The sequence below is a fragment of the Achroia grisella genome, unplaced genomic scaffold (genome assembly GCF_030625045.1).
Source record: "Achroia grisella isolate CSIRO2021 unplaced genomic scaffold, CSIRO_AGI_Agris_v1 utg474, whole genome shotgun sequence".
NCBI lineage: Eukaryota > Metazoa > Arthropoda > Insecta > Lepidoptera > Pyralidae > Achroia > Achroia grisella.
The window spans coordinates 960,986-1,104,325 of record NW_026712878.1 but is presented as its reverse complement, the minus strand read 5'-3'; the positions used below and the strand labels follow the sequence as shown (position 1 = coordinate 1,104,325).

The following is a 143,340-nucleotide window of genomic DNA, read 5'->3' as shown; positions in this document are numbered from 1 at the left end:
TATAGCAATCAATTCGCTACCAATATATTCACCATTTTTTCTTCCACATTTGCAGACAATTTGTCGCTCCGTGTATTGTACGCCTTGTGTTTGTTATCGGTGTTAGCTGTTACTGAAGACATGGTAAGAAATTTAAATAAACTTACAATCTATATTACATAAATATATATATGCTAAATTATTTCATCTGTTAAATATGATTTGTCGCTCTACATAACATCGTTTCCAGTTCAATTAATTTTAGCCGTTAACTTTGAACCTAATTGTTCATGTGTGATTGTAACTATATATATCCATGAATTACTAGTTTGTATGTAATGTCTTCTGATTTCCAATGACCTGGACATATCGATGTGATTATTTTAATGAAGCGAAGTAAATGTATTTACATGTGTATCGGTGCCAAGATTATTATTATTTTATCTGACAACATAAAATGTTCTCTATTTATAAATACGTATAGATTATTGGTAAGTTATTAGTGTTTTATGGTCGAAACACGGAATAAAATATTTATTGTAGTTCAGAACCAAGAAAAAGTCGCTTTATTAAAATAATATATTCGTAGTAACTGTTTTCCCTGTACTCTCACATCAATAAGATTAGATGCACTCTGTGTTAATATATAAAGAATATTACTGTATAATTTAATACAAATAAATGGGGAAAAGCGCTAATGATCTTTATTAATTATGTAAATTAAGTAATTTATAAGTATATGTGTCAGTATTAAATATCGTAGGACATATCAAGTCATTCCGAAAGAATTTATAAAATAATAATAAAATGAAATGTAAATATATTTATAGATAATAAATCTGTTACTATAAATAGATGTATCTATTTATTCTTTCAATTGCACAATTGTAAATATTTTATAATACTCGTGAGTAATAAATTATCCTGCAAAAAATAAATTGTTAGTATTCATTAAAAGAATATTATTTATTTATGGAATAATAAAAATACGGCTTAGAAAATAAATTCAAATTTAGAATAGAAAAGACGCAATTATTAAAATTATTTCTAAGTTATTAGATTCACTATTAAAGCTGTGTAAATAAAGAACATAATTATTTGTAAATAAAATGTATTTAAATGTAATTTTCTTTTATGCACATATCTAATGTTAGAAATAAAAATTAGACAGATTTCTTGTTGTGTAATTAAAATATTCCTCCTTCATATCATATAACATCATATCATTAAATGAAGTCAGTTATAATTATATAGTAATTAATGAAATTAATGTTCTATTATGTTAACAAAGCCTTGTCTAAATAAACAAAATACACTTATTACACATAGGAAATAGTGAATATAAATGTTTAGATATTAGAATATATAGATAGATACATATCCATTTTAAATCCAGTACTTTATATTTCATTTATACTTATTCATAAACGGTACTTAAACTATTATACAAACATATCCACCGTTTATCAAATCGATAGCAAATACGTTTCAACAAACAATATCATTTTTCTGTGTTAAATTATTTTACACGCATCCGCCTGTTTAAAATGATAATATATTAAATGGATTGCTATAGAAGCAATATTTAGGTATTATTGCCACATTCTTGTACGGATAGTAAATTGAATACGATATATATAATCACAAATATGATTCCAGGTAGAATACTTAAAGGCATTATTGACTTTTAACTCTCAACACTGTTGCACTGAAAAACTCGAACTTACGCTAACCGTCGCCTGTCAAAATAGATTAGGATAGTTTAAAATATTTATTATTACAAGAGAGTTAGTAGGTATTACAATTCAATACAAAGTTTGGTATTACTACAAATACCGATGAGGTTTTTTTGTGTCAAGTCGTAGTAAGTCACGGAAGTCGTCGTTATACCTATTATTGTTGTTATTTTTTTTATATTGAAGTTGTAAACAGTAGGTTTTAAAGAAGCTTTCAATTTGTTTGCGTTTTCATTTCTTTATTTCGACTCTTCGACTTCCGTCTTCATATGTTTAGCTGAATTTATATATGACAATATCTTACACGTGACTAAAACTCATTTTTATGTTCTACTTATTACAAGTAAGGGACATAGGATCCAAAGGTAGCATAAATATATGTTTAGTACATTCAAAACGTGAATCAATATATTAATCGAAATGGAACAATTTTATTTGAATATTATTTGACTTTAATGATATTACATTTTCTTTCTGCATGTTATCATATTTTAGTATTTATTTTAATTAACGTGCAAGATTGTTTTATGTATCTTATAGATATACATACATCAATCATATAAATAAGTATAAAATAGTCATAATTTTCACATTATGTTGAATAATAAGTTTTTTATTTATGAATAGGTGTATTTTCAAATATATATAATCATATAACAAAGTGTTAAATATAAGATCTTAACAAAAAAAAATATATCTGCATTATTTTTAAAGCTATATAAAATAGATTCTAAACTATTTAAATTTCTATTACATAACATTAATGATAATATATATTTGATAATATACAAATATTATCTCAACTGAATATTATTTTAAAAATACACATATATGTAGTTCATAATTTATTTTCAATTATTTCCGACCTCCATGTTAAAATGCTACTTTTAATTAAACAGTCGAATATGTAAATGGTTGTTACTGTAGCTGTCAAAAAACTGATTTCTGTACATACTATTTTAATTAAAGGGTAATAGTGAATAATGGTGACGTTATTTCGTTAAACTGCAATTCAATTAACTTTTTGTTATTGTTATAAATTGGCTATTATTTTTAAATATTTTTTTACAATAAGATCTCAGGACAAATCAGTGTCAACTAGTTCCCATCTAAGCAGAGATTACGTTATGGGAACTAGACATCTGATATAAACCTAGATACATTTTTTTTTGTAAATCATATATACGTGACAGGTACAGACAATCATACACATGAATTGTACGGAGTGAAGAATCGAACCCGCGACCGCGAAGTTAAGCGGTATGCTAAGCCTTGAGAGCATCGAGGCGATCAATAATGTTTCTGTTGCTGTTTATACAGCATAAATATTGCAATAAAAAATAAAATCTGTAATGTTATACGAGTAGAGTAACTGAATTTTATTCATTTTGTTGTGTTCCTGATATTTCGACATTTCGCAACCACCATAATCTTGAGTCTGTCTTTTTCTTTGCCTTAACTTATTTACTTGTACTTAACTTGTCTTTGGGCTCCTATCCTCGTTGTTACTTTGGAACCTCTACAGGTCACTATTGATGATGGACTGACATCTTTAGAGATGTTATTCTATCTGATAACTGACTGGAGTCGTTTAATGACTCAGGTCGCAATTAAATTGGATTTACCATTAAAATTGACACTTGAATTGCAGTTTAGAGACATGAATTTTAATTGTTACGAAATCATAAAAAGCAATGTTAGATCTCAATAAATGTTGTAAATATATATTTCTATTTATCTTAAATGTTTCTCACGTGGCTTCTTTGACGTAATGAAGGAATTGTAACGCCAAGAAAGGTGTTTGGTATTACTAAGAGTTTCTAGTCGAAAATAAACTATATTTAATGACTTTGTCTATTATTTATTTGCATTCATAAATACACAAGACCCTATATGGAAACTTGTAAAAATAGATAGACAGATATTTACATGAACAGATACACACACATAGATAGATAAGATTTTTAATCTTAGTACACAAATAATCTTAATTACAAATCTCATGAATTTATTTTTGCATCTTACCCAAAAATAAATTCATGAGATCTAACGCTCGAACAGTGGGACAATAATCAACCTGGTTTGTGTGTACACGGCATTTGCAAATATTATTCGGTGGAATATTAAACTGTATACGTTCTACAACAGCAATGAATCTGAATATATCTTAATGCTTTTTAGGACTACTCTAATGCTGTTCACCTCTAACAGCTTCACCGGAAGATAGGTGGCGAGTGCAGATGGCGGTCCAAACCCGCGGAAGGACATATAGAGCCTCTGAAGGCCAACCTCCCGTAGGGATTTGAACGTCAACTCAGGCCATTGAAAATTAAGTATTAATTTTTATACCCACACTTTTATACTTAAACACAAAAAATAAACTAAAGAATCTTAAGGGAACATTCACACAATATAGAATAGAAAGAGGTCTTTTTATCTGCATATAATATTACTATAAATGCCAAAGTATCTCCGTCTGTCTGTCAGTTTGTATGTTAATTTTTCAAGCTGAGCGGATATTAATGAATTTTGACAAGTGACATTGTAGTTTCAGGTAGTTTATATACAGTTATAATGTCTTGTCTTCTCAATGTAGAAGATCCCATTTATTTACGAATTTGAATATTACATTATTATTGCCAATGGCCTCGGTAGTGTAGCCGCTTAGCACACCTTCTTATGTACTTCCGATGATAGTGTTCGATTCCTCGTATGGTACAAACATTTGTATTGAAAAGTATGATTGTTTGTATTGATCTGGATGTCTTCTATTTATATTATGTATGTATTTACAAAGAAGTGTATCTGTATATTCATATCAGTCGTCTAGTATCCATAGCACAAACTCAGCTTAGTTTGGTACTAGATGGTGCTTTGTGAATTGTCCTTAGATATCTAGACACGCGGTAGCGTGTCAAAGCCGAGTTTCAAGTAAACTGGCAAGCAGCACCGTGTGTATATTTACACGAACCATTTGGAGCCACTTTTGACCCCCTCATAACTCAAAAACTCTTTCACACAAACCTGTCAAATTTGGTTCATATATTGAGACTTGCGAGATAAATATGTGTTCCAAATTTCATAAACATATCTCAAACGGTTATTAATGTCCAAAAATCGTCATTTTTATCACTGATCAACTATAGATCAAAATTATAACCCACTTCCAGATGACCTAGGAACTTCAAATTTGGCATGCAGATAGGTAATTAGGTGAATATAAAGGAAAAAATCTGAAACTGGTAAATTGTTATCATTTTACTACAATTTTTCACTTTAATTGATTCTATTTCAACTTATACTGGACGAATACTAAAACTCTATGAAAACGTCGATAGCCACCAATTGACATTGATCCCTGGCGAAATATCTCATCTTGTACTGGACGGAAACTAATATTGTATGAAAACGTCGATCATTACCAATTTACGTTGACCCCTTCACATCAGTGTCGATAACTAGCAAACTTCAAATATTGCATTGAGCGGTAAACACTAGTTGCTATAATTTAGATTCTGTCTAAAATATACTCGTACTTATAACTAGGAGTATAGTCGAATTTCGTATTTATTATGTTATTAACTGAGATTTGGTATTAATTATTGTTTCAATATTTAGCGCACATCGATAGTGTAAAATCATTATTTTTATAAATAATTATTAAATAATAGGCATTTCGGCATTTACAGTATATTACTGTGTCCACGCAATAAAATTACTATGCAGGTATTCTTTAGTATTTGTTCTGTCTCTGTTCAGTGAATGCCTTCTCCCTTCACCCAAGCGCAATGGTAATTTAACGGTACTTTCAATCGAAATTTTGTTATAAATATTTACGTACCAAGTAGAGCACTTGGTTTACTCTATCATTACAGTTTTCATTAATATGATAATTAATTACAATTCAGTATCTTGCATAACGTTAATTAATTTTTTTTACACTTTATTGGATTATTCATACGAATGAGCTAAAGAATTCCTTTTTTGCATTTAATTTGAATATTTGTTTAGATAAAATCTGACTTGTGTGAAACGTTGGTATTAGTTGCCTGGTCCTATGAACAAAATATTATCAAGTTCAGTCACTTATTACAGATTTTTTCGAGAAGGGTTGGGGACACGATGCCTTAAGATTGGAAACCTTTCCGAATAAACAAATGCACGTGATAGACGTATCTTGTCTGTGTTGATCGATGTTGTGTACGTACAGATAACAATACATATGTGTGTATATATGTTATAAGGCTTGATTAGTATTCCCAAGTGATCGCTGTAAGTGAGTTAATTGTAAACCGTTCTTCGGAACTCTTGCATTTTAAATGTTGTTTACACATTTCGATTGTACTAGATACTTGATTTGTTGGGGAATTGATTTGAAAGGAAGTTTCTCAGATTGTTGTTTATTTCTAATTCCAACCAGAAACCTTTCAATACATATTATTAAACAAATTTCCCCGTCCTATCTCGCTATATGTCAATCGCAATACTTTAATACAACCACTGAATGGATTTTCAAAAGGGTTTCATTTATCAACAGAGTTATTTCTGACGAAAATTTAAATGTATAATAGAATGACACTACCCCTGCAAAGTCGGGCCGAATCGCTAAGATTATTATATTATAAATTCAATAAAAGTTATAAGAAACGTAACAACAGTTTTATAAATATAGACAGTTCAGTATATTCTGTAAATTTGTTACAACAGTCGCATTTCGACGACGCTTTATTCTACATTACTAATTTTCTTACAGACATCATGGAAGAAATATAATAATACATATTTAAACACTGAGCAGCTGATATTCCATCAGAACTATCAAATAATATGCTCTCGTTATAGGATCTGCATTCTGTACACAGTATTGTTTATTTTTTTAATTAATATAAACTATTTAGTAGATCCTCCTGCGCACTCATTTGTACGCTTAAAATGAGGGTTCAACAACTGTATAGAATTTAGCAAAAAATGTGTTAGTTAAATCATTTCAGTTGTTAAAACCATTATCAAAAGATCCGGCTTGCCTGCGACAATGTCTCACTTTTCTGGTTACATAATTTTCATTTCTATACAATAAATTCTGTCTAAAAAGTTAATAATGTATGAGTCAACAAATTTTAGTACATTAAGTAATAAAACAAGATCCTTAGTTACTGCGAGATTTTAAAAGAACAAATACTAAAACATCAAATCAGAAAAGTACATCATGAATGCATTCCAGAAAAGCATGTTCATCGCAATTGTAACCTTTATTTCGCTATTTCTGTGGTAGGTATTCTCGCTACAAATCTTATCTTGGTGTGGTACAATTTATACAGGAAATACAATTATAAATATAATATAAACAATAAGTGTATACATGGCAATGCATTTTAAAAATCCACAAAATATAAGGCTATGTACCTACGTATTAATGACATAAAATAAATGAAGCAAGAATGTCATACATTATTTTTTCATCAAGCGAACAATAAGTATTATTTTTTTCAATACACAATTATGTAAATGTTTTTTTGACGACGGTCTTGAAGATGTTTTTAATATATATTGTACATGGTAGATAGTGTCATGTATTAGCACCGTCAATTTATTAGAGTGCTATGAAAACCTCTTAAAAATATAATTAAATCATTTTGAAAACTAGAGTGTTATAGGTCACGGTTTGAACTTGCTTAAATCAAGCAACAAAAACAAATATAACGATTCTAATGTTGTTGGTGTTAGGTGGCCTTCCAAAAAGGTTCTTTAAGACCACGTAAGCACTTATGATGTTTCAGAAGACCAATTTGATACGATTAATCTGAGGGCATCGCTAAGGATTCTACAACCTTAAGTCTAGCCATCAAAATTTCGATTTCTATTGGAATCGTACAGAGATTCGATCGTAGGGACGACCGGGAGCGCCTTTGAGAGAATGCTTCACCGTCAGGCTTTACATGCAATATTAAGTCATAAATGTTACAAAAACATGATTTCACTATATAAAATCGTTGTGTCGTAAGTTCATCTCTTGTACCAGCTCACTGGAGCCGACGCGGAGCTTAAAATCCGTCTTTACGACTGTTTTATTCTGATCGTAAAGTTATAGAACACGTTTCAGTCATCTACTACGAAATTCAATGTCACATAAGTCGAGCCCTTGAATTTATCTATACATCCATAATAAAACAGCGTTAAGGATGAACTTGAAAATTGAATAAACTAATAATTCTTTTAGGAAATTGCAATGACTAAAAGTAACGGCATACCTAATGGTACCCATCACATGGTTACCATTAGGTGTCATTGAGGTGTCATAAGTCTCGTCACGGAATATATAAAATACATCATATCAATAATAATGTGTTCCTAAAGGCTAAGAGGTCATGCCCCGTGTTCTAAAACTTCAATGACCTCATCTCACCCTTTAAATTGAAATACAGAGTGCAAAACTTGTTTATTGGTAGAAATAGTTGTGACAGAGGAACCCAAGCAGACACTTTACACAGTATTCCTCTGGTACAACATATTGTTAAGTTTAGAATCATCAAATATACAAAAAATATGATCACTTAAATTATTCAAGTTTGTCCAGAAATATTCTAACTTTATTAACAAACGACATTTTTTTGGTTACTTTCGCAAAATTGAGCTAAATAAGTAGTCAAACGATTTTAATTACTAGTACAACTTGTTTGTCTTTTATTTTGTTTTTAAACCATAATAGTTGCAAATCATCAAGAAGGTCACGTTTGTAAGCATGTCTACTTTTTTAAAACACCTTTAATATTGAGAAGAAGTAATAAAAGCTTATATGTATAAACATATAATAAATATACCATACAACCGATTCGCGGAAAAAATATTAATAAAGCCCAGTGGAGTTAATCGCGAGACAAGTTTTAATTGGACGGCCCCATCGTAACTGGCGAAGTTACATCTGACGCCAAATGGCGTTCCTTTTTTAGGGTTCAGTCTTTATAGATAAACATCACAAAATTGCGTTGAGAATCATTTAATAACTTAAAATATAATGTATATATAAATGTAGATGTACATATATATATAAAAATAAAAAAAAATAGATACACGTAAACGTAAACAGCAGTATCAATAGGCCCTAGACCTTGGGTTATATAAAAATTAGTAAAAAATATACACATCAGTGATGGAAATTCCGATAACAAAGGTTTGTTTTATAAATAAAGTACCTACTATGTAAACAATAACTTAAGAGATAAGTATATATCTAAAATAGCGTACACTCGACATTATAATACATCACTGTAAAATCGATTGGCGGGCACGTTTTAAAAAATTGGCTCGATTTCGCTACACACGTGTCTATCTAGATCTCGTAAGCGATCCAAAGAGTACCCCGTCATTGCTCCGACATTGTTTCCGATTTTAGTGTTGTGTGTGGGTCATTTATCTACATTTACGTTTTACGTTTACATACAGTCCTATTATTGGCAGCGATAACGGGAAAATATTAGCGGTGGTAAATGGGATATGGATATCTATCGCCGCTTAAGATGGTGTATAGACTTAAGGGATAGATAAGCGAAGTGGGCGTAGTTCCAGGCAGACTTTTTCAGCAACTTGTGTGTTGAGTCTAGCTCTTCTACAGCGAAAATAAAGGATTAAATAGAAACTTTTATTATGATACCTTATTTTTTTATTTCTTTTATAAGGGACTTTTGTACAAAATAAAAATACACGCCAATCCCATTGTACCCTAAAACTAATTACTACATCACCTCTCCAGTGGTAAGTTACCTTACCTTATATTACTTTATTACCAGAGAGATCAGATTATTTTGTATCGTCCCCTCCAAAAATAACTTCAGTCAATAGGTCATGTTTATTGCCCACATTATATAAAAAAATATGAATTCTTATCAAAAAAATTAAAATAGTCCAATCTATTACTGAAGCAGTATTAGTATATTATCCAACTTGTACACTGGCATAAGCGGTTGAACTCAGTTTTGCTGCTTGGCTCTGAGCACCCTAATGAGTTTTATTATCTAGTCAATCTAATGTGGTTCCTAGAAACACAGATTCCGTAAATTCGAGAGATTCGTCGTTTAAATTTATATTGAGTATGTATAAGAACATCAAAAATAGAAAAATAACACATTTTGTTTTCTTACCGTTTAATATAAAGTTGTTAGTTGTAAACCAGTCCAAGAGACGCAGCAAGGCCCTATTTACATCGTCGTTATTATCAGTCATTGACCTTAAATATGTATGGAAGCATTAGATATTGTATTGCTATATTTTATGTTGATGATTCCTAAAAATAAATAAATAAACAACACATAATACTAACAGAACTACACTCATAAATTCATCACAAGAAAATAATTTTATGCCGAACAAAGTGGACACTAATCAGCTAGTCATTAATAAAGAAAAACAAATCACAATAGCACGGCTATTTGACTGCGATTTGTCACTGCAAGCTAAACTAATATGCTACCACATACATTACTGGAACGTGTCTTGTTAAAACTCCCATAACAAGTCTTTTAGCCGTCACTGTAAATAAGTTTGACCGCACCCTTTAACCATAAACTTTTTCGAAGCTCTCCCTAAAGTTGTAAGTTCAAATGTAGATGTCACAAAACCACCACAACCAAGAGTTATGCTAAACTGCATTTGTGAGTTTATGTATAACCACATAAATAATACTATTATTTTTAATATTCAAATATTATATATGGTAACAAAAACAAATACGTTATATTAATGACAAGTATCATAATAATAAACTACTAACCTATCCCGGATACTGACATTTTAATTCATATACACAAAACAGTAATGAATTTCACCTAAAATTTCCTAAAAATCTTCCTAAAATTAGAGGTTTGAAATATCATGAGTCAAGCCGTTCTGTAATTTTTGAAACTACATATTACATTTATGTACAGACATTATAGATAAATGTAATCAATCACGCATTAATTTTTTTTTGTTTAAATTGTTATACGTATCTCTGGAGTTGGACGCAAATAACTGCACCACAGTTTTTTTATAAACAAATGTAATAATGTCGTTGTTAACGTAAACAACGACATTATTACATTTGTTTATAAAAAAACTGTGGTGCAGTTATTTATATGATACTGTAAAAAATATATCTTCAATAGTCAAATGCGTTATAGTATACGAAAATTTCTTGCCAACATTTTAAGTATAACACTGTATACATTGCCAAAAGTGATTACAATGTATATCTATATATTATGTAAAATATACCTACTTTAGTCTACAAATTAGCCAATATACCCTTGTTTTATTAGCAGTCAAATAATAATTTTCTATATTTACTTTTATATAAAAATCGTATATTATTTTTCTACGCTACGCTACAGCGAACAATCTTCTTCGAGTCACACTTGGTCATTTTTATACAAACTGCCCAAACTCCATTCTGAAATGGTCTCGCAATCTAATAAAGGAAAATATTTCATAAATGCACGACCGTCCTTATGATATTTGGGGCGGAAATATTAAAGTCGATTGTCATGATGTTGGATTACGAATTAGGGAGCGGATTATTGTTAAATTGAAGTTTAACTCCGAGTTTCAAAGAAAGGTCCATTTATTTTATGAATGCATATTATTTTGGAATTTTCATACAATTAGAAGCGGGATTTCGGAGCGTGATTGTATCTGAAATAAGGAAAATAGAATAACAATATGACTGGAAGGATTGGAAAGCTGAATTGTTTGATTGATTAGATTGATAACGGTCAGTTACGTAGCCTTAACTAGAAAATACAGATATAAAAGAAAGGTTCTTTAGCCGCTACTAGAAAGAGAAAGAAAATATGAATACTAAAACTATTTTGGACATAATAAGTTATATTTTTTAATTTAGATAATAAATGTCTATTAGTTTCCATATTAAAAAATGATCTAAAGTATGTTATTTTTTATGTCAGCTAATTCGCACAAAGATTATCAAAATATCAAATTCATAAGTGCAAAATGGTTTAGAATGACATATTCCAATGTCGATCGATTGAAATTGGTTTCGTGAATAGCCTGGCAGATATGCTTTACTGGGTATAATAATTGCATTGTTCGATGACAATGCAATAAATATAATGTCTACGAGCGTCTAACATAAGATAAATTGGATCATCTAAATATGTGTTATGTATTAATATGAAATTATCAATAACTTTATTAATAACTAGTTACGCCGTTATTCTGAAGAGGTATTTATGGATGATAATGAAATGGTACACCCGTCTGCGCTAACACTGGCGGGGCACCAGTGGAGGATGATAAGATGAGCATGCGATCAGGTCAGTTAGCCCATCGTGATAAATTCACCGTAAATTTATCACGATGGTTTCCAGGGGAACCGCGTGGAGGTCAACCTGAAATGGTACATTGCTAGTAATAAGATCATCAGTCCACATTACTAATTAACTTCCCTTTTGAACTTTCACTTTCAACACTTCCCTTTGCCCCCAGAGGTGTGGTATTTCTATGCTAACCCATTCGTGCCACCTCTCATTGTCAGCAGTTATACGTGACACGATGAGCAAAGAGAGGTTCTGGTTAGCCGTCATCGCATACTATGAGTCGGCAAGGAAGAAGGAGGTGGCAGAGAGAGAAACCGCGAAATCGCTTCCTCCGCCGGCCTAATTCGTTGGAGACGGACAAAATGAAGGAAGGATTTTGTTCTCCTCTCTCCGCAAAGGCCAGGAATGGCGGTCGTGGGGCGGCTGCTTCCCCGTCGACGTCGCAGTCCTAAGAGGGTACGTTGCGGAAGAATACTCCCTCATACCAGTGTCTCCGGTAATAAGCGGTACCCCTTAAAATCTGATACAATTAATAAAAAAAACCTCTACCACGTTTCTATTCCTGTGAACGAAGCTGTTTAACCTGTAATTTCTATGTCAACTCTACCTTTTCACATCCAAACATCAGTTCAAAAGTTGTTTGCAAAATTTGACTCAAATATATTACCTAACACAGTTTACCAATCCATATAAATGGGCTTCAACTAATTGGTATTAAGTACATTAGTTCAATAAACTACCACATCCATTATCGGATTCATTACGATGGATATAATTAACAATTTTGAGCGAGTCGCGGACGGTTTGTCACGTGCGGGAAAAGGCGTTAAATCAATATTAATGGAATTTCGCTATAAACGCTTACAAGATAGAATTTCTGACAAAATGGGACTGATATGTTTGTTATAAGGTATGACAGTAGGAAGGGAGGAGGCAGCGTAAATTTGGGAATCTAAGAATATCAACCAAACCGATGCTTTAGTGATTTTCAGAGATATAGTTATAATCTGAGCGTGGAATATTAAGATATATTTTTTTCTCATAGTTTAAACTGTGGTGGTGGGTGTGTAAGATGATACGAATGATTTATATCTCCATCTTTTTATTTACATTTAGACTACCGTTTATTGCGTTCGGTACACAAATTAATAATTGTATATTTTTCTCAATAATAATAATATTCTACAGGTATTTATAAATTATTAATTATTGATATTATGTTAAAAGCACTACTTCGCATGCCCACACATCGCAAGGTATCTTTGCATCCAATTTCTGGTTCGTTATCGGTGTTTCCCTCAGCGGAGAATTAGTCAGTCAACAGTCAGTCAGAGACTGAGACACAAATATTTTATGTGTCAGCCAAATTCGAACTCATGATGGTTGGTCTGAGTAGGGGCCACCACTGGGCTCATTATGTCTGTAGTAATATGATGCATTCGTTTAAAGATAATCGCTCAAAAGAATCAGTCGTCCATGTGATCCCCAAATGGAAAGCGGTGACCTCCGAATGTACACAAATCCTTGTTACTGTGTAAAGTGTGGCTTGCTGTTGATAGATATACTTTTTTTATTATTCACCAGTTACAGACAGCCCATTGAAGGTAATTAAAAATGAAATATATAAACAGAATAACTGGGATTCGCACATAAAAAAGAACTTCTAAATTTACATGCTTAGGGTCATTCCGTCTATTCTATATTATAATATATTTACATATGTATGATATCTAATAAAAAGCATACTAAAAACCATCTTGCAATAAATCAAACACCCATTTAACTACACAATCGTATTACAATATAAAACAATAAATAAACTGAAATATTTTTTATTTTTTACAGAGATACAGGACACATATGTATAAGAATCATAGAAAATCACAAGTATTTTTATATAATTCTGTATATATTTTTCTATAATAAACGAAATCTTAAAATAACTCTTGGAATTATATATACACTGTAGAACATTATATTGTAGTAACACAGGAAAATTATTATTTGTAAGTACGAAAACTAAATTTATATAATTACAATATTCGAGTCGAAAGATAAAAATATTATATGGCGTTTGAATTACAAAGAGGTAGTTTGATGGCCGGGTTAATTTTCTTTTCTCTTCTTTTGGTTTCATTTCTTCCGGCAGGTTCAATATCATTCCACAGATGTCACATTAGATAAATATTACGTTCACCAACTTATTGGCAAAGACTAAAACCTGCTCGAAATTTTTAATCAAGAATTAGAATAGACTTCGAATATCTGATAAAGATTTTTGTCGGTTTCTTTGAATTCAAGAGAAATCCTTTTCTTTCAAGAAAAAAGAAAGTACAATACTTTCTTGTTAACCCGCGTGAATACGTATGTGTCTCTTTATCTCCGTTTTGCAATATTTTTCATTGCAGCTCTTCTCCTATTGGTCGTATCGTAATATTATATATCCCATAGACTACTTCAATAAATGTTCTAACCAACATAAAAAGATTTCCAAAATCGGATCAATAGTACCAAAGATTACACTGAAAATCCATACTCATAAACTTTACCTATTTATAAATTTATTATATTAAATGTTTTTTACGCACTTATATGATAATATTTATTGCATAATTAGGTTTTATTTCGAGGTAGTCTTTATTCTCACAGGGTTAAACTTAACTCGGATGTCAGTACGCGGCAGGTGGAGAGCCATTCGCCGTCTCCGGGTTTAATTAGGTTCGTTTATAATGACCGGAGGGTTAATAAGGATATTTAAAATTTTCATGCAATTATTTCTGTCGGCAGTACTCACAAATACAATTTAATGACACTGGTTAGTTAATTACTGAAATCTTGAAATAATAGAATTATTAATACCTAAAAAATCTTTTTCTTTATTTAGAAAAGATCTCAGATTAAAAATGAGAGCAAGAGAAGAACACGTGTAATGAAACCAAGCATCTAGTGAGTGTGGTATTATATGTATAGATATTACAACGTGAGCTTCAAAACTTTTGTGGCCCGGATCCCCAGTAACATACTCTCCATGAAGAAGATTACTGACCAAAGGAAGTGGTACACCAGCGCTATCGAGACAGAGGCAATATCGTTATATAATTATTTTATGTCATTTTATTTATAATATTTTCAATTGAATTGAAATTGAATTATCTTACAATATTATCTTGTCTGTCGGAAGTTTGTGAGTGTGGATGGATGGATGAATTGTTACTCTTTCACCTAAAAACTACTGATTGAATTTTAATGAAACTTTACAATAATATAGTTTACACATCAGAACACATAGGCTATAAATTTCACGCAGACGAAATCTCGGGTACAGTTAGTATACAATAAAGATGTTACCAAATAAAAAAAAACAATATAATTCAAATATTGGCTCATCTGGTACTTACAATCCTAGAAGTCATAAAGCATTTGATAACTAATCATGCAAATAAAACAATTATCTAACAATATTAATTGTAATTTCATAGTAGTCTCTTGTGAGGCTATTATTAGTTTTGTGACATCAATTCAGCACGGTCTGAACAACGAATTTGCAATTGCAGCAAGCCTATTAACAATTTCAGCCGTATTTCAGATCGTTTCATTTCCGTGCCACTAGCGTCATTTGGTTTACTTTCCTCGATCATATTCACTGCCTTTAATATTATGACCTAGTTTAATATTAAATCAACATGCATTTTTATCGATTCGATAAAGTATTTTATAATAGATATGGAAATTAGTTCACGTATTCAGATTACTGATTCTTAGTACGATTGAAATAGCTTTAGCAGAAAAAATAACAAAGAGTAGAAAGTGGTAATTAAAGCCTATAGTCATGGCCTATACGTGTATATCCCTCGTGCCCTGCCATTACTCTCGAGCTGGCTTACTTTGTAATTTTCATTTACTACCATTAGTGTACCTTATTATATAGACCATGTTATTTTTAGAAGTTATGTGATTATGAAGGAGACTGTAACGAACATTACCTTGAAAAAGATGAAAAAATAATTGTAACTAAAGTTGAAAATATAGTACGAAACTTTATTAAATTCCCGTACATAGTTATAAGAAACGTATAGCGTTCTAACGAAATCGGTACCGTACCTGTGTTAAAATTACTTCATCTCTGTTTTGTATAAATTATGGATAATATATTAAAATAAAATCTGCAATAAATCAAACACCCATTTAACTACACAATCGTATTACAATATAAAACAAATATTTTTTATTTTTTACAGAGATACAGGACACATATGTATAAGAATCATAGAAAATCAATACGACTTTAACTCTTCCAATAATAGTAATTTAAGGTTAATTCACACAGCGCCATCTACGTAGATGCTTACCTAAGCAGAGATTCTGTTATAGGTTCTAGACAACTTATAAAAATACATACATTTTGAATGATTCTATTTGTAATTACAAATATAATATATACAGAACAAAACAAATATTTACACTCATAAGTACAGATGTTTGGATGTTGCGAGAATTCGAATACACGGTCGACGAAAGTAAAGCGTTTTGCCAAACCACTACGTCATCGAGGCCGTCAAAAGAGCAAATTATATTAGGGAAAAGTAGTATATGTATTTTGAAACTAATTGCTCAAATATAAAAATTTCTGTCACTGTTTGATAGACCTAATATTATAGAGTTATATGGGTCATAAATATTATGTTACTACTATTATTCCTGTACCTAAAACTACAAGAATATATATATATAACCTAAATAAATAAAATAAAATAAAATAACCATAACGCGGCAGGTGGAGAGCCATTCGCCGTCTCCGGGTTTAATTAGGTTCGTTTATAATGACCGGAGGGTTAATAAGGATATTTAAAATTTTCATGCAATTATTTCTGTCGGCAGTGACTCGGGCGAGTGCGGGGCAACCCATTAGTCAAGTACTTAGAAGAAAGGACTACTGCTGCTCATCAAATTTCTGTAAAGTATTAAACCTATCAACTAGAAGATAACAAATTGCGAATGATTTTGGCATTCCGTAGCGACAGAGACGTAAGCCCGATGAAATCCTTTAAAACAACTTTGACACGCTGTCAATTTTGCCGAATCTATAGATGCATTGTATATTTCTTATTGATATTATAAACACGAAAGTTAGGGCATATTGATGAATGGATTGATGTTTGTTATTATTTCACTCGTTCCCTGACGTGTCTAGGTAAAGAGATTAGAAAAAGGGCGAGCACAATAGATCTAGGTCGCATACGTCGTGACAAAAGCCCAAAACCCTCAATAAGATAATACTCTTTCACGCAAAACTACTGAATGAATTTTGATAAAACTTTACAGTGCTTATACAGCTTATTGATATAGCTTATACATCAGAATAACATATTTGCATCAGAATAATAATTATAGTTTAAGAAAATATTATATAAATTCAGCAAAATACATAGTAATATTAATTTTTTATTATATTACTCAAGTAAGTGTGATGCAGACGAAGTTGCACGGGTCAGCTAGTATCACAATATTCAATCAATTTGATTTTTAAGCATTATGTATATAGCTTATAATAAGTTTTAATAGATATAAAAAAGCGAGAATCGTTCTAGAAATCATCAATTAAAGTGCGGAAATAATGCGATTTAAAAGTTTAAATAGCCAGGGCGCTATTTAAACTTTTAAACTTTTAGATATTGCAGTCACATGATGATCTGATATATGTAGTATTATTACAGTTTTGTCTCGTTCATTACTTTAAAATTTTATGATTAAATAAGTAACAATTGTATTAGTTTTTATTTGAGATAAATAAAGATGATGATTATTATTATGAGTTACGATTAGGTGCCTCATTGATAGGAAACCGTAGAAACGTTCCGTCGAAAGAATATTAATCAAACTGCACCAAAGCTCATACAATAGGTTGTAACATTAACTTATGTTGTACATGCTAGTACATAATCACCTGCCATGTACGCTCTACGAACTTTCTAGAGGTTTCCGTATTGTAGTCGTTGTGTGTACCACATTGTGTCTTGAAGGTACTTTGTAGTTGCATTAAAGTTACTTCAAATACGATTAATAAACTGAGTACATACATTCTTCGGTTAATAAATATTATATTCTTTTGTTATTGCTTAAGGGAAAAATTTGACATAAAATTCTATGCTATAACCTCTTGGATGACGTGGTTATAGTAGTCTTAAATACTCATACGAGTGAAACGTTCATTTCAATATATATTATAGTTATAGGATTGTAGGTTACAGCATAGGATTTTCTGTTAAGTTTTTCTTCTGTAATATAGTAGTAAGAATAATTTCTAACTATTGTAATTGCCTAAAAATATTCTGTATATGTTATTTGAGTCTATTTATTCTGAATTACATTCATTTCTGTTCCCGTGTAATTTTGCAAGTAATTTTAATTGTTTTGCAGAATCATCTTTCCTCTTTTCTTGCAAACTGCAAAACAATTTCAAAACTGGTATAAAATTATGCTAATCATATACTATGGAGAGTACAAGTCAATGTTGGTAAGAGCTCCAGTCCAGTCAGCTATTGACTACGGCTAGTGCAATTGACTAGACTAAACGTCGAGAGAAGTGTTGTGGACATTTATTTCTCATAAAATAAGTATATCATGTTATGTGCCTATTAATTATATTAATAAAAAAAATCTGTACCAAATTGGGCAATGAAATGAAAACAGAGTCTCCTACAGTAATCAATCACAAAATTACCACAAAACATTATTTTTACAGCGGAGATATATAAATAATGTAACTATAAATAATTAATTAGATATAAATGTTAATTTATTTAAGATTATACTTGTCCATGGGTTCGATATAAAAATTAATGGATACCAAAACGTTATTGAAATAACAGCACCCCTGATTCGTCTATCCATCAAAGTGTCGAGCGGACATTGCAATTTTGGACTATGGAAACGCCAGTCACGTCTACGCAATTACGGAACATAATAAAATAAGTGGTAAACAGTAAACAGAAATTCACGTTTTCTTATAAACTATCAAAATGTTAGACTGTGTGAGTTTATAAGGTGCAGATTAGGTTGTGAAATTACAGATATCGCGGGAATAATATATATCTAATAATGTTATTATGAAATTTTACATTTTTATATTAGAATATATAAAACTAATTGTCACAGCATTAAGGCTGCGTTCCGGACATTATCCATTAAATTCATTTGCCTTTTTAATGCATAAATCTAATTCCCCCAACTGCGAAACATGCAATACTATAGAAGATCTGCATCACATATTAATGGAGTGTGTCCGAGACGCTGTTAAAGGGAATTGTTTTTGAAAAAATTTGGACTGAATCGGCTTGATGTTGGTATGTACCACGGTATACTATCTGATCCTGTATCATCGCCAGCAAAATTTTTATTTTCATTGTGCAGTAGAAGATAAGATTAGTAATAAGATATGATGGGACTGGCATTATCATATTATGATAAAAGTCCCTAAATAAATGTAAGAATAAAAAATAAAAATAAAAAAAAATATATAAAACTGTTCATAATGCTGTTCAAATGTATAGGCGGCGCCGATGGTTAGTTCTTATCATCAGGTGGACCGGCAACTAGTTTGCCATTCCAATCTGGTGCTGGTTGATATAAATCTGTCTATATCTGAACGAACTTACAATACATTACTACCCCATATCCTACTCCTGTTATTATCCACCAAATCTGGGGGTAGCAGCAACATAACGAATCGTTCTTTGTACGTCGCGTAGAACACTTGCAGATCCGTTACTTTTCTCCGCGAACCGACGTAACGGAACTACCAGCAGTGATCTCCGCGCAAATCACCTCGTCATCAAGTGCAATCACTACAGTGTTGGACGTTTGAAAATGAAACCGCTACGCGAACATTTACATATACATGCGAGGGCGAAGCGAACCAGGTTTATCCTAAGTTTCTCTTTTTTTACCCAACAGGTACATAAAAAAAAGAAAACAGTATAAAAATCTCAGACAAGAGAAATCATCATCCTAGAAAATTGGGTATCACTGGATCAGCTTGCATCATTTATACTTATAATAAAATCTTAAAAAGTTGATGTCTTTACATTATAAAAACTTTTGTATGCCTGTCTGCATGAATTTTCAATGACAGATTTAAAATATGTGCTCCATTATACTACAGGAAAATATATTTATCCGCACGAGCCAGGGGTGGGTCGCTAATTACTTCAAATCGTTTAACTAATAATAATAATAATAATAATAATCTCAGGACAATTCACACAGCACCATCTAGACCCAAGTTAAGCTAGCTAAAGCTTGTGTTATGGGTACTAGATAACTGATACAAATACATATATATCTTTTTTCGTAAATACATACTTAATATACATAGAAAACACCCAGACCGACACAAACAATCATACTCATGAATACAAATGTTTGTGCCGTGCGAGGAATCGAACCCGCGACCATCGGACGTAAAGCGGTGTGTTAGACCGCTAGACCACCGAGGTCGTCAATAATAATAATAACTAAGTAAACAATGATGACTTTTGAAAATAGTCATTACTGGTATCCTAGATGGAGTAGTCATAAATACTAAGCCTCAGTGTTTCTACTTATTTTCTAGATTAATCTGATGCTGTTGTCTGTAGCTGCCCTTTACATCTTCGCCGGATGATAGGGGGCGAGTGCAGAGACCCGCGGAAGGACTAATGGAGCGACTGAACACTAAATCCCGCTTGATGGATATGACTTTTCTGAATATTGCAGTAGATAGTAAGTATTTCTAGTATAGTATGGCTATAAACTTTTATCATGTTGTATGTCATATCAAAAGTTTGATATAAAAAAATTGCATACCTATGTTTTTATATTAAACTATTTTATTTAATCAAAATTTATACACACTAAACAGAATGTTTTTGGTATCAATATGATTCTGATAACCTTTGAGGTACAAGTAGTTTTTTTAAATCGGGAAAGTAATCTATACGTACCTTATTACTCTTATAAATATATTTAGCATTTGTAATTATCGAAAAACGGCAACGTTCTAAACCAGTTGAAAAACTGATGTGATTTCGTTCCTATCTCAAAGAGCCTGCTCTCCAAACCAACGGATTTGTGTCTATCGATCGAGGATTACATCCAAGAGGAATCTAGGTGAGATAGGATAATTGTAGAATTGGGCAGCCGCAATACCACGCCGGTTTAAATGATCGCAATCCGATACAGTTACAGTCGGCCATGGAGATTTACAATCTGCTGACGGAAAATGTTTTTATTTTGTATTCTTTTCTACCTTTATTTTCCGGCTATCGCTGCAGTTTAGTACATTTAATTAATTAAAATTAACATTGGCTGAGGAAATAAATATATTTTTCTAAAATATAAACTATCTGTTAAATATAATGAATTGAAATATATAAAAGAGAAAAGCGAATGCAATATGGGTTCTAATATTTGGAGAGGAGGGTTAAAAAGAGAAAAATGGTGAATTTATTAAGTTAATAATATTAATAACCCCGGATAATTAACACAGCGCCATCTAGTCCCAAGTTAAGCAGACCTTATGTTACGGGTACTAGACAGTTGATATAAATACTTAGATGTTTTTTTTTGTAAATATGTACAAAATCTACATAGAAAACACTCAGACCGATACAAACCATATTACTCGTGAATATAAATGATTGTGTACCATGCGAGGAATCGAACCAGCGTCGGAAAAAAGCGGTGCCCTATACCGCTAGACCACCGTCGGCCGTCAAAGTTAATAGATTTAATATGTGTATTTTGTGGTCGTTTCTTTGCTAATAAAGAGTAAAGTCTCTTTTAATTATACTTATAACATAATTTTCACAATCGTAATTATTATATTATTACAGTTAAAATAATTAAAATATCTTAAATTTTATCTGAAGAACATTAATAAGCATTATTATGAATGTTATTCAGATAAAATTTAAGATTTCGTGACAATAGAGACTAAACTACGTAAGGAGCCTGTATTTCAAAACTTTATTCCTAGGTCTAGGTAGTAACGTAGGTACTTCTCTTATCATCTCTTAAGTTTGTTGTAGTCTATATAGAACATATATATAACTTGCGTTTTAATTTAACCTTCAACCGTTCGTCCTTCACTCTTGAAATGATGGAAAGTAATCTTATTAATAAGTACTTAGTCAATAAATCACATATCTTGAGTTACAACATCAAGTACTTAAATAAATAAGTACATTACAACTTGAGCTGCGATTTCGAGTTCTCCTTATCGTTAATCCAAAGTTTTTGTCCGTTATGGAAATGTTGGTTCTCGAATTTTCAATATTATCGAGTGCTCAGTTGTGTATGGTAGTATTCTGGTAACTTCATAATTAATTATATTGTTTACTATCGGAATTTGGTCTGTTTTTTTTTTCAAATAAAGATAACATAGGACACAAATCTAATTTGAAATTTCGTTATAATCCGTTTAGTAGTGAAAATGTATAATAACAGATAACACTTTTGAATTTTTAGCATTGCTCCGTATTGCTTAACATGTAAGAAATCTAGGGTGAAAATAGAGTGGGTATTATAAGTAATGGGGACTGTTACCTCATTTCTAACAATATTAGCTATGCCAGCTATTTGATCCTGATTATCTTGTATAATTCGTGAATATTGGTGAATTCGCCAGGTTAAATTAACTTGAGTCTTTCCCTCATACTTCAAACCCTATTTGATAGCTGGGTGCTACGATCTTGACGCAGATAAAATCGCCATTCAATTAAATACATAAACGGTCATAAATGCGAAACTGTGTTTGTCTGTCAGTCTGTTATTAACGTATAAATAAACGGCTATGTAGATATTAATGAAAGATTTGAAAATAAATTGTAGCAACGGATAAGAAACGGATGTACGTTTCAGTTTAAAAAAACCGTCAAACTGCCGATTAATAGCTAATAATGTAATACTTGAATTCTAACACAATAAAATCAATTTAATATATTTTGTATAAAGAATTATATTATAAATCTTAAAGATGTTATAAACAAATAATAAACAATAGTGTCCAGAGATATTATTGTTATTATGCAGTAATCTTCTCGTGTTTTCGTCCTCTCCGTATAAATTTAAATACAGTGCCCTTCTTGAAGGAATCGTAACTATCCCAAAATTGTACCGTCGCAGAATAATCCCTTACTGTGCAACGATGTCGCCCCCATATTTATTTGTTCGACAAATTCTCGAAGATGTTTACTTTCGTATCAGATACTCGTATACTATTAGGGATGGCACTTATTGACTATTTTCATTCCTTGCAAGGTTCTGTGTCGTGTACGTATGGAATGTGTCTCTCTATCTTGTATTTTATTACCATTCGTATTCTCTATTTTAAAAAAGAAAACTATTTACCTTTAAGCAATAAAAGCAATGGTAGTCACTTTTGTAAATTAGGAATATAATGTTTAAAGACTATTTTTTGAAGTGTATCCAATACAAATATATAATGCACTAACTGTGTTAAATATTATTCTATTTTAGCTTTTTGAGTTTCATTTTAGGGTTTACGATTGATAGTTATGTAGTACCATGTCACAATACACAATTTACTAATCTGTACATTGTACAATGTAAATATGCACTAAGTCACCAATAATATCACTATGACAAAGTACAGATGTATTTATAGAAATCTGTGCAGTTTTGGCGGAGCTGAATCACGCAACATATCATAAAAGCTTTTCAAATTTCGACCATCCTTTTGCCAAATGTAAAATATAACAGTGATTCAATATAATTGTATATATTAAATTGATACTAATATTATGAAAATGTGTCTATCTGTCAGTTACCTTGTACCTAAACAGCTGAACGGAGCTTAATTAAATTTGACGTGAAAATAGGTTGTTTCACGGGGATATATAAATAGCTTTTATTCTAAAAAATAATCTGGAGAAGACGAAAAAGGGATGAAATTTTATGCAGACTAAGTCGAGGATAACAGCTATTATATCTACATTTAGTAATAGTTTATAGTGGTAAAGTATGTGAGATTATGAGGTGGTAGGGTAAAATCTCTGGATCTCTAAACCAATTTTGAAAAAACATTTATGCTATACTATATAACCTTACACTACGACTAAAACAAACCAAACTGTAATGGAAAATATTGCAAAAACGCAAACATGATGCAGATGAAATTGTACATGTCAGCTATATATGTACATATATAAGTTATATATATATTTTAATAAATAGCAGAAAAAATTCTCTAGACGTAGGCTAAGTTATATATGACCTAACTAAGTCATATACAACTTACCAATAAGTACTATATATGATACTTCGCCAAACCTGTACCAGTTTAAAGAAATCACTCAAGTGCTCTTCACATGATTCCCCAGGGGAAAGATTAGGGGTTTCACTCACTCACACACACACACTCACCTGTCAATTCACTTCAGACGTAAAGTAGTGACACTTTAGTTTTTTCCGTTCATCTATAAAGTCTCTTATTGTAATTTTTTCTTTATTTATCTCTATTACTTTTTCCGTAAGGCAAACAAAGTCATCCGAGACTTTGTTGATTTATGGAAAAAATAATGTAGAATTTATTTAATAACAACCCTGGATAATTCACACGGCGCCATTTAATCCCAAGCTAAGCAGAGTTTGTGTCACGGGTACTAGACAACTGATATAAATACTTAAATACATTTTTTTTTTGTAAATTCATCTATACATATACTTAAAATTGGAGTGTCTGTTTGTAATATTGAAATAACGGTTTTTTACTACATGCATATGAATATAAATACGGCACATTCGCCTAAGTAACATTTTTTGTCTGTCTGTCTGTTTGTTCCGGCTAATCTCTGAAATGGTTGGACCTATTTTGACGGTACTTTCTGGTAGGAAGCTGATAGGAGTAACTTAGGCTACTTTTATTTTAGAAAAATAAAGTTAAGTTCCACGCAGACGACGTTGCGGGTACAGCTAGTATTAAATATACGTAGTAAAGACACAGACCCATGCAAATAATTATACTCATGAATAAAAATTAGAATTAGAATTCACTGTTTTTTAAATATTATTTTGTATTCGTACAACATGTCAAGTGTTGCTTTCACTACAACATCGACTGTTGACAATGTTTGACAATCTCATCTGACATACTAGTCGTGACAGTATGTAAAAAAATTATTTACTTTAACTTTTTTTAAATATATTATGTTAGCAGAAGTAACGATGTTGTTACACAACGATACTACAATCAATTCAAATTTAAAATCTATTTACACTAGAGCTTTTCAATGTATAATTGATTTGGAAATGCAAAGAGAGTTGGGCTTTACTTTAGTCAATAAATGTTATAGTTACTTTTAAATGTAGAATATTTTGTTTTACAAATAGTAATAAATAATTCATTCATACATTACTAAATTATATAAAATCATAATTTAACGTATGCGTAATAGTTATTTTTAGATGTAATCATTTTATATGGACGGTAGCGATAAAATTAAAATTATAATATGAATTTGAATTTTAATTAAATTAATTGATTTTTAAATTTGAATATTTATTTAAATAAATCATAGATTTAGATAGATAGATAACATATATATCTATTATTTGCAATGAACAATATAAAATACGTTAAGTTACACATGTATTACAATGAGACGGTCTTATTGCTGAAAGCAATCTTTTCTGATTTATTGCTAATGGGTAAGGTCTCAGTTCCTTATAGTCTATGGTCAATTTGTCTCTTCCTGTTCGTCGCAAGAACAACATTTAGTTTTAGTGCAATATTCAGATATTTGTTTCAAATTGATTATCAGTATTAGATCAGTAATTTCAGTTTCAATAGTACATGTGCCTCGAATCGTGAACAATAGGTGGGTATATTGAAAAGTATAGTCTATTTACATAATAATACATTTGCGCAACTCTCGGTATAAAAGTTCAATTCGCCGTACTTCAACGTATTTTTATTTTATTTGTTCAAACCTAAATGAAATATGAATATTTATTCATCAAAAAAGTCGCAGAATAAAAGAATATTTACATTTATTTAGCGATTCCCGGCCAAATTACCACAATAAAACTTAGTTAGGCCGAGCTGAAAGTTAAATTGCAAAGTTTACACAATTTTCTATTCTGATGTTTGTAATTTGGCCAAAAGTCACAGAGTTTATTTTGGTAATTTTTACTTTCCACAAGTTCGTTAATGGAAGATATTCAAATAATATAATTAAGTAATTATAGGCAGATGTACATATATGCGTTTAATAAATAAACAAATTTATTAGATAGTATCTAATTATTTTATTTTCGTTACATGAAACTGATACTCTATATTAAAAACCCTAACGGTGTCCTTACTTAAGGACACCGTTAGGGTTTAATTTTTCTGTTTAACTTTAGTAATATCATCCAGTCAACTTCTCATACTAATTTTGAAATATTGGCATTGGAATATCCCTCAATATTTTGAGGTCATTGAATGAACTAACATATGGTTATCATTTTATATTATTTATAAGCTGCTTACGTTTTATAATTATTGTATAAAATGTGATTGGATTGAAATCGATATTGTGATTGGACTTACGAGTAGCCCTATTGAGACGGATATGAATATATAATGTTAGAGAAATTTACTTAAAGGCAAGGTGACTTTGTAGAATCTTCATACAGTTTTGTGCCCAATTCGTTTTCTGTCACAGAATATAAAATAACTATTTACTTAACTTCAGTTATGACAGTAGTTTGTATTACTATTAATTACTATAAATAGTTTTATAATGCTGTGTTCCGGTTGTAGTGAGATACAAGGCAGTATAGAGTAGCTACAGGTTACATGATGTGATAGATTGTATTCATTTCACTGAAGTTGGCTTGCCATTAGGCGAACCGTATGCTTTCATTAAAAGCTATATTAAAGGATATAAAACACTACGCTTCAATCGCCTGCAATTCTCCAGGTGTTTCAGGTGCAAATAAAAATCACTTACGATTAAGTGAGTCCATATGCTCATGTACATTCTATGGCATAAAAATAATATTTGAATCAATAGGGTATAATATCATCATGTAGCGTGATGGTAGAATTACCACGAACTCAGTTGGTCTCGGTACTTAGCATCATCCAGTAGCATTCTGTATGTTTTAGTGAGCAGCTTACACATTCCAGTCTGTCTACCTTGTGAGTGAAAGTATTTTACACGTGTTAAAAAAAGAATCACGTCATGTCATATTTTTCACGAAGAACATATAGTGGCCTGTCATTTTTTTAACTATATTTTTGGTATATAGAGCCCATTTAGCGAGTGACATAGTGATGTGTGGCGATGTCACCACAATTGATTAATGGATATGTGTCTTCTCTAGTACACTCCTTACATAATACCTCATTGATGGCTCCCAGCATTTGGTGTTGCCAAGTAAACGTAGTAATGAACAAAATGTTTATATCTCGCGTCTGTCGGCCTGAGATAATCGAACAATGACGTATTGTGCTCACCAAGTTCATTGTACAGGGTAACAACTTTCATTGTGGTCATGTTTATCGAAAATGGACATTGGGTCTTATACATAAAGCCCATAATACAGTGCGGCATGTAGCTCATGGAAATGGATTAATTATATAGAGATTATGATGAATAAAGTGGCATTTTTCAATTATGTTATCCTTATATGATATTTTCCGAACGTATATTTTTTATTTATATTACAATTGTCAAATAATAACAACAATTCAATAGAAAATACTTGGATAAACCGTTAAAATATACCTAAAACTACTTAAAAAAAAGTTAATTGTCTACTAATTAAAATATGTATACGCAATGCCGAAGATGTATGAAAATTATTACGTTTTATTTAAAAGCAATAAAAGCGATGGAAATAGTTTGAAAAAAAAAACATCAATAGCCGTTCTACGTACAATTTGGATTAGAGCAGCTGGCAGATGGCAAATATATTTTTTATGGGCAGACAAATTCGTCTACTTTCACACATCTTCATTTGGGGCTACTATTTAAAGATCACGTAATTTTTCTAAATTCTACGTATAAATAATCACCGGGTGAAATTTAAAATAGTATATAACATAATTTTTGTTTGTGCGATAAGCAATATCACAAATTTATAAAAAAAAAATGTCGTGTCATGACCTCACACGAAATTGTATTCTGTTCTGCTGAGCTTAGGCTATAAATCCGATTTGCTTGTGAACGTTTCACACTGATGATTTTCTAAACGGATATTCAATAACTGACTGTCAATATCTGGCTATTGAAATTGACCTTTAAAGGATTAGATATAGATGCGAAATTACGTTGTTTCAGTAACCGCAGAGTACATTTTGAAAGTGGTTCAGATTGGCTCCGTTGATTCAATTCTGCCGGGTCGGTACGCTCCTCTTAGGCCGGAGCGTTTACGTTATGGGAATTATTTATTAATGCCAAATTTAAATTTTCAATAATTAAACCACATACTATTTTTTTTAAACATAAACTAATATTTAAAATTTTCCTATATGATGCAAAAACTTGGACAGTAATTAATTAATAATGCGAAAGTTTTTTTTTCGGACTACTCTAATGCTGTTGGCCACAGCTGGCCTTTACAGCTTCACCGGACGTTAGGGGGCGAGTGCAGATGGCACTCCAAACCCGCGAAAGGATTTATGGAGCGGCTGAAGGCCAACTCCTGCCTGGCAGATATGACTTTAGTCTGAGGGCACCACTAGGGGTTCGAACCTCGGGTCAAGCCGTCGTAATATCGATCCCCGTTTGAATTGGACGGGGGATCGATCGGAGGGTTGACCTCCTTCTGGTTCCCCCTGGAAAACATCATGTTAAATTCCTGGTATATGGTATTAGCATGGCATGAAAGTGGAACCGGTGTCAGAGAGGTTGAAGAGTAATCGTCTATCATGGTATGGACATGTAATGCGTAAGAATGAGGATAATATTTTAAGAAAGGTGTTACAAATGAATGTGGAGGGTTATAAGGGCAGAGGAAGGCCTAAAAAGAGATGGATGGACTGTGTGAAAGATGATATGGTAAGAAAGGAAGTAAATAACGCGATGACTGCGAACAGGGATGAATGGAAGCGAAAAACATATTACGCCGACCCCAAATAAATGGGATAAGGAAGAAGCAGATGTTGATGGTATTAGCATGGCATCTATTCATTTTCAGTCGTAATAACGGTAATGATGTTCGTAGTGATTGCAGTTATACCTACCATATAACTACCATAATAATAAGTAACAGTTGCAATTATATGCTCGTTACAAAACATATTTATCTGGGTGTATGTATAACTTTGTATTAAAAATCCCAGACTATGCACATTCCTCGTTTAATAAATAATTACTCAAGTAATCATTTAGTGAATAATAGGCTTTGCTGAGTGAAAAGTTTCAAATTTAGTTAAGTGTGATGCAAAAGTACTAAATAAATTGTGCCTACTAATTATCTCAGTAATAAGAGACGTCAAACAATATGAAGCTGTTATCTTTGAAGGCATTAATAGTTTTATTAGTGCCTTTAAGTGTTTATGAACGACGCATATACATATATATATATATATATGCCTAATAATATTGTAAATGAGTAACGTCAGTACATTAAACATTAAAATAATCCTACATTTGTATTTATTTGTTTTTCAGTTTGTTCATGTTAGTCTCTAAGACAGATGAAACCAATTAAATGCTATTTTTACTGATATATTATAGTAAGATTTCTTTATTTTTAGCAATCGGATTAAAAACAAGAAAGTTATAACCTATTATTGTTGAAAGGAGATTGTTAGTGGACTCTATTGACAACATCTATGTACTATGTCGGGTTCACCATCATGAAAAATTCGTGGTGAATTTGTTATGAATGGCTAAATAACCTGACCTTACAACCTCTACTGGTGCCCCGCCAGCGCAAACCATTATCGCAGGCGGATGCACCATTCGAGTATCATCTATTAAAAGAAACCTATTATTATTTCGAAAAACACGCATTCCAAGTCACGGGTACAAGTAATATTTAATAAAAAATATTTTTTTAATAAAAATGGCTGTAACAGACGCTTCGGATATTGCTCGCCAAGAATCAAATGATCCGATAATTAATTTCTATTTCTGATTTCTATTAAACATCAAAGAAAAGAATATTGTATAAAATCTTAAATTATAAATAATGAATAAGTTTATTTTTTATTTTCAGTCAGAGACTTTTGTACAAAGTAATTTGGGTACCTTTTTCTTTTTAATGTCAAAGCTGGGTCTCGTTTTGAAGAATAATGTTGTGATTACATGATACAGGGTAGAGAGGCACACAGAGGCGTAACATCTTAGTTGTCAGAATTGACAACGATACAGGGTACCTACTCATATAAGGCACTATTATGTTGTGATGTCCTTAAGGTTATTCATATCTATACCAATTTTATGAGGACCCACCGCTTGTGTCATTAGATTACTTAAAAAATTAGAAATAGTAACACAATCTGCCTAATTTTAGAACTTAGTTGAAAAGTGAAACTGTAATGGATAACTTACTTCAATATTAATGTAACAAATTCCCTTATAACTTAGTACGATATCACAAAATGATCTTATCCTTGATTGACAGCCTCGTTTAAGTGACATAAAATAATCAGCAGCCTTCAGAAGTTGGTGCTTTGATCAATATCGGGTTGGGAAAGTAAATGAAATAGGATGACATGGATTATAATGTTTCGACTACACCATTCTATATTTAGACATGTTTCTCTACCTCAAGATCTGGTCAGTATAGTATGTATGGCAGCTATCAATTCTGTATCAATAATTTGCTATACATCTTAGCTTCAGATTTGAATGATATATATATATATATATAGTGTTTATTTATTAGTTTTATAACATGGCGCATTGTTATAATTGGCTCATTATAACCTTTACCATGTACATTAATCAATTATCGATTGTCGAGAGTAGCGTAACGTAGCGTAACGTAGCGTACTAACGTACTACTATCACTATTAAAAATAGGGGTTGATAATAGAATGGCACATCAACATTAGTGTTAATTTAATTCGTTTCATCTGTCTTACAGACTAACATGAACAAACTGAAATACAAATAAACACAAATGTAGGATTATTTTAATGTAAGTATTTAAGGGTTGTAATTATTTTCAACACCAAATAATAAAAAATATATTCAGGACAAAAAATACAGTTAAATTGGGAATATTTTCCTTCCTGAATATAGCAGAAAATCCTGACTGTTTAAAATTTTGAGAGAGAGTTCAGCGGCCTGTTACTTATAAGAGGTAAAAGTTAACAATAATGAGAATGGACATAATTCAAATTACAACGGGGCAAAGATGGCGCATGTTGCTTATACTCGTAGGTAAAAGTGGGACATAATAATAATAGCGTTCTGGGAATTTATATTTTATAATTAGTGCAACAAAAAAACAAAAACAAAGGATAACATTATTTCATTCTCTCCTTAATTAAGATTTATCGCGGAACTATCAATATAAGTTATTTAAATTACCAATATTTATAATCCGGTGATATTGCATCCAGACAATGTACAATAAATTACAGTCATTATATATTATCTTATGTTATTCCATGCATTATTCAAGCATTAAAAGGAAACTTTTACAATAAAAAACACCTTACTTTAACTTTAACTTACATAAACCTTACTGATCAAAAAAGAAACATGCCAAGAATTTACGAAAATATATATGTACAGAAAATATTAGAATTGAAAATTCTTAGTATCAAGTGAAAATATCACTTCGTTGACCAAATATAAAAAGCTGAGAAGAAAAATGTAGGTACTTATATAAAAACTTTTCTATGCCATATTGTTGACATGTATTGTAGAAAGCAGAGTTTATTACATTACTTTGTTTCGTGGAAGCTGGTTTTAGATGAAATTTCCTTATTTGGAGAACTTGAAAATTCTGCGTAACAAAGTTTGGTGAAAGCCTAAAGTTTCTTATATTTTTTATGTTACAAAATATGTCGATTCGCAACCTTTCAGAGCATAGAAACTCAATGCAAAAATCAATAGTTATATAGAGCATTTAAAAGTATTTTTTAATCTATCAGAGGTTGACTGGAATCAGTCGTCCGCGTGGGTACTTCAATCTCACCTTTTTCAGCCGTCATTTAGATTTTTATTATTTTATTATCAGATAATATTAATCAAACACAGCTTACAAAACACAGTTTGATTTGTAAGCTGTGTTTTACTGGAGTGTGCATTTGAAAAGTTAAATTACATGATATGTGACCTGGAATCGCAACACATGAATAATATCACAGGTGTCACATGATAACGTGATGCCTGTAGTGCTGTTCACGCATATAGGCAACGGTTACTGTCTCTCATCAAGTGAGCCGTTAGCTTGTTTGCCATTTGTTACAAAAAAATCTGTGATTGTATATAATATTATACGAACTTAATAGATCACTGTATCATTTATTTTAGTTCTCTGCTTATTTACGTCGACGAGGGTTCTGCATTGTATACAGGTATATTCTATATATATATATGTATGTATATTCTATCGTTTATGTAACAAAATAGATTCTTCATTTCGTGACTTGCCGAAAAGGTCCGTACTACCTATTTTGTACACAAAGCTTTCGTTAACAGAAATCCTATAAAACAATAGGGTACGTAACACTTTAGATGTGGCCTCTATAAGATGAAATGGGTTTGTCGGGTATTTCGGTTAGTTTCAGATTTACGCTTGTCAGCCAATTGTCCATGATACAGTACATTTAATGAGAAGAACAAAATTGTCTACAACATTCATACATCCATGTTAATAATATAAATGAACGAAAGTAATTATTTTGTTAAACAAATCGTCAAGCCGTTTCTGAGATTAGCGAATACACATACAATAAACTCTAGAACAAACAAACATAAAAATTCTAAAAATCATTGTTTTATTATAATACCGATAAAGTTCTCTAACAAAGGTTTTTTTATATATATTCTTTCATTAATAATAGCGATGTGTTACTTTCTTAGTATATGTATTGGTCACCCTAAGTCACACTTATTCCAGTGCGACTTTAAAATTTGGATAATCCAAAAATTTTATCTGGACCTTATAATTCACATATGTATCCACTGCATTGCTATAGTGGTACTCGAATTTCACACGAAGCAACCTACCAAAACAGCACATTACCATTTTTATCTTATTCTTTACATTTTACACAAAAGGTATAAAAAAGAATGGCGCAAAATGTAAAATACATTGAATGCCGAGTAATTTGTAAGAATATATGACAAACAAATAAGAAGGAATAATTTAATGTCTGAATATTCTCATAAAGCTTGTTCACTTCAAGTTACATACGTGCCAACGCTCGCTTTGCAGTTATTTCTCGTCTCTCCTCACAATGGGGAGAGTTTCTTTCGAACAAATTGCTTAACAAACTTTTAAATTCTTAACAATCGAGCACTGAAGACTTGTATGAAGTTTATTTCGTTCAAGAGAAAATGTATAGATAGTTAATATACTAACTAGTTTAGAACACGAGATCTGTAATTTTACAATTCTATTATTACTAGACATCTAATATTATTATACTAAATGAGCCTGCGACTATGTACCTACATAAAGTTATCGTACAAAGGCGCAAGTTCATTTAATATTGTTGTTGGTTGTGCTGAAGCTTACAATAGTACATTAGTGACATGCATCAAAATCGGTTAAACAATTTCTAAAATGTACCTACCTATATACAAAAAACATGCCGACAAATATTCTAACAATCAATACTTTGTGTAAACTGATATAGCGTCCCAATTATAGTTTTTCTCGTATATGTTCCATGTATGAATATATAGCAAAGAATATTTTTATTATATGTACAGTAATCTAGTGCTAGCATAAATAAAAGTGGACATCTTCTATTTTAAACTCCTTTATTTTTTTTACAATCATATCTTTGTCTCGCTCGCACACTACGTATACATAGTTGTACGTTTATATTGTATTTTTTACATTGCACTGAATAAATATTTCTTTCTTTCTTTCTTCTTTCTTCTACAAACATGAATAAAAAGTTATTATATATGGACTTTGTATAAAATAGTTTGCGTAAAACATCAATCAATAAATTGGTCTCGGTGGACTAACGGTTTAGCACACCACTTTACTTCTGTTGATTGCAAGTTCGATTCCTCGCACAGTGTGCATTGTTTGCTTGTTGTTAAACATTTGATTTCATGAGTATTATTGTTTGTATCAATCTGGGTGTTTTTTATATATATTACGTATGTATTTACAAAAAAAAGTATATATGTATTTGTATAAGTTGTCTACCACCTCCTGAGATTATTATTTTTTCTTTTTTTTTTCTCTCAGCTTTTGCTGGTTTTTGTTATTATTATTATATCTCAAAAAATAATGTTAAATATAAAATGTGAAAATAATATCTCTAAATAATCAAAAATCTTACAGGTAGCCAAGGGAAATGGCTCATGAAAATAATTTCCAATATCACGGTCTTTTCTTAAAACCAATCGAGCAGAGCAGACGAACACACCTGTCGCAATTCATCCCTCTATGACAAGGGTAGGACCTCATTGTTGTAGAAGACATTTTGCAGGCCTATTTGTCATTATGTCTTTGGAACCTTCATGAGCGGCAGCCAACAATAGCAAGCAGTTCTTTGACGGAAAAGGTATTCGTCGTGTTTTTTTAATTAAAAAAAAATAGATAATGTAAGATATAGAATATAAATGTATCGCTACGTACTACTAAATAAGTAAGTAAAATTTTGAAAAGACTTCTCGTATCAATGGTTATTTTCTCATTTTTACTTAGTAATAGTACAATTTTAGAGTAACTAAAAAGTTAGTAGGATACTATTATACAATGCAGTTTAAATTAAGTAAAAGCAGAAAAAATAATCATGATTTTAGAGAATATAATTCATTATTAAACATTATATATAAATCAGTTAGAATAATACTATACTATTTCTGTGAGTCTAAACTCTCAGAAATAAATGTCTAAAATAATGTCTTAAATTTAGGTTTAATTTTACTACATGAAATAAAAAAATAACTTAATCTTATATATAAAATTCTTGTGTCAAAATGTTATAACCATACTCCTCCAAAATGGCTTGACCGATTTTTATTTTTATTATGCATATTCAATAAATCTGAGAATCGGCTACCATATATTTTTCATACTCCCAAGTGATAAGGATTTTTTTTTACATCTTATTAATGTGGCATTTAAAATATGTAATTTTAAATTCCATATTAAAAAGATGTAAAAAAATCCTTATAACTCAAACCTAAATCTACACTCTTGTATCACCAACCCCTATTTTTTAATTTTGCGATTTCTATAGCAAAACAACGTTTGCGGGGTCAGCTAGTTATATGTATATAATACAAATCATTTGTATTACTATAAATTTAATTTATAATTATATATATGTAATTATTCTGCTATAATAATGGAACATCACACAAACCACTAAGATTTGTATGTACTTACACTAAAGTGATTATTGAAGTAACATAGTCTTGTATAACACAAAATTGTAAGCTAGTGAAATTAGTTTGGTTAGCACAAGCGGAATGTCTTGTAATATGTAATGATTACGATGTAATCTGTACCGAAAGGCATACGTGTCTAAATGGAATCTGGTCGAGATTAAATGTGGTATTAATAGGGATCGAATTTATTCATGAACTTAGCGTATTTCAAATTTGAATCTTTATATTGCTCGAAATTTTATTTTATTTATTGAGCCTTATTTCATTTCTGTATTCGTCTATAAATTGGGTGAAATAGGGTTTGGATATTTTTTTATAAATTTTATTGCCTTATATTTATATTTTTTATCAGATAGATAGATTGCCTATAGTCGTAATGATAATACAATGCAAGACCAAGCGCAAACCCATTAATAATAATAATAAAAAACTATCTTAATGCTGAATTTCATTCGTTCAGTCGTTTAGTCTTGAAGAGGTAACAAACAAACATTCACACTTTCGATTTATTCATACCGATTACTTTATTTATGATTTATTTAACTAATCTGGGTGGTTTTTCTTGGGTACTGGTATATACTACCGATTTAATATTTATTACACCAATATATAGAGTTCCATGTCCAAAAGCTAAAATGTAGTAATATTTGTTAGCCCGTATGTACGAGTAACACGTAATGGAACGAGGCATAGACTAATGTACTTTGATTGATATTACGTGAAACATCATTTGTATTGACTGGTTATAATGCCTTCTAATACATTTGATATTTTAATAATGAATTACAATAGTCTATGGTTCAGTGGAGGTCATAAGTTTACCCTCTTTGGATTTATAATATTCTATATCGATATCGGAATAACAAAATTGTTAATATCACAAACAAGTATGAAGAATCTAATATTGATTCTTACATATTCTCTTAGTAGAAAACTTATCTTACTAATATTATAAACGCGAAAGTTTGTGAATATGGATGGATAGCTTTGTCACTCTTTCACGCAAAAACTCCTGAACGGATTTTGATCAAATTTTACAGTAATATTACTGTAAAGTTTCATACATTTCAACATACTCGCTTATCCCGTAGTTCCGGCTTCGCGTGGGACATGTAGGTGGACATTTCCACAATTTTAAGGCATTTTTTTATTACATTAGTGAATTTTTAATAGGAATCCCTAAATTTTTTAGATAATAAATATAAACTTCATTTCTATAATGTAATATGTAGCAATCTAACGGTAATAGACATGATAAATTTTGAAATTTACCATATAAAATACAAACCCTCATAAACAGAAACTGTCCAATAAAGAGGACAAAAAATGTGCTACCAAATACCCGCATTTCAACTATTTATGGCTGTGGAAAGAGGTGTTTGATTTACGGTGGAAAGTATTTTTTAGTTCTTTTTCGAACTACTCTAATACTGTTGGCCGCAACTGGCCTTTACAGCTTCACCGGAAGATAGGAGGCGAGTGCAGATGGCACTCCAAACCCGCAGAAGGACTTATGGAGCGGCTGAAAGCCAACCCCCACCTGACAGATACGACTTTAGTCTGAGGGAATTGCTATGAGTTGGAACCTAGGCTCAGGTCGTTGTAATTGCGATACCCTTTTGAATTGAATCCGATGAAAGGTATTGACGAAGGCGTAAGATCAACCATATCTAAATATGCACAGATATATTATTATATTATAAAATTTAAAAATGCTTTAAAGCTACTAATATTTATAAAACAAATAAACGTTACTCCATGCTATCAAATTCTATTTTTTAATTATGATAGTAGTACATTAATAATTTTCTACTTTCGGCGATCGTTAACTGACCAGTAAAATGTTTACGGCCTAATAATTATTTTTACTTTTTTCACTTAATGTTAGACATAGACACCAATAAACACCACCAGTGTGTTGAAATGGGAGATATTTCGAGTGAAATGACTTAGATTCGTTAGTCGTTCGTATTTTATTAATAATATCATTAATGGTTATTATTAATAAAATACGAACGACACGATGTTATTACGGAACTTATAATCTATCAAAAATATTCTTTTACAATGACAGAATTTATTAGTCAAATACAATTATGTATATGAACCTCTATGTTCATTCAACACAGTGCAAAAAGTAATAAACTGACATCAGTCAAGTTTCTCGCCAGTTCTTCTCAATTGAATCTGTGTACTGAACTGGACTGAGGGAAAAAATCTTAATACAAAAAAAATTACGATCATGAGTGGCTAATATGTCCTACATGATGTATGATTTTTTTATTTGGCTTGATTTGTGTACCTATTACCACTACATTTGTATACGTAGATCGCTTCTCCTCACTACTATAACACATACCTTCAATTGTCAATTTAATTTGAACACTATAATTCAGTTAACCCGTACACCAATATGTAGATAACACCGGCTCATGATATAATACGATACAGGCGTTGATTGTATTAACTAAGTCAAGATGCAGTATTGTAAACTGCCCATACAATTTGCTTAATAGAGTTAATCTCTATAAAACTATTAGCTAAACTATAATACATAGATATCAGTCGTGTCATTAAAAGTTTTGTATGCATACAATCATGATAGTTGTGTTTATTTTTGTTTATTATTTCATTCAAGTGAAAGATGATATGGTAAGAAAGGAAGTAAATAACGCGATGACTGCGAACAGGGATGAATGGAAGTGAAAAACATATTACGCTGAACCCAAATAATTGGGATAAGGAAGAAGCAGATGATGATGATGATGATATTTCATTCAATTAGAATTTTTTGCTGTTATAATCCAACTTCTCAATTTTAATAAATAACAAATTTAAATAAAGAATAAAAATTAAAAAAAGTTTAGGAAATTATAAAAAAACAGGACAATGTACACAACGCCATCCAGTTGATTACCGCCATGCGCACCTAGCACCTGGTGAATTGCATGTGCGTTGCTGGCCTTTTAAGAAGGAATAAGCTCTTTTGTTGAAGGTTCATATGAAAGAGCTTATTCCTTCTTAAACCGATATATATTTGGCTGGTTATACCACAATATAAAAGAACGACTATAGCAAAGTTTAGTTACATATTTACATATAACTAAACTTTGGTATAGTCGTCCTTTTTAAAGGCGGTTAGAAATGAACAACTCATGACATTACTACAGTCTGTCAACTTTCCTTAGAAACTTTCTTCCTTTGACGCTTTCCTGTGGGAAATATTATTCCGGTCAGGTATAGAAAACTGTGCAAGTCACGTTTACCGTTCCGAACACTACAAATTCAAATCATTAGTCAGATGATTGATGATGGTGATGATAATAGACTAAAATATATCGATGAATCAACTCACCATACATGGGTCAGCGAGATCTTTTATACATTATGAGTGTGAATTTTATAAACCAGAATATAATAAGTAAATTATATAATAATAATAATAAGTAACACACCCCGATAATTCACACAACGTCATCTAGTCACGTGAGCAGAACTTATGTTATGGATACTAGACAACTGATATAAATACTTATATTTTTTTGTAAATACACAATATACATACAAAACGCCCAGACTGACACAAACAATCATACTAGTGTAACATACTATACAAATGTTTGAGCCGTGCGAGGTATCCTAACCGCAACCTTCGGAAGTTAAGCGGTGTGCTAAACCGCTAGACCACCGAGATTTTAATTTGCCTTCACGACTTTTATCCAAAATGCGGTCGGAGGCATTATCAACTAGCGAATTCTTAGTGAAAGCATCACATTGCCATGTTCACGTGTCGTTGGGTAATTTGGAATTTAACTTGACAGACGGCGAGCGTCTCTATGAATTTGCTTTGCTATCATAGGCTTCAACTTAGGAAAATTTCATATGTATAATACATAAAAAAATTATATCACATGATCTTTGAGATCTAAGTTGACCTTAACTTAAATCAATAATAATTTTAGACGAATTATTGCCTAAATCATGTTTTGTATGTATGAAAATAAACACACTGCCACTGCTTTAACGGTGTTGCTGACAGCTTATCCACCATTATTTTTATGAACTTTGTATTTTTGATATCCGTTTTTCATGTCACTTTTGACTTCTTTGGGAAATATACACATTTATTAAATTTATTCCGGTTTTTAACAAAATAGTCATTGTTTTCCCGCTCTAGTCACAAACGGTATACGCGGGCGGGCATCAGTGATGTATGGATGACGATGAAGTCATGTCAGTTAACCTATCGCGTCACATTCACTACGAATATACCACTATGACGACGATCATCGTGGAGATTTTTATGGGAGGTCTTTGTCCACCAGTGGACGTCTTCCGGGTTAAAATGATGATGATGATGAAACTACTATGGTTTCCAGGGGGCACCGCGATGGCAAGCTAAGGTAGCATAGTTTAGATGAAGACGTGATGCAACGGGATTACTAGTAACCAACCATACTAGTAAATAACCATAGTAGTTAACCCAATACTAACAATATCTATTACAACAATTTATAAAAAGAAAATATTCTCTAGCGATTGAACATACCTCTTATGAATAATCAATTAATGACTGATGAAATTGCCACTGTAGGCAATGCTGTAGATCCTTCAATCTGTGATGGAGTCACTCGGTGCAGTGTCAATATTATGGGCAGTGTTCTCAAGATTTATGGACGCTATTGGAGAGCTTGGGCGATCGCTTCATAACTACATTAGTTGCTAATATAGTGATGTTAACTTTAAAATTTGTATATCGACAACTTGTAGATTTCAATACCTCTGTGTCACTTATTTCAGCCGCCAAGCATAGCAGATTGCTTTGATAACTATCTTATGTCAGAATGGTTTATCGATGGTGAAATTATAGTGTAAGGATATGCCATTGTTAAGATGGCATAAAATCTGGAATTAGAATGCATGAAAGAGAGTTGATAGACGACGATTGACATGAGTTACATATCGTCACGTTCACCATACTAGACAAATAAACAAAAATATAAAGGTGTATATACGAATAGAAATGGAGAGACCATTTCTATTCGTTTTATCTGGTTGTTCGTCTGTAGTGGATAAAGATATGATGACATCAGATCGCTAAGGCTGTTGAGGTAACTGGTGAGTAAATTAACCACAATGGCTTTCAGTTAGTTATTTATAATTTTGTGTTATTATTATTTTACTGTGTGTGATGTAGAAACACCTACACTTACTAATATTAACTTCAATAAAACTGTATAACTAACAAAATGGTCAAATCAAAAAATAAGCCTGAAATAAATAAATGTTATTATTATTGTACTATGTGTTATTAATATTTAATATTATTATTATTGCTATTAGTCAAAATAATATCCTACTAAATTATGTTTAGAGGTTGTTAGCTCATTCTTCTTTTAATAAGTCTGCATTTCGAATGAAGAATAAAAAAATATAACTATTGATAAGTGCTTATATTACGTTTATTTGAATAAGCACTACTTCTATTATTAAAAGAGATAAATTGGTAAAGCAGTCATATAGATCAGATCAGTCTTTTAAGGCTACTAATAACAGATCGAAACGTGAATTAAAATTTTGTATACTTAAAAATAAATTGATATCATTTAGGCATCGATAAAGTAAAGCACGAGCACATCACTATTGTGAAACGTTGGCACAGGTAACGATTTTCCTTTACCAACGCCCCAATACTCGACATCCGCTTATGTACACTAAGTTACAAGCCTGTCTAAGTATAATACTTATCACGATGGAGTTAGAATTTAAATTGTCTTTTAATTTAAATATACTTTGGATCTATTGATAATGGTAGTGGATATTTTTTATATTGAGGATGAGTGAGAAACATATATTTCTTTTAGTTAATTTTAGTGATACAGCACAGTAAAGAATGTAAAATACAAAAATATCCATATAAAAATAAGTTTATTACATTTTCAAAGATTTTTGGCGTATAAAGGTGTAGATATTTACAATCTCCAAGATGTCAAGAGAGAATCAGAAGATTAATGTTTGAAGTATAATATTAAAAATATGCTTACATCATATTTTTTTGCGATAATTCTGTAGAATTATATTTTTAAATTTTACTCATAAATTTCCGATAAATTCCTGTTTAATTTAATGAAATTTCGAGCTCACCCTAATATATCTACCGAAATTTAATGAAATGCGGTAGCTACCTAAATATACTTATGTATATTTGACACGGCGATATTATATCTAAGGTTGATTTGAATGATAGAATGGGATCACAGGATTACAGGATTCCCGTTGTACTTAACGCAGACCCAACACCGAGATTGGAGCCGTTAAATTAATTGTAATGAAATACACCCGCTGTCCTACTTCAACATAAGTTGTGACGTCACTGATTGGTACTCAGTTTTATTAACACGTATCGGATTTATATGTACCAATTAAACTTTAGTACCAATTACTAATACTTAGTAATAGTATCATTTTACAATGTACGTGTGAAGTTAATTTATGAATATATTCAGGCATCGGGTGTTTGAAAATGAACCCAATTTATAGACGTATAAGGTGTAAAATCACGAGGTAAGCAAAATCTTTCAGAAAAATCTTTTAAAGTCCAGTCCAGAGGACTAAAGTACAATGCCTCTTATCCTGTAATTTCATTGGCTAATTTTCACCTTACAACCAAAACACAGCTTACGAAACAAACTGATTGTACCAAAGCTAAGATTAAAAATTTTGGAAGAACCCAACGTTTTTTTCATTTCTGATGAGAATATTATACGATGTTTAATTTTGCGTTCCGTCAATATCTCACGTAATATTTACACAGAATCCGTCGACTCGGAAGAAATATTAGAATATGGATGGTGATAAAATGAAATTCATTGAATTCATAATATATGTAAATATCGTATCGCTCCTACGAGATGTACTCTATGTTTTTCTATTGATATGAATTTAATACGACTGTAAAATATGTCTATTGGAATGTTATATTTGCAGTCTAATATTATTACTTATTGGAAAACTTTTATTTTATATATATAAATAAATCCTAGTTGTTACCCGCGACTTTCTCCGCGTGGAAATAAACTTATTTTTTATAAAAAATATAAATTTCTAATATAAAAGCAGTCTTAGTTACTAACTTAACATTATTACATTAGCTATCTACGCATGAAAATCCTGTCTACCATAAACATATTAGTGTTACCAATAGATGATCCTTCCGATCGATCCTCCGTCCAATTTAAACGGAAATCGAAATTAAGACAGTCTGAGCCGAGATTCGAACCCCTAGCGGTGCCCTCAGACTAAAGACGTAACCGTCAGGCAAGAGTTGGCCTTCAGCCACTCCATAAGTCCTTCCTCGCCCCCTATCATCTGTGAAGCTGAAAAGACCAGCAGCGGCCAATAGCATTAGAGTAGTCCGAAAAAAGAATCAATAGATGAAACCGGTTTTAAAAATAATTACTTAAATTATAACAAACATACAGACAGAGACAGATAGGTATACTTTTGCATTTAAGATAATGGAAGAGATTTTTTATTCATTCAATATAGACTGAATAAATCAATGTTAGTTTAGATTAGTTTTTGCAAAAATTAATAATATTTGTATATTATATGCATTTTTAAATAGGAATAGGTATATATGCAATGCCGTATGTAAACGAAAATACAAACGATATCACCGACGCCAGACGTCTCCTAGAACAAAGGAACGTTTATTTCGTTTTTGAAATTCGAACTATACGTATCGCTTACGTGCGGCAAACGAGGGAAAATCGGCTTATGAAAAAACATTCTAGGCAATTTAAAATTAGAATATGTCTAGCAATATATCTGTCTTATTATTTTAAATTACATATCATCATCATCAATATTGTATTCATTATTATATATTCCATATAATTTATTAATTAATATATTATAAAATGGAAAATTTGTTTCGATTATGAAATTCAAACTATAGGTATCGTTTACATGCTGCAACCGCGGGAAACTTGGCTTATGAAAAAACATTCTAGGTGATTTAAAATTAGAACATATCTTTCTTATTATTTCAATTCAAATCTAATTATTTTGTATGAATATATTCCATATAATTAATTAATGATGATAAAAAGGAACGTTAATTTCTTTTTCAACATTCGAACTACTCGTGCGGCTAATACCAGGGAAAATTTAAAATTAGAACATTTATAACAGTTTACGTATATTTTCTTTCTTATTATTTTTACTCGTATCCAAATAATTTATTCAATTTGAAGATACTACATATAAATGTAATAAATTAATATGAATACCAAATTAGTAACCGAGGAATAATGAATAAAAATTACAAAATGAAAGGAAACATTTTCATTTCTCAAATATCATGTATTATTTTAAATAAATCTAATTTTATTTGTTGTAATTGGTCGAATATCAAGGCGAAAGACAGTAATCTGTACTTATATATAACATTGATCAAAATTGCCAAAAGTATGACGAAAATAGATTTTTTTAAATCTTCGGTCCATACCTAACACTGCAGTAAAAAATTGTTTTGAGACTTGCACTTTACTTCTTGGTACAAGTGGTTCATTTTAATTAGTATTGTACCTGACTATTCTGTGCAAGCCATTTAATGAGCACAGGGATTGCTCGTTGTCTGTATGCTTTTGCCTCTCATTCGAAACTGTAAATCGGTATCATCTCCGGTCTATTACCGTAAACAGTTTTTGATCTCGATATTTGTTGAGCTCCGTACATCGTGACGTCACGACGATTGATGTCGCGGGATGCAATCGACGGACGTTAATTGCCTCTGCCGGATTTGGCGAAAATATCTTGAATATCTATAGGTGTAAGTTTTTTACCATAGACTATATAAATTTTATATTTTACGTCTAACTGTTGTAGGTACTAGATAACTAATGTACACAGATACTTTTCTTTATAAATACATACGTAATGTATATAGAAAACACCCAGACAGATACAAACAATCATACTCATGAATACAAATATTTTTACTGTGCGCGGAATCAAATCCGCAACCATCGGAGATATATATATATAAATATATTTATGCGATGAAAAATTATAGTGAATTCGAATCTAAAATGAAGTCATAGTGTGGCAAGTATATCCGCCGTTTTGTTTAAATAAAATAACGCACGAGACCTGATAGTTTTTTAGACGTTGATAGTTTTTTATAAATTGTGACAGCAATGTTGTGCGCCCAAAACGCGTAATAATCACGTAACAGCGTGGCAAGTATATTCGCCGTTTTGTTTAAATAAAATAACGCACGAGACCTGATAGTTTTTTAGACGTTGATAGTTTTTTATAAATTGTGACAGCAATGTTGTGCGCCCAAAACGCGTAATAATCACGTAACAGCGTGGCAAGTATATCCGCCGTTTTGTTTAAATAAAATAACGCACGAGACCTGATAGTTTTTTAGACGTTGATAGTTTTTTATAAATTGTGACAGCAATGTTGTGCGCCCAAAACGCGTAATAATCACGTAACAGCGTGGCAAGTATATTCGCCGTTTGATTTAAATAAAACGGCGGGTGAAACCGTGGGACGATGACAAACTTGTTAAATTTGACTTCATTGTTATTCGCTCAAGATGCGTATAAAATGCGCAATAGGAATTGTGTCAGCCGTTTGGTTTAAATTAAATGGTAGGTGAAACCGCGGGGCTATGATAGTCTTTTATGAAATTTAGCAGCAATATTACGCACCAAGACCAAATAATATGCGCCCAAGATGCGTAACAAGCGCGCGAATCACTTAATATTATTTAAATTAATCCGTATCTCGTCGGCTCCACTCCATGTGCCCAGCCAATTAAAGCGTGCAAATTGGTTCAGACTATGAATATTGTAGCACTCAGTTAGGATTGCAATTCTAGATACAAGCGAAATGGAATTAAAAACGCCGGCCTATGGCACCCTTCAATATTACGACTACTTTAAAAATGTATATCGATTTTCCGTAGCTTCATATATGATTTAAAAAACAAATTTTGTTATCGCCAGTAATAATAATATAGTCAGAAAATTCTATAATATAATGCTCTAAATAGAATATATGATGGAATAATAATAATAACCCAGTATATCCACATAGAAGGGGGTAAGGGGACTGTTAGCAAAGTGGACTAATAAACCCATTGATAGCAATGTACTATGTCAGGCTAACCTCCACGTGGTTCCCCCAGGAAAACATCGTAAATTTACCACGATAGGCTAACTGATTTGACCAGGGGGTAAGGGGATTGTTAGTAATGTGGACTGATGACCCCATTGCTAGCAATGTACTACGTCAGGTTGACCTCCACGTGGTTCCCCCTGGAAACCATCGTCATAAATTCCTGGTGAATTTGCTACGATGGGCTAACTGACCTGACCTCATGCTCATCTTATCATCTTCCACTGGTGCACCGCCAGTGTAAACCATTAGCGAGTGCACCATTTCATTATCATCCATAAAAAAACTCATTTGACTTAACACTCATCTTATCATCCCACACTGGTACTCCGCTAGCGTAAACCATTAGCGTAGGCGGGTACACCATTCCATTATCATCCATAATAATCCACGCAATGCACACAAGCTCCGATTTATTTAGGACTTACTAGAGGAGTCCTAAATATTTCAGAGTTTGTATTATGGGTACTAAATAACTGATAAAAATACATGTTTTTGTAAATAAATATATACAACCATACTTAAAACACCAAATATTTGTATCGTGCGCGAACAGAACCCGCATCGAAGTGAGGCACACCGCCATACTTTCAAAATGGGTTCAGATAACCTTAACTCCTAGACCATCGACACTAACTCCAGGCCGTCATTTTAATTTTGGCTGGATGATGTCACCAAAATAATTTCTATATGAATGTACAGCAATTGTTTGCATACACACATTTTAAAGGTTTAGTCCTCATATGCAAGCCTACCTTGTTTAAAACAAAACAATTTTTGTGTGAAACTTATCATTCTTTTCTTTTTTATAGGATGTTAAATAGATTAAATCGCATCATAGCACCGTCCCTTTTAAAACGTATTGTTAATTGCTCTATGACTATAAGTCATAGAGCACATATAAAAACTTATCTTCCTCAAAAACCTCAAAAGCAAAATCCTATATTTTCGAATTTAGAATGCTAATGCGTGCATGTGTAATGGCGTCAGCTTGTGAGCATGAGGCGGAATTTCAAATAGAATAGAGCCGAGTGTATTAAATACGCACGTATATCGTGCGACGTTTTTCAACACACTTGATTTTAAATAAACTCAGCCATAAAATTGTGATGCACATTGTTGCTTTACCGCCGTTTTCATTTTTAAACGCGTTGCTTACTTGGTGGCGCCACGATGAAGTAGTTCGAAATTTGAAAAAAAAAGCGTATGGTTATGGCATATAACTTATCTTTTATGAGTATAACTTTATATATCGAAAACTGGTGAAATTAGATTCACTTAACGAGCAAGTATAGCAATGATTAGCAAATCATTTGGTAAAGTTGATAAAGAAATTTCACGGAACATGGCAGTATACTGTAATTTGAATTTTATTCCATTAAAAATATGGTATTTATTATTACAAAGGCAATAAAAATTAAACAATTTTGAGACATCGATACTGAATTGTAATTCGATATTAATTTATGCAAAATAGATGGATATATTGATCGAACGGAGAGAAGTAATAATGGATTCAACTTGGCTCCTTTAATTAGAAGAAAGCCCGAAACACCGAGTAAAATTACCGCTTGATATTTTAAGCGAGCTACTTTCAATACAGGCAATAATTATAATGCCACGAATTCTTGATAGTAAGTTATCTTATTATTAATATTAATAACGCGAAAGTTTGTGAATATGGATGGATGTTTATTACTCTTTCACGCAGAAACTGCTGAACAGATTTTGTTGAAACTTTACAATGATATAACTTATATATCAGAACAACACATAGGCTATAATTTAGAATTATATTATGTAACTTGGGTGAAATATAATGATAAATGTCAAATAAAAGATACAAACGAAGTTACGCGGGTCAGCTAGTATTAAATAAATGTACATTACAATAAATGTTTGTTCAGGTACATTTAAGCCGCTTATGAAGGTCAATGTTCTAAATTTTTTTTCGTTGTATCCTAAGCTACCTTTGTGGTATAACATTTTAATAAGCCCCCTCATCTTCTGGTCGTTACAGGTTTGATTACCGAACAATATAAATATTTGTATAATATAAATACTTGTTTTTATCTTGTTGTTCTCTATGTGTATTTTCAAAAAAAGTTTATCTCTCACTTGGCTAATACTAGTAGTATGTAATATTATATTATCTGTGCTAGTAGTATCCATTAAACTAAACTTATATACATACATATTAATTAGTATGTATATATAAGTTTATATATTAAACCTATATTCTTGAACTGGTGATGCTTGTGGGGACTGGTCTGGTTGAGTTACGAACACTGATTAGACTATTTGCTTTTGAAACAGCATATGTTGGTGGTACACTCTATTCTCCCAAATTTGAATTTCTAATCTGTATTTTTATATACATGTACAACATTTATTTGAAAAGAATATGAGCTGAGTTTCTTGTCAGTTCTTCTCATCTTGAAATAATTCCGAACTAACGGTAGATTTGATATATCATAAGAGTCTGTAATGGACCTACATGAATAAAGATATTTTGAATTTGAATATTAGCGTATGGTTTGACGCAACTGGTTTCCTTGCCTATGCGAATTCCTGATGTTGTTGACCATATACCTTCACTGTTGGACCTTCTGCTGACTTCTCATCCGGCCAGCTATCTGAGCTCTGTATACTCTACGACCCACTAATCATTGTCTAATACTGAGTGAAGTGCCTTTCACGCATTCCTCTTTACTGCGATATACTGGTTGACGTCGTGTTTGGCATTTTAAGTCGGCAGATTTGAAATGGGAAGATTTTTTGTTTCTTACCCATGGAGACGAGTTTACTTTGCACTGGACTATCTCGATGTAATAGCTGAATCTATCACCAATGTGATACTTCAGAAAATGCAGATGTTTAGAATTGGAATTCCTTGGTTCCTGTCGGTGGTAGATCTCAGTCCTGGTATGGCTTTGGTATTCGTTTAATAATTGTAGTATCTTATGTGTGCCAGCTACTTTTTATGTGTACATTAGTCCTTTCCTTCATGTTGTGTGGAAGAAATTGCTTATACCGCCTTTTGTTATTAATTTTCTTTTTACTTTTTTTCACATTGTATATTTTTTTTATGTGCACAATAAAGAGTTTATTATTATTACTTTACAGAGTTTGCTTGTACATATATAGTAATAAGTCACTCCATTTTTATTTTAACTATTCCATTATTGTTAGGTATGTGAATTGAATCGTAATTTTGATATAACTCTCCTGAATGTGAACTTATTGAATAACCAAACGTACGCTTCAAAGCATTTGTAAATATATGCAAATGTATATAGGTAACTCACAATAACTTGGTACTGGCGATGTAGATGCATATTACCTATATCTTATTGTATGGATAGCAAAAAATATATATTTTTAGGTTGGTCGTAATACGTAGTGAGTAGAAGTCTCACAGTACACGCTCTCCAAATGATGGAAACATTTATGATTGTTTGTATTAGTCTGTATATTTTCTATATTATACCTATACATGTATGTATGTATTTAAAAAATGTAGGTATTTAAGTACTAATATCAGTTGTTCAGTACCTATTATGCGATTAGATAGCGATGTGTAAATTTTCCTGAGTAAATTATTATTATCCAGACGACGGTTAACACTATCAATAAAAGAGGATGACACTAAAGTAAAAAAATCTTAATTGCCATTTTTTATAAATAAAAAAGTCAACAGTCTTTCATGATAGTTTTCTCTATACTCCTCATTTTTAACGATCGAGAAATAAGTTAATATTCGTTTTAATAAAAATTCTTATCAGTAAAGAAATATATGGTAATGGCAGATTTTAAACTAGCTGTTCCCGCGACTTCTTCCGAGTGGAAATTAACATTATTTTTCTAAAATAAAAGATATTTTTAAATAAAAGTAGCCTAAGTTCTCTCACTCCTTATTACATCAGGTATTTGCCAAAAAAAGCCCCGTCAAAATCGCTCAGCCATTTCAGAAATTAGCCGAAACAAATAGACAGATAGACAAAAATTGTAAAAAATGTTATTTTGGTGTATGTACCGTATTTATATCCGTATGGATGTAGTAAAAAACGGTTATTTCAATATTACAATCAAACACTCTCTATATGTATAGATTGATTTTTCTGCTCACTGTCCCATTTCCTCAGTTTCCATAAACTGTCAAAGACCAGCTACCGCTGCTCTGTGCCCCCGGAGAGTTTCTCAAAATCGACACAGGACAGATCGCTCGGAACTTCACCGCCCCTATTGTTATTCGAAAGTTATTTACATTGTGAAGTTTACAGTGAACTATCAACTATTCAAATAATATATTAACCGGACAAATTATTCAGTTGCGAGATTATATTGTATTCAGGAAAGAGGTAGGTCCAAAACTTATAGCTACCTATAACTTACATTTACGTTATCAATCGATATTGCTACCTTCTTACTAATATTATAAACGTGGATGTTTGTTGCTCTTTCACGCAAAACCTACTGAATAGATTTTAATTTAACTTTGCAATAATATAGCTATACATCAGAATAACATATAGGCTATAAATTCCATGCGGATGAATCCGCAAGCAAAGCTAGCGATGAATAATTGAAACGTTAATTTATGTTCAGAATAATATAACAAAGTCCGTAGTAATTCCACATTTTGTTGTCAACAAAAGAACTACATATTACATCGATTTATTCTGTTTAATCTTGATTATATTACAAAACAACATCATAAGATTGGTTTAGATTAATAATAATAATGACCCAGGATAATGCAATAAGGCAGCGCCATCTTTTCCCAAGCTTGTCAACTTAAAACAAGATTAAAATCTATATTGAGATGACCTATGTTATGATGACCTACCTATATAATGTTATGATGCTATGACATTAAGTTATTTCAGCCGCCAAGCAGCTTGTATATAGGCGGAGGTAAGGCAGTAAAGTAATTGGATATGAAGACATAACATCTTGGTCCTCCAGAACGGCAAAGCGTGAGTACTATGACGGGCGTCACATGTTAACGTGATGGATGTTCAAGTTTTTAAGAGACGGTTACCACCTACCATCAGACAGATGTGTCATCACCTTGTTCACCATTCCAATTATATAAAAAAAATCTGTAACAATACGAGTCACGTGTTTCGATACAGAAATGTAAATGCGTCAATCCACAAGGCTACTCTGAAGTCTAATCTCAGTTTGATTTCAATCCAATTCAGTTTGGGCTATCCTATTGAAACGTAATTTTATATACAGATGCCGCTGTTTGTTCGCTTATGTCTTTCAAATTACGCAATGCAGTTTTCAGCAATAAATACAGTAATTCAAAAGGAAGTTTTATATGTATAATACATACGTGTTATAGTATAAGAACAAGCCGAGAAATGCATTTGTAATGCATCCGTGCGAAGCCGGGACGGGTGCTAGTTAAGACTAAACCGAATAAATACATAATAGTACTAGTTTTTTCTTATATTTGGTGGCCTCGGTAGTCTAGCGGTTTAGCTCACCGCCATAGTTACTTTTGATGGTCGCAGGTTCGATTCGTAGCACGGTATAAACATTTGTAATCATGAATATGATTTTAATCGGTCTGGGTAATAGGTTTACATCTATCTGAGTGTTTCCATGTATATTATATATGTATTTACAAAAAAACGTATCTATGTATGTATATCAGTTGTCTAGTACCCATAACTCAAGTTCTACCTAACTTGGGATTGTTATTATTATTAATTGACAAATATATATTTTTCAAAAAGAATAATCCGTCAGATATATTCGTTGTTCTTCTTTATCAAAACTATTTCCCGAACTGGCCATGTCTATAAAAAGAAACAATAAAATGTTGTAACTTAAGTAATGTAGATTTGTATGGATCTATACATGAATAAATATATACTTTTTATGTTTTATTATAATAGCAGGATATACTTATTCTGGATTGCGGTACTTTATATTAATATTAGTTTACCTTCCTAACACAATCGAGGCATTTGGATGATATAGTGTTGTGGTTAAGATATTGTAGCAATAAATTAGCCTTTGAAATGGGTCAGACTAGATAGATATCTAATGTCTAGGATGGTAGAGGGCTATATTACATTTTCAGTTTAAACTGAAGGGGTTTGCAAATTTCTCTATTCTGGGCTATAATCTACTAAGACGCTTCCAAACGTATCTTCAAATATGCAAATACCTTCAAATACGCTATACGTAGCATCCGTCGATGAAATAACATTAAAAGATATTCCCAACTCACTTAAAAATTATATAGCCACATTTCTCTGAGCATATTTGAATCCGACAAAATATATATATATATACACACAATATTTCTGGTATTCGCCAATTTTGAAGTCACGGTCTCTTAGGTGTAATTCAGGGTAATAAAGCACTACGCCACGATGTGACACTCTTTTAATTTTGTGTATTACACTACACTATATCTTTACTAATTATAAACCAATTTTGTTGACTATTTCATTAATTAATTCAAGGAGTTTACTTTGTTTGGAAATTATTTCACAAAAATATCATACTATATCTCTATGCTATAAAATAAGTAGATTATTTAAAAAAGCTATCAAAGGTAATCATTTTTTGTCCCAATTAGATTTTTATAATTACAAATGGTAAACTTATTAATTGCACCTAAACTTATTAGTATATACATAATTTTCATTTGAAATTTTCATTTAGAAACAGATTATAGTTAACAAAATTGTCCTAATCAAATTTCATCACCGGAGTTAACGAATTAATGAAATTTTGCTAAGCGTCCAAAAATCTTTGTCAAATTATGATAATCTGCTTAGGGCCCATGTTTATTTTCACTTAGCGAAAAATTTGATAAAGGACGAACAACAAATAAAACAATTTATATTTTCTCAAAACAATTTTGTTATACATTTCATTTTGGATCAGAATAGGTAGGTTATTACATATCTATTGTTGTAATTAATTTTAAATTGTTTATTTCGGATAATTATTTTTCATTCAAAACTAGCAAATGTAATGTAGTGTATTTGTATTATGATAGTGGAATAGTATTAGGTATGGCTACATCACTAATAAATCGCCAGATATTTTATTTAAAATTCTAAAAAGCTTGAAACAAACAAACAATAAAATCTTATAACTTTAGTAGGTATAGAAAAATAAAATCCAATTTTAACTGTTCGATTTTCTTCTCATTTTCTGAACGTTTTTCTTTAGTTTTCGCAGCGTCGTAACTAGGTTAAATGAATAATGCATCGAGGACTGCGACCAACAGAACGGGCGGCGGCTTGGATCTTTCATAAAATAATAGAGTAATCTGAATTAAGAATTCTGAATCACATATCTGAATGAAAAAATTAATTAATTTCAATTCATATCTACTTAAAACTTATTTAAAAACTAGTCGTTACGGCAAATGTTGTTTTTCCATATAAAGTACTGTGTTCATTAAATAATAAAGGTTGATGATAGAAGGGTGAAATTAGGGTTGTATAATTTTTTTAAAGCCGGATCATAAAAATATAAAATAAAAAATTATATCAAATAAATAAGGATTATATTTGCAATTGGTACAAACTTTTAATTAGTTCAAAATTATAATTTAAAATAATTATGGTCGAATTTCTCCACTGGCCGCCCACTATTATTTAGAAAAACTTTTAGTTATGAACGCGGTCAAATAAACAATCAAAGTAAATCGGGTATTATTAGTTTATTACACATATGTATGTAGTTGTAGGTAAATTACGAAGATGAATTCTGTACTTTTTACAAAGTTTACTTTTTTTGCATTTACTGTGATAGAAGGTAAATGAATATAATACCTTGACATCTCATTTTATATTTTTTGTCGTCCTCTCCACTATAATCAGAAAGTACTACACTTTCTGTTCAAAGTCTAACAATGGATTGAATGCAAATCGGGCATTCAAAGACTAATTGTGTTGACTCAGAGAGCTTTTCTAAAGATTTTCTACTTTTTAAGTATTGTAGTTATGTACATAATTATATAATTTAAGATCGAATGTAATATAATTTATTTAAAATCTCATAAATTGGAAATTGGGATACAAAAATAAAATACATAATTATATTAAGTCCATTATTAATTAAAGGTTTACAAGACAACATCAATACTGTAACGGTATGGCCTGCTTTATATTCCTATGGTCGGAGGTTCGATCTCCGAACAACACCAACATTTGTACATATTTACAACTTAGTAGTTACCACGACTTCGTAAACACATATAGTAATGATCAAAAGACAACAAAAGATAAAACATCTATACGTCTATATACGAGTATATATATACATTTTTTGAGTCGGTACTGAATTTTATTATTTTTAATATATTAATAACGCAAATAATAACATATAGAAAATCGAGAACAAAATAATTTACCGGTATAGACATAGAAAATATAGTTAATAGGCCATCAGAAATAACACTAAACCGATATTTCCGGCAGTTTGAAGGTTTAAACATAAATTATAACCCTGGTCGTTCACGGCACGCCAATTCGGGGGTGCGCAGTGAACCGGACCAACATCGCTTATTCCGAAAGCGTGATCAATTGAAACACCCTATATATACCCAATATGAAGGAATAGGTATTATGGAATAATGCACGGATTCCATCAAACTATAATTTCTATAACTTTTGATCTGGATATGTATATGTACAGAATTATATATATGTACTACCTGTGTATATGTATATGTAAATATTAGCCTCATCCTTCTAGCTTCAAAAATAACGAATTTCCGAACACACTTTCTTTCCCTATTTTATTTAACCCCCTTAAGGGGCAACAGTTTTACAAATTTTTTAATTATGCTATTTACTTATATTTGATCAACAGCCTGAAAGATAACTTTCTTTTCACATTTATAATAATAGTAAAAATAAAAATAATTCTATAAACCGATACGAACAATTATACTATATATATATAATGAATGCAAATATTTATACCATACAAGGAATAGAACCCGCGACCATCAGACAATAAAACGGTATGCTACAGCTAAACCGCTAGACCATCGAAGCCGTCATGTTATTTTACGGAAGTGTATTTCATATCTAATATGATTCATATTATTGATTGACTGTTGCTTGGTCTACGAATAGTCAACACTAGGCTTCCGAGATATATGCGAGCTCTATTAATTGCCTGCAGATACCTCGTTTAGAGGTGAAGCACGAGTCGCAATATGGTACACCCAATATATAATATTCAATGACAGTCGAAATTTGATCATTGTAGAGAAGATTGTAATGCTTCCAGTACCGGTGTTCAGGTTTCCCTCTGAATATTTGTGGTTACACACATGCTACATAATTGTTGCGGAATTAAACAAAATAATATAACTCTATTATGTAATTTTGTTCTGGAAATAAGGTAAACCTTCCATCAGTCCTGATCTGTTTAAATTGTAACTATTATATTAGTGGTTGATAGCTGAAATAAATGAGTCACTTCTTAACAAATTGTTTATACCTTGGGAATCCTGTAAAGTATATTTTGCGAAGCTAGAAATATTAACTGAATATAGGCTGTATTTATTAGTACTTTTACTAGAATTCAAAAAAGATTTGTTTAGAAATGAAACTGTGGAAAACATATTGTTGTGGGAGAATACAAGAAGAGATACTAGGGGTAACTTCTTTTCTTGTTTTAAGGTAGTGGAGCATTGCCCGAGTTATCAGGCTATAAAAGCATATAATAATTTAACTGTAGATTTAAAGGAAGAAGTATTTCAGTATTCAAAAATAAATTTATATATTATATTATAATTACTCAAGAATAATGATTTCAGTTTATTATTGGTTAAAACCAATAATATAATATATAATATAGCAATATGTGTGATAAATTGATTAGTGTTTGCGATTGCAAATATCCAAATAATACATTTAAAAATAAAATAATATACAAATATGGAAAGTCATGCATTGAATATTGATATTGTTTTGTTTTAGTTTTTATATATTTTTTCACTTCTTCTAGAACATTCCGAATCCGAATGCGTCCGAGGCGTCACTAATAAATGCAGTGTACAACAAATTCTAACTCTTTTTATTTCATTATTATAACAACTTAAATATTGATTGCAATATTGAATATAAATTATTATTATATTTAATATAAATAGAATTTCAAAACAAATTGTATTTATATTCAAACACAATTGTATGATTGACTATAACTATAAGAGCTATGGCCACAGATTACAAAAATCCTTTATTTATGATTACGGCACTGAGAAAAGTTATTGATTTACTGGTAACATAAATATATCGAGTTCTCATAAGTTAAGCCTCTCATTTAAATTGGTAGCAGCGAGTCGTTAGCGTATATGCAAATTTGCTCATAACTTTCCCTCTTGACAATCTGACGTGAAAATATTATGAAAATTAAACCGTGATTAACTTCTCTCACACTTCGTTAAACATCGTTTACTTTGTAAAGTTTATTTTACTATTACGAGTAGGTACTCATTATTGAATGAAAATCTCTATTAAAAAAGTGTTTTCATTTGATACTAACTGGTAGACGTGACTTCGTCCGTGTAGAATAAAATTCTTTTTAATATAAAATTTCAAAAATAAAAGTAGTCAGAGTAACTTAAGCTAATTTTAGCCAAACAATAAAAAAATCATATTTATATTTGCGTGTGAAAGTCCCATCAAAATCGTTCCTACCATTTAAAGATTAGCAGAAACAAATAGACAGACAGGAAAAATTTTAAACATTAAATTTTGGTGTATCCCTTCGTATATTTTCAATTACTTTCTAACTAAAAAATTTACTGAAATATAGTAGTATATATATATATATAGATATATATGTATTTCAGATTAATTTTAGTAATTCTAATGATATATATATTTATATTCTGGCTAAAGCTAATAGTATTGCAGTCTCATACATATTCAAATACATTATTAAAGTCTCGTATGGTAATTGTGTGCCGCAAAGCTCATATATGTGTTTCATAAAAATGTTTTGATTTATTATTCCGTATTGTGTCACCCTGATTTTCAGACTGCGTTCTGTTTTTACAGGACTCTGCAAATATGGAGTGTATTGTGCGTAGGACGTATGATTTTTTTATATGAATGACAAAGAAGCTGACAGCCTACTGGAGAGATATGTTGAGATCTTTAGAGACTAAAATTACAAGATATATCATGACCTTCGTGATCAAAATATGTAATAACTCTTTATTGTCTATACATTAACAAAGGACAATAAGTACAAAATAATTCAAATAAATGTTTTACGAAAGACGATCTTATCGCTATCAGCAATCTCTTACAGACAACCTGGATATGTGGTTGCGTTGTGTGAATCATCATCATCATCTCAACTTGGAAGACGTCCACTGCTGGACAAAGGCCTCCCCCAAAAATCTCCACGACGATCGGTCCTGCGCTTCTCGCATCGCCTTCCAGCGATCTTGACCAGATCGTCGGTCAACCTTGTTGAAGGCCTTCCAACGCTACGTCTTCCGGTCCGTGGTCGCATCGTGGTTGTGTTAATGCCTTACTAGTTTCAGATGTTAAGGTGTAATGCCTCGGTCTCCTGAAATAACATTGCAATACTTCGTGGTCTAGCGCAAGGGTGAGCAATCTTTTTCATCAACGGGCCAATTTAAGTTTTACAATTTTTTGGCGGGCCGCACATAAAGTAACACTTATTAATAATTTACAATACTCTATTTATGGTAAACAAAAAAAAATAAAAAAGTGGTAATTTAATTTTATTGCAAATTAAAAATTCACGCAGACAGGGCGCGTTTATGTGTGAACAAGTCGCCGACAAGTGACACGTCAGAAAAAAATGTTTCGGTTTAGTGTGTATTATGTTATCTGTTACTATTTTATTACAATTAATTTCATACCAATATATTGATGGGAGAAAGTTGAAAACATAAATTCAAATTTAGAAATACTTGGGGGCTGCGTAAACATATTTCACGGGCCCCAAGCGGGCCGCGGACCGCGTGTTGCTCATCCCTGGTTAGCGGATTAGAAGGAAATAAAGGACACGTATGGAAGAAAAAGATTGTATTACAAAAAGGTAAAAATAAACGACGAGGATGGGATTCGAACCCACGCGTGCAGAGCACATTGGATTAGCAGTCCAACGCCTTAACCTCTCGGCCACCTCGTCGTATAATGTTTCATTGCTAATCATGTAACATGATATGGGCTATTTAAACTAAACGTAATTTATATTTACACAGCTGGTACTGCGTAATATAAATTGGCAATTATTTGAATTAAATACATTTACACACATACGTGTATGTATAAATGTACACACACAGATACCGCTCTAGATACTATTACTTAAAGCAAAATACTAATAATAAATTTTAATATATATATAGATGTTTTACTTAATACTACATCGTCTGGTATTTATTTAAATAAAAGAAGTGACAATTATTACGGCTTGTTCAGATAGTGTTACGTATTAATACTCTTAATACGTCTCTCCATAGTCTAATGTTTATATTTCAATTTGTTTTATAAGGTGTCTTCTTTTGATAATATGAAATACATCACTGTAGTGATAAAATGTTTTTACTTTTTAATTTATTACAGAATTATTTTTGAATCTCTATAGAATATTATTTCTTTTTATTTTTTGCCAGCATTTTAGCGCCAAAGTTACTTTAGTTTTTTAATATGGGCTAAAGGCAACGGTACAACATGAAAGAGTTATATTTACTATATTAAATTAATCAAATTGATAAAATCTTATAAATTAAAATTCACAATTGAACTTATGAAAATGAACTAATCATTAAAAGTAGGATATTAATCACAAGTACATATTTTAGAACTAGACGGCTCTGTATCTAAATTTAATCATTTATTCATACATTTTTGCTTTTATTATTCAACAATTTGACTCACGAAATGAAAATATATTGCAACTAGTGTACAGCGGCTATTCTAACCCCCTTAACCTTAGTGACACGAACAATAGCATCCTATCATCAAAGGCGACGACAATGCTCGTCGTTTCACTGATATGCATTGAAAGCTTTAAGATCTATTAGATATCAGATCTATATCCACTTGCTTAGAAACAGGGTTCAATGGAGATACACATAATGGTAGGTACTACAGTACAATAGTATTAATTAGTAGACCAATTAAATAGTATTGAAATCAAATTTTGAACTACAACAAAGGTTAGTAACCTTAAGAACACTGTAAAATCACACTATATCTCTCTTAATAAATTTTCTTATGTAGTAATAAAATGTCTCTTTCTTAAGTGCATATAATATAATTAAAGTAAAATAAACAGTAACTATGCAAGTTTCTGTTTATTTTACTTTAATTATATATTTTACTAGTTATACTCGCGACGTCGTCCGCGTGGAATTTAACTTTATTTTTCTAAAATAAAAGTAGTCTAAGTTACTCCTTATTACATCAGCTACCTGTCAAAAAAAGGTACAAACAGACAGACAAACAAAACGTGTAAAAAAAAATTTTGGCGTATGTACCGTATTTACATTCATATGTATGTAGTAAAAAATGGTTATTTCAATATTACAAACAGACAATCCAATTTTATTTATATGTATAAATTATTGTAATTTATAAGTATAATTTATATTTGTGTGTTTATAATATGTATATATATTTGATATATTGTTATTATTATTTATGTTTATTCATTCCATCATACGCCATCGACTACCTTCTGCATTTACTCCTCTACCCAAAGGATGAATGGAAGAGATCACTTACGCGATCGAAGCGAAATATAACCTGATTTGTTTACAAAAATACTAAATAAGTAATGATTATTCTAAGTACATGTATGTATTAATACACATTTATAAATATGTATTTATGTGTACATATGTAGGTAGTAGGTACATTTATTTTAGAAGTTTTTTATTTTTTTTAATAAAATAAATATTAACTGGTATATACATATATATGTCTACATAGTATTTACCATTAGGGCGAGAAAACTGTTCCATTATCAATCCTTAAAAAAACACCTTCCAAACGGAACCAATTCGTTTTCCATTCGTATTTATGAAACAAACAGACAAAATTCGTGTGGTTAACATTAATTCCAGGTCAAGCATCGTAATTGGTGGGATTTGTTCTACTACCCGCTAGATAATCTCGACCCGACTCGGTAATTACGTTAACCTTCGTTAGGAGAGTAATATCAAGGCATCTTCTTATAGTATACTTACTTAGTCATTATTAAGGAAATTTAGAAAAAGAAACATAGTAATTATATTACATCTTCGAAGTAACATCGATTGTATGTAATATAGACAGAAATCCTTCCTTATATTGATTACTAGCTATCCACCCCGGATTCGCACGGTTTTTTTTTTCGGACTACTCTAATGCTGTTTGCCGTAGCTGGCCTTTACAGCTTCACCGGACGTTTTATACATATAAACGTTCCTCTTGAATCACTCTATCTATTAAAAAAACCGCTTCAAAATTCGTTACATAGTTTTAAAGATTTAAGCGTTTATAATATTATCTAGTATGTAATATTATGTTATCTGTGACATTAAGTGTCAGTAAGATAGAACTGAAAAATTTTAAATAGATTGTTTTCTATAACGGTATAAGATCTACCCTTTGTGATAAAACTTGTTCGTATAATGTGGTAAAGAAATATATTTTCAAAATCAAACATTTTGCAAATGGGCCGATTGTGCCGCGGTATTTTATTTCAAAACTAACGTAATCGAGTTCTCAGGATTACATTAATTAAATACAAATTATAAACATCTATGAAGTCCTTTAAGATAATCAGACTGTGGTACATTTTAAGTATTTTTATGTCAAGTTTTTGATATTTTTATTTAAGTACTTGTTCAGTCATGAATAGATATTTGCACTGATTAATTATTATCAGCTCATATATTATGTCCCTTACGACTAAACATGTATAGATATGTACCTACAGATTTCGATTAAAATGCAATTTTCCAGACATGTACTGTGAATGAAATTCACAAAATGACAATGAAAACACCTATCAAACTCGAAGATTGGAAGTAAATTCAATACAATATCCAGAGCACAGCTCCGTGATTGAATTTAATCGAACTGATGATGAAATGTAAACAATGACTGTAATATACTGATGAATTTTTCCTAAATACTAGCTTCTGTCCCCAACTTTGTCTGTGTGTAAATCCATAGTGATATAATAATTGCGTAATGAAATGATGTGTGTGTTTGACTGTCTGTTTGTATTTGCACAGAACCTAATGAAATTTAAAGTGAACATATATAATATTATGATAAATAAGGCAGATCATATTTTATCTCAAAAAACAAACGTAATCACAGGTAGCTAGCAAATAATACAATAAATAAGATATACAAGTAGTTTATCTCTTTAAAGGACTCAAATAATGCTTGTATTTTTAATTTCATAATTATTACGTAAGAAGTAATAACAAATAAAATTATTCACTTCTGTCATCGGAATTTATACATAGTCTCTTATAATAATATTACGTCAACGTTTATTATGACATATGGAATGCAAATGAATAAATAAATAAATATCTTGAAAATAACGAAAGATTTCGTATCAGAATAAAAAAAACATCAAATTTGAGATCTGTCTTGGATATAAACGTTTCCCAAATAGCAAAAGAATCACTAAAACACTTAAAAAAATAAAAACACAAAATTAGACTACTTTATAAATATAAGCTTTTTAAGTTGATCCAAAATGGCCACCTAAAACAATGCTTTGAAAGGACTGTATAGTTATCACGTACAAAACAGATATTTTAGATTGACTACAAGTTGAGTTTAAAGCTACATACTCGTTATCTGAATGTCTCGGGTCACGTATATAGGAAATGAAGCCATGTCCTTATTTTATAACCTTACCTTACCTTATACGTGACATTCGATATATTCTCTTAGGTGAATCCTTAGGAAGATAGCTGCTGAGTATTCGTATCTACATATTGTACACTAACAACCAGGCCTAACTCTACACAGATGTCATTTTTTTTATAATAATAATCTCAGGTCAATTCACACAGCGCGTCATCTAAACTCAAGTTGAGTTAGCTAAAACTTGTGTTATGTTAGTAGTTATTCAGTATAACTGATACAAATACATATATATTTTTTCGTAAATACATACATATTATACGTATAAAACACCCAGACCGATACAAACAATCATACTCATGAATATAAATGTTTGTGCCGTGCGAGGATTCGAACCCACGACAAATTCAAAACCGGAATATTTATGTAACGGCAAACTGATAGTCCACTTGTCGCCTATAGCTGTAAAGGAGACTGTTAGTAATGGGTAATTAACCTAATTGCTACTAATCTTCCATATCAGGGTAAGCCTGGAAAAAAATCTTGCTCAATTCCTGGTGAATTTGTTACGATGGGCTATTAACAAGTACTGGTGTTCTGAGGAAAATGATCTGGTACTTATAGAATTGGTAGAAATGGTATAGAATTTTACACAAGTCGCGTTTTTCCTGAAACAATTCCTTTTCTCGTATACAAAATTACAACCGTAAAACAGCAATGCATGAAGTTTATTTCGCTGTGATGGGCAATAAATAATTGAAGTGTACAATAAATGCAACAGGTATGACATCTTTAATCCCCAGAAGAGTTACGTTTAGGAATTGTCATGGGTTTACGTACTGTACGTAGAAGAAATGACTAGTAATTTTAGTAAATATTTTTTAAAAGAAGTAGACTGTCAATATTGGTTTCGTGCTTCAACTATTTCTAAATTTATGTACTTCCTATTAAATTCATTGAATAAATCTGTTATTTTTTTGTTGTTCCTAAATTTACCTCTAATTCTTGCAACGACAATCCCTTTTTTTCTTTAACTACGTATCTGAATACCTTATTTTTAGCTTTCTTTATAACAGTACTCTTGATATTATAAATTAGAATATAAGCTGTTGGTTTTCAATATATAAATACCATTCAAAATGATAAATTAATATCAACTGTCCCACCGTAATGACCAAAACAATTATTATATTTTTAAACTTCGATTATAACGTTGCAGGGGGGGGGGGGGGGCATGAAACTTCCCGAATTAATGGTTGTTATCGGGTTTTCCATTACAATCGAGTCAGTCTATAAAATATATTGACATATTCTTTTTTCTACCTTTACTATAAGTCAGTCTCGAAATTTACTAAACGGTGATAACATAATATGAAACAATTTTAATGTTTCAATTTTAAAGTAACAATGTTCAATTACTTCAAAATTGAAACATTAAATACGAGTATATCCGTATTGTGTTTGCTTATATGCTATTAAATTTAATATTATAATGAGTTCTCATTTTCTACAACATGCTATATTTATGACGTAACTCGCTACCTCGCTACCTCGCCAATTACAGAGATCGATAAGTTAACAGATGACAGTTAACTCTACGTTAGGCTTATCGTAGTAGTAGATAATCTGAATATTTAAATTTATTAATAAAAGTAAACCAATTAACTTTCCACAAATGAATTTCACATTAAGCATTTGAGGAAACTTTATCACATAACTGTAATATAATATGTGAATCTTAAATTTAATACATAGATTAAGCACGTCTAAAGATGTATATTTTCTTAAATAAATTGTAGACTAGTCTAAGACTACATTTACAATATCTACGCATATTTAAAAATTCAAACATTTTATTTTCTTAATTATTATTAAAACTGTGTTGGGGTAAAACTATGTGAAATATGTCATAGCTTGCATGAAAATAAATAAATCAGAAAATTTAACCCAGACTACTAAAAAAGTTATACTCTAAAAAGTATGAAACAAGGAATATTTTTGTTCGAAATCAGTAGGCATTGTCGTCCTCTCATTCTTCTGCCCTTTTTGCGTTTTCATAACATATATTATTGCATTATATACATACATATATATATCATTGCCCCTATTACTAATATATATATGTATATATATATATATAGAGTCACGTGGGGCAAGTGTGCGCACTTAAGGTTTGAAATCATATAATAAAATATATGAAGTTAACTGGATTTATTATATAAAATATTTAATAATCAACAACTTAAACACAAAATAAATAATTATAATTTACACAAATTCTTTGGAAATCAATAAAATCAAAACTGTTTAAATGCGTACACTTACCCAAGTATAGGGGTAAGTGTGCGCAACATGTAACATACAGTAAATAGAGTCAGACTCATACGATAAATCAGAAAATAGACATCCTCAACCTAATAATACATAAGTTCAAATAATTCCTTTTCAAAGTTATTGCATTGTTCATGCCACCAGCTCTTACAGATGCTGTATTGGATTCAGTCTTCATTCGGTGGAAATATGTATTTTTCTCCACACAGTGGGCAAAATAATTCCTGCTCATCATTTTATTTATTTTCAGATCAAGTCGTATCTTCTTTTTTGGCAATTTATTCTTCCTCTTGTTTTTTGTTTTTCCAATTCTACTTTATAAGGACTTACAGTATCAATGATTGACTTTTTGCCTTTCTTTCGCCGATTTTGAATCACAGTCATTCATCCAAGAAATGCAAAAGGCCAACATCGGTATTTCTTGGATGGATGACAGTCGTACATATTCATTCCTAGACGAAGGTACACTCATTATTGCGGGTGCCACACTGTCGTTTGCTACCAACCTCTGAAATTAATCTTTTAACAGCTTCTAGCTGTTCCTCTGTGACAACACTTCTATCCGGCATTTCTTTTATAATCGAGGCATTTTTTATGTATAATTAAACTCTGAAATAACAAATTGCATCATAAATACAAAGCCAAAGCGGAGCGGGGTAAGTATTCGCATGCGCACACTTACCCGACATTCGTATGCGCACACTTACCCCAAACCATCAAAATAAAATTTAACCAGAATAGCAATATTACGTAATCGTCATCACCAAAAGATTAAACACGGCTTATATTACATAAAATGTATATATGGTATAAAGCATGATTTCAAAATATAAATATATTACAAAGGAATGAGTCTCTCATTTAAGACAAAAATCGCAATATTTCAAGCAAAAAACAATACTCACTTACGGAAACAAAATGGTTCACCGGCGGACAGTGAAAAAGTTGCACTAAGTATAGCCTTTTGTGCGCTAATGAGGAGGGGTGTTATCAGTTCGTACCTATAAACCGTTTTTGAAATACTTCGAGTGCGTACACTTACCCGCTGCGCACACTTGCCCCACGTGACTCTATATATGCAAACCAAAGACTACCGATTACAAGCAATTTTTACTACAAAACAGTTAAAAATATCTAACTTATCTTAACAAGGAATCAGTTTTTTCAAGGCTACATACTTGAAGTAATAAATCTCTTTCTATTTTACCACTAAAAAAGCATAAAACTTTAGTAACAATTTGCGGGTTCTAGTAAAAAGTTCTCATTGGCCACTACTAAGTTGCACACAGTGTTGCCAGCAATGATTGAGCAAGCTCACTGGATCACCTCCTAACACTAAAATTTATTTCGAACGTGTTTAAAAACAAATACAATTACAATAAATAAATTACGAGTTTGTATTATTATTTAATTAAAAATATCTAATAAATAATATTGTAAAATCATGCATATTTAATTTGGTCATTATGTAGTACAATTATATAATAACTAGTTGTGCATGCAGTTTCACCGGCATAATGCGTTCTTCTGATGTAAAAACTATATTATTATAAAGTTTCATTAAAATAGTGCAGTTTTTATGTGAAAGTAACAAACATCTATCCATCTATCCACATACATATAAAAATAAAAAATAATTTATGTGGACCACCCTTATTACTTAGAAGTATGAAAAATTGCTTACAGCTATTCTTAGACCTACTAAATATATACACAAAAATTTATAAAACTCGGTTAAGGCATTTCTGAGAAAGTTGTTACAAACACTGTGACATAAGAATTTTATATATAAAATCAAATTAAACATCGTAAGCTTTTTTAGCGTTATTAGGTACTATTTTTTCTCCCTACCTAGTTTAATACACAAATATATATTAGAAGATATTGGAAAGAAAAAGAAGAACCAAGACGTTTGCTACCAAACAGGCCGCATGCTTGTTCGTTTGTAGAAGAAAAAAAGTAAAAAACAAACGTTTATAAAACTCAGTGGCCACCAGTAACAAATGTTGACCACCAATAGGGTGGTGTAACACCATAGAGACCATTAAGGTGGCAACATAGTATGCACCTATGATACTCGTGCCGTTCGACCACGAAGTCGTTGAAGAATATTTATGAGCCTATAAACTTCGTTACAACGTTTGCGAAAGTATTTCAGGGGGCTTTTGTGTAAACATAGTATGTGTACCCGATGGGGTACCATCTTCAGACAGATAGTTATCTCCAATTGTATAATTAATGGTGGTACCGAAATTTTAGTTGTCTACTCTTAAATTTTGGTATTATCATTCATTTCAAGGTGCTATATAGGTATACAAATTCTTTTATTATTACAATTTATCTTATATATATTACTCAAACGTGACTGACATAGTGATCTATCAACGCAGAGCCCAAACCACTGGACGGATCGGGCTGAAATTTGGCATGCAGGTAGATGTTATGACGTAGGCATCCGCTAAGAAAGGATTTTGATAAATTCCACCCCTAAGGGGATAAATTAACGCGAACGAAGCCGCGGGCAAAAGTCAAATATATAATATGTAAATATCACATGAAAATACTGGTAAAATGTATAACAAGGACAGACTTAGGCAATTTTTAATTAAAAAAATAATATCGGATGCTAGACCGAGACAAAATATAAAAAGTTATGTTATAAAAATAATACGTTATATTGTTAAATTAAAAATAGTATTCTTATATTTATGTTATAATGTTGTTTTAAACATATAAGCAAAGTTTTTAATATTAATTATATATATGTTTTTTTTTTTAACTTGATTAAATTACTGTTTTAAGGTTAAACGTCACTTGAGTTTAAGTGCCATGTAGCTTATAAAACATCATGACACTAAGTGTACAAATTACTAATAAAGTTTTTTTGTATTTTTTTTTTTTAATTAGATGTGAAAGTTTCTTTAGTAATTTGTACGCTTAGAGTCGTAATGTTTTTTTATATATATTAACTATAAATCATGCATAAAATATGCCTATCCATTAACTAACTAGTAACCAATATCAATGAAACAACCATCAAAAAGCGTTTAAAAATTCATTTTAAAAAAGAATTTCTTTTTGCTTAATTCTAGTTAATGTGTGGATATCAATCCGATATCTGAAAGCGCTCCATTTCGTTTTAATGAACATTGTAGAATTGTCCCAAACAGCAAATCGCGCTGACAGCACAATCTGCGTCAACGAACAATGGGACGGCATCTCACTGTCAAACGAGCGATTGTGTTTGTCTGACAATAATAGATGCTGTTTTGAAAAGCGGGCGGCGGTAATCCACAACCGAAAATTGTATTCAGCTCATTTCAACTGGCTTAAAAAATGAGTAATCCGTACTTACATAGAGATTTTGTAAATTCAAAAGTTTGTAGATCTATTCCTGTTTATGAAGGTTCTGTATCATATTTACTGAGCAAAGGCTATTACTTACTAAACGATTACTTGAATGACGAGCGTGCATGGCAATAGTTGTTCATGCACGGGATTTTCATTCATTTTTCGTCATACATTGGAAATAAACTGACATTTAAAAAAAAGTAATTCAATTGAGCTTCTTGAGTCAATTCTTCTCAATTGGATATATGTACAGAACAGGACGATAGGGAAAAAAATATATACTATAAAAAAATGACTTTTGCATTTGAATTGGTATTAGTCCCATGCAAATTTCACCAATAGTCCACTTGAAGGCATAAACTTAATTCCTAAATAAGTTTATGATATTTAATCTATATATATTTAATTATCTAGATGACTATTTAAACTAATTAATTTTAAGAAATTATTAAATTCTGTCAATAATAATTTTGTGTTCTATTTTTTATGAATACATATACTACTAACAATTTATAAACATACCAAAATCGTATCCAGAATGCTAATTCAACAACGAAATCTTGAACAGGAAGAAAATGGTCACTTCGAGTTTTACGGATGAATCTACCATTACAGCTTATCGTATTAATAATAAGCAGTATCATTTAAGATATACATCGACATTAATGTTACCAGAATAGCCCATAACACCCATTCAACACTGTCAATGGAATATAAACTTAAAATGTTATCGTTGTCGTAACCATTAACCCGTAGCACTTCGTAATGGACTCGTTGACCCTATTTGTGGTTCGACTCATTCTGTCAACAGGCTCTAAATGTCATTGTTAATTGAAACTTTTCTTTAGAAATGCTGTATTTTTTTAAAGAACTGTATTCTATATTTGTGTTAAGCTAGTATTATACGTATGTATAATTACAGAATTATACATAGATCTTATTTATATTATAAATGCGAAAGTTTGTGAGTATGGATGGACATCTATCCATCAATACTCACAAACATCCATCTGGATGTTTGTTGCACTTTCACGGAAAAATTACTGATCATACATCAGAATAACACATAGGCAAATAGCCGAACCTAACACTAAAATATTAACTTTGACGTGAATCATACCGTCCTGGTAATTTATTCGAATTGATATCATATTATTTCCAATAAATCTTAGACTTGCGAATAATTTTCAAAGCCCATATTCCTCGACGCCGTGAAAGGAGATCTCAAATATTTCCAACAGTTGCCGCGTAAAATATTAATTATGTTCGCGTTAAAGGGGAAGTGATTTTTTTATAAATTCTCTAGCAAAATATATCTTGTTACTATTTGAACAACTTTTACATAGATACTTTTGACGATCTCGGTGATTTAGCGATCTAGCACACCGCTTTACTTTTGAAGGTCGCAGGTTCGATGTGCGAGGGCGCACGGTGCAAATATTTGTATTCATGACAGTTCATATCGGTCTGGATGTTTACTATGTATAATTTGTATATACTTACAGTAAATATATCTTAATATTAATATCAGTTGTCTAGTACGTACCTATAACACAAGCTCTGCTTAGCATGGCACTAGATGGTGCTGTGTTAATTGCCAGGTTTATTTAGTATTTATTTTCTTACAGAGTTTCATGTTGTAATAGGTTTAAGTATAATAGGTGCAAGTTTTGCATATGCTACAGTTGCTATTTTACATGAGCCGTAAGTCATTCCGGATAGGTAAAAAACGTCGTCACGTATCTGTTGGGAAGTAAATACAAAAGAACTAAGTACTAAAAACTCCAACAAGAATTAGTGTGAGTACAAGTTTAAACTTTGTAATGAAACATTTGATTTACGGTAAGTATAAAACATCAGGAACGAAAGTTTAATCTCGGTCGGTAGTCTGCAATGTTCCTCGTCACGGTCATAGACCTACAATATTACAGACTTGTACAGAAATAAAATTATGTATTTGTATTATTAAAGAAAATAGAAATAAAACACAAATTTTAGTTCTTCTAGTTAGACTTTGTACAAAGTCTGTTATGCGGGCTGGTAACACACTCTCAGTAATTGTTAATAAGATTGACATAATTATTAAGATGAAATTGCACAATTTTCTCAGTATTTTTCTTTATTTCATACTATAAGAACCTTTTATACAGTATTAGAAATAAATAAAAAAAATGAGTGATTCCACCTTACTCACTGTTAGATTGACAATTGTTAATATAAAATTATTTGTTACATTCCACTTTTTGGCGCATTTTTTTAAATATTTCATTCTATGAGAGCCTTATAAAGTCTTGGAAATAAGTAAAAAAAAATACATGAAATCAGTTAAGTCATTCTCAGGTTATGGCCTGACATATATAGATATAAATGTTTATATAGATTGTTTATGTTTAAAAATGTATACATACATAGGAAGAGTGCTATATTATCTGTGGTCGTAGTAAGGCTCTAGAATACAAAATTGTATTGTCTGAAAGGTTTAGTAGGTCTGTACTTCCGTAAATCGACTTAAAACGAACTGTAGGTAAACAACTGCGATGCATCCGCCTAAGTTGTTTGTGTGAGTGTGTAAAGCTAAATCTCTTCGGCAGCTTAAAATACTTTCTGCTAAGTTCTGAGAACTTATCCCTCTTGTAAATATGTATGATTTTATTATTTGATATATTTGCAGGCTTCTCTTGTAGCAATCAAAGTAGGATCAAATCAAATAATAATATCTGATAAATGTCAAAAGATATTCTTGAATATGATCTATTTTAATGTTACTAAGCATTCGAGTCACGATCCGTAGCTCCGTTGGCGTTACCTGCCAATTAAAGAAAAACAACAAACGATTATTTCGAAAATATTTTTATACTTTGGAAACATTGCATTAACAAAAGTGTATATAAATTATATTTCTTTTAAATATGGACCTTGAAAGCTTCTACATTCATTTCTATTTTATGATGCAGAAACAATTAATCTTGCAAAATCTCAGCGGGACGCATCAGAAGCATTTTTCCTTAGATTAAATAATTTAAACGCAAAAATTCTACTCCCAAAATGGCTATTTTCTTTATTAAAATTTCCACGTAGTTGCAGGGCTCCTGATTTAGGTTTGACAGGCTCGTCCGGCCTATTTATTGCCCCAGACAAAGACTTGATTAATGGTTTAATTAAGAAATCGGAGATTCAACGTGTGCTCAGAGTTGTAATTAAATCAATTTATTCACATCAGTATCAACCAACTGATTTATTGGCACAGAAGTTTTCATTTGATCCAATTTGTGTAATTAATGTATTTCATAGATCGACATGTATTTTTTTCATTACATAATAAAGGTACCCTGTGACCGTACCTTATCTTACCTGCACCGTTGTCTTTTCTTGAGTCGTAAGACTATAAGACTAGGCAAGAATAGGTTTACACATATTTTCATGAAATTGGAATAAAAATTTAAATAGATATGAAAACAATTTTTATTCAAATAACCATAATATAAACTTTTTTGAATAAAAAATATTTCTAAATACTTTTGAATAGTCTTTCTCTTTATTCTACTCATTTGGAACGCAGACTCTTCACAAGAAGTAAGATATAACATTTCTTCTTATTGCAGATAAATAGAAAAATCATATTTCCAGAAGGTACTATGGTTATTTAAACACTATAAAAACTTTCAGTTCTTAATAACTTTTAGTGTGAATATTAGATTTTATTGGAAAAATAAGTAAGCCGAGTTGTGGTGGTGAATTCCTTTTCAAATTATGTTGAATGGTATCTGTGGAGCGGCAGGCATCCGACTATGAAGCGAAGCTCAATAAAAATGCGAAGTTTTATTCAGAACGCCAGTTTAAGTAAACGCTACATATAGATAAAAGTACACATTACCTGCTTACTTTTTTTTGTTTACAATGATAGAGCGGTGTATTCTTCTACGCTAATAGTTATACATCAGTGTAGCACTAGTAGAAGACAATGGTTAGAGGATGTTTTATAGATGATAATAGAATGTAGCACCAGCCTGCCGTAACGGTTTATACTGGCAGGGCACCAGTAGAGGATAAGATGAGGCTGAAGTCAGGTCAGTCAGCCCTTCGTGGAAATTCACCAATAACTAACTACGATGGTTTCCATGGTGACAGTGTGGAGGTATATGTAACCTACATAGCCACTAATTCTCATTACTAACAATCCTGTACCCCGATAGTATGATGACTATGAGGAAGAAGTTAGTCAGCTCAATTAGCCTGTTGTGACGAATCGACGAGGAATTATACACGATAAATAGGGCAGGTTAGGATAGGTTTGTTTTTATAGATGTCGATCAGATATAGATACTAATGATGTCATTATTCTGTTGTCTCCGTATAATATTCTCCTTTCCCTTTTGCGTGCAAAAGTAACAATTATTCAAGTATAAACTACCGCCGTTGTGATATGACTAGAAATAAATTGTAACTGAACTGTCTGTCACTAGTGACTCGATGACGATGTCATGGCGATTCAGAGAGGGTAGTACTAGTACAAGTACAAGTATCTTGGATACACTGCTTCATTGTCGGATAATAGTGATTATTACCCTTAATGTTAACACTTATGTGGTATGCATTTGTATTGTTATACCATTTAAATTTGTATTTAAAATATTCTAATAACAATAACTATTTTATAAAACATTATATTTCTTCACAATATGTTATTGAGCAGATTGTAGATAAGTTTGAAACCACCAGTTACAATATATACAAAATTATTCTGCATAATTTAAGTTAGGCCCCGCTTTTGTTCTATTGGTATTAAGCTGACAGCTGTGACAATCTATATTCGAAGCATTTTAATTTGAAAAATGAATTCGAAATTAATTTTTAGTCAGCACGATGACATTGGGTAAATTTCAATATTAAACAGCGTCTATGTAGACACTGTTTGTTATTGTACTTTGACTGATATTGCTATTTTACTAATATTGTTTTATTGACTGCATCTCCTCACTCAGTATTCTCGTATATTTCGGATGGTAGTCGGACGGCTCTTGTTGAAATCGGCGTTACATTGTTGGACTTTCAAAAAGTTGTCGTTACGATTCGTCCGGACTGAACCTGATGAAGTGAGCTTTGTATAACAATATTTCTAAAGATATATATAGATATGATATAGAGAGTTGCCTTTCTATTATTTACGGGGACATACAGTCTTAGATAAAATACCATCGTATTAATAAATTCTCCGTCTGGTACGAAAATAACCACATTACACCTTAGGTATTGGTTACCTTTTATCGGCGACAGGAAATTGATCGCTGTTTAGTGAATAAGTAGGTTTATTTGTATAACCTATCAATATATATATATAAAACAGATTTAGACTTAACTCAGAGAAAGTCATTTTTAGAATAAAACGATAACAACAGCACAAAACATTGGTTTCCTAAATGAATTTTATTTTACAAAAACCCTTTGTTGACTTATGAAACCGGCAGGTAAAATAAACTGAAACTCGGTCCTTTTACAATTGGCGTTGAAAAATGAATTTTAATAACAATACCGACGGTACCTTTATGTTGCTCATAAACTCTTCAATGTTCTCAAAACATTTGTTTAATGACATTAGGTAGTATACCTGGGGCTGTACATATTTCAATGAGAAGTTATTTTAATTAATTTCTAAATAAGTTTATTTAGAAATAACTTCTAACAGACTGACAGAGCTGTGTACCTCTTTTCTTTCCTTTTTTTACTTGAAGAAAATTCCTAATGGAGAGCTCTCATCTTAAAACTTTCTTATCTTTTTTATACTTTTGTTCATTTATTTAATTTGAATTACATCCATATTCTGTTAGTAACTTTAAAATACAGATACAGAGATACGCTTAATTCATGTATACAGATAGATATACTAAATATACTAAGAGACAGATATACTAAAAGAACTCTGGACTTGGACACAGGTCCAAGTCCAGAGTTCTTTTAGTACACACTTACCTATCTACTTGATTCCAAACAATTCCAACACAATAAAAATAAGTTTAATTAATCTTTATTTACTATTTTTTAATTAATTATTTTTTTTATTTACTTTATTTGTTTATTTACTTTTTAATTTCTTTATGACTTATTTACGGTCAGTAGAAATTGTTTAGAGAGAGTTACCCACGCAGACCACTAACAAAGTCTATTTTGGTAAAATACAAAACAAATAGGTACACTATACAATCGTCAGCCAAGTATTTTATCAAGTAGATATTAAGTATAGTAGATAAGATAATATTACATAGTAATAGAGTATTTTTTTTTATTTTTAGATTTATGTAGGGACTGTTTAGGGTGTTTTCATTGTTAGTAATTTATATTTTCAAATCTTCCTCCACTCGGCTCTCCTCCAACCAGCCTATATACTCAGGAAACTAATTCCAACCCAACAACGGCTGGCTCGTCAGTCAGACCTGAACGAGTGATGCTTGTAGAGATTAGCCTGCTCTAATCACTACGACTAATTTATTTTGATTTATTTACTCAACTAGTTAGGTACTTTGGAGAAGTATGGGAAGAAGTAGCTGGAAAGATAAAGTAAGAACTAAAAAAGACAGTATCTACTACACAGGGTGAAAGAAAAGGAAAATAGAATACTATAGGAGAGGGAAAATGTTAGAACTAGGTTAGTTAGAATTTATGACAATTATTATTGAGGGAAAAATACAAGGAAAGAGAGGGAGAGGAAGACCAAGGCACAGCCAAATTAAGACAAACTGAAGACAAAATTGGAGTCGAGTCGTATCAACATTTAAAGGGCATGATGTAAAATGTAATTCTCAAAATAAGACTACGCTTAAATTTAAATTTATTCGAATAAAGAATATTCTATCCTATTCTGATAATCCTATTGTACTGTTTCCCAACTTTTAATACCTAGTTCAGTATTATACTAACAGGGTATTAATCCCATCTTTGTGTTCAATGAAATCTGACCTTTTTATCGATTTAGTTTTGATAACATTTCAATTTTTTTGTTGCAAATCGGAGATTTGTCGCATCACTATAAGCTGGTGCATAGAATGCTGCTTTATTAGTAAATGAAGAGGTCAGAACTTTTACTGTCTTTCAGTTTTCCTTTTCGGTCTCTTAACCGTGTGAGAAGTCTCCAAGATCTTGTATTGCCATTGGATAAGGATGGATATACAGACCGACTTTCTGTATATTTTCTATCGTTTTATATTTTATATTATATAAAGGATAGTACAACAATGAATTGTATTTAAATCAATTCAGATTAAACCCCAGATTAGGGAGAAGGGGATTGTTAGGAATGTGTACTAATAAACACATTATAAACAATATACCATATCAGCTTAACCTCCCGGTTCGCCTGGATACCAACATTATAAATTTCTGATGAATTTGCCATGATGACTGACTGACCTGACCTCATGTTCATGTATATACGCCACTGGAGCCCCACCAGCGTAAAATGTTAGCGCAGACGGATGCCCATTCTATTATCATGAGTAAATCCCATATTAAACTGGCTCGTCGTTCACTTCTAGTAAATTGACCACGATTAACTAACCTGATTTTTATTATCAATAACCTCATTATCTCATCCTTCGTTGGTTCCCGCTACAGCCTCGGTAGTCTAGTTATCCGTGCACCGTAGAATGCGGAATAATAGTTTATAGATTGGAATAGAACACACAGCGATTTTTAAGAGAAGCTGACCATCATACATTTCTAAAAATCACACTCTAATTGGTTAAGTCGTTATAACAAGAATAGAGACTAAAATTCTAATAATCAAGATTTTTTTCTATTGCCATATCAAATATACTACAAAGAATTGATAACTTAGTTATTTTGTTTATTTTACCTAAAAAAAGACATTTACTGCGGTTACCAACCGTAGTAGTGCTTTTTATTGTGATTTTATTAATTCATCCACCGAAGCTATGAACGACCATAGTGCTAATGCAGATGTATAGGCAAATCAAACCACCAATATTATCTAATTACATTGAAATATATTTACACGTTAAAATACAGTATAACATTATATTGATACATTGAAATCTTGTAACTAGAATATACATGAACTTGTGAAAACCGTACTAACATTATCAAATGATTATGTAAGCCCTATAATTAACCTATACAAAATTTACATATATTATATACTTAAAAAACTAACAAGATTGAATATAAAAATTATGGAATCTTTTTTTAAAAAGTATTTTTATTCAGTTAAATTTATAATAATTATTTTAAAACAGTATTTTAATATTAAAGGTAATGTATTTTAAAAATATAAACATCCTTTATAATGTATATATAGACACTTAAAAATATATTTATTTGAACGCTTCTACTTGATCTAGATAGTTTGGGGCGAGAGTACGTTACTTGCGATCGCCAATATATTAAAAAAATGACGACAGAAAACTAAATATATGTAGATAATTACGAATAGTGTTAAAAATACTGGCTTGCTTTTAATTAAGAATTATGATATACATTGTATTTATTCGGAAAATAAAAATTAATTAATATTATTACTTTGGTCAAATATAATATTAGCACTGAGAGTAAGGATCATGTTGCATCTCCAACAACAATAACCTTTAATTCAAATTAAGATACAAAAAATAAATCTTCGGATTCCCTATTGTAACATACAAACTAGAATTAACGAAACTCCTTATACATCCCTATTGATATTATTAGTTAGTCACATATTTATTATATAATTAATTATGTAGTAAAAGAAAAGTATTAGTCTTTCGACGAACTAGGAAGTATGTATATCATGTACTGCATATCCTGTAATTTCACTGTCTAATCTAAACATTCGTCTTACAAAGCAAGCTTCTTGATAGCTGAAGGTGAATTACAAAGCATAGTAATCACAATATTATTTAAATCAAAATTAATCAAGAAACTATACAAATGTAAAGTACATTTCAGCGAAGCCACTGTAACTGTATATATTGGCTGGCAAGTAACGTATACAATGAATGTATATATATAACAATTATTTGTAGCAACAATATTAGAGAGCTACCTAAATTTATAAGTCATTAATTATAATCATCAGTCAATATGGAAAAAGATTTGTCCTATATAACAACAGCAAAAGTCAACGATATAAATATACATGTATAGATGGAATAGTCAATATATTTACTGCGTTACAGGGTTGCGTGGACGAAATTAGGCCCTATGTGGTTAACGTTAACTAAATAATTCTGGACAATTATCACAACGCCATCTAGTCCCACGGTAAGCACAGCTTGTGTTTTAGGCACTAGACAACCGTTATAATATATATATAAATACGTAATTTTTTTTTTGTAAATATATAATTTACATAGAAAACACACAGACCGATACAAACAATCATACTCATGAATACAACTGTTTGCAGGAATCGAACTCGCGACCATCGGAAGTAAAGCGGTGTGGTAAACTCTTTAATAAAACAAAACAAGTTTCCCAACTTTTAAAATCTGCAATAATTTATATAGTTTCTTTAAATAGCATTAAAAATTATACGAAAGTAACGAAAAATACGCTTTAATTTTAGTGAACGTTACACACGAGCCTAAATTTCCTGTACGCAGTAAATACGAGTCGATTACCGGCATTTAAACACGAGTCTACGATACTGGTCTCGACCGAAGGCGCTAGCGGTACTAATAAAAAATGTATTTAACTATACGCATATTTAGGATACCAGTAGCGTAGACACGAGATAAAAAACCGGTAATAGATACTAAAATACCAATATATAGACACAGATCTTAGATACCTAGATATCCATAATCAAACACAGTCAAAATGTACCAGTAACCGCACTTGTTAACATTTCTCAATTGCAAGAGGTTGAAATCTATGGATTAGTGTTTTATATATATATATATTGGATAGTTTTAGTTTCAATCTCCTTTGGAAAGTTACTTATATAATTATTATCCCTGACGGGCCTAAGCAGCGAACTCTAAAAAAAAGGCGAGCACAATACATGCAGGTCACAGTGTTACAGTAATCTTTAGCACCGAGTAATAGCCTTAACCCTTTAATAAAAAAATATAGTCACAAGCCAAAATGGTTCTTCTGTACCTATTCACAAAGTTGTAGATTTCAATCTCTTGCATATAAGAATTCTCAGCGACTGCTTACATAATTAAACCCCTGATATTGGCCTAAAATACCATTTATCAGACATGGGCTAGTTACCAGATAAGAGCCTAAGTTACCGGTAGGCTCTAAATAGAGCCCGAACTGCTGTTTCACCGATTTTGTGACGACGCTTGCGGACGGTTGTTAGTTGTCGACTGATAGCATTCTTCGCACACTCTAACCGGTTTCATCTGGCCATACCGAGGCAGTGGAATGGAGTTTGAACTGCACGATGCACAGAATACTTTGCCTGGAATAAAAATAAATATTGGATAATATCAATCAATAATTTGATTTGATTCATATTAGTGTCAATATTATGCTACTTTGTACACCTTATGAAAATTGAGCGGAAGAGTATGAAATTTCGCACACTTCTAGTTTATATAGAGCAGTGCAGAAAGGCATTTTTTTTTTAAATTATGCATAAATAAATATATTACATCGTTAAAAAAACACTACTTCGTATTTGAATCACACACGCATTGAAGTTAGTTTCACAATAGACTAAATGATGTATAGTCTTGGATAATAACTTATAATATATATGTATTCATTTCGACTTTGGGCGAAAATAGATAATAATAGCGATAAATAGCGAAGTAGCATACCACAGTTCCGGCAGTGGTGTCGACGGCGGAATGCAGTGAAGTGAGCTTGACAGCGCATACAGGCGGCCGCAGCAATATCAGGCACCCATTCAGGTAGCCTCTCCACACCCGCGCCCGTATCTGTACTCGAGCCCGTACTAACGCCCGTATTGCTGCCGACTGTACTTTGCGCTGTCCGACGCTCCTCCCTGTAAATACCGTCAAATATTGCAGAAATAAGTTGGGACATGTTTTCTAATGTCAATAATTACACAATAGTGTCTATTGTGAAATTATTGACTTTCATCTAGAACACACTGTCGCAGTGAATGTAAATTGTTTGTTACAACTTCGTGTCGTACTAATACTGAATTTTGATCTCCACTTTATCGACATACGCAGACTTAAAATTGAAAATTTTGTTTCATTGATATTATTGCAACTATTTGTAACTTTAAAAAAAGGTATCTGCTAAAATTCTTAGATGCCATACATATATATATATATATATATATATATATATATATATCTATATATCTTGCTCATTCTTCTTGTGATGTGTCTGCATTCCGAATAAGCGGTGAAATAAATAAATTTCAAGATTATTCAAAAGTGCTTATATTAAGTCTACTTGGGTAAGATATATACATGTATGTATATCTAAATATTCTATGGGAGCGGTTGAAATAGTTCCTCATATGAAACAGCTGGCATATTTACAAAATCACAACTAACCTATAACTGAGATCACCAATGGACACTGAAGCTTGCAGATTACTAGTATTATCTACTGCCTTCCTCCTACTGTCGGCCGCCTGCTCAGCAGCGAGGGTGGTCGCGTTGACGGTATTCCGTCGCACCAGCCGCGAGTTCGATTCCGACGGCGTCGAATCTGACGTACTGTCCGCGTACACCTCTTCTGCTGAATATACACTATCAAATGAGCTACCTGAAATCATAAATAAATGACCATTTATGACATACTAGTCCCGTGCAACTTCGTCTACATTACACTTACTTGACATTTATAATTATATATATTTATAAGTCTACATTACTCTAAATTATAATATCTTGACATTATATGGGCATAATTATATATATTTAAATAAAATATCAAAGCAAACGTTTATCTAATTTAACTCACATTATCTCTAATATTTATATATATTTAAATAAAATATCAAAGCAAACGTTTATCTAATTTAATTTTATATGTATTATCGCGCGCAGCTGTGCGCGCTGCCTATACAATATATTTATGTAATAAATATATATATTTTGCTCAATTTCCATAATATCTTTTAAATTATATATTTATTTAAATTATAGCCTATGTGTTATTCTGATGCATAAGCTATATTACTGTGAAGTTTCATCAGAATAGTTTGACCACCAAAGCCGTCGAAGGCTAGTCAAAGTTATTATAAAAATATAACTAGAAAAATATATTAAGCTACTTATTGTACTTGTAATTTTAAGTAACCAAGAGGAAAGAGGTTTTTTAGTAATGTGGACAGATGACCCCATTACTGGTAATATACCATGTCAGGGTCACCTCCACGCGGTTACCCCTGGAAACCATCATGATGAATTCCTAGTGAGTGTGTCACAGTGGGCTAACTGACCTGACCTCGTACATCTTATCATCCTCCACTGCTACCCTGCAGCGTAAACCGTTACCGCAGGTAGGTGCACCATTCCATATTATCATAGAAAACACCCAGACCCAGAAAGACAATCATACTCATGAATACAAATGTTTTTAACATGCAAGGAATCAAAGCCACGGTCATCGCAAGTAACTCTCTACTGTACTTAACAAACTAAACTACAGAGACCATAGAAAGCTTGTAAAAGTTACTTAATACAAATACATTATAACAATAATAAGCTTTTCAACGAACCATTTTGTATGACTTGATCCTCGGTCACCTCATACTCTATGGTGGGTGACTTATCAGACTTCTCTTCGGCCGGTGGCTCCGGTATTTCGGGATCATCCGGCGTTTGGTTCATAACGAAGACGGACTTGAGAATATTCCGCAGATCCGCCGCAAAATTTGTCTGCAGCTGGTCGGCAACGCCCGCGATGCATACAAACAAACGGTGGATTAAATCCTCGCTCGATCTGTAAATGAAATGACAAATTATTGATTTAAATTCTTTCCTAAGTGAAATTTCTCCTATATTACTTGCTGACAAAATTGCATTAAATAATATTCTTACAATTGAAATTTGAAAAAAATTATAAACATACAAAAATCCAAATTTTTCTTTATTGATATTATAGCATATCTATATGGCTAAAAATGCTTTTAACGTGAGTTAATATATACATTAGACAATATGTTAATGAAGTAGGAAAATCGGGGTTGTTATTAAATGGCATTCATGTCTTTCTACCGACCCCAAAAAATATTTAAATTAAAGAGAAATAAATTATATACTCTATTACAGTAGAACTATACATTAATTTCGTAAAAAATGCATGACATTGACTTACTTGAACTTTCGCCGAGCCTGCTGTCTAGCCGCCAACTCCTGCGCTTGTAGAGCCACTGCGATTTGTTCGTCATCAGTGCAATCACAAGTGCAATACGACGTGCTACTTGCAATTAAAAAAATATATACATAAGTTATGAAATTTTATGACACGTAACTCAATACGCCGTATATACGTATAATTATTCTTTTTATTTAAGTAACTAGGATAACAATCAAATTGATATCACACCTGCTGGTCATCATATAATACACTTCCGACTGGAGGGAGAGGGATTGTAAGTAATGGGGACTGAGACCCCATGTCAGGTCAATCTTCATGTGGTTCCTTCTGGTCACCATTGTGGTTAATTCCAAATGATTTCATCACAATGGGCTTACTGACGAATGACCTGACCTCATACTTATCCTTCACTAGTGCCCCGCTAGCGTATGACGTTAGCGAAGGTTGCACCATTCCAATATGAATCATAAAAAAATACACTTGCTACCGAAAACAGCTTACAAAACAATGCAACAAAGAGATTGTTGTTTAGAGAAATAAATGAGACAGATGTACCCACATAGATGATTTTGAACAAGTTTCACACTGACGTACAGTGTGAAACTTATTATAAAATATTAAAACACTAGATATCATAATAATTTGTAATTTGAAGAAGCCTGTAAGAACTTGTGCATATGCATTTTTATGGTTCTTTATACGATTTATAATACTGCATGATTTAAAAAGTAATTAAGACAACAAAGCCAATAAAAGAATTTCATATTTAAACTCACCTTTCTTCATCAAAGAAATCCAAATCGAACCTCAAAGAATTCTGGTCATGGTTAGACCTATCCAATAAGACCATTCCTGGTGACCACGTCTTATTCTTCTTTTTCTTACTCTTACTGCCTGCTTGCCGACTCTTCTGCCTAGAATTGCTGTGTGATGAATTCGGCACAACATCTGTACTAGAACTAACATTATTGTCTTCATATAGCGCACGTATACTCTTATCTATTACTTTATGCCTATTTAATTCTGCCAATACTTCATCTATAGTCATGTATTCTATGTCGGCAGTAGTTAAAATGCGAGGTCGGGTTTTAACATTGGTCGCCTCGTTTGACCCTTCCTCATCTGAGCTTATTCTATTTAACACATCTATGCTAGAAGACCCAGCTTCATTCTTGGTCGTATCCGGCTCAACATAATTTATATTTACAACCTCATTATTAACTTCTGAAAAGGAACTTTCTAGAGTGTTTTTGGTGTCTTTCTCCTCAGGACTTTCTAATACCCTGTTCTGTTGCATGAAATGATTATCTTTGATGTCTTTACTTTGTTCTGTATCAGGAGACCTATCTAAACTAGTGTTTTCTGTACTGACTCCAGAATCAACTGGTGATTCGTGGTCACTTTCATAACCTAACATAAACTTAACTTTCTCATTTTCATCTCTATCAAGTACCATTTTGGCAGAATGAAAACTCGTATTGTCCTCCGCGTTCTCTTCTATATAGTTCTGCCTCAACTCTTCGTTAGTTAGCAATAAAGAACTTAAATTTGCGTTTGCTATAGATATGTTAGTATTTAATATTTGTGTATCTATATTGTCAGGAATTATAAGAGGGAGATCAGAGTTCATTATAGTATTATTAATATCTAAGTTATCAGCGTCTTGGTTAAAAATAGCTGAATTGTTATGCGACAATGACATGACGACAGGCTCTTGACTGATCGCGTTCGGTATTAAGTAACCATGACTAGTGGATGGCATGCCGGTAAGCTGCTCATTCCTGGGTCCATTGAAACCGAACGTTTCCCCGTCATTCGTTACTAGTGTGGGCACATCGTTTGTAGAGTACGATTTCTGATTGTGGTCCATTTCTACGTCGCTAGTTGCGATTGAAGATAGACGATCGGCAATTTCCGTTACTTGCTCGTTGAGTGACGTCACCAGATCATTGTCTGGTAGAGGGCGATTCTCTGTTGACGTCGAGGCAGCTGCATTGATGACCAAAGGATCAAACATCATCAGACCATTGGTTGATAAGTTACGTAGCGAGGAGAGGTCACTGCTCTCGCGGGTCGACTTTCTTCTCGCTTCTACGTGATTGTCGGTGGAAATGTCACTGCTCTCTGCTTTGCTGGGTTTTCTTTTACTGTCATTGACATTGTCGTTTGTTTGGAATGTGTCAGTACTGGTAGTGTCAATCGTGTTCCGGTTCGATTCGGTTTCAGTGTCTGAGTCGTTGTTGAGTCGTCGTAACCCGTCGATGATAGGTGTCATCACTTCAACATTATCTGGCAAGTAGTCATCTTCTGTTATCGTGGGTTCGGTGGAGCTGCGGATGGAAAAACTCAAATATATCACAAGTATCTATGACTAATTAATATCGTAAATGCGTGTCTACATTCGACTCCCAAAACGGGATAGTTTTGGGAGTCGAAAAGCAGACAAAAATAACAAGTAAACGCTAGTGTGTTTAGTATAAATACATAATTACGTTAGTTAATTCCTTTACGCTTTACATCTTTACCAAGCATCATAAAATTTGGCATCCATGTAGCAGTTCACGTGATCCGTGAGAACATAGAATACTTTTTACATGTCACTCATAATAACGGGAATAAAATCGCAGGCAAACACTAGTAAACAATTAATTTGTGAGACTATGTTTTATTGGAGGAGTTTAGGTGCATTGCGACCTACATACATCTAAAAGTAGTGGGACAGTAACCCATACCTCTGTGTGTAAAGGTCCCGACAGTACGCGTGGTCCGCATAAAACTGCGATACGAACTCGCCGATGTCTGGATATGGGTACGAATCTTCATTCTTCGACAGAGACTCTGAAATAATTTAATCATTAAAACAATTAAATATTATATTCACAATTACATTACATTTATACTATTGGGAATTACAAGTAAATTGTAAATTGTGATCGTATATCACAATCGAAAACTAGTAAGTCTGAGCTAACTGTAACTTAATTATGCTGTGTTTTTAATTGGTGAATAAGGAATATCTATCTATCTTACTACTAGAAATTACAGGTAATATTCCTATGCGTAACCCTATACTGTCACACGGTTTTTATACCAGTGTAGCAATTAGTCCACGACGTTCTTGTACCATAGAATATTAGGTAATAACTGAGGTTTGTACCTGGAGGGAGATCAAGTGAGGCGAGGCTGGAGAGATCTTCATTGGTGCAGAGTAGCCGTTCAAGGGTTACCAACTCGCGGCGGTCTAGAGTCCAAAGTAGCGAGCGGATCTTGTGAAGCAGAGTGCGGAAGGGGCGGAACATATCTGACATTTCATCTGGAAGTAGAATACAAAAAGTTATCCAAAAATTTTTTATATAACTGGCATGGTAATTATGCTTGACACCTCACCTAATGATATAACCACTGCCGTGTAATTGGTAAAGAACAACTTAAAAAAATCATAGTCCTATTATGCCTACTGCTTTCTCGTTTTAAACAGTGTATAAAAGCAGCATACCTGGTGGATTGTCTATGCTCAATGGGCCCGTTGAGTAGATAAGGAGACCGCTGACTATAGCCAGCCTGGGGACAGCGAACATCAATGCTGGATCGTACGAGTCCACCTGGAATGACACAGTAATAAATATTTCATTATCTTTATTATTTTAGGCAGATTAATAGTGTATTTTTACATACATCTCCACTAATATTTATACTGACTAATTCTGAATATGGTGGTCAAGCAGTTTAACACACCAATTTACTTCCGGTGAATCATCGATTTGATTCCCTGTTAACACTAACATGAGTACATTTGTTTGTATTAATCTGGGTGTTTCTCTACAATGTAAAAGAATTTCTTGAGCTGTTTAGTATTCATAAGACATGATAGTGATTTGAGACTAGATAGTCTTGGCATAGAGAATACTAGAAATATCTAATTTTACTACATAAAAACTAATAAAATTAAAATAGAGAATCGATATCTTCAAAGAATACAGGAAAAAACATGTATTAATAACATAGTCACGTCGAAAGAACGGGAAAAATACCTAATTCTTCTATACTTTAAAAACAAAGTTCAGACTAACCTGCTCCTGTGTGAGAAGATTCTGCTTGAGCGCCCGCCTGAGACTTTCAGAGAACAGAACGCAGATGAGTTGCTGAGCTTCGAACTCGTGTGGGGTCTTCACGTTCACCATCGCACTCACATAGCACAGTTCAAACTCGGCGAACAATCTGGAAAGAATTTGTCTTCCTCTTAATCCTTATCTTTACATACTAATATAATAAAGTCGTGAAGAAGCAAAAATTGTTTCTTTAACTGTTTAATGTTTCATATAAAATGGCTGGAGAAATTGTGATAAAATTTTTACAGAACGTGAAGAACATGAAACACCTACATCTTTATTTGTTTTAGATGCTGCTTAAATGAACAGATTTTATAAAAAGGTGCTATTTCATCGGTTTTACTTGAATTTTATTTATAATATTTATTAAAGTTCCTCGTATGTGACCATACGAGGATAATTCAGACTATAATTACTAAACAGTCCAGCAGGTTTAGTCTGAACTCTAATTTCAATAGAATCCATTTTTTTACATTGCTGTGTAAGATAAACAAGACTAAACCGAATAACTCGTTAACAAAAACAATTATTTTAATATTACATATTAACAATAACCCTGGACACTTCCCACAGCGCCATCTAGTCTAAAGCTAAGCAGAGCTTGTGTTATGGGTACTAAACTAAACAACAGTTAGAGATACTACTCAATATACATTGTTTTATGTAAATACAAACAATCATACCCATGAATATAAATGTTTGTATTATGCTAAGAATCGATCCCGCGACCATCGCAACTAAGGCAGTATGCTAAAGCACTAGACCATCGAGGTCGTCATTTTCATTGAACACAAAGCATGAAATTAACATGTTACTAGTATACCCAAAAGCGAAAAATGACGAAGATAAATTTGATTGGATAGGAATTAGTTGCCAGAGCAGACCAGCAGGTGTCTTGATAAATAGTTATATTTCAACGTTTCCTGCCTTAAGAGAACTAATATTAGTGTTTTGTTCGTTTAGCACTTCAACAACATCCTGGAGATAAAAAGGAGTGATGAAACATTGCATTCTTACTTCATTACTACGCAAAAATCCACAGGATGAAACTAGTGTAGGTAATATAGATAAAGAAAGATCATTTTTTATTTTCACTAAAACTACAAGATACGAGGAATGACAGCATAGTCCTCTGGAATGACAATGCACGGGTGTGACACTATAACGTATTGTCTGAACTTCTATACATGTACCTACATATATTGATGATCGTCAGGTGAACCAACAGCTTATTTGCCAACCCGATTTTTAAAAAAATAACAAGTTCTCCTAGTTAAGGCTGAAATGTGCAGTAAAATAAATAAAAATACTATTAAAAAGGTTTATATTACAAAAACTTTAGTGGTACGCGCAATTTAGCCGCGTGAAATTTATAGCCCATGTGTTATTATGATGTATAAGCTATATTATTGTAAAGTTTCATTCAATTCCATTCAGTAGTTTTTGCGAGGACTAACAAACATTCATCTTTCCACATTCACAAACTTCCACGATTATAATATTAGTAAGATTATTTTAATATAGACCTTTATTATTATTATTATTTCAGCACACCGCCTTATTTCCACGGTCGTGGGTTCATTTCCTTAACGATACAAACATTCGCATTCATGAAACGTACGTTAATTTACAAAAACACAACTATTTCTATTGTAATTTAGTACTCATAACACAAGCTTTGCTTAGCTTGGGACTAGACGACAAGTGTGAATTGTCCTGGGTTATTATTAGTATTATTACAGAATATAAATATTTAGCATGCTTATTGCTACTATTAGCACTGACCTGTCAAATATCCTGAGGCTCTCTTGCAGCATGTCATCATGTTGGGACAGAGCCAACTCCCTGGGCCTCAGACACTGCTCACGGAGGAGTGACCTTACAGTTTCGAGACTCCGCGTTAACGCTCTGGCTAGAGGTCGCATCGCTGCAGATTCCTCTTCTCTGTTCATTATGGAGGAACCAGCCGCGAGACACTGAAATATTTGAATAGAATATTGAGATACACAGTATGATAAATCTTTGCATGTAGACTTTAGAGAGAGAGCAGAGATTGAGTAACCTCATCGATTACTTCTGTCTGTATACTGTGGCATTAGTATCATAATCGGGCTACCTTAAGTCGGGCTTATCTATATAATGTCAATTATTGTTCTCAGTCCGCAACTTCATATACATAATAATAATAAATTCTCGTATCACAATGTTAGTTACCATACTTTTCTGAAACGGCTTGACCGATTTTTATGAAATTTTATATGCATATTCTATGCTACTATCTATTTTTCATACTCCTAGGTGATAAGGGTTGTCCACCCCTAACATTAGTTTTTTGGAAAAAAATTTTATCTATATTTTTTTATTATGTGTCAAAATACATACAACCCTAAATTTTCACCCTTCTATCACCAACCGCAATTTTTTTATAGCGTTATTAATTTATATGGCAAAACAACATTTGCGGGACAGCTAGTATACATATAACTTTTTTGTTTCTAATCCAATTGTAATATAAAAATGCAATATAATAAATTTTAAGTACAGATTACCGCAATACATTAGTGAAAAGTGCCCGAATATATAGACAAACAGGAAAAACTCTAACAATAGTTGTTATGGATTTTATTTTGTTGATAAAGTACCCCAGTAATAGTGTTTCTCATATAGTTTAGTGGCAGACAGACAATATATTTTACTTTACATTTTTATTAAATGTAGGTACATCAGAAAGGCTTCGCTACCTCCTTGGTGTTATGTATAAGGCATTTATAAATTATAATAATTAAAGTACAAAAAAGCCTGACTAAAATTTATTTACACCACCGACTTACTAAAATATAACACTTATAAACTATTATAAAAAAATATAACCACCACTAAATAAAAAAATATAATATTTTCTTACTGTGTTTTTTTTTACCACAGCATATTTCTGATATAGACATTACAATATAAGTAAGTAATATATTAATTGTATTACTGCCCAAATTAAGAAAGACTATTTCTAGATTATAACCAAACTCTCGACATAAGAGGCATAAACTTGTATCAGGTATATTTTAGAATATTCATGTCTAGAGTCACCTGTTACTTTCTATAGGTGGCATGTCAACTCGTTTCGGTATGCCCTAGTAACTAAACACCTAACATGTATAATGCATAATTCAATGGAATTTCTCCTTATGTAAATGAGCTCACCTCGGCACCAAACCACAACTGCCCCGCTAGGTTATCTTGCAGGACGTCTTCAGGGAACTTGACGCGGAACCCTCTCGCCACCCTCTCGTCTCCCAACAGTTGGTCCATTATCTGACTTGTGATGTTTAAGACACGGTCCTGGAAATGTAATATTACTAATATTATAAACGTTATATATATTTTTTTATTTTATAGTTTTGAAATTGAGAAACTCTGTGTCCTCGCTTGTTAAAATATATATAAAAATATATAATTATGAGTTATTTACAATTTGATGTTTTGTAATGATTCTCAACGATCACACGGACCTGGTTGAAACACACACACAACTAACATTATAAATGCGAACGTGTCTGTCCGTATGCTTGTTACTTTTTAAAAAACAGGCTGAACACATCTTAGTGTAATTTGAGGTAAAAATAGATTACGTGTCAAACATAGGCTATCATTTATTTAAAAAAAGGAAAAAGCACCAAGAGGATGTCACTTATATTACATAAATTTATACGAGAGCTATAACATCACACTTAAATAATGCTTATCTGCCTTGAATTAAAAGATAAGTCATTTTTATAGTATTTTTTATTTTGGTAAGTTGCCGTGATAAGTTTGTACTCATTAACCCTGAACTGAACATGTGTATATATAGGTGGAGAGTCAGTCACCTGTAAATTGCAATGTTTACCAGATTCTGAATGTGACCTCTGTGTTATTTGAAATATCATTTGCTATTTGTTGCACGTTCGCGTCATATACCGACTATATAATGGAAGAAAAATTTTCTAATTTTACTGAAACTATTCATATTAGGCAATATCCTTAAATAGTGTGCGCCGAGCTACACTTTGTTGCTATGATAACATAGCCATGCTTGATATCTCTTTAATTAAAAAGTCAAACGTCCAGTTGATGAGTCAACGCGCAGCAAAAATAACTGATTATTGAAATTTTAAAAGGTGTATAATAAATACGCTTTATCCTTAATTCTAAAAGGGAAGACATACTTAAATATTATTGTTAATATATATGCACCTACTCCATTGATTAGTACCTACATATTAATGGAGTACATATAATAATTTAGTTTTATAATTAAGTAACTTACTTACAAAATAGAGGAGTTGGCTTATTTATGGTATTTTTTGCCATTTCGTTATACCTACATAAACTAATAAGAATAATATTCATTATGAAACTAAAATGATATAAGCACTTTTGAATGGTCATATAATTCTGATTCTACCGCTCATTCTTAATTCATCCTTATCAAACGAGAAAGGAACTTGCGTGTTGCTTTTTAAAATGAATGTTATTCGGCATTACACATTTAAGATTTTGAATTGAATACGAATTGCCCCATAGCTAGACTGACAAAAGTAAATAAATGTAATAGCTACTCATTCATCTAATCAATCATTGTTATCAGTGATGCGGTATCACTACAAATATTTAATAAAAAACGGCTTATAAGTTAAAAGCAGGTTTCTAAATAATACACATATGTATAAAAATAATGTTGGACAAGCTGCCAACAACAGATAGTCTATGCATATTGTCTGTCATCTATGGTATAATTATAAAAAACACTAGTTTTCGAACGCCTGTACATTTCTAAACGACATTTATTTACTCAATTGACAGATACTGATGGTATTGCATGAGGACTGGTTAGCTCTGATAACTATGACTGAGTTATTTTTGATTATATTTATTTACTTTTGTCACACTATCTTCTATGTTAAGAAAGCCAGCAAAGTCGCGAGTAATCGCATATAGTAGTAATTCAAAACCTTTTTGAGGTAAAATAAATGAAGGAAAAAAGTGCAGGAGATGTGTGATTCTATTTAATTTAATTAATATTTAGTTCTTAGAATTATTTAATAACAAGGAAAACGTACACTCGTAAAGGTTTTTGTTTGGTCACCCATTAAATTTCTTAGTACACTCAGTTCGTTGTTATTCCTTGGTATATCCCATAATTTCATCGCGTCGCTTTTAGTTTAAAAGATTGTAACAGATTGTTTTAAAGCTAGAAGAGCTTAAAAAAACATTTGTTCAACTTATGTGTATATATATATATACACATAAGTTGAACAAATGTTTTTTTGTCGTATATATATTATATATATATATTATATATCGTATATGTATATATATATATTGTATCGTATATATATATATCCTCTATACGCTAAATCTGACAAACAATAATTAATAGAATAACAAAGTTATTGTTCAAAAGTGGTTTTCAAATGTCCCCACTGTCGAAGCCATCGTGAGGAACGTCTTGTAAATACGCCATGATGGTAATGGCTAACCTGACTTTGGTCTTTCATAACCTCGGAGAGATATCACGGGCGTTAGATAATATCAGGACTAACAGGTAAACCAAGGTAACAGGTAGACAAGCTCATGCTTGTTTGAACAGAAATATTTTCGCATCCATAAGTTTTTGTGAGAAGACAATAAGCAAAACATTCTATATGTAAACATCGTATTTACTTACTCAAGAATGATACAATACAGGAAATATTTCCCTATTGCAATTATATAACAAGTCATTGGGTTATAAACTGCATTGTAAAATACAATAGATAAAAATAAAGAAACCTCTATAGAATTTGTTTACAATATTATCATATACATACGCACACGGCTTCATAATGATTATTAGATGACAAGGCTGTCAATAGTAGTATGTTACAGTAATATCTTAAAACGTCTATACACGGTCCTAAATAATTGGTAATATAAGAACAGTAGTGGCACGAGCCTTAGATCGCCTCGTGTGAAGATAAAACGTAATCATTATTATTATTCTCTCAGTCGTGTTTTTTTTTTTCTTTAATTTATTTAGGTCAACAAACAGTTACACATTATATATATGACTTATGGCTATTTACTAATAAATTTTAACAAATGTGTCACCCACTACGTTAACCACTGATTACTATAATTATACAATACTGCCTAAGGCATGTTACAGAGATTATGTTACTTATTAATTAACTACCACTACCAACTCTTAACAAAACTATTTTATATTAACAATACAAAGAAAACTAAAAAATTTATGATGAATACACTGTAGACTACAATACTACAAATAATTATTATGTTAGTTACGAAAGATGATATTTACGCCTCAGTTCATTCGTTATTTGGTTTTTGAAAGAAGAAAGTTTACAGGAGAATAAATCTATTTCACTAAAGTCACTATTATAGCTGTTAGATTAGTTAGTGTTGCCTACAGACAGGGCGATTTAGGATACGATCTAAGCCCAATAGAGCCTCCGGGAGGCATTAGGGGTCTGTAGGTGGCGTGCAGAAACTATTCCGTGCACACCTATATGTACATCCCTTCGATGGAAACTGTGCCGGTGGTCTTGGAGTATGCGAAAGTGATCCCATGGCCACGGCAATAAGTTTGAAGAGGAATAGTCTTCAGGTTTATAGCCTCAGTGGCATCTTAAGCTGATGGGACTCTATGAAAATTTTCCCGACCTAAAAAAATCACTATCAAAAGTGAATACATATTAAACGTAACACAGTAAAAATGTTATTTTTTAATGGATGATAATGGCGACACTGTATTGTGTTAGGGAATATTATGAATGATAATGGAATGGTGCACCCACCTGCGCTAACGGTTTACGCTGGCGGGACACCAGTGGAGGATGACAGGATGAGCATGAGGTCAAGCTTAACTAGCCTGACCTCATGCTCATCCTATCCTATTCTATCCATCCAATCGTGGTAAATTCACCAGGTATTTATCACGATAGTTTCCAGGGGGAACTGCGTGGAGTCGGGGTCAACAGTCCACATTACTAACAATTCCCTTCCCGTAACAATTCCGTTCACGTAGTAATGACATACATTAGTCAAGGTTTACAATCCCAAACAGTTTATTAGCGACAAAGAAAACTTGTATTCTACACGTTTACTTTAAGTATGTAAACACTACATCTTAATAAAACAAATTAACGTATCCCCGTGCAAAATTTTTTTGAAACAAACTCAAATAAGTATTCAATCAATACAACTGTCGCACAAGGGGAATATTTTTTACTAATGCTGCCATTAGTTCGCTCGACGGACGTTCTTTTAGGCGTTCTTTTTTAGTTTTATATATTGTATATCATATTATTATTACTATAATGTATAGGTATATGTTACTCTGGAATATATACATCTTTCATACAAAGAAAGAATTTCTCAAGTCAGTGCAGTGACCGGAGTTTACTTTCTTCATAACAAAATCCTCTTTCTCTCTGTTTACAATATTACCTATATATGTAGATGGAACTAGATTTGTATTTAAGCTGACGAGTTCAATAATATAGTACAATACGAATACCTAACCTAGAAGATCTATTGAGATAATATTGTAGAGTTACATAGTTATAAATATTTTTGTAACTATATAACTCTACAACATACGAAAACTTAAACCCGTGTTACTTATTCACGAAGCTAATCATCATAAATATTTTGTCTAATCCTAAAATATAAAACATGTAAGAGCAGTAACATTAAAAACCAGACAACAAGAAATGTATTATACAATATAGTAAAATTATTATAGTATATATATAGAGAAAGATGATTAAATTAAAACGACTGTTTTCTGTAGTCCATTACTTTAACATGTTACATCCGATGATCGTGGGTTCGAATCAATGATAGAAACATTCGTAGGAGTACGATTATGTAGATTTTCTGTGTCTCGGCGCTTCCTTTACATAGAATATATATATATTTACAAATATAAAGTCTTTAATTATCTCTACAGTTATTTAGTACTTAAATACAACAAGCTCTACTTAGTTCGTAACTACATGGCGCTGTATGAATTGTCCTAGGTTTAAAAAAAAGAAAAAATAATAAAAATCTTAAAATTTTTTTTTTATATGTGACCACAAACCATCCTATTTCAAGGTAGTGGCAGATAAAGCGCAAGACCGGTAACCACATGGCATGACACGTATTGTATAAACACTATCAACCGACCTCCATACTACTCGATTGCGAGTGAGTCATTTAATATAAAAAAAACTACGCAAAACCATATTTGAATAATTACCGAGTTGCCTCATATTCATTGTACGTAAAGAGTGTGAATGGGTATTACAACAACACAAATAATAATATAAAGTCTATCAAATATACAGGTTTAGTCTTAAAGGTTACAATTCCAAGAGCCAGATTGAATACTCACGAAATTGAACCACTTTTACCAAGAAACGTGAAATGGAAATATGAAAATACCATAGTTTTGCCATAAATATTGTTACAAGGAACAATCTTTATCTTTTCTATTGCATATAACATTTATTACGGTGATGGGTGTTAGTGTAGACATAAAAATTTAAATAGTATATTCAAAATGATCTCCATTGGCTGCAGTCATTTAAACGTTATAGCCAGTTGGCTCCATACCTACTTTGTGTAATACAATCACAGCGTTTCTGTATTCTTTATCACCCCACTCCATTTTTATATCAGAAAAATATTGGTCAACCGATTGGCGCGAAAATAAGAAACCACAATGAACATTCATAAAACAATGACAGATTCCAAATTCAAATGTAATATTATATTGATTTTTAATTGTAGCAGCATTTATGGCCTGGCTATGTATATTTTGAATTTTTACTAAACTAGCTCACCCGACAAAGGTCGTCCTGCTCTGATCCAGCTTTAGAGGTATGGTGACAAGCACACGTACAAAACAATTGTATATATTAAGATAAACACGTGACGCGCAGGTATTTAAATAATGGAAACACAATCACCTGAATTCCATTCCTTTGTTATTGGAATAATAAATGTGATACGAAATAGTATAAACACTGTATAGCTGAAATGTCAATCATATATAGAAAAATGATACCCAGTTTCATTTTATTTCATACGATACAAAACTTGGTTTTAATTTAAAATGGACTTTATGTCTATCACATACAGTTGAAATAACATCCGAATCTCATTGTATCTAGTATCTTGTGTCGTGATACTAAACTAGATATAAATTTAGAATAGATAGTATGTCAATGGCATAACTACGAAATTAGATGCAAGTTTCATTAGATTGTGCGTAGGAAAGAAGCTGTGCGAATAAGTTTAGCTAAGCATCTCTAATCTACGATATGATGAACGTCAATAGAAAACAGCATCCAGCCAGTAAACTGATCCATTCCAAAAGTAAAAACATCCATGCTTGAAGGTTTTGGGTTCCTACTTCTGAGAGGTGAGGACCTATTTGGTTAGTATTGTAACCAAAGAGTAAGGTGTAGTAAAACATTTCGCCATAGTAAAACAATGAGATCAAAAACCTCTTTTATCAGTTGACTAAATTAAGAAACGTAGATAGTAATGCTATTTGCAACCTTGTAAATAGCCCTTAAAGCATTTAGATTCCATAGTTCAAAGAAGTACGCGACGAACAAGGATTCATATGGTTTGTCTAACCACAACTTATGAGGGGAAGGGGATTGATTAATAATGTGGACTAATAATCCCATTGCTAGCAATGTACCATGTCAGATTGACCTTCACGTGGTTACCCAAGGAAACCATCATTATAAATTCAAGGTGAATTTACCAGGATGGGCTAACTGACCAGACACCGCAAGCGTAAACCGTTACCGCAGGAGGATGCAGCATTCCATAAGAACTATAGTTTACGCCTACACATTAAGGTACCAATTTTGTCCTCGAGACTCTGCTTCCGAAGATATGCAACCTTTAAGCGAAGCATGAACATTTACAATATGCAATCTCCATTAATTAATTATGGTAGCAACATATACTTAACTAAACACATTATCTCTTGATCGAAACGTTCTAATATTTCGGTAATTTAAGTACAAATAAGTATTTAAAGCAATTTGCGCTTCCATATTTCTAAAACTTTATACATACAAATAAAGTAACGTAATAACATTGATTAACAAAGACTTAAACATATTTAACAATTTATGAGTATATAATGCTAATATATTAATAATGTGTAATTTAAATTGCACTTGTCACTTTAAATAAGTGATAAGGAAGATGATAAGTATTAAAGTTCAAGATGGAAGCAATTGGCGTGCGCATTTATCAAGCGTAAATGGTTTATCGCAGCAGTGATTCCAACTGTACGAGGATCCTCGTACAAATACAAGATTTTTGGCCTTTACTATAAGGATATCATGATTTCATAGGAGATTTTGACTTACAAAGACAAAATCAATATCACAATGAGAAAAAAGCGGTCAAAATACAATGATGTACGAAGTTCACGTACCAAATTGAAGTAATATAAGAAATTTTGTCATATTCTTATATATTCGTATCATGGATCCCAGGTAACATTTATCACTGACAAACAGTCGATTGCAAGAAAATAATCCTTACTTCCTTACTAATATTATAAATGCGAAAGTAACTCTGTCTGTCTGTCTGTCTGTCTCGCTTTCACGCCAAAACTACTGAAAAAAGGGTTGTAAGGGGTTGAAAATGGTAATGCTGATTTAAATGAAATTTGTGTTACCAAAAATTTTTAATTTCATATAATTATTTAAATGAATAACATTATAATTTAAATGAATAAACGTTTGCTCTGCAATTTTATTTTATAAATACATAAATATAATCCTGGTATAGCCTATAACTGATGACCCTGCTCTTGGACAAGAGCGTAAGAACATATTATTAATATTTTTGAAGAATAAAACAACATATAATATTAAAAATGTTGTCAATACATATGAACAACATTTCCTTGGAAGAAACAACATCTACCGTTCCATCCGAGCTATTCAGGTTCGGAATACGCGTTTCTCCATTCTGGCCAGTAGAGTCAGAGATATGGTTCGCGCAAGTAGAGGGATAGTTTGCAATTTAGAATATCACATCTATTATTTTGATTATGTTATTGGCCAACTGGACCACCAATTTTCAAAAGAATTTAAAGAAATGTTTAAACTGTTTATTAAATATAAACAAATATGATATTTAAATTTGTAAATATCACATTGTCACCATTCAAGGGGTAAAATAAAATAGCAGATAAAAGTTTTTATAGAAATTCGTCATATTTGAAGCTAGAACGATGAAGCTTTTTTCTTACGCTTTTTTGGATCAGTTTATTTAATAAATACCTTACTAATATTATGAAAGTGAAAGTGACTCTGTCTGTCTGTCTTAAAAGCCAAAACTTCTGAACTCATTTAAATGAAATTTAAAGTCTAGATCTTGAGATAGGACATAGGTTACTTTTTAATGCTAAAAAGGGTTATAAGAGACTGAAAGAGGAATTTTTTAAAAGTTTAAGCTTCAATCTTATTTTTTTGCGTATTGATTAAATATAATTAACGAAAATGGGTTGTAAGGGTCAAAAGGGGAGTTAAAATGATGTATGCATGTATTGTCATTTTTTAAAGCTAGAAACTTGAAACCCATTTTTTAGGCTGTTGAGAAAATATCAGTACCTACCGCCACAGGACTCAGCCATAAATAGTTACAGTATAGCGACATCTTATCATTGGTACATGATGACACTAATATAAGTAGCATTAAAAAAAACAAGAAAAAGGGTTATAAGGGGTTGAAAGGGGAGATGTAATGTATGTATGGTATGTATGGAAGTATCTTCATTTTAAAGATAGTAGTTTGAAACTTAGTTTTTGGCTGTTGATTGAATTGTATGGAATTATGTATGGAAATTTCATTTTTGAAGCTAGAACGATGAAACTTTTTTATTGGGTTAGATTATTAATATATATTTTTTATTATTTGCTCAAGGTCACTATTTTACGCGGACGAAGTCGCGGGTACAGCTAGTATTATATATACTTGAAAATGATAACATTTCTACTTGTTAAAAATTGATTACGTAAAAGCCAGGTGAAAAGGAATGCCTTACTGACCTGTGCATGCCGGAGTTGATTGACGAGAGTGGAGCACCTCTCTGGATCCTTCCGGCCGTCGAAGGAATCCAGCTCCGTGGCCACCATGTTGAGCGCATCATCCGCGAAGAAAAACTGCGCTAGCAACGACCGGTCGTCCCTCTGTAACAATAGATAAATAATTAGAACCCTGGACAGTACACACAGTGCGATCTGTTCCCAAGTTAAGCAGAGCTTCTGTATACTGATAACCGATATACATAAATAAACTGAAATACATTTTTTATAAATACATTCTTAATATAAATAGAAATCCCCCAGAACAATACAAATAATCATACTTATAAATACAAATATTTGCATCGTGCGAGGAATCGAAGCCTGCTACCATTGGAAGTAAAAATAAGTCATAATATCTTTATTCATGTAGGTCTCTTTTTTTCTAATTACACACGCTCTTGATAAATCTAGCATCAGTTCTTATAAAGTACAATTGTTACGGCCTCGGTGATCAAGCGGTTCACACTTCACCTTCCGATGGTCACGTGATTGATCCAGGCACAATACAAAATTTGGTGGCTGTCTATATACGTTTGTGTGTTATGTATAATATGTAATCATTCCAGTAGGTTTATCATATGTATCAATGTCATTTTCACACTCTTTTTAATACTTTGTTTCTTTATGAACAAAGAATTTTCGAAATTCCATCTGAATCGAATTGGGATCATCTATTTTAAAAGCATTTCAAATCTTTGTTAGCGAGTACCAAGATCTTAATTAAAAGCCTAATTACGCAAAATTAGAAGTGTCTGATTCAGTAGACTTTATATTTTAATAATATAAAATAATATTTCCCATTTAGTATTAATTAATATTACAGCACTATTATTGAAAACATTTATGAATACATATAGATAATGATAGAAAATTAATAAGCTTCATCGAGATTGAGAGAGACTGACGCGAAATTGTGACTAATAAAATTGTAGTTGCGTCCATTTGAGCGAATTGCATAACCAATATATAACATGTGCTCATTCAATGCCTTATGTTATGATATTATGATGGCGTAATTTCTAATTTTATCTGCCATCTAGGCTACTAAAAATATTGCCCCAATGTTTTACATCAACACAACAATGTTACTATTAACTTTAAGATAACGCACTTCGCAAGATAAAACACATGTATTTATATTCTATATACATATTGAATTATATTTATAGATACTTATATTTATATAATCACACTATATTTATTTATGAGTATATGATGGAACTACTCATAAACTTTTTAACTTTCAGAAATATGTTTTACAATGTTAAAAGAAACAGCAAAAAGAGATAAATAAATCTAGTCTTTTTCTAAAAAAATGTGCAAATTCTTCTCAACTTAAGTAACTTGCAGAACTGAGCGATAGGGATAGTAATAAAAAGCTTAAGCGGCCGAAACTGTTTTATATATAGTAAATAAATAATTTTAAGTTTGAGTTGATATTGATTTATACGCCCCAACTTTGCACGGTTGTAAATATACTATACATAAAACCTTGAATCACTATCTATTGCTAAAAACTGTATTAAATATATAACACCCGTTGCATACTTTACAAGATCTAAGCAAACAGACAGCGGAAGCGATTTCACACTATGTAAAGATAAGCGCAGATCCGACTGACGTCGTCCTGCTAGCAGTTCTACAATACCAGATAAAATAATACAGACAGTACAATCATTAGTAATTATAATACAGTGATTAAACTAATCCACACGAATTATATTTATATGAAATTAACAATCTGACATAACTTATTCACATCTTCGGTAAAAAAACGTATCTAAGTACATAAATATAATGTGATACATTTATACCCGGTTATGTCGGCATTAGTCTACTTTATTTTCATGTGAGGTCAAGGCGCAGGATTATAAGAATACGGAAATCCACTTTCACCAATTTTGCCTATAAGCATGTCATTAGTAAAATCACTTTATAAGAGAAAAAACCTGTGTATGTAAAATCCTAAACACAATTTAAGTAAATACATACATAAAAAATTTACATAAATTATATCATTTTTGCCAAAATAACAATTCAAGAGATTTTTTTTCTTTTAGTCATTAAAATGACACTAATTAGTCCTATTCTTCTAATTCAATGTAAAACGCATTCAATTGTATTGTGACGAATGTTATGGATAGTAAGAGGACAACCAAAGACAATATAGATGGATTTATGAATTGCGTGACGTGAACATGGTTATGACAGCTGATAGACATCAATGGAAGAAGAAAACATACAGCGTCGGTCACAAACAATGGCACAAAGGCAAGGCAATGACGCTGACCATGGAAATTATCTTGGTTACGTATCTTACTATATTTCCGGTATATATTTAAACAAAAGCGCCGTTATCATTCAGTGATAATTATAATAAAATTAGAGAGACAAGTAGATAACAGAATCCATATTAATATTGGGCGAAAGTATGTTTGTCTATTAGTTTCAAATTGGTTTTTGATTGAACAGATGAATAAATAATATGAAAATAGATTCTATCACGAAGATAGATAGGATCTCTATTATATCAAAAGTAAACGAAGTAGCGGTTTAATATCAAGAATTATAAACTCAAGTGTGCATATATACATTGTTCTATTAGTTAATTTTCACGTCTAAATTAGCTGAACAGATTTAAAAATATGTTAGTGTGGTGTGGAGATACAGTAATTTGATAGTAATCATATAGATGTTTCATCATATTCTACCGTTTCCAGCGTTTCATTAGATAATACAAGCATTAAAAAATACATAAATAATCATTATATATCTAAAATCTTACATAGCATAAAATGAAGTCACTTCCTCTTAGATCTTTTAAACTATGCAACGGATTTTATTGCAGTATTTAGCAAGAGATTCAAGAGGAAGGTTTATATATATAAGACATGTAGACTTGTGCAAAGTGGGGGCGGCTAAATCAAAATCGACTTGAACTTCAAATTATTTATACTATAAGTATATATATAAATAGTTCATAAACATGAAATATAATTAATGTTTAAAATTACAACATTGATACCATTTTGAAATACATTACAAGCATTAATTTGTCATTAACGAATTCATTAACCGAGTAATAACTTTTTGAGAATCCATGAAAATAAACGTTTTTTTTGGCATTGAGAAAGACGTTAACATACATTGTATTACAAGAACGGTCATAGGCTACCGTTTATAACAAAAAAAGCAGACCAAGTCACGAGTTGTAGTTAGTATAATATGATTTTCAGAATAATATATTTTACAAGGTATACACAACACTTAACGTGACTCACAACATTCATTGTTTTGCCGTGTTAATTCATTTCAGGTTATTTACCCAGTAGCGTGGCGTGATTCGGTCCAGTGTGAATTTGAATGATTGTAAAATAGAAAATAAGGTCAACATTTGTATTAAGTTTAACCTCGCGACGAAAAATAAGGAGTGTTATAAAATTTATTTGTCTGCGGCGGAGGAGGCATGCTCCTAAACTGTAATAGCTGAATTGTCGTTCGTCTGTCTATTTTCAAGACTAAACGGCTGAACGGATCGTTATAAAGTTTGATATAAAATATAGATTGTAATACGAGGACAGACACAAGGACGGGAGTGAAATAAGGTTTTGTGAAATTAAGGAGTTTGTGCAGACGAAGTTGTAGATAACAGATAAACCCATCTGTTGAATTGACGACTGATTCAAAATACCATTTTTATTATCAACAGAGGTAGCTAGTCGAACCGAATGAAAGAGAAATCGATTTGAAATCTTTACTTCTTACTACTATTATAAATGCAAAACTAACACTGTCTAAAAGAATAGAGAGAGGGGTTGGAAGGGGAGACGAACGGTTGTATGGAAATATAGTCACAATTAAAGATTTTTAAAATAACCATTAACAGGGTAAAATAAAATAGGAGATGAAAGTTTATACAGAAAAACGTAATTTTGGAAGCTGATACGATGAAACTTTTTTCTTTGGCTTTTGTTAAACAAATATTTTATGCTATCCAAGGTGCATAATTCCACGCGGACGAAGTAGCGGGCATAGCTGGTAGGTACATAACTAACAAATACTTCTTCGAATTCCTAAGTAACTTTTGACTTCGACTTTGAACTTGCCTGACTGCTTGTTCTTGTCATCCGTTGTACTTATTATACTGAAAATTAAATACTGGAATTTTCAGTAATTTAGATAGGTATATGAAAAAACTTTTTATCTGACGTTTTTGTGATCACACAACCAAATACTAAGGCGACGTTAATAATGGAGGTAAATTGAGTATTCGCAGCGGCCTTCCTCATACTACGACCTTCACACCGTGTTTCAGATATGCTTCCGGCAAAGTCAACTGTTGTATACATTGCTTGGTTTAATTTATTCAACTATTCATTTACATATTTATCGTAATGAAGAAGGTAACCCAGATTGGCATAAACTTAAGTCTTCCTCGTGTTGACAACGATGGTAATACTTCATTAGATATACTTATCTGTGGGTTGAAACAAACTTTATGTAGTTGATATACTCGTAAATAGGTGCTGCTTGTAGCGGCTTGTTATGAGGTTGTATTACGACAACCTCGTCACAAACAAACAGTCAAACACACTTTCGCATTTACGGTGAATAGTTAAGTACAGTATGATAACTCTCTCTCCTCTCTCAGTGCCAACATAAGTATTCTCAAGTATGTAGTGTGTTGTGTAATAATTACAACTTTATTAATGATCATAATATTCAGTTTATCTACTGTTACTTTATTTAACTTTAAATTTGGATTACAATATATTTTAAACCATTCAATAAAAAAGAATCGTGCTAAATGGAGCACTTATTTAAAAAGTGTTTGTGGATATTTATTCTATTATTTGGATTACCTACGTTTGAAGTCATCGTCAATGCCAAACTTTACTTTAGAATGTATCGTATGAAAACTTATTGACCAAGTCAATCAATTTGGATAAATAAACACACAAAACATGTTAAATTATATACGTTTTATTCACTTGTATATCGGCACAATACTATAACGGGCGCAAACTGTCCCTGTGTACAGTGTGTACAGAATCAATGAGAGCAAAATTCACATAATCGCTTTTGTTTGATATCCTACCAGAAACATAAACGAAATTGTGAAAATCACACGAACGATGCCGATGCATGATACAGTTCCTATCTGTCCACTGTCGAGTGCATATAGGAATCAATCGACTAAATATTATCGATTTGATCAAACACGACGCGTTGATAACAATCAGATTTTCGAAAGAATGACGCGTGTTACGAAAGTCAATGCGTTGAAACATCTAAAATCTACACACAGTGTCTACTGTAATGGTTATTATACTCTTAAACAAAATTTTGCGATGAGATGAGACAATGCTTAATAATGTATCTGTGAGGAACCAAACTAATATATCTGAGAATTTATACCTGTTGTTGCCTTATTTCTGCTTGTTACTTCATCACGAGAAATCGGCAACAATGATGTTTGTGTTGATAAACCTAACTTAATTAAATAAGATGTTTTCTCAGAATCGCTTTAACCAATGACGAAACAGTTTGACATGCCAATTGCATCCATAGTTCTGTAGAACAAGAGGTGTTTGTTTATTGACTGACCATGGACAAAATGTCGAGCAATGATATATAGGACAAAGAATATAAAGTTTAATTATTACAGATAATAGTACTGCAATTGTGACCATTCATCACATTAACTTAATCCGCAAATTTTTGTTATAATAATCATTCAATAGTTATCATTGTTTGGTGATTTTCACTCTTTATAACAAGTTCATCACCCCATCAAAGGGAGATATAAATATCTATACATACATATAAAGAAAATTGGAATGTCTGTTTGTAATATTGAATAACCGTTTTTTACTACATGCTTATGAATATAAATACGGTACATACACCAAAATAACATTTTATACAATTTTGTCTGTCTGTCTGTTTGTTCAGGCTAATCTCTTAAATGGCTGGACTGATTTGACGGGACTTTTTTTGCCAGGTAGCTAATGTAATAAGGAGTAACTTAGGCTACTTTTATTTTAGAAAATATAATAATAACAAAACAATAATACTAATAATAATCTCAGGACATTTCACAAAGCGCCATCTAGACCCAAGATAAGCAAGCGAAACCTTGTGTTATGGGTAGGTACTAGGTAACTGATACAAATACATAGTATAGGTGTTTTCTATGTATAATATATGTATGTATTTACAATATTTTCGGAAATATTATACATAGAAAACACCTAGATCGATACAAACAATCATACTCATGAATACAAATGTTTGTGCCGTGCTAGGATTCAAACCCGCGACCGGGTTAAGTAAGGCGGTGTGCTAAAACGCTGGACCACCGAGGTCGTTTAGGCTATAGTTATAATTTTTAATGAGGTAGACTGTCGCCTTGTTTGCTAGTCACGTCACATAAAAAAATTACACTGTAAACGGCACAGCCGGCGTCTGTATCAAGGCAATAACGACAATCGTCACACCCCACTGCCCGTCCTCTTTTACTTTCATCACAAACTTTTGTAATATCGAACAAAGTATTACAAACCTTAATTCAATATGTTTTGGTTATTTTCTGATTGCGGAATCGACAGAGGCGCTAAAACGTGAATGCAAATGACAAACCCGTTCGAAACGAAACATCATTGCGAATAATATACATCTCCAATATTATATACTTTTAAAGTATCTTCAGATATAGTATTCCATACAAACTTACCTTCCGTTGATAGCGGATTCATCTATGAACTACTACACATATATCGAGCATCCTGACTAATATAATTACAGAATATGGAAGCATGAAATCTTAGTCCACCGGAATAGCAACGCATGAGTGATGTCTCGGACATCTCATGACTTCGTCCGTAATGCTGTTGACATAAAAGCGACGCTTACCATTCCAATTTCATAAAAAAAATGTTTTCACGGCTTAATCGTCTTAAAATTTGACATATATGTAGGACTAGTTGTTCCCGCGACTTCGCCCGCGTGGAAATTAACTTTATTTTTCTAAAATAAAAGTAGCCTAAGTTACTCCTTATTACAGCAGCTACCTGGCAAAAGAAGTCCCGTCAAAATCGGTCCAGCCATTTCAGAGATTAGCCGGAACAAACGGACAGACAGACAAAAATTGTAAAAAATTATATTTTGGTGTATGTACCGTATTTATATTCATGTGCACGTAGTAAAAAACGGTTATTTCAATATTACAAACAGACACTCCAATTTTATTTATATGTATAGATATAGAAAGTAGTTAAACGATGAATGTAGCTGGACTGTGAGCAAGATTATACAATATATAATATGTAATAGCATAAGGAAAGTAAGTTTAGATATGACGGCCGATAGGGATCAGTGTAAAAGACAATACGCCGCTCAAAAGGAATCTCATTTGGATCGGTGTATTAAGTTTTTGTATAGGTAAATTGCACCTATACCCACCTAATCCGTCTACCACCGAATCCGTCTGTATATTTGCGATAATTCCAAAAACTACTGATCAGAATTTCATGAGGTTTTAAACCAACGACAACATAATACCTGAGCGAAGTTTAGTTGTATAATTCGTTAGTCTTTATATGTAAATTTGTTGAAATACTCGTGCCGAGCCGGGGCCCGTCGCTAGTATACGCTAAATGATACTAACATATTGTTATTATAGTTGGAAATAGGTGAGTAATCCAAAGCAAATTCAATAGGTGGGGCAAATGTCTGGCATTCATATCACATTGCATGTCGGTTGCTCGGATTTACTCAGGGTTGCCAAGTTTAAAAAATATAGTAGGTAGGTATTTATTTATAATATATTTTTAAATAGGTATATATTATAATTATTATACTACTTCATTTCATTTCCTAAATCAAATGTTTTTTATTTAATTATTTATGTTTATGCTGGAACCACAAAAATATAAATTAGGATATTTTCGCCTCTTTCCATTAAAATATAGCAACAGTAATACTGCCTACATAATAACTGCGGAGAACAATACATATATATATATACATAACGATAGCGAAAATGTAAGGAAAGTTTGCCTAAAAACACAGTTTAATAAAAAAAATATTACTTAATACTAATTAAACAACGGGAGTTGGGGAGCTCTTAATATTAATCGAACTTCCATTTTATAATATAACTACTACTTTACACACGCAGATTTAAAACTTAAAGAAATTATAAAAGTCGGCAACCCTATCCCTACACAACATATGTATTTGGGAAATTCATAAATCTACTTGTACTGTATCTAATTACAGAACTTATAATATACTGACATCTGTCCCGACATCGTTCGCAAACTATATCATCAAAATCAACCTTTGAAAAGGTGATTTTTTGGTAACTATAATCAAAAGGTTTACTTAATGTTTAATGATAACAAAGTATTAAATATTTCAAACCTCAAAAGAAGTACCTAAATAAACAGTCTGTTCTAATAAACGTTGCTTTGGATACCTTCAATATGATGTGATTTATCTGTACTTCAATATAAATTAATATAATAATATTTATAAAGATATTATTTAGATAAGGCATTGTAAGACAAATATATAAAAAAATTGTTACTAGATATTTCACACAAGTATAGCTTCACCCCTACTCTCAAAGCGAAGTCCAACTTTTAAACAAATATAGACTATAACCACATTTAATATTAAGTAGCCGCTGGTCAGTGACGCACAAATAAAAGAACAGAAAAATGTCAGGAAAAACATTATCAATTCTAGAAATAGCTTTGTAAACTTTGGAAATTAATTTAAAAATAAAAATAAATATAATACATATTTTTCCTTATCGCATCATAGACAAGTATCTACAAGTAGGTAGGTGTTTTGATAATTTGCATAAAGCGTAAAACCGGCAATATAAAATGATGACCTTATGAAATTTAAAATAAGTATTTACTATCGGAATTTGATAATACCCAATGATAATCTTACCTGTTTAGATTTCTAATATTTCTCTAACTTATTAATTTAATTGACTCATCTAATTCTAAAATGGACGAAACAGAAAAACATTGCCTTCATCAATCAGGATTGTGTATAACTTATATTTCATTAACAACACTACAATCATTTCAGCCGATAGTATCAAGTTAGAGAAAGGGACAAGAACTCGGATCTGCATCTATGTGGAATTTACATGACAATTATTTTAATGATAATTTTGAATTATTCATTATATGTATATTATAGCGTGCCCGCTAATGCAGATTTCAGTGACTACAACGCCATCCAGTATGAGAGAAATAGCCACCATTAGCCATTTTGAATTAATTAATATGATTTATACTTATAAACTTCAAGTAAATACATAAATAGTAAAGATTAAATCTAATTATAATTATGATATAAAATGATCTAGAATTTTGATATAATCATGTTTATTTTTTTGTACCAAATATAAGTTCTGATTTGACCATAACAGTCCTACCTTCCTACTGACTTACTGAAATAGAACCACCATATTGTGTTGACAGTTCGGTTTAAAAGCTCTGAGTCAAAAGTACTTACATATAAGTGAAAGAAGAAATTAATAGTTTTTGTGTACCGTTGCTGATGCCGCTCTGTAACATATTATTGTAAACATAGAGAGCGGGTATTGTTATAAGAGTAAGTAAAGTCTGGAATCACTACACCGATTTATAACATTATTTTACTGTATTAAACGTATGTTAGTTCACAGTATCATTATTTTATTAATATACGGTATATTGGACATAATATGCCCGGATTGTTATGATATTTAATGTTTTTGTATGTACAAAACTCATAAAGTTATACCTCCCGGACAAAGCTGCAGATCACCGATGTAACATATGTTTATTCTAGCGTTATACAGATTTTTAAACGGTATCACTACATTTAAAATCAACAATCAAACAGTATTGAACCTGTGCTGGTATTATGACAAAGGAATTGGAGCGAATGGTCATTATTCGAACGCAATATGGAGTCGTTTTTACAACCCACTGACCTGATTCAGGTGTGAATCAACAACATGACAATGACTGTCGTTGAACACTTATTTACCTAGGGTACAAATAGTAATAAATAAAAGTATAAAAGCCTAGCTGTTAACTGTTATATCATCTGTTTCATTAAAAGACAGCCGTTATCGTGATATGATCTATCAATACTTTAAATTTTAATATATGAATCCTTTGTCTTACGTACGCGCTAATCTCAGAAATGCTTTAACAATTTAATATTTGGGTGGGGTTTTCATTAACGTAGTTGAAGCTTTTTAATTGCAATCAATTCACTTGTTCTAATCGGTTCACAAACATAAAAGTTATAAAATATTGTTATTCTAAATACGAACAGTACAAAGCCGAGGCCTGCGCTAATTCATTTAGGTAATTGTAATGGCAAACAAGCAAACAGCGCACCAATCATGGTATGAAGAGCGGAAATCATTACTTATATACATGAACAACACTATAGACCACTACGTAATCTTTAATACCGCTCATGCATTTCCTTTCCAGAGAACTAAGATGACATAGCTCTTATCTTGTAATTAGGTACACCCTAATCTCACCCTATATCAGTAACATATATCACAAAGCAAGCTGCGGGGGTGAAATAATTTTGACTGAGGCACCTATGCAGACGAGTTTTTACACTGTACGTCTGGTTAAGATAGTTAATAAATAAAACTGTACACAGTAAATTAAAATAATTCCCTGATATAAAATAATATTGCTTAACGAATAAGTATAATAAATAATAATACAAAGTGCCGTTAAGCATCACAACACCAGAGTCGATGATATTTAATTTTGCAACGATTTTACAAGTCAAGGAAAACGTGTACATAATTTCCTTCTGTGTGTGTATAGATCCTATGTAGTATTAGCGATAACTTAGAATGAATGAATTCAACCTATTGAGAAAAACTATATTTAATTCTACTGATATGTCCCAGACATCTAACAAAATAGAACTTTCGACTTGTGATATCTCTAAATGAGGGTACTGAACCTAGTCACGATGCCCTTACAATTACAATTTTAATATGTTATCTTTTAAAAGCTATACCAATAATGCTATTATAAAGAGAGAGAAAGGATTTTGTTACAAGAAATTTTGATTGTTCCAAACGTACATCCTTCTAGACTGACATAGGGCATATATTATTGTTATAAATAAAGTATACAAGCTGCGGGTGACGCCGGGACGAGTCACTAGTCCATAAGGACCGCGTTCTTGTCGGTGAAACTCTGACTGTTTTCCACGAATTTCCATCAATCTCTTTTATCAATACGACACGACTCCCAACTTTTTTACAAGTTAAGGTATAAAAAACCAAAACACTTTTAACCTTTCAAAGAAAATAATTATGTAATCAATATTGCTGAGCATAGTAAAATAAAAATACTACAACATTAACCTAGACCTAAAGTTTAAAGTGCATACATAAGCGTTTACATAGGTATAGAAACATTTATGTTTGTTATTACACGTGAGTATGACTCACCGAGTAGGTAAATCGAATATCTTGCTAGTCCATGAATACAGAAGCAAGTAATATGTTTATAAAGGCAGGCGTACACGTATGAGTAAATGCTAACAGTAATTTATCGTCCGTCAAAATTATAATATGCATTATAAAGGTAAATTGTCTGTCTCGCCTATTTCAGCTTCAAGCTTTTGTAATCTCTGTTTCTGTTGTTACTTACTTTGTACAGTTGAATGGGATATGTTAGTTAAATTACAGCTGACGGAGACATTTGGTAATTCACTTTCCAACAGATCGTCGACTATAATAGTCACATACGGTTCCTAGTATATATCCTCTACTTAATTGTCGAGAATACGTAATTAATGAGAATACGTTAACGAAACATTGTATTTTAATAAGTTGTCTTAAGATAGCTCTAGCAGCACGTATTTTATCGATTGCATTATATACTGCTAGTATCGTAGAAGGACTTGTTTTAAAAACAAAAAAGGTTACGGAGACACATACATTTATATACATAGTTCACACGAACTATAGAAGCATGAAGGAAATCACATAACGATCCGTAATATTGTTTATGTGCACTGACGCTTGTTCTTATGGATGATAATGGAATGGTTCATCCGCCTGCGCTAATGGTTTAAGCTGGCGGGGCATCAGTGGAGGATGATAAAATGAGTATAAGCTCAGGTCAGTTAGACCAACGTGGTAAATTTACCATGAATTTATCACGATGATTTCTAGGAGGGTTCATGAGGTTATTAGACCACATTACTAACAATCCTCCTTTCCAGTTATATACTTAAGCCAATTCGCCTTTCCAGTTACATACAAAATTTCTTTTAAATATAAATATAACATAAGGTTAAACCAGAGGCCCACCACAGCTATATATATTTATCCAGTTAAACTTAGTCACAGCTTCAGTCTAAAATTATATCGCCAGAATAATATACAATCTAGTTTGCGCACGCAGTTAAAGCAAGAATGAAGGCTAAATGGACGCCTTTAAAACTATATTTTAGTTTTAGTGTTTATACTAAAAAAAATTGTAGTTATTCATCTAAACAAAACTGATAAGAAAATTGTCAGCAGACTTTAGAAATCTATCAGATTTCAGATCAATCAATCAATCAAGTGATGTGTTCACCATAACGGCGATAATTGACAATGCTTCTGACTCCCCCCATCTGGAATAAGAGCCGTGACGGTATATAGTACATATTATCAACGAGTAACTTTAGAGATACCTACAATAAATACACACTTGCGAGACTAGAGCAAGTCGTTAGTATATGAATAAGAACAAAATAAACTCCAAGTGTAACCTGAGCGCAGGTAATGATTCATTGAATAATTGCGATATGGCCTGAATGCAAAACGTTATCTCTATGGAATTCTCAGTACATCGCTTGTCTATAATATCCGCACTCAGCATGAGCAGACTAGCGGTTTAATACTTAGATATGGATGAAGTATAATAAAATGTGATAAAACGAAACGACACAAAAAATATTGAAATACTTAGGTAATATTACCGAAAATTTGGAGGTCACAAATTCGAATTGATCTGTCGACGTTATCTAAAATGCTATTTTTTCTCATTTCGCTGACCTACTGCCGTTGTTCGAATTGATATAAGTAATTTGTTATTATATGTGTTTGTCAGTCTGAAATTTAAGATGTCACCAAAATATATATTTATATTCCAGATTCGATCACATATAAGCTTGTAAGGTAGTAAACTATTAGGCCACGGTCATGGCGCTCTCGATCAATAAACATACATATTAAATTGGCTTAGTTGGAGTGTCATAATCGGATATATCAGCCTGATTAATCGGTTGCCGAGTCATGTCATTCGTTAATGCTTTAAGGATACTTTTTTAGTTATGACTTAAGAGTGTGAGTGTTTACGTATAAATACACAAATGCTTGCATCGTTCGACTATCCAAAGTAAGGCAGTGTGTTAAACAGCTAGACTACCGGGCCCGTCAAATTATTGAAACCTTATTGGGCTAGGACATTTTACGCGTTCATAACCAGATTTGTCTGGTTGAGTCTACTGCAAACTAAGGTTATTATCGTAATTGGTAACACGTTCACGAAATTAAATTTGTGTTAAGACTAAAAACGTAGTGGCTTGAGTTTTTTCTATGTATAGGTACATAATTCTATGGTTATATTTATAAAAAAATCTATGTATGTATATATGTCAGATATATATGTATGTCAGATATCTAGTACACAACACAAGCTCTGCTTAGTTTGGGGCTAGCTGGCGCCGTGTGTATTGTCCAGAGTCGTTAGTATTATAGTAGAAAGAATAATACGTAGATGCATAAATATATAGAGTACTAAGATTACTGAGTACCTACATCTGTATCTGCAATGTAAGTGCATCAATAACATTTTGGCACGTGCACGTACAATTTCATACTAATCTGGTAATGTGATCGCGTAATAATATATAAGATAATAATAAAATTGATATCCATTTACCTATTTAATTCAACTTGATGTAGTATAACAGCCATAAACATAGGGCAAATATATCCCATGTATCATAAAATATCATATTATTTTCTAAAAATTTCAAGAAGGTCTATAATATAAGTAATATACAGAATACATTTTATCAGATTTGGTGTTATTTTCGGAATCTTTGCGGAAATCCATTTTATTACTTACTTAATGGATTTATATTGTTTAGAAGTCTATAGTGTTGACTGTCGACACTAGGCTTCCAAACTATAGTATATCCGTACTCTATTCAATGCCCCGTCCAGGGGCGATACACGTGTCGCAATATGGGTGTAGACTCAATAACAGGAATTTGATGACCAATAAGAAGTTCGTAATGCCTCCAGTAGCGACAGTAAGGTTACTGCACTGAAAATGCTCATGCGAAATTAAACAATATAATAAAAATTCATTAAGTAAATAATAAGATACAGGACTTATAATTTGGTGACGATTCACAAACGAAACACACAGATGTAATAGACAGAGACAGGTAGAAGGAAATTCTTGTAATTGTGACTAATGTACCACTTCAGGGCAATCTCCACTGGGTCATCTTGTAATCCATCGTTGTTGTTTCTAAATGAATCCGCCACAATGGTCAAGTGAACAGCCGGTCCACTCTAGACAAATTCAAACTCAATGCGAGTGGATTGCGTCGTTTTATCTTTTTTATACTTTTGAATAAAATTTGTATAGAAAGAACTAATTGATATTGTCATTCGGTTTAATCTGGATTACGTTTCACTAGCACAGCACAAAAATTGAGTGGATTGAAATCGATATGGAGATAAAACTACAGAGCAGACCCTCTGAGCATTGATTAAACAGAGACAAATACCAAAATTACAATAGAGTAACAACAAACAAAATCATTAAGAACTATCATGACTAACAATATACATACATGTCATATGTATGGCCTCGGTGGTATATGGGTTCAGCACAGCGCTTTACTCCCGATGATTGCGGGTTTGGTACAAACATTTTTATTCATGAGTATGATTGTTTATATTGGTCTAGGTGTTGCCTATGTACATATTTACAAAAATGTATGTAGTTAATAAGTTATTGTTACAATATCCGTAGTATATTCAGAAGGTGAGATTCATTCATATCGGTATATGCCTGACCTGATGGCCTGAAATATTGGTATTTCAAAAACATGATGGCGGGAATAGCCCACATGGTGATTAACATAATGTCAAGGAAAACATTGTTTACGAAGACAAATTTTGTATTTTTGCAGATCACGATTTTCCTCAAAGGGGATTTAGAATAACGCTATACATCAGCAGGTTTAATAGTGAAACCAATTCTGATCGATCCAAATTGACATGTGGCATTTTAAAACCACTTTTTAATCGCATACTATCAATGGATTAGTTTCATATATCGTGATCACTGAATGAATTAACAGACAATAAGTTCATTTAGTTACAATATACATTAAATTATATGTACTTAAATCATTGTTACTTCTGCACGTTGGAATTTGTGTTTGTCTATACACAATATCAGTATAGACAAACATTTGTTTTAATAATATTATTAGAAAGTAATAATGACAACCCTATTACTAATTATAATGTTAATACAATTTCAAAACATTTCTATTTGTTATTTACGTACACTGATTATTAAATATGTTATCAGTATTTAACGGAACCTAATTGTCAAAAGCGGTGATTAACCGGTCGACTGAACGTTGTACTAATTATGAACAGAGCACAACACAGATTGCTGTACTAATGACCCAATGGAACGTTTAGAATGCCTGTTCACTCACCCGGGTTGACTGTACCCAAAACCACCTGAATTCTTCACGCTCCAACAGAAAACCATTCTGACTTCAATGCAACTCGATTAAACTAGACCTTATTACATTGACATAAAATAACAATTATCTGCGAAATCTAGTGCGTATAATTGCATACCTGATCAAACTACTTTAGACTTTATGGAGAATTACTTAAGATTCATTGTACCTACCTATTTTAGTACCGTGTGAATAGCAATCTTTTGCACATAGCAATCTCATACTAATAATATATATGGTATTTGTATAATACTCATATTGTTACTTTAGAAAAATAATAACTATGATAAATGTCTTTGGCCATAAAAGGCTTCAAAAACATTTTGATTTGTCATTCATTTTTCTTCTTTCTCTTTTGATTTGATCTTTTGATTCATGAAGTCATTTCACACGAAATATCATAGTTATTTTTTAGGTTAATTAAACTGATTGTTTCAGATTAATTAAACTGATTGAAAATGATAATTTTGACATGTACTAATTAATTAAAAATATTTGATATACATAATCACAAACAAGCGTCCAACCAATCAATATGTTTTATGCATTATAGCAAATCTATTCGTGTTTCATACAAAATATTAAAACAAATTTGTGGAACCAAATATACTCTTCAGTATCTTACGTTTGATTTAGCTTCAAATCAGAGAGTTCACTTCAGAATGGCGTTTGACATTTTGTAAATTACGAGTATTACATAGTTGCCTTTTGTCAAAAAAACTTCTAGATGCAATATAAATCACGTAGTGTATGTACAACAGTATGTAAACATACACTTAGCACTGATAACATAATGGTCATTATATTAGTGTCACACAGACCTTTGTTGACATTATGTTTAAAGCAGTTGCACTAATGAATAGTTATACGAACAAAGTACATTGTGTTTAAGTATTGTTTGATTGCAAACAAAAATTGTAGCAACTCAATTTTTCCACATAAATATAACACACAAGCACAATCCTTTGTCATTTATCTTTATTACCCACTACTATTATAAGAGGAGAGAGTACGAATATCGTGACTTTGAATAGTTTTTTCTTATGAATGATAATGTAATGTTGCACCGTCCTATGTTTATTGTATTGGTAGGGCACCAGTGGAGGATGATAGGATGAGCATGAAGTCAGGCCAGTTAAGCCCATTGTGGCAAATTTATCAGGAATATACAGCGATCGTTTCCAGGGGACCCGTAAACCATCGCTGTATATGACATTGTATATTGCTAGTGAGGCCGCTAATGCCTATTACTCACTAATTTCCCCACCTAACCACACATTGTGGAGTACAAGACGATCTCTGGATACAGTACTGAACCGTTATTTCATAAAAATCTTTCACGGAGCAAGCTGTTTAGTGGCGAAACAGTTGGGTTTGAGGTACGTAGAAGACTTTTTAGATAGTCTACCTCGATAAGTTTCTGTAGATCAAGTCACTTACAGCGGGCCGCAGATATATAAAGTACGGCCCGTACATTTGACAACCCTGCATTAGTTTACTTAAAGCAGCTATAAAAGGAATACAAACATGACATGTTATATTATATTTGTAATAATAAAGAAATTCGTGATGATATAATAAACTTCTGTTACCGAGCCACAATAACGGAACTAAACTGGCGAACAATAGTGTAAGAAACCACGCAAGTGTGAGACGGACTGGCGCGCGCTCTGGTAATACATATATGAAACAATAATAAATTAACTTTTTTAGACAACGGCCTTAAGATTAATATAAGACCTCTATGTATTTTTTTTTTTACTTTTATATACTTATAGGCAAAAAAAATATATACTAACGCTAAAAAATATATGTATTTGTCAATATATTATAATAAATTATTCATAATCTTTCAAAAGTACTACACGGTAGTCTTTATTTCAAACAAAATCTTGAAAATGTAAACTTGGTAATTATTTGTAAAGATTTATTTATAGAGTAGCAAGCAATTTTATCGTCCATTCTTTTTAGACGGTAGAATAAAAACAATGACAATACAAAATTGCTTACATTGAGTTATTTAAATCAAGATTAATTATCTCTCTCAATAGAAATTATTACACATCTGTTATGTTACATAAAACTTGGCTTGAGATAAAATACTACGCATCTAATTAAATTCTTAGAACAGATTACATTAAAGTATATTTAATTGATGATTAAGATATCATGGAAGCCTAAAAATTCTAAAACAATAGAATGACGAAAGATGTTAAAAAAGTTAACAAATAAGTTTATTGAATGGCGTTCGCAAAACATTTGGCAGTGCGACCGAGTTTCTTGTGCTATTGGGAAAGCGGTGAAAAAAAAAGTGAAAGTGCGCGAACAAGACAAGTAATCACTATCATACGCGACCAACAAGGATATAAAACACAAACCGATAAGATTCTAACAAAGTATCGATATGTTTGTTATAAAATCGTAAAATGAAATGCAACGCGCAGTTTGGTTACGCATTATAAACAATAATACTAAATATAGTTACTGACATTTATGTTAAAGTGGAAATAAACTGACTTACAGTCTATTCAATATTATCATTGATAATGTTATCAGTTAACATTATTAGGAGCTCCAAGTAAACTGCTGTCATAATTATCTTACAAAGTAAAGCAAAGATTACCTATAACCATACCTACAAGCTCTCAACAAAACAATAAAAATGTTATTTATGATAAAAATCTTTTTTTCAAACTTGTCTATGCTGCAAATTACATTTGCAGATTCACCAGACAAAAATGGGGGCGACAGCAGACAGCACTCTAAATCCATGGCAAGACCTAAAGTAACTCTACAGCGTAACACCTAGCTAACTTAAACAACATTAATCTGAAGGTAAAACTACCAGAGATTGCAATATGCACTGTAAAGATTATTCTTTCACTACCTTTTGTATAGAATGAGACATGGTATCAATCAGAAAATATGATTGTAGGAATGTGAATAGTGTAGAATAAATAATATTCATATTTTATATAAAATTTTGCTTCACTTATATTCATAAATAGGATCGCTGTGCATAAAGCAATAAAAATAACAGACTATTTGGTAATTTTAGATAAAGAATAATAACAACCAGGAATTAGAACCCAGACCAATTACATTTGAGATATATTAAATAGGGTGCTGATAATGTATTCAAATATTTATTAGTAATAAGATGGCCTGTTATCTATCATTGAAGTATTGAAAATATAAATAAGCATGTAAACATGGAAGCAAAGATTTAGACATAATAAACAAGCAATAACAAAGTTATTTTTATTGCTATTAGTAAACAGTCAGAGGTTGACTTTACACAATTACCTATATGCATATAATAATTAAACACAACAAACAATTCTATGGCTTTACATGCTATGTTTCAGTGTGAAGAGATATAGCAATATGGAAGCATAATACCCTCACCCTATTCATCTAATATATATATATATATATATTTTATATATAAATTATAGTAAAATATATTATATGGAATAGATAGCAGTATAAATAGTAGCAAGTAAGAGAATTGAGTCGACACTCGGCATATGGCTATAAATTTTAGAATTGTTATATGTTATAAAACACAATATTATGCACTAGTAATTAATTAAATTTTAATTTTAAATAATTACTAATGAATTCAGAAAACTCTGAATTTACCCTAATTAAATTTCACAGTGTGTTGAACTTTGTGAGTTGTGTATATTAAAACTTAGTATATATAGTATATATATAGTATAGACTTAAAAATCTCCATGGTTTCCCAGTTTACTTTCCTCATAACAATCTTTTGGTCTTTATAATATTACTAGATTTTTTTATACCACAGTTGTGGCAAAGAAGCATCTGATGTTAATGGTTACCACAGGTAAAAAATAACTAAAAACACCTGGAGTATAATTTGTGGATAATCAACCCTTAGGAAGACTTAATATACCCTTCTTAGATATCATACACTTTCTCTCTAGGGAAGATTTAAGACATGTCAACAGTTGATACATGATAAATAATGACACATAAAAATTACTTCTTTGTCTATTACTGATGTGTATTTATAAAATTGGTATTAGTATTTATGACGCAAATGTGTGGGTTGTGTTATTAGAATTGTATGAATTTACGAATGAATAGTAAATATGGTAGTGTCCTTGACTACACTACATCAAATTTAATATTTTTCCATCTCTGTTATTTCCAAATAAACAAAAATGTTTAAATGTACAAGGATTCCAATGCACTTCTAGATGTATAATATATACGTATTAAATACATAAATTTACAATGCATTTGCATGATTTGTAAGTAAGTATAAACCACTTGCACACATTAAAAAGGAATGACGTAAGTTCATACAATTAAACTAGTAACAAATTCTAGATTTTTAGTTTAATTCTAGGCTATTACATGAAACTACGCGCATGTCTAATAAACAGTACATAAAATGAGTAATATAATTAAAGAAATTCAATAGAAACTGTCTTAATCATTCCAATATGGACCAACAAAGAAGCACCTAATCTACACAAGAAAATAAATATTAAGGAATGTTATATCCGCATAACCTAATATAAAGACAAAGAAATAACAGTAAGACAGTGAGTTTTACAACAAAAAAATGTTCTAAATGTGCCACAAAGGAAATTGCGATAGAAAATTGTTTTGACATACCTTTGGTTTATAAAACCATTTTCTGAGAGACTCCATCGGACCACTTTTGTATAACAGCCGCATGTGAAACAATTATAGCACGACCACAAACATGATAAAACTGCAATAGCACCAAAAAATCACTATTTAGACTGGAACAGAACAATATTTTCGCCAATATTTACGTCAAATAACACACACGGCGGACATGTTTGCATTCCACGATTCGCATTCACGGTGAACTGATTGATATAGAACGACAAAGTGAATGATTGTCTTAAACGAATGACTCGGTTGAATGAAATCAAAGACAAGGAACGATGCAACTGAATGATATGTGAATAGAATTTGACATCATTAAATTCGATTTGAATGTAACTAAGTTGATTATGACTGAAGTCAGAAAATTGTAAATAATTGGTAAGTGTGTGTTTGTGTATGACTGCGCTAAGCGTAAAGACTAGATTAAGTAATAGTGACGTAAACGTTGAAATAAACGTAAAATAACATAATATACGTAAAATAACTTTAGAAAAATTATGTAATTATAAATATATCGATTCTATTCAATACAAAAATTCTCATCAATTGATCTCATGAACTATAATGAAACGATTCAATCGATAATCGTTATCCATTGAGTAGAGGTAATTACTTAGTTTAGTTCCTATTTTATTAGAATGTCTTCTATAGAAACCACTTCCTCTCAATTATAAGGGACGAGGCCACAAACTATATATCCTTATATATGACATTATTCATGACGAGTGTACACTGCAGAAAGAAAACAAGTCGACGTTATAGAAGGCAGATATTTGTAACTACAGAGGGCGCCAGCGTACTATAGTCTAACAAAGTAAACTGGCATTTCTAATTTAGTCTATGATAGTAGCAGGAGTTTACTTGGAAACACGGCTGTTGTGATTTTTATTATAAATAATTATATTTAATCGAATTAGTTGTTATTTTGCGGTAGTTATATAAATATTATAATAATTATATTTGTATCAGTATTGTGCAATAAGATTTCAGAAATTCAAATAAAGTTTTGAGAATGTATTCACCATAGTATTTCAAGAATAACATTGTTTTAATAAAACCTGTAAAATTTTGATCTTAATTAGTCTACTAGTTTTATTTTAGAGAAATAATGCTAACACATACACAGATACAGATGAACAAACTGTCTTAGAAAGTCTAGTACCTATCTGCGTAGATATGTTTAAAGAAAATCTACTAAAAAATAATAACATACATACATATATAGATTTTCTTTAAAACCACCCTTTACGGATCAGTACAGCGTGTAGATAAGGTATAATATCTATCTTACTTCTTACTGATAATAGGTACAAACGTGAAAGTTTGTGACAGTGGATGTATGAATAGTTACTTTCAAACTTTCGTGTTTAATATACATTATTTAAATTATTAACACGAATAATTTTATGGCAAATAAAGGTATTTTTTTCCGTAAAATATTTCACCAAAGAATAAGGTATCTTACGAAGCTCCAGGTGTCTACAAAATTGACTGTAGTTGAGGTAGCTCTTATATTGACCAAAAAAACGACCAATAGCCGAGAGGGTCAAAGAGCACATCGCAGCGGTTAAAAATCGACAACCACACAAATCAGCGATTGCCGATCATCTACTGAACGCTGGAACAAATCACTGGATTGAACTACATGCGCCTAAGGTCCTCTCTACTGATCGCCACTATTACCTACGAATGGTCCGGGAGGCGATTGAAATAAAAAACATCCCAATTTCAACAGAGGGTGGCTAAAACTTATCATCTAAGTGGAATTCAGTCATAAATAAATTCAAGCAAAGTTCAGTAGCATCAATAGTCAATAAGTGCACAGATACCGTGAGTGCTGTGTGTCGCGAACTTTCGTTATATAATCTAGTGACGGTAGATGAAGAAAAAACTGCTGTCACCTATCTACATTGACATCGCTGTTACTCCAGTCAGCTCGTGACCACGGCTAGTGCAACCTAGTCGAAACGTCGAGAGAGAATGGATGAATGTTTGTTAAAACTACCGCGTGCCTACACTTGTAATATTTCTATTGTAATAAAACTTTACAAGAATATCTATAGCTTATAGGTCCATCAGTATAACACATCATAATTACATAGTATAAAACAAAGTCGTTGTCGCTGTCTGTCCCTATGTATGCTTAAATCTTTAAAACTACGCAACGGATTTTGAAGCGGGTTTTTTTATAGATAGAGTGATTCAATAGGAGGGTTTATATATAATACATGTACATTCGTACGAAGTCGGGGCGAGTATCTAGTAGGTTATAAATTTCACGCGGGCGCAACTAATCTAGACTTAATGCCTAAGTGAGAATTGTGATTATCTGTCACGAAGCTTCCTTTTCTACATTTTCAATCATTTTAATATTATAATTACCTACAGTAGCGTCACCGACTGTGTAATAAAATTTTAATATAAACCACATCTGTAATTTTTTTAAATCTTCTCTATCAGTAATCGAATTCTGGCCGTTATTGAATCTACACCCATATTGCGACACGTATTTCTCCTTTGTACGGGGCATCATCGAGCAATGCATACTGCTCGGATATAACTTAGAAACCAAGTGCTGACTATTTGCCAACCAGACTACAAATATAGTACCTATTTGCTGTACCAAAGTAGGTATATTTCTTTTCTTGGATTAATAATGCTCCGGCATGCGTTGGCGGTTCTTTAATGATAATAACGGAATTGTATATCTGCTTACCCCAATTGCTGCATCAGTAGATGAGGATAGGATAAGCATAGTTAGGTCGGTTAGCTCTTCGTGGCGAACACAGCAGAAATTGACAATGACGCTATCCAGGATGAACCGCGTGGAGGTTGAACTGATATACCGTACAATATATTGCTACCAATGGGTTCACTAGTCCTCATTACTAACAATCACATCCCATTCCTGTGTTGACATTTACGCAATCGAGGCACCAGTAGTAGACGACATGATGAGTATATAAAAGTTTTAGGCTAGTTAGCTATCCATCCTTGTCCATGGTGGTTATTTATACGAAGTAACAGACAGAGGAAAACAGCGACTTTGTTGTATATAGTTAGTAGGAATACCCATATATATAAGTACATATATAATATAATATAGTGTAGGCACTCAGATCAAATGCCTTGTTAGGACCGAAAATAATGACTGCATCTGAAATCTGACGCTCAAAGGTTGCTCAACGGTATTATTTTCATACCCAACATTATTATTTCCTTTCTTATAGTTTCCTTGGTTTGTAAGACTGTTTACGTGTTCTGTTATAAGTTTCTCTAGAGTAATACAGAAAATAATTCCTTTGAGAGTTGAATTAGAAAATATATTCTTTATTCAAATTAACTTAATGAATGCTTTTAAATTATGAAGCAAATAGTTAGGACTTTGGCAGTTGGTCTGTTTAAGTTACCTACAAAAATTGACACATTTACATATTATCTAATATTTTGAATGTTTGTATGTAGTGACAAAATCAGTGCACTATCATAAATATAAAGATATTCACACAAATACAAATATGTAACAAATTGAAACAGAGATGACACGACACGATGGTGACGTTATATTTATTTCTGAATCTTAAGATTTTGGTTTAGCAAACCAGAATCTTAAGATTTTTTAATAATAATTTCCTTCTCTAGGACCACTCCTCTTGTATGCGTTATAGTCCCCTAATAGGAGAGGGGGAGGGAGGGGTTGAAATTGTTAGTAAAGTAATGTCAGGTTGATCTCCACGCGATTCACCCTGGAAATTATCATGATAAGTTTATTTATTTCAGAATATTAAGATTCAGCTTATTGTCAAACTTTGGCGTTTTGTACATACTTATTATTAACATAGTCAAACAGATTCTAATATGGATAATTTACGAGAGGGTTAAACATCTTTATTTACCTTAAAATTATTCATGTTAATACCCGCTTAAGATTCTGGTTTACTAATAAAGAAAAAATTTCTAATTTTTCCCCCTTCCTCAATTAATATTTTGATCAATATAGTAAATTATGAACATCTGTAACTGTATTGAGCATTATGGAATTAAATAAATAATGAGTATGAGATTCAACAAGAATTAAAAACAGACTGCTTTCCAGAGGCAACCGTGTGAAGGTCGACCTGATATGGTACATAGTTATGCCAGTAATGGGGATCAGACCCCATTACTAATAATCCCCTGCTCCCACACAGGCGCCGAATATCTTAATCCGGCACTGATACCATCATAGTAACAAACTATTTTAATAACAGTACTTAGTATTATGCTTAGTATAACAGGACCCACCCACGCTGGAACAATTATATTTGTAAGTTATTAATTAGAGCGTCTTCTATCTTGTCTGTATATAAATTATACCCAATAGAATGATTAGAAGCTGTCCCCGCAGAGCGCTGTACGCGGCTATAAACTTAATTTGACACTGGATGAGACATAGTACTCTCGCCTACACATATCTACCTATCAAAAAGGATCAATAAATAAGTTAACCAAAAAATTAAAAAAGAAAAAGCTATTTTTTTTAAATTTAAATGTTATTATTCCTTTTAAGAAAAATTATTCAAAATAAATGCGATAGAGTGTCTGTCAGTGTGATATATTCTAATTCTATTATCACGATAAATGGCCAGTTTGTATAATTGAAAACTATCGTAAAAAAACTTTATTAATTAGTTTTTATTACAATTATTCAGTACCATAAATAATTAATAAAACAATTAATTAATGCCTCACGGTGCAGATCACGGGTACCGCCACATGAGAGCAGAATATTACCCAAGTCAATTAGTGCAGTACTAGCAAAACAAATAAAGTGGAAATAGAAAATCTTGTTTAAAAACTTCATTCAAATTGTAAAGTCTGGAATTACGAAGGCCACAGCCAGCCGATGGAAATAAAATGCAATTTACTTTCTGTATATAATTTTAATTTAATAAATGATTAAACAAAATATACTTATTTATAATTAGTTAAAACTAAGTGACTCTCCCTTGATGGATGAATCAGTTCTGTTCCATTTTGGGCGAGTAAGGTGAAGCCATCGCGTCAACGTTTCGGTTTCAGCAGTTTTCTCAAAAACAGATCCAACGACAAATCAGCCCAAGTTGATTGTGTTATATGATGAGACAACACGACAGGGATGCCACACTGAGAAGTTTTAGGGTTGTCACAATACGTGTGTTTCAAAACAGAAGTTCAAAATGTACAAAAACAAACTAATCAACCGTTACGATTGTTAAGGCGTATTCTCAAGAGCCCCCCATGGGTTGATCTCCTAAAACAAGGGTCTTCAACCCGCGGCCCACGGGCTGCTTGCGGCCCGCCGCCGGCGCCGATGTGTTTTCTGCGGCCCGCCAACAGCATAGGCCCACTCTCAATAACAACAACAATTCAGTAATAAAAAATACCTTTAATGTACAATAAAAAAAACCTTATAAAACTCTCAATAACAACAACAATTCTGTAATAAAAAATACCTTTAATGTACAATAAAAAAAACCTTATAAAAATAGCTATGATGCGGCCCGCTATGCAGTAAAAAAATTTTTTGGCCCTGGATTTGTAAAATGTTGAAGACCGCTGCCCTAAAACAAAGCGAAGGGGCACACTAGAGGTCAGTCGCCGTCGGAGTCGCGGTGGAGTCCGGTGGACTGACATGACCGGCGACTCCGATAATAGGCACTTCGTCGGGAAACTTGGAGTTTTTAGTAAGTAGGAGCCTCACAGTACCCGTACATTCTCCCTAAGGGATATTTAAAAAAAAAGGTGTCAATCATTGTCAACTCTCGATGTTATAGTAGATGCAATAGTCGCCAAGTTCGCTCGGTATAATTTGAATCGACCGCGGAAATTAAAATTTTTAATCATGGCTCATCTAGAATACTTACTAGTTCCTTGAATAGATGACGATATCCTCGGGATATAATTATTTAATTTACGCATAATTATACCTAATATCTATTTATTATTACATATTAATATTATTCAGTCGCATCGAGTCAATCGATTTAGTAATTAATCGAATAATTAGCTATTCTAATATACAATTCAAGTGTCAAAAACTTCAAAAAGAGGTACATTAGGGGATGTAATATGTAACATCCTTGGACAATTCACGCAGCCATATCTGGTTCCCAGGCAAGAAAAGCTTGTGTTATGGGTACTCGACAACAGTTATAACCGATACAAACAATCATACTCATGATTACAAGTTTCCACCGTGCGAGGAATTAAACCCGCGACCATCGGAAGTAAAGCGGTGTGCTTAACCTTTAGACCACCAATGTCGTCAATATGATCGACAATTCTTTGCTAATACTAATTTACTTCGATTAGAATCGAATTTATTGTCAGTTACTTAAAATGTAGTCCAAAGTAGACCCTTTCGATCGATGCTCTGGCTATTTCAACGTGGATCGAAATTTCTACGACCTGTCTTGAGTTCGAATCCCTTACGATACCGTAACGCAGTTGGCCTATAGCTATTCCACAAGTCCTTCCTACAAATTTAGAGTGCCCACTTCTATTATCCCCATTTTATTTCGATGAATGTATTAAGACAACTGTCAGCTACGGTCAACGGATTTAAAGCAGTTCTACAAAAAGGTACATTTATTTCATCATGTCTGTAATAAACCTATCTATGCATATGTATACATAAAATTAGAGTGTCAGTTTGTAATATTGAAATAACAGTTTTTTACTGCATATGAACATAAAAACGGTACGTACACCAAAATAGCATTTTTAAAAATGTTTGCCTGTCTGCCTGTCTGGCTATTTGTTCCGGTTAATCTTTATCCGGTTAAATGGCTGTACCGATTTTGACGGGACTCTTATTGTAGCAGGTAGGTGATGTAATAAGGCTACTGTTATTTTAGAAAAATAAAGTTAAATTCTACGCAGACAAAGTCGCGGGTACAGCTAGTTACTAATAAAGATATTTCAATTTTAATATCTTATGTGAACTTACATATTATAAAACTACACTATTTAACAGAAGGAATCTTGACATTGCGTTTCTTAACAAGGTCGGGCGCTTTATAATATTATCACAGATATTAGTATTCATTTAATTATGTGTATTTATAATTAATTTTATCTAAGGCTTACGTCTAGTAATTTTATTATGTAATATTTCCTTATGAGGCTGCTTGCTGTTAATTATACGTTCGAGTTTACTTGAATTGTCGATCAGAATTCAATTTCACTTCTATTTTTATAATCATATTAATATTAATAATGTACCCACATATTTATAGCAAATTAGCGTTAAAAGTTAGCGGTTAATTAGCGTTAAATGTTTTATATCGCTAACTAGAATAACCTATTTTTTAAGATGATAAGATGAGCATTCTATGATCTAATCTGTTAAACTTAGAAATAGATTAAGAAATGCTGTTATGCTATATCTTGACAACAAACTGTTCTGCAATTTGGCGAGTCTTTGAATAAAAATAAATGTATGTACCTATCTTTATGAAATAAATAAAAAAAAAGATTAATTGTATTAATTGCCCCGGGATATTATTGTATTTTAATATATTGAATGAGGGTGAAAACCGGACCATTAAAAAAATGTGCTAAACCGCTAAGCTACTCAGGTCGTCATATAAATTCTTACATGTAAGCTTGAAGTTCAACCCCGCCCTCATGTTAATTAATTACAATCCTTTTGCTCCTAGAATAATTTGCAGCGGTTACCCAATCTAAAAGCGGTCCAAGACTAAGAAAAAAAAAGATAAAAACACCACTTCGTTTTGCCCTTTCAGATCCCTGTTTCATTTCAAATAATATTATTGTATTTAATCTAAAATAAGCACCCTTAATTATATAGGTCGTAATAAATTAAACCTTTTATTGTGATAAATACCTATGTATAGAAAATAAAGGATTATTAAATTAATTAAAATATACAATAGCGTTTGAAAGGATTAAAATAAAATTATAAATTCTAATCAATGCAAACTCATATCAGCTACTAATGTTTAAAATGTTCTCAGGGTATTGTATTTGTAAATACAAAAAATAATATATATTTAGTAAATAGAGTAAGCTGCAAATAGACTGACTTTCTACAGTCTACCTCAGAAAAAAACTGTAGCTGTAGTGAATTTTGAAAATCAATAACTATTATGTCACTGATCTGGTCATGATGATGATGGTCCCAAACACAGTTGTCTAATCATCGAGACATTTCAAATGATCAACTATAACACAATTACACTTCGTATAAGTACAAGATGCAATACATTTCGCATTTATTAAATTTATAGAAAATTTCTTGTTAATTAGTTTGCGATTCGCTACCGCGTAAGGCTTCACGTAATAAGAAAATTGAATGTTTATTTTCAGTACTTCTGCAATTAACCAACATTCAGGGTAAAACATTATTGCACCTTTAGTGCATCGTTGTAGCCATAGTCTATGGTACTATTTAGTTTCCTAGTATCAGGCGAGCCGTGGTTTGTTTATGATTGTAGAATAAAACGAAGCTCAGAAAAAAAGAAAGATACACCTAGCCACAAACTAGTTTGGGTTAGGTAGATATTAAAATGTTCTCATGGTATTGCACTTGTAAATACAAAAAATAATATATGTTTTGTTAGCAAAGGAAGTCTTATCTCTAAAAGATTACTCTTTATTTATTTTCCTGTCCATCTAAAACAGCGTGACACAAACAGTGGTATAGGTATCCCTGCTTGTATCACGCAATAGTTTCACCTATTTTGCCCCCAAGCAGTTTGCATCTGGTTATAGGATAGAAAAAAGCAGTGAAATTTCACTGATTTTTTCTATCCTAAAGCAAGAAAGGCATAACATCTAGTCCTCTGGAATTAACTATCTAACTAGGTATCAAAAGAGAGTGTTATATCTGTGCAGGAAACTTACCATTCGGTATGCTATCAACTATTTACCATTCTATGTACATAAAACACGGCGACTAGATTTCTCTGTGTTTAAAAGTATTTATTTATTTATCAATAAGAAAATGACAGTTAATATTTTGAGATTTATCCTATAACTTCATCTAAATAAAATTTATAATATACATATAAATAAAATTTGAGTGTCTGTTTGTAATATTGAAATAACCGTCTTTTACTACATGCATATATATGAATATAAATATACACCAAAATAACATTTTTTCAATTTTTGTCTGTCTATCTGTTTGTTCCGGCTAATCTCTGAAATGGCTGGACCGATTTTGACGGGACTTTTTTACTTTGACAGGAAGCTGATGTAATAAGGAGTAACTTAGACTACTTTTATTTTAGAAAAATAAAGTTAAATTCAACGCGGACCAAGTCGCGGGTACAACTAGTATTATAAAAAACCAGTCGTAACCATTGCTTCTAGATTTAAACTCACGAATTTAAGTACTTCTCGGAGTTGTTACAGTTCGCTATACCACAACATTTCTTAAGGTACGAGTCTATTTTAAATTGTATTGTATTTATCTAATAAAACCTCTTGGCTAAGGTTGAAATTGGCTCAAGTTCTATTTGGGGATGAAGTGTGACCGCTTTTATGCTGAACCATTGTTAAGTACTTGACTCAATTTGGACGAAAGGTTCTATTTGCTTTTACATTTTCTATGGAAAAGATCTTATCATCACCTTTAGACATTGTGATCTAATCCTTATATTCTCTATTATTTATTAATTAACAAATCATCCTGATGAATTGAAGCGAATTAATCCGATACTACATAAAATGAACTACATAAATATATAAATTAAGATTACTAATGTCAATATTTGCGATGCATCGTCTTAACACTTAGCACGCCTACAAAAACTATTCGTTGCAAGTACGGTTTCAGAGAAGCTTCATTCCACGTACACTTAGATTGTGCAATGAACTACCCGCCAAGGATTTCTCACGGACTACAGCATGAGGTTTTTCAATAAGGGTGGCAACGCGCACGTGAAACTCCTGTCACATGAGTTCATATGCTACGATATCCATTTGCCATAAGATGGCCTGTATGTTAGTTTGCTGCTATCGTAGTAAAAAAAAACAGTTTTATCGAATGTTTGTACCGTGCGAGGAATTGAACCCGCGACTATTGGAAGTAAAGCGGTGTGCTAAATCACTAGACTAGCTTGGGCGTCAAATTAATAACAGTAATTTCATATATATAGACGAAGGTTACCTTCGTGGGGTGATTTAGCATTCCAAATACATATTAATATTATTTATACATAGGTATATATATACTCGTATACAAAATGCATTCAGTTATACCGATCCATCGACTCAAATCCGGAACTGGTTTACAAAATTTGACCCAAATTCAGTATGGACAAAAACCTCATGAAAATGAATATTATAAACCGTTGCCCTTTCCTCAAATATATTGAAATCCACAGAAAGCGTTTAACATTTTAGAAAAAAATCAACATAATATTTAAATGAGGCTGGTGTAAGTTGTTAAGGACCGACACGACTGTCACAATTTCTATAAGAGCTTTATAGGCTGTATTTTTATTGATTTCCTTAGACAAATCCATATATTTTTAGCATCTTATAATTATTGTAGATATTTTTGTTTCTAAATTTCAGTATTTATATTATATCTACCATCATCAGGTCACAGTTGTCCACTGCTGGACATAGGCTTCTCACCGCCCTAATGCATATGAGAATATACTTAAATACATTTTTTGTAAATGCACACATACTTAGACACCCAAACAACGCACCGCATGAATATGTAATGTAACGCACGGGAAGTCAAACCCGCGATCATTGGAAGAAAGGCGGTGTGCTAAACTGCTAGACCAAAGAGGACATCATTTTTGCCTTCCCATAACACAAATTAATAAATCTTTCGCAATAGTCCACCTCTTAGAGTGAGCGAGTCAGATTGATATCACATTTCAAACCTAAGTACTAGGGGGGGAAGGCAATTGTTAGTAATGTGGATTGATAACCCCATTGCTAGCAATGTACCATGTCAGGTCGACCTCCACGCGATTCCCCTTGGAAACCATCTTGATAAATTCCTAGTGAATTTGTCACGATGGGCTAACTGACCTGATCCATTCATCTTATCATCCTCCACGTGTGCCCCGCCAGCGTAAACCGTTAGCGCAGGAGGTTGCATCATTCCATTATCAACCCTCAAAAAAAAAACCTAAGTACTAGGATAGCAGTTGTTACTAGGAGGTACAGAATACTAATTCTTAAGTACAAATGATTATACTCTCAACCAATATTACTGCTCCGATATTATCCCTGATTTGAGTGTAGTGTTTAGACCATTTGTGGTACTAAAATCGGAGGAAATATTGGAACAGTAATGGTAGGGTTTCAATCGGCTTGCTTAGGGCCGTGACTTCGATACACACGAGGCGATCTATAAAGCGATTCAGGGCGCTCTCCACCACCGCGTCGATATTGGTCCTGTGTTCAGTATACTGTAATACATTGATACTATTTGAAGCTGTAAACAAAATTTTCTTTTACTTCTTTAAACACTAATACAGACTATTAGTAAAAGAAATTTTAATATATATTCTATTCTGAATACACATCATTAATACAACATATACATACAATATAAAATACTACCTGCGCCCGCGATTTCAGCCGCGTGAAATTTATAGCCTATATGTTATTCTGATGTATAAGCTATATTAATGTAAAGGTTCATTAAAATAAGTTCCGTAGTTTTTGCGTGAAAGAGTAATAAACATCTGTCCATATTCACAAACTTTCGCGTTTATAGTATTAATAAGATATATGCATAATTACATTTAATATAATGAAAACATACATACAAATATTTTAGGAATTTATGTAGCACTGGTTTTACCGCGTCTTCGTACGCAGGATTTCGGCGTTTTGCGATTAAATAAGAGTCATTTTACATCTGAAGTTTTAATCCGATTTGTATGGATCAGACTACAACTGTTTCGCAATCATAAAATGTTTCATACATTGTACAATTTATTTGGTCCATGCCTTTAATCACTGTACAAACTTAAAATTATTGTAATGTACACAGTGAGATTTAACATAATTGCTTAGAAATAACTTAGTAAAGTATTTAGTTAAGTTGACATAATGGTCTAAGTATTAGATTCACTGAATTTAGGTAATACAACTTTAGTAGTTTTAGGTGTTGATGAAATGTATTGTTTTGTATGTGAATATATTATCAGCGCAGAGTAGGAATATTTTTTTAATATCTATATGGAATGGCTTGCCAGCTGACGGCCAGCCTTATGGAAAGTAATAATCGGCGTCGCCATTTTACAAGTATACAAGAATAGCTACGGACATCACGTCGTCATGTAGCACCCGTAGTAGATGATCACTCATGCCAATTTGCACCTTTGTACTTTGTAATTTCAATACTGAAAAAAAAACTGCTGGATGGCAAAATTAATATGGATAGTCAAGTAGACGATTTCTATTTTAGTATAAATATATCAATTAAAGTAGTCAATGAATGCGATTTTTTTTAGACTGATACTTTTTGATATAAAGAAATAGTGTATTGTAGTGTTATATCGGGTTTTATATGTTATACGGGTTTTATATAATGCTTAAATAAATAAATACGACAGTGGTATCATTTCAGACATTATATTTTTTTACAGGTAACTTGTATGGAGTTCTTATTCAAGTTCCTGTGTGTTATGTGGTATTACTTATTACACAATGTCAGTGATTTTGTTATATCAATAAATATTATTTCAGTTGTGGATTGTAAACATTATTTTATTACAAATAACCATGGATATTTTGTTAATGTTATCTGCAACAAAATAAAATATATTGTAACTAATTATTGTACAAGATAGAAATAATAATTTAATAGTGTAGTGACGTCACATTATTTTAAATGTCACGTTTAGATATTATAAATTCTGAGACCACTGTATAACGCCCTGTTTGGTATAAAAGGACCGAAGTTTACTTCAGTAAGCGTAGTCAACGATTGCTCCTTTGAACGGTAATACAGGATCGGGTTCGATGGAATAAGGGATAAAATAGAGTTCGAAATTTAAAATTTATATTTTTATTGTTAGCTGGGATACAGCCAGTGAGTGGATTAGTGTTATTAATAAAAGTAACTGCATTAAAAAAGGTAATTATTATTTTTCTAATAATATTTAATCATTTAAATATAGATAAAAACATCAATTAAATTTTATATTAATGTCAATAAAATTCTAAATTACTTTACTTTATATATTTTATTTTAAATATTTAATTTCTAATAAAAATAAAAATACTATCAGTTTCATTAATTAAATTATTTCACTAATAAATATAGCTATTATATTTATGTGTTTGGTTAAGTTAGCTATATATCGCAGTTCTAGGTTCGATGCGTGACAATTTAATATAATTTCAATTTTTCTCTTTTTCCAAAAAGTTAGTTTCCGTTTATGACATTACCATGCATTTTTCCTCTTTTTTTGATTTTTTTTCTATCTCACCTTTCTGCCGCTATGCAGCTTCCTTTGTAAGATAAGTTTATGTTGAAGGGATGAGCGGCATGTTATCTCAGTATACATACATCCATAATATACATAGAAAAAAAAATTGTGGTAGTACCACAGACGTAGTACCAAGTAATAGTTCTGTATCAGATATCAATACAATTAAATTATTAACAAATTCAATCATTTTGCTATTAATAAAACATTAAAAACAAAAAGAAAACTGTTAACATTTAAAAAATTAAAAGAGTCAAGTCACTTTTTCTGCAAGTTCCTTATTACACAATCACTTATGATCATACTTTATATATTATTATACTTTCATCAAAGGGTCATAAATACTTGATAGAAACGATCAGTAATCTCACTAGAATACTCTCATGCTCTAAGTTCGAACAAGATATTGTTAAACTTTTTTACTCATATTAGAAGTGCGTCAATAGCCTCTTAAATTGCGAGATTGATCTAGATTTAATCCTTATTTTCGAAGTGTAATAAGCCCTTAAGAAACTCGGGATTCCTGTTAACCCGTAGATATTTTTAATTTCTTTGTGCGGGAGAACTTATTATTCCTTTAGACATTGTTACATTAATAGACAATATTCTAGTAAAGTAAAATAAAAGTACAGAGTGAATAATACCATAGATATATAATTTATAGATATATTGCAATGTTATATATGTTATATATGTTGGTATGCACAGTCAATATAATATAGGTACATATATTTTTTCTTTTCAAATAAAGGTGTCATGTTTACTAATAAAACTATTTAAAATCAATCGAAAGAGCGCCACAGCCTATATCCTAGCCATTGTAAACTTTACTAAATAGTCCCAAAGGTCACAAATTCAAATCTGACCGACAACAAAAAATCTTATCTAGAACTATAACTTTAACCAGAATATGGTGAGCAATCGTATGTAGGTACAATGTTTACAATGGTATATTACCTACTTACTTACATTTTTAAACAATTTTTCCAAAATTTTTATTTCATTCTTCATTGTTTGAATACAGGGATATGGGAAGTGCTGTAAAATAATAAATAAATATATAAATAAAAAATAAATTACATATTATGATTTATTTGCAGTTATATTTTGTCATTAGAACATAGTTTCATTTGTTTCTTTACTCATCTGGTTTTATTTTCTCAAGAATGATTTGCTTCGAAGCTTTTTATTTATGACTTAACTTAAATATCACTTTGTGTTTCTAACTGACTGTCGGTTGATGGAAACATACACATGGATAAGAAGCTAAAGTAATCCTATAGAGATAGCGGTTGGCTCATTGCTGATTACTTTCATTCAATATACTAAGAGAAATATGAGCATTTCGTTTGTTATCGTCACCAAGTCGTCGACAGTTGACAATGTCGTAGATTTCACCACTGGGATACAGGCGTGAAGGTATTGTTTTTTAGATATGGGCATCAGTGATACAAAAGACAAAAATAGTACTGCCATAATCCGTACATATTAGAGCACTAGATTTTTAATACAGTATCTTGGGAATTATGTTTGTATGAATGACTAATGTGATAAATTGTAACTAGCAATATCAAATTGCTCAAATTCATCAAATTTCTGTGCTAACGGTTTACGCTGGCGTGGCATCAGTGGAGGATCGTAATATGAGCATATATAAGGTCAAGTTAGTTAGGTCATTGTGACAAATTGACCAGGAATTTATGATGATGATTTCCAGGAGGAACCGCGTGGAGGTCAATCATTACATTGATCTATAGGATACATTGCTAGCAATGGGACCGTTGAGGATTACTAACAATCCCCTTCTCCCCAATATGAGGAATTTATTAGGAACAAACCCTTATTAGTTATCTAAATCGTTACATTAACGGCAACCGTAGAACTATAAATGGTGACCTCATATAGGAAAGGTCCGTTATTCGAGTCAATTCATACTAGGGTTGCCGACTTAGTTGATTGGTCGGTCGAATGCAGCGGTTTGGATATTCATGATTGACTTTCACTCTACTTAAACTTCTGTGTTTTTATGACATTAAATTCATATTTAGATGAGCGAAATTAATGAAAAAAAAAGTTTTCTTTATAGATTGAAAAATGTTTTTTTTTAAGAATTATAAAACTCATATACGAGATATCAGAATACAATGTATTAATAATATAGAATTATAGATAAATAAATAAGAATAAAAACAGTAATAATATGAATAAACTAGCTTTTGCTCGCTGCTTCGCTCGCGTTAATTTATCCCTTAGTGGAATTTATCAAAATCCTTTCATAGCTACGTCATAGTTGCTTTATGCAAGCAAAGTCTCAGCCCGATCGTTTAAAATTGACGAAGTTTAATACAAATTTTCATCCCCTATTTTATCCCTTTGGGGGTAGAATTAAGCAAAAACCTTTCTATAGCGGATGCCTATGTCATAACATCTACTTGCATCCCAAATTTCAGCCCGATCCGTCCAGTGATTTGGGCTGTGCGTTGATAGATCACTATGTCAGTTACCTTTGAGTTACATATATTTAGATATGAAGCTAACTATGTAGAAAGGTAGATCTATTGTATATAATAACACAGATAACATAATATTACATAATAATAATAAGAATGAACTTCTTCATGAATATGGGCCATGATGACCCGTCTACGCTCAAGTACCTCAACAAATTACTTTAGAAATATACTAGTTTTTACTAGTCCGCTATATCGATGCGACATGTGATTATTAATGATTAAAACACGTAACATTCAAATGTACTCTTGGTAGGCGTAATAGCGTAATAAACAAACTCTTTTTAGCATTTTGCAATATTAATTACAATAATTTTAATTAAAGTACAGTAATAGCCAAAAAGTCGTGATAACTAATTGGGCTGATATAAAAAAATGTCATTTGTCGACTCTCCTGTGACGAGAACACCGTTAATATATCACCAAACTAGTCCAAGTGTAGGTGGTAGGGTTGCCATCCACCACGTTAGATGCAAAAATAGATATCCAGGTAAATGTCAAGTATCACCTACACCATGACATAAACAATTCAATGCCTCTGACTACCCTATCAGGGACAATAGTCATGATTATGGTACATTATTATTATAGTTTTCATAAACGTACATTTAAATTAATAAAATATTCCATAAATAACGTGACAACCCTAATTTAAGCGTTAAGTTCTAATTTATAATAACCACTCACAATTTAATGATTAATATTTATGTTAGCGTATGATAAATTTATACAGTGACCACGATGTAAAGTTTTGGCAGGATTTTGAAGGTACGCCGCGCCGTGTTGGGCTTTATAGTTTTTGGATGGGTGTTTTATTAATAGTCAACGTTACTTTTCCACCTGACATTTTGGTGACCCCATAATTCATGACGTCATTAAAATAATCGTTTATAATCCTCCCTTATAAACTTTTGAATTATATCTGTTCTAATCTATACTGATATATGTGTGGCTGATCTAATGACCACAGTATCCTATATTCTCCAGGTTTAGTAATAATAATCACCGGACAATTCACACAGCGCCATCTAGTCCCAAGTTAAGCTAGCTAAAACTTGTGTTATGGGTACCAGATACCTGATACAAATACATGGATATTTTTTTTCGTAATATACATATTATACGTAGAAAACACTCAGACCGATACAAACACTCATACTCATGAATACAAATGTCTGTGCCGTGCGAGGAATCTAACCCGCGACCATCGGAAGTAAAGCGATATGCTAAATCGCTTGACTCAGAGGCCGTCAGGTTTGCTGAAAAAATCTCTTTTTAGCGATAAACTCGCTCTTGTACATTACATTTACCTTATAACTGTTATTTTTTCTTATATGTGTGCACAATAAAGAATAGTGATCGAAATACGAAATTGAGCTTGTTTTCTTTTTCGAACTATTCTAATGCTGTTGGCCCCAGTTAGCTTTTATAGCTTCACCGAACGATAAGGAGCAACTGCAGATTGCATTCAAACCCGTGGATAGGCTTCTAGCGCGTCTTAAGGCCAACTCCTGCCTGACCGATATGACTTTAGTCTGAGAGCACCACTAGAGATTCGAACCTCGGCTCAAGCTATCGTAAGTTCGATTCCCGAGTGTGCCTGTGTGTCTATTACTTTTTTAGGACTGATCAGTCCGTTTGAAACTGTCTGTCTATTTTTCAAGGCAAAACCAGACAAAGTCGCGAGTCACCAGTGTGATTATAATTATAATTATCTTAACACAATGCTTTCGCTAGCTTTCAATCGATTGTGACAATTTTTTATTCATAGAAAAGGTCAGTCTCTTTTTAGTTTCCCTTGGTTAAGGTATTTCTTGTGGGGGAAAATCTTAAATTATTTAAAATCAACAGAGACAACGACTCACCCTCAGCGGTGTGAGATAAAAGGGCCAGATTAGGGTTGTCAGTAAGTAAATATTCTGCTTTGTAGAATCGACTAGAGTAATTCTGTTTGCCTTATGTCGCTGGAGCGTTGAAGCTATAAAATAAAATTGCTGTAGTAAAAAAAACTAACAGCGTGATACAATGTTATCCTAACTCATACTAATATTGTAAATATGAAAATGTGTTTGTATTTCTATAGATATGTTACTTTTTCGGGTTTATGACGGATCTTAATGAAATTTATATAATCTTTACATAGTATAAAATGAAGTAGTTTCCTTTGTCTGTTCGGATAGATCTTTTAAACTACGCAAAGGACTTTAATGCAGTTCTTAGCAATAGATAAAGGAATAAGAGAAAGGTTTATTTGTATAATACATATACATCCGTGGAGAGAGGGGAGCGGATACTACTACTATAATTAATAAAACAAGGTGAAAATAATTGCCTTACGAGGACTGGTGAAAACCGTCTGTTTGTTAATTTTTATGCCCTGGTTAATTCACGCCATCTAGTCGCATAGGTAAGCACAGCTTGTACTAGACAATTATGAGTACTAGACAACTGATATAAATATTTAGATTTCTAAAATACTTCAATGACATAAATTGAAAACACCCCGACCAATACAAACAATCATACTTATGAACACAAATGTTTGTACCGAGCGAAGAATAGAACCCGTGACCATCAGAAATAAAGCAGTGTGCTAAACGTTAGACCACAGAGACCGTGCACTGTTAAACGTGTCGAGCGGATCTTAATAATTCATAACTTATTGGGTACAGGCATATCTTTTGTTTTATAAAAAGCGGATAAAACCGCCGGAAACAGCCAGTTACTCTGAAATAAGTCTTCTCATATCTACATAAGGATTTTTTTTAATACAACATACGTTCACAATCAAACATACGGCCTATCTGATGGTAAACGGTTACCGTAGTCTATAGACTCCTGAAACACCCGGGGTGTCATGTGCGTGCGAACTCTTAAGTATTTAAGGCTAATGATTATTCGTTTGTAATACGAATTGTGAAACGTAGGTGTTATAATGGTTTCTATTTCCCCACTGTCAATCATTCTATGCATAATGATGGTAAATATCCTCTCAAATCTAAATATATTCTCGAAATTGAGTAACGTATTTTCTATATTAAACACTAGCTTGTATCCGTAACTTCGTCTGCTTTTTATTAAATATTAGATAGACTTGTGTAACTTCGGGATAGAATATCGAAGTTACACAATTTCCTTCATATTTAATTTCATTGACAATGTATCAGCCGGTTAGTAGTAAAAAGTTAACATACAAATGGACACACTATTGTAAAAATATATTGCATAACAGTATATTTGGAAACATGGTTTAATGTTAACTGTAAACAAAATCATATTGTAACTCTGTGTTGTAAAACATCTTACGGGTTTAGTGTACTTGTTAAGATTGGGCTCAAAAGAATGGTATCCAAAGCCGTAAAATGTATAGCCGTGGTAAGGTGACCTAAAAAGTGTTTCGTTTTATATTTTAATATACATAGTTTCTCAACACCTATTATTTTTAATTATCTAATTTAAAATACCTTAAAGTTTTATTTAAATTATCTTCATGACAAATTTAATTAAAACCCTTTAAGTCAGCCAGTCCTTTAGTTGTGAAAGGGTATCAGGGAATCAGGCAGATAGACACAAATTTTGCATTTGTAGTAGTATAGCCGGTATGGTCTAGAGACCCGCCACTGCTTAACACGATTGCAATTATTAAAGGGATAAATATTTCACATAATAATCTGCGTAAATTATTGTCGGTCTAATAGTGGCACCATGTCGGTTTGACTTATATAAACGGTCCTTCATGAAAACCATTGCATATAATTTCATTCCCTTTAATTAGATTAAGTTCCCTGCCACTCATTCTATTATACCTATCTTCATCATCCATTCCAGAAGGAACATCTTTCCGTATTCATCCCCTAAAACATATTTTTAATATTTCGCGGTGTCACCTGATATCGTAATGTCGAAGTGTTATTTGTATATATAGGCGACGAAAAAGGTGACTGACATAGTGATCTATCAACGCACAGCCCAAATCACTGGTCGGATCGGGCTGAAATTTGGCATGCAGGTAGATGTTATGACGTAGGCATCCGCTAAGAAAGGATTTTGATTAATTCAAGCGGAAATTAATTCCAAGGGGATAAAATAGGAGATGAAAGTTTTTATGACACTTTGTCAATTTTAAACCGATCAGGCTGAGACTTTGCATGTATAAAGCTACTATAACGTAGGCATCCCCTAAAACAGGATTGTGATAAATTCCACCAATATAAATAACACGAAGATAAATTAACGCGAGTGAAGCCGCGGGCAAAAGCTAGTTTGTATATATAGGCGACGACTACTGCTTAGCATCAGGTAGGCCGTCAGCTTATTTGCTATTTAAATTTCATGACAAAATCTCATTTAGGTGATCTAACTCTATCTTGTGTTATTAGAAATGTTATACCTATATTCACGCAAATAATAAATTATTTTATCTAACGGAGACTAAGTCCATAATTCTGAGTTCTTATAGTTTTAATACCGTAAGTCCTTCCTGGCACCCTTACACTATACATATACAGTAGTTTCCGATATTTATAATGAAGGAAGGAAGTTTAAACCTTATAGCAGCCAATTAACTATACATTAAAAAGGTATGCAATAAATATTAACATTTATTTTTTGATACTTATAAATTAAAGTACAAAATATGAGGAAAGGAAATATTTTTTTAAAATATAATAACACAAAAATGAAAAAGGGACTTCGGTACACTTATCGAGAGCCATAAATACCACAATCCTTCAAAGATCTTCATGGTTGTTTTTTATAGCCAGTGAGGTGAAAATTTTAAAAGAATTTGAATAGATTCATACAAATTAAGGAAAGAAAGAATAGAAAAATATTCAGTGCAATATAAATCGACAATAGATTTAATATGAAAAGATCGAAATTAATTCTCAGATTTCGACTATGTGTCTTGGTGAAAATTTTAAGAGTAGATATTCTGCTTGAACTTCGTCTGTACATTGGAAAATGTACTTAATTCGTATTATATGTTAGTATATAATTAATTGTACATTTTTTGTTACAGTTACCAAAATGGTGACGAATTTAGCCACGTTCTTAATCGTCGTCACCCTCACGTCAGTGGCATCGCAGACCTTCCAGTATTCGAGGGGTTGGACGAATGGCAAACGAGACGGTCACAGGAGGGAAGATATCAGGGAAGTAGCCAGCAACCTGGAGAGGATCCTGAACCCATGCCAAATGAACAAACTGAAGTATGTGCTCGAAGGGAAACCTTTGAGCGAAAGGGTAAGCTTAATAGAAATATTTATATAGTTTATTTGTTGTTGCAAAAATAAAAGTGTGGATATTCATTTTTAAACCGACTTCGAAAAAGAAGGGAGTGCTTAATTCTACTGTATTTTTACTAAGAACGTTACTTTAGAAACTTTTTATATGTATAAACCGATATTGATGAATCTTTTTTATACGAAAGCTTGTGCTTCTCTTGTAGTCATGCGGTCTTCACATGATAAGTTCCAGCTTTCATATAAAAAATAATCATCAAAATCGGTTTATATTAATCGAGTCCCCGGTTCAAATGGGTATTGAAATTAAGACGGCTTGAGTCGAGGTTGGAACTCCTAGCGGTGCCTTCAGACCAGAAATACTCAGTCCATCCATCAGGCGGGAGTTGGATTCAGCCGCTAAGTTCTTATGCGGCTTTGGAGTGCCATCTCCACTCGCCCCCTATCTTCCGGTGAAACTATAAAGGCCAGCTGCGGGCAACAGCATTAGAGTAGTCCGCAAAAAATAAAGTCGGTTTATATAGAAAAAAGTACTGAGTTCAAAATTGTTTTACCGATAAAAATGTTGAGAGTATATTTAATTTTGGTCGAGTTCTACTATCTATGTACTTGTAATAAATATCTAGTTTTCAAACTAAACTATAGCAGAACAATGTGACCTTTGCCTCGGCATTTGCATAAGAAAACACTACTTTTTCTTTGGAAATATGATAGGGTGTTTGATGAATTGCCTACAAGGTGTATTTTTAAGAACGGTTTTTAGTTTCATTCAATCATTTAATTTAGGTTTTTTTTATCTATATAAATAAATTGCAAATAACTTTTCAATAAGTCGTTTGCAACGGTTCAGCGGACTGAAATAATTTGACTGAGTAAATTGCTTTGACGATTATTACAAATTGACTATATTTATATTCATAAGGAAGTACCAAGAGATACAATTTCATTAGTTCTGATTGAAGATGAAACAAATAGTATTAAATCCCACTGAAATTTTACTAGACCTCTATCTAGATAGTTCTTTGATAAAAATGAATATATTTCCGTGGGTGTAACACCTACGGAATTAAAAAGATATTCGTTTTTATTTTGATAGAGGTATATTAACGGGCTCAATGGTCTGGTGGTTTAACACAATGCTTTGCTTGCGATGATCGCGGATTCGATTCCTCGCACGATGCAAACTTTGCAAAATTTGTATTCATGAGTATGATGGTCATTTTCTATGTGTAAGTAGTTACAAAAAAATATTAAAAATTTTCTATCAGTTGTTTAATTCCTATAATACAAGCTTTGTTTAGCTTGGGACTAGATGGGGCTGTGTGAATAATCCTGGGCGGTCCAATTTTTGATCGTGTTATTGTTTAGGTTAAGAGACTTTATTAGTGGGTTTCGGGAATAATTTTAAAGGCCTCTAATTTATATTATAAAAAGTAAAATAATATCAAACTGAGGATCGCCAAACATTCAGTGGGTCGTGAAGTCTAGCCAAAGATTGATCAGAGAACGCAAATGTATTATGTTCAAAACATGCACAGTGAAAAGCATGGGATTGGCCACAGAATGAAGAAGTAGATATTTTGGTCTATGGACCTCTCCATGCGTTGCCTTAAGGATTAACATGTAATGCCTCCTTTTCTTGCTCTTCTCACTGCAATATTTATCCTTCAATCGAAATATAGTCTACAAAGTATTCTGCTTGGTGGCTTAAATAGATCAGGTAGAGGACACTCGGACACCTTCGTGCTTCTTAGAATTAAAGAGTTAGACAAATATTGTATTAAAAAAATATTTCTATTAATAATGCACATTTCTCTTTCAGCTACTCAGTCCCTGCGACTATATAGAAGACGACATCGAAACTCAGCCCAAACGGTACAAACACGAGCGCAGTCAAGACACCTTGTTTGATGCATTTCAATAAACCATAGACACATTTATTTTAATTTTTTAAAACATGTGCCAAAGAAAATTTTCGATTATTTTGATATGTCATAGACGATTTGGAACCTTATTCTTAGCATACCAGTACTCATTTTTGTAGTTACTTTTGAATTTTCAGTACACATTATTAATATAGTTAATCAGATCTTACAATAATCAAAAGTTCTTTCTACTCATCGACACATTAACACAATATAAATAGAAATAAAAAAGGTAAATTACTAGTGGGAACATGTCTTAAATTTGTCGCAGATGACAAATTTAAGGCAATAGTAAGAATATAAGTAGTACTAGTCCCACTAGTAAGGAATCCAGTGGCATTTAAAAGAAGTCAGGTAGCATCGGCAATCAGTGTACGGATACTACGTGAGTACTGTATATCGTGATCTTTCGATAAAAAAATCTAGTGACGGTAGTTGAAAGAACTGCTGATACCTACCGACTTTGACATTGCTGTATTCCAGCTAGCTTGTGTCCACGGCAGTGCAACTTAGTCGAAATGGGGAAATTATAATTACTATAAAATTATTCGTATTAAGACCCGATTAACTATAATTAATTTTGTTTTACAATACAATGCGTAATCGGCTGGATTTATGCATTGTGAAAATACATTACATGTCGAAATACATAATTATATTGAATAACAAATGAACTACCAAGGTTCAGATCGTATGGTGTAAATTTTGGATATTATTATAGTATTTATATTAGAGAATATTAATCTCGAACACGAAATGTATTTATGACAAACATAATAAAGTGTATAAAATGCATTTGAGAAATGTTGACAACAATGTTGTAATATATAAATAAATATTAACGATGATTAAATCCTTATAAGTGTTAATTAATTATTATTTTTATTGTAATTTATCCTTTCATTATCGATTACTAGACCTTCTGCAAGACTTATCATTATCCACTAGTGCCCATCAGGTATACCGTTATCGTATACGGAAGTACCATTCCATTATTATCAATTAAAAAAATACTTATTTACACATATCAATTATTTCTAAATATGACTATCCTTGTTATTCCACTAAGGTACAAAACATATGTTACTAGATCTAACAAATATATACCAAACGTTTCCCAAAAAGTCGTAAAGTCCTTTAAGAAGAGTTCGATAAAAACATTAACTCGATACTATAAAAATCGAGTTAATGTTTTTTAACGAAACTAAAAAGAAGTATGTATACCTATACTAGCTAATCCGTGAATGTTTTGCCATATAAATAAACATTGCTATTACAAATAGGGATTAACGGTAGAAGTATGATAATTTTTGATTATAACTGTTTTTTAATGACGAATCATAGAAATCATAGAGCTAAAATAAATGTTGTCCAAAATATAAAAAATATTTTTAGATTGACCACCCATTCACTTATGGTACTTCCTATTCTCAGGCCTATTGAATAATACACCAAATTTCATAAAAATCGGTCAAGCTATTTCGGACGAGATTTGTTACGAAAAGTATGACACGAAAATTTTATATATGTATTAGAAGAGAAAATAAGATTATCCTTAATAACAAAAAAAATTAAAAACTATCTATTGGGTTTAAAAAAATATTGTTTGTGTTTTTTTTTATTTTTATGAGATAATATGATGATTAAGAAACAGATATGAGCAGAGTAAAAATAGATAGATTGGTTCATACCCCTAGTGCTGCACTTAGACTTAGTCGTATCTGTCAGGCAGAAATTAGTATTCATCCGCTTCATAAGTCCTGAGGGTTTGGCATGTCCGCTACAATCGCCTCGTTAATTTCATTAATAATAGTCTCGTTACTATAAATTTAATAGACTATTACTAATAGATCCTATCGGTAATGATGTATCATGTAAAGTCTACCTCCTCACGTTCTACGCGGGAAACCACCATGGTTAAATCACGGTGAATTGGCCACGACGGACCTGACTTCATCTTATTATCGTCCATTGGTGCTCCGCCAGCGTTTACCGTTATCACAGGTGAAATGGATAGGTTCAGCCGATGAATGTCACCATCAGGGGTCAGGGGATTGTTAGTAATGTGAACTAATGATCCTATTGCTAGCAATGTACCATGTCAGATGGACCTCCACAGTGAATCCTAGAAAATATCGTGAAAATTCCTGGTTAATTCACAATGATGGGCTTATTGACATGACCTTATGTTAATCTTGTCATCCACCACTGGTGTCCCGCCAGCATATACTGTTAGCGCAGGCGGGTGTACCATTCCATTATTAACCATAAAAATATATATCATCATCAGCTTATTGATATATTTTTGAATACATTCGCAAAACACATTCACATCATATCACACAAAAAAAACGTTGAACCATATTAAGAAGTAGTACACCTATGGACATAGGTTACAAACGTTTCTAGAAGTTTCAAACATTAATTTCTCGACAAGAGGTAACGTTTATTTCTGCTATCCTATTAATTTTCTACTAAATTACTCCAAAAAATACAGATCCTAAATTACTTGTATAAATGCACCAACAATCTTTAGATAGCAACGTAGAGCTGTGAATGGAATGGAAATGAATGGAATATGAGACATATATTATCTATGGAACCCGACGCCAATTCGCATGACGGGCTAATTGAACTGCCTTCAGCTACATCACAGAACTTTTTTGTTCTGTGATCTTCATCTTATAATCTTAGCTCAAACATAAACCGTTGTCGCAGGCGGGTGCACCATTAGATTATTACCATTATCCATAGAGAAAATCTGATAGGTATTTGAATTTTGTAGTATTAATACATTACCATAAAGTACCATCTGTTGTTTTATATAGGAACCAGTTATAATTGTAACTTAAATACATTTCAATATTTT

General features: G+C 31.9%; 2 protein-coding genes and 1 non-coding gene across 3 annotated transcripts; 1 reads left to right on the top strand and 2 right to left on the bottom strand.

Moving 5' to 3' along the window:
- Nucleotides 1–57,848: 57,848 nt before the first annotated feature.
- On the bottom strand, nucleotides 57,849–57,930 carry Trnas-gcu (transfer RNA serine (anticodon GCU)). The gene has a single exon. It is a non-coding gene; the product is annotated as a tRNA-Ser (tRNA).
- A 19,202-nt stretch (nucleotides 57,931–77,132) lies between these two features.
- LOC131845522 (lateral signaling target protein 2 homolog) lies at nucleotides 77,133–117,533 on the bottom strand. The gene is made up of 14 exons (XM_059194593.1): nucleotides 117,313–117,533; nucleotides 96,781–96,921; nucleotides 87,863–88,000; nucleotides 86,450–86,640; nucleotides 84,626–84,773; nucleotides 84,052–84,157; nucleotides 83,713–83,868; nucleotides 83,288–83,393; nucleotides 81,332–82,885; nucleotides 80,553–80,654; nucleotides 79,954–80,177; nucleotides 78,782–78,995; nucleotides 78,068–78,255; nucleotides 77,133–77,706 (listed from the first exon to the last, which is right to left on the bottom strand). Exons 1-14 carry the CDS (start codon nucleotides 117,373–117,375, stop codon nucleotides 77,567–77,569), a joined length of 3,471 nt encoding a protein of 1,156 aa, XP_059050576.1. The 5' UTR covers nucleotides 117,376–117,533; the 3' UTR covers nucleotides 77,133–77,566.
- A 12,769-nt stretch (nucleotides 117,534–130,302) lies between these two features.
- LOC131845525 (pro-corazonin-like) lies at nucleotides 130,303–141,309 on the top strand. Its single transcript, XM_059194595.1, has 3 exons — nucleotides 130,303–130,438; nucleotides 138,324–138,547; nucleotides 140,369–141,309. Exons 2-3 carry the CDS (start codon nucleotides 138,332–138,334, stop codon nucleotides 140,468–140,470), a joined length of 318 nt encoding a protein of 105 aa, XP_059050578.1. The 5' UTR covers nucleotides 130,303–130,438; nucleotides 138,324–138,331; the 3' UTR covers nucleotides 140,471–141,309.
- The last annotated feature ends 2,031 nt before the right edge of the window (nucleotides 141,310–143,340 follow it).

What these genes read in the sequence shown, in the direction of transcription:
- LOC131845525 (XM_059194595.1), top strand. Translation starts at nt 138,332, where the DNA reads ATGGTGACGAATTTAGCCACGTTCTTAATCGTCGTCACCCTCACGTCA. An exon ending in GGAAACCTTTGAGCGAAAGG is followed by an intron (nt 138,548 to 140,368) that starts GTAAGCTTAATA and finishes TTTCTCTTTCAG; the next exon opens with CTACTCAGTCCCTGCGACTA.
- LOC131845522 (XM_059194593.1), bottom strand. Translation starts at nt 117,375, where the DNA reads ATGCGGCTGTTATACAAAAGTGGTCCGATGGAGTCTCTCAGAAAATGG. An exon ending in AATGGTTTTATAAACCAAAG is followed by an intron (nt 96,922 to 117,312) that starts GTATGTCAAAAC and finishes CTATTGTTACAG; the next exon opens with AGGGACGACCGGTCGTTGCT. An exon ending in CTCACTTGATCTCCCTCCAG is followed by an intron (nt 83,394 to 83,712) that starts GTACAAACCTCA and finishes AAATTATTTCAG; the next exon opens with AGTCTCTGTCGAAGAATGAA.